General features: G+C 39.7%; 1 protein-coding gene and 2 long non-coding RNA genes across 4 annotated transcripts; 1 reads left to right on the top strand and 2 right to left on the bottom strand.

The window, feature by feature from the left end:
* Window positions 1-28,208: 28,208 nt before the first annotated feature.
* On the top strand, window positions 28,209-135,948 carry Sppl3 (signal peptide peptidase like 3). The gene is made up of 11 exons (XM_046456447.2): window positions 28,209-28,562; window positions 100,223-100,300; window positions 115,665-115,753; window positions 123,254-123,373; window positions 124,060-124,138; window positions 125,432-125,544; window positions 130,843-130,949; window positions 131,383-131,546; window positions 132,503-132,702; window positions 133,590-133,699; window positions 134,815-135,948. Exons 1-11 carry the CDS (start codon window positions 28,540-28,542, stop codon window positions 134,884-134,886), a joined length of 1,155 nt encoding a protein of 384 aa, XP_046312403.1. The 5' UTR covers window positions 28,209-28,539; the 3' UTR covers window positions 134,887-135,948.
* Window positions 131,383-134,076, bottom strand: LOC124100827 (uncharacterized). The gene is made up of 4 exons (XR_006854423.2): window positions 133,833-134,076; window positions 133,160-133,202; window positions 132,983-133,050; window positions 131,383-132,783 (listed from the first exon to the last, which is right to left on the bottom strand). It is a non-coding gene; the product is annotated as an uncharacterized LOC124100827 (long non-coding RNA).
* A 52-nt stretch (window positions 135,949-136,000) lies between the features above and the next one.
* Window positions 136,001-137,801, bottom strand: LOC124100828 (uncharacterized). 2 transcript variants are annotated; one of them, XR_009227990.1, is made up of 3 exons: window positions 136,958-137,801; window positions 136,657-136,820; window positions 136,001-136,475 (listed from the first exon to the last, which is right to left on the bottom strand). It is a non-coding gene; the product is annotated as an uncharacterized LOC124100828 (long non-coding RNA). The 2 variants fall into 2 exon arrangements; XR_006854424.2 differs by having other exon boundaries at window positions 136,001-136,472.
* Between the last annotated feature and the right edge of the window lie 6,378 nt (window positions 137,802-144,179).

Raw genomic sequence — 144,179 nt, 5'->3', positions numbered from 1 at the left:
ATGTGGCCCGGTGGCACAGCACCCCGGGGCCCAGTACTGGGGGGAAATGCAGGTCGTCAATGCTTCGTGTGCCCTCCCTGTCCTTTGTGTCTTCTCTATCAGAGTGCAGGAGGGGGAGGGGAAGAAGCTCCTCACCACGGTCAGCTTGGCTCCAGGGACCAGCCCTGGTTGGTGCAGAGTCAGCTTCAGTGACGGAGTGACGCACTGGGTTATCTGTCCCATCATGTCACTAATCCCACCCTGGGAGGTCTTGGCCACCTCCAATCCCTCTCCCTTGAGGCTGGAAAGCTTGTTAGGAGAATCCCAAACCAGATGCACTGTTGCACACCTGTAATCCCAGGTGACTCAGGAGGCTGCGGAGGGGGATGGCTAGGTTGAGGGCAGCCTCAGTGATTTAGAGACTGCTGGGAGCCATTAGCCAAGTAAGTAGGTATGACAATTTCCTTGCCAGAGTACCCCATGTTGCAGTGACATTGAATGTACGTGACCTTGCTCAAGGACCAAGGCAGATTAGGGTGTTCCCGGTTTTAAGATAATCGTGTTTAGGGCGTTCCCAGTTTAGGTTCCAGGTTTAAGGTTTAAGATTATTCCTGCTGGGAATAGGGCGTATCCTGCTGCCTGAGTTCCCCTTGAGTTCTCACGGATTCAGACAATATATTTTGGAGATAGAAGCCCAGTGGAGGGGATTTGGGCAGAGAACGTGGATTTCCCCAGAACGTGATTGTAGACGGCTGGTGTGAGTTCGGGAATAAAGAGTTGCTGTTTGAATCTACAAGCTGTGTGGTGGCTCGTGATTGTGTGCCCAGCCAGACTGCGGCATTTGGCGGCTCGTCTAAAGCTTGGAGGTAAGTGAAATTGCTCGCCCCTGAGGAAGAGCGAAAGAATGGGTGACCAATTCAAAAAACAATGTGTTATTGTTTTGATTTATCTTGTTTTTGTTTCAAGCTGCCTATCCCTAGAAATTTCTCAGGCAAACTGGAAAAAATGGTTGACTAAAGGTTTGAAGTTTGTCGGCCCTGAGGAAGAGAAAATTGATACAACGATTTTTTATTCCGTTTTTGTTTCATTCAGTTTCGGCTTTGTTTTGTGCTATCTTATTGGGTTGCGTTATCTTTATAGTAGATTAGAAATTAGTAAAAAACAAACCGAAAAGATGTTAAGTAAATTGTTAGAGGTTCAGACCATGGAGAAAGACATTTTAGATCAAACAAAAGAGAAGGTCTCTCGAGCTAGTCAGACAGAGGAAGAAAATTTAAAGGAAAAGGGGTTGTTAGGAAAAAGGCCACAACAGGAGGCTGTTACTAACTCTGTTTTATCACAAGAGGGCGTAATTCAACCAACAGCCCCACCGATGGAGACAGCTGAGTGGCCCTCAAACCCCGTAGTTGATAAATGGGATCCTGAGACAGGACCTCAAAGATTAGCATGCCCTGTACTTGAACAGGCAGGAGGGCAGCGAATTCACCGTGCTTTAGATTTTAAAACAGTGAAGCAGTTAAAGGAGGCTGTAACAACCTATGGTCCCCAAGCTCCCTTCACGGTAAGCATGGTTGAGTCCATTACTAACTTGGACATGATGCCAGCAGATTGGGCTAGCATGTGTAAATCTGTACTAAATGGAGGACAATATTTGTTATGGAAGGTTGCCAATGAGGAATTTTGCATGGAGACAGCTAGGCGAAATGCAGCAGCCGGTTATCCTCAAAGAAATCTAGATATGTTGTTAGGAAAAGGACCTTATGAGGGTCAACGGCAACAAATTGAATATGATCCTGCTATATATGCACAAATTGCTGCAGACGCAGTTAGGGCATGGAAGACTTTACAAGGACATGGAGATTTACAAGGTCAGCTATCTAAGGTAATACAGAGAGCTAATGAACCTTAGGCTGACTTTGTAGATAGGCTAATTCAAACGGCTGCCAAAATTTTTGGGGATACAGAACAAGCAATGCCATTAATAAAACAACTGGCTTATGACCAAGCAAATCGTTGCTGCAGAGAGGTTATTAGACCATGGAGACATGAAGATTTAAACACATATATTAAATTATGTAGAGATATTAATGAACAAGGGCAAGTCTTGGCAGCTGCAGTACAACAGGCTTTAGATGCCAGGCCAAAAACATGCTATGATTGTGAACAAACAGGACATTTTAAAAGGAATTGCCCCATAGGAGGAGGGTTTAACAAAAGTAGGTATCAAGGGGCTGGGATGTGGCTCAAGCGGTAGCGCGCTCGACTGGCATGCGTGCGGCCCGGGTTCGATCCTCAGCACCACATACAAACAAGGATGTTGTGTCTGCCGAAAACTAAAAAAAAATTAAATAAATAAATATTTAAAAAAAAAAAAAGTAGGTATCAAAGGAATAGAATACCGGGTATTTGCCCACGATGCCATAGAGGGAGACATTGGGCTAATGAATGCTGTTCTCAAACCACCATAGAAGGTACTCCCTTATCAAAAAACGGACAAAGACCAGGTATTTATCCACGATATCGTGGAGAAAGGCATCAGGCTCCATTGCCAAAAAACGGACAGGGGGGCCCAATGCTCCGGGGCCCACAACCACAAATATACGGGGCAGTGGAGGATCCCAGCAACACCATCAGGGTAGTGCCCAGGACACATTGTCCATTAAATCCCTCATCAGACAAACCCAAGGGAGCGCAGGGTTGGACATCTGTGCCTCTGCCAGAGCAGTATTAACTCCAGAGATGGGAGTTCAAATCATTCCCACAGGAGTAAAAGGACCTCTTCCCCAAGGAACAGTAGGCTTATTACTGGGACGTAGTTCATCTACATTAAAAGGACTTATGATAAGTCCTGGGGTAATTGATCCCGATTATGTAGGTGAAATAAAAATTATAGCTAGTTCTCCAAGAGGTATATCAGTAATTTCACCTGGAGATAGAATAGCACAGTTGTTAATAATACCCAGCCTACATAATAAATTTCCTAGTCATAGTGTAGAAAGAGGTTCCAGGGGATTAGGCTCCACAGGTGTAGATTGGGCTATGTTGTCTTTAAATTTAGATTCTCGCCCAATGCTAAAACTAAATATTCAAGGTCATGAGTTTAATGGACTACTGGACACAGGAGCTGACCTTAGCATCATATCTCGTCAAGAATGGCCAAAACATTGGCCATTACAACAAGCCACTCAAACGCTTCGAGGCCTAGGAGTGGCAACTAATCCCCATAGAAGTGCAATGGTATTAGATTGGAAGGATCCTGAAGGATGTGAAGGAACTATACATCCATATGTATTGGATCATCTTCCTATAAATTTATGGGGACGAGATGTCCTAGATCAATTAGGTTTGACATTAACAAATAACATCAACCAAAATGCACCCACTATTATGACTAGACAAGGTTTTAGGAAAGGAAAAAGATTAGAAAAACAAGAACAAGGTATAGCAGCACCAATACAAATAGATCAAGGAACAGACAGACATGGGTTGGATTTTCAGAAAGGGCCACTGAGACAATAAAAATTACTTGGAAATCAGAAAAACCAGTATGGGTTCCTCAGTGGCCCCTGACTAAAGAAAAGATACAAGCAGCCCATGACCTGGTCAAACAACAATTAGCAGAAGGACATATACAACCTTCTGTATCTCCCCATAATACTCCCATTTTTGTCATCAAAAAGAAATCTGGTAAATGGAGATTATTGCAAGATTTAAGAGCCATTAATAATGAGATGGTTATTATGGGACCTGCTCAATCAGGGATTCCTCAGTTGTCTGCTTTGCCAAAAACCTGGTATGTTTTAGTTATAGATATTAAAGATTGTTTTTTTTCAATTCCAATTCATCCTGAGGATAGTCCACGTTTTGCATTTACTATCCCTGCACTGAATCATGAAGGTCCTGATCAGAGATATGAATGGAAAGTACTCCCTCAAGGGATGGCTAACAGCCCAACTATGTGTCAAATTTATGTTAACAAAGTAATCCAGCCACTTAGAAATCAAAATCCTGAACTACAAATATTTCACTATATGGATGATGTATTATTAGCACACAAAGATAAAAACACATTGCTAGAATGTTATGCCACACTTACAAACTTATTAAAAAATTATTATCTAGAGATAGCAATAGATAAAGTACAATTAAATTTTCCAATTAATTATTTAGGAGTTCTATTATCCTCAACCATGGTCCATCCACCAAAAATTCAAATACGAGTAGATCAACTCAAATCACTTAATGACTTTCAAAAGTTATTAGGAGACATAAATTGGATAAGGCCTTATTTAGGTATACCAACAGGAGAGTTGGGACCTTTATTTGATAGCCTAAAAGGTCCATCAGATCCAAATTCACCCCGAATGTTAACGCCTGAAGCAAGAAAGGCATTAAAAATCATTGAAACATATATGGAAAATATGCATTTGGATAGAATTGATATAAGTTTGCCTTTATTATTTATTGTACTACCAACAAAAAATATTCCTACAGGAGTATTTTGGCAAGAAGGTCCATTATTATGGATACATTTATCTTATTCTCCTAACACTATTCTTACTAGGTATCCTGAGGCTGTAGGACAATTAATACTCAAAGGAATAAAAGCAGCAAAGGGAGTGTTTGGAATTTCTCCCAATAAAATTATTACTCCATATACTATGAATCAAATTGATGAGTTAGCTAATGAGTTAAATACTTGGGCAATAATCATGTGCAAATCTAATGTTTCATTTGATAACCACTTACCATCTAATCCTTTATTGTCTTTTTGGTCATTGCATCCTGTAATTTTTCCAAAAATGACAAGAAAAACACCTATCATGAATGCTCCAAATATATTCACTGATGGGTCAAATAATGGTACAGCAGCAGTAGTTACCCCTGATCAAACTTTTACATTTTTAGTACCCAAACAATCAGCTCAAAAGGTAGAGCTTAATGCAGTTTTACAAGCTTTTGTGATGTTTAAAGATTCTGTATTTAATTTATTTTCTGATAGTCAGTATGTAGTTAATGCTATAGTATCTCTTGAAGATGCTGGTAGGATTTCCCCTTCTTCTACTGTTTTCTCTTTGCTTTCCACTATACAAAGTCTAATCTGGGACAGAAAAGATCCATTCTTTATAGGACATATCAGGGCACATACAGGATTGCCTGGAGCCCTTAGTTTGGGCAATGATTTAGCAGATAAAACTACACATGACATACATATTTTCTCTACACTAGAAGAAGCTATAAATTTTCATAAAAAGTTCCATGTCAATGCTAATACTTTACAAAAGCGTTTTAAAATAACTAAGGAACAAGCTAGACAAATAATAAAACAATGTCAAAATTGTGTGACCTTTTTACCACAAGTTAATCTTGGAGTCAATCCTAGAGGATTGATACCTAACCATATTTGGCAGATGGACGTCACACACTTGCCAGAATTTGGAAAATTAAAATATTTGCATGTTACAGTTGATACTTCTTCTGGATTTTTGATGGGCTCCCTTCATGCCGGAGAAAAAACTAAAGATGTTATAGCTCATTGCTTACAAAATTTTGCCACTGTGGGTGTTCCAAAACAGTTAAAAACAGATAATGCCCCTGGTTATACTTCTACCTCTTTTAAACAATTTTGCTCAACATTTGGCATTACTCATATAACAGGAATCCCATACAATCCACAGGGACAAGGCATAGTTGAAAGAGCTCATCAAACTATTAAAATGTACTTATTAAAGCAAAAAGAAGGAATTGGGAAGGGGTATATATTCCCCAAAGATAAACTTAAAATAACCCTTTTTACTCTAAACTTTTAAAATTTGGATTCATCAGGACTTAGTGCTGCGGAAAGGCATATGTGTCCAAAAAATGTACATAAGCCCAAGGTACTTTGGAAGGATATTCTAACAGGACAATGGAAAGGTCCTGACCCAGTAATTGTCTGGAGTCGGGGGTCTGTTTGTGTGTTTCCACAGGGAGAACAGCAGCCGATTTGGATTCCAGAGAGATTAACCAAGGTCCTGACCCAGTGATTGTCTGGAGTCGGGGGTCTGTTTATGTGTTTCCACAGGGAGAACAGCAGCCGATTTGGATTCCAGAAAGATTAACTAAAGCGATTTCTACAGACCAAAAAGAAGATGATTTGGCTCAAATCCATAACAACTGATATCCAAAACTCCAGTTTGGCTATTCTTACATCTGCAACAGAACCAGGATGCTTTTTTCAATATCTATTTTATTATTGCCCTTTGTTCCTTTAGGATAAATTCCTGGTTTGGGAATTTCTGGGTCAAACTGTTTGCATGCTTTTTTTTTTTTTTTTTTTTTGGCTCTGGGGATACATATAGCCAAGAAAATCCCACGCTCCTTCTACTGCCCCGTTCTGGTTCCCAAGTGGTTGGCTGATGACCGGGAGGTGTCTTGGGGCTTCTCGGATCCTCTGATTCCTCTGGTCCTAAGTGCAGGACCTCAGGAAGCAGGTCCCAGAGCGGCCGGCGGCCTGTGAGTCAGTGAAAACAGGAAAGAGGCCGCTAGCTATGCCCCATTCATTCTAATACATTTTGGAAGGTCGCAGATTTGGACTGGGCACCAGCACTAGGCCCCACAGACAAAACCAGAACAGAGTTTCATTATAATAACCGAGCTCTGGTTTGCTGCAGGAAGCACGGTGACCAATTAAGTCGGCTGGGACCAATTACCTGATTGCTTGAGGGGGGAGCCAATCAAGTCTTTTTTGGTGGGGGGCGGGACCAAGGCTTGAACCCAGGGGCACTCACCACTGAGCCACACCCCCAGCCCTATTTTGCATTTTATTTAGAGACAGGGTCTCACTGAGTTGCTTAGGGCCTCACTTTTGCTGAGGCTGGCTTTGAACTGGAGATCCTCCTGCCTCAGCCTCCCAAGTCACTGGGATGACAGGCATCCCTGCTAATCAAGTTGTTTTCTACACCTCCCTTCTGGGTTTTTATTGTTGCTTGTTTGTTTATTTGCTCTGTGGCACTGGGGACTAGACCAAGGCACTTTACCACTCAGCCATATCCCCAGCCCTTCTTATTTATATTTTGAGACAGGGTCTCACTCAGTTGTTTATGGACTCACTAAGGCTGTCCTCGAACTTGTGATCCTCCTGCCTTGGCCTCCCAAGTCACAGGGATTATAGGCTGGCATCCGACTCACCTTTTCTGTAAGTGTTGACGGATCACGTTGTTGGTTGGAGTTCTCAGAACTTGTTTAGGTTTTGAGAGCTTCTGAGTCTCTAATCATTTTTGTTTTTTCCTGCCTTGCTTAAACTCCTCTAAATTTAATTGGTCTAAGAAATTTTTCTTCTGACAGCTTATTCACTCACTCAAATATTTATTCCCCAGCACCATAAAAATTTTGTAAAAGATTATGTATCTTTGACTAGATAAAGAGTCAACAGAGTACAAAATTCAAGAGGAAAGAGTGTACAGTAAAATGATTCTCTTCCCTCCTACCTTGCAGGCACCCAGTCCCCTACTGTGAAGATAGTCACTCTTCTACATTTAAACAAGTCACATGGATGTAGATAATTTCTGGGGCGGGGGTTACAAGGGCTTGAACTCAGCCACTGAGCCCCATCCCCAGCCCTATTTTGTACTTTAATATTTAGAGACAGGGTCTCCCTGAGTTGCTTAGGGCCTCGCTGTTGCTGAGGCTGGCTTTGAACTCGCCATCCTCCTGCCTCAGCCTCCTGAGCATCTGAGATGACAGGCACATGCCACAGCGCCTGGCTACAATTTTTTTTTTTAATTGAATGTTGGAATTGTGAGTTTCACTTTGTTAGGTAAATGTGTTGGGTGCTGATCCTTTTGTTTTTCTACAAATATCCTTAGATTGTTCTTTTAAAGTGCATATTTTAACACAAAAGATAGTATTCTACATATACTGTTGAGCACATAGCTTTTTCTCACCTACCCATACATAAGTTTGTTTTATATCAATACACATAAATCTACTCTGTTCAGTTTTAATGGATGTGTAGTATTCTATCACAGAGGAAAGCCCTGATTTATTTATTTGTTTCCTTTTGAAGGGCATCTAGGTTGTTTGTAATCTCTCGGTGTTATAAATAGCTCAGCTAGGAACATTCTTTTTTTGTTTTTTGGTTTTTTTTTAGAGAGAGAGAGAGAGAATTTTTTTTAATATTTATTTTTTAGTTTTCAGCGGACACAACATCTTTTTTTAAATTTTTTTTTTAGAGAGAGAGAGAGAGAGAGAATTTTAATATTTATTTTTTAGTTTTTGGCGGACACAACATCTTTGTTATTGTATGTGGTGCTGAGGATCGAACCTGGGCCGCACGCATGTCAGGCGAGCGCGCTACCGCTTGAGCCACATCCCCAGCTGGAGGAACATTCTTTACCAAACATGTATTGGGCTCCCCCAAGGTGCCAGGTAATGAGGATAAGGTAGAAAATGAGACAATGAGAGAGACACAGCAAGTTGCTATGGTTTGGATGCGGTTCATACCCCAAGGGCTCATGCGCTGGAGTCTTGGTCCCTAACGCAGCAGTATCAAGAGGTGATGGAACTTTCAAGAGGTGGGGCCTCTTGGAAGGTAATTGGGTCATCAGGGATGCTGCCCTTGGATGGAATTAATGTAGTTCTCCCAGAAACCCAGTTAGTTCCCTCCAGAGTGAGTTGCTATAAAAAGAGCAAGACTAGCCTCTCCCCAGACTCCAGCTTCCCCTCTTGCCTCTTTCCTTCTGACACACACTTCCACTATGATGACTTCTGCACCATGCTGTGACACAGCCAAGGAGGCCTCACCACACCCATGTGGATGCTGGTACCATGCTCTTGGACCTTCAGAGCTGTGAGTTCAGCATCCCTCTTTGCTTTATAAAGTATTCAGCCTCGGGCATTTTATTATAGCAACTGAAAATGAACTAGCAGATAAGTGAAACATGTAGGGGCAAAAAGGGAAGCGCATCAGCCCTGGAGAGCGAGCACTCCTGGCCCAGGGACAGTGCTGAACGTCATTGATGGAGGGTTTAGCCTTCCTGCCGGTCACTTCCATCAGGAACAGGAAGCAGAAGTGCTGGATATCAGCATGGATAGTTTTCCAATCTCATGCACAATGTTACTATCTGAGGCTGAGTCCCTTGGGAGCAGAGGCTGAACCAGGTACCGTGATTCTCTGGGGTTTGAGAGGACAGCAAGACAGAGCAAGCGGGCGGGGCCAAGAAGGATTCTGCCTCAGGCAAAGTCTCGCCTGGGCCTGACCCAGCCTCTACAGAGGAGGGGAAGGAGGCTTGCCCTGGAATCCAAATTGCACCACACAGAATTGTCCACGAAAGGAAGCCAAGAAAGTGCCCCTTCCCCATTAGTCAGCCATTGACCACCACTGCTGCGTGGGGAGTGGAAGGCAGGGTCACCCCCTCCAGGTGAGGCGGGCCCCTGGGATGAGGGCCAGAGTCTGCAGAAGGGGGAGTGCCCACTCGGTGCATCCAGGGCTGGAAAGGGACAGGCAGGCCTCAGAATGCGGCATCAGGACCAGCCCCAGGCCGAGGGCCGGGCTCAGCAGCTTGCCTCGCTGTGTGAGGCCCGGGGCCTCAACCCAAGCGCCTGCCCCGACCTCCAAGTGGACAGATGGGAGAAGGCTGGCCTCCAATGCCATCTGCCTCAAGAGCTGAAGGAGGAGCAGGCGAAAGGGAAGAGAGGCTTAGGCAGAGGCCAGCGCCGGCGGGGAGGCCGGAAGGGGTGTGACTCAGGTGGCGAGGGAGGGGTGGCCGGCGCTGAGGTGGGCACGGTGCTGGGACATCAGGCACTGGGGAGCCACCAGAGTCCAAGACAGAGGAATGGCACAACCTGGCTTCCATCTGCAAAGGACTCCTCAGGCTGCTCAGAGCTGAACCGACACGGGGCGAGGACTGAGGCCGGGAGTCCAGAGGCCGGAGGTGGTGGCCCCCAGCAGGCGGCTGTGCTGACCACGCAAGCCTTACTCGCAACAGGCAAAAAGCGGACATGACCCAAATGTTCCTCCGCCAATGAACGCAGGAGCGCCACGTGCTGCATCCACACCAGAGAATGCTCCGCCCTGAAGAGGAAGGCGGCCCGCGCCGTGGGCTCGCCTGGCCTCCCCACTACTCCAGAGGCTGAGGCAGGAGGATCGCAAGTTCAAAGCCAGCCTCAGCAAGAGCGATGTGCTAAGCAGCTCAGTGAGACCCTGTCTCTAAATAAAATACAAAATAGGCTGGGGATGGGGCTCAGGGGTCCAGTGCCCCTGAGTTTAATCCCCAATATCCACCCACCCACACACACACACAAAAAAAAAAGTGTCACTGGCAGAAAAGCAACCGTGTGGGGCAGGTCAGGCTCCGCAGGTTGAGCCAGTCACAAATATGGAAGCCATGCAGCCTGAAACTCAAAGTCTCGGTTTTCCAAGGCTTCTGCCCATCTGCTTTTTGGCTGTTTTTGTCCTTGGGTGGTAACTTGCCCTCTCTGTGCCTCTGGATGGTCTTGGGCGTGGCAGGTCTGTAAGGCCCTGAGCACATGTTGTAACCGGAGTGACAGTTCCCGGGTGCTGCCAACTGCTGGAACCCACACGTCTCCTTCGCCCCTTGGCTCCACAGTTCCCATATAAAACACCTCGCCCAGCCAACCCCAGCTCTTAAAAGAACACAGCCCTGCGTTAGGAGGGGTGTTTCCTCCTCTGTGACCTCACCTCAATCCTCTGCTCCTGGCACCTAATCTTGTCCCTGGTTCACCTCCAGGGTCCCTCCAGCCGCTTGTCTTTGCTTAATGCAAGTCCTGTGGCTTCAGGTCCTACAGGTGACCTGCTCTGGAAGCCTCAGTTCCCCAGCCTGTGTTGGTGCGGATCCAGTGAGGTGTGAGGTGTAAGCTGAGGGCTCGCAACTCCCGGTTGATACATAGGTGTTTTAAAATTGATACACAGTAATGTCCCTACTCATGAAGTATGGGGTGACATTTCAATACGTGTATCCGATGAGCAAGGATCAGATCAAGGTCATGGTGCACTCCAGCTCTCTGTGATCTCCATGTTTTGGAAATATTTGTGTTGGAAATATTCAAATCTTCTCTATTAGCAATTTTGAAATATTCCATTAATTGTTGTCAACCACAGTCAGGCTGCTGTGCTACAGAACGTTTGGAAGTTTTCCTCCTATCAGCTTAACAGAATGTCCTCCAGTTCCATCACGTGGCTATGAAGGACAAAAATGGCCATTCTTTTTCATGGCTGAATAATATTTCGTTTTGAATATAAACCACATTTTCTTTTTCTGTTCATCCAACAATGGACCCCGAGGCTGACTCCATATCTTGTCTATTTTGAACTCCATATCTTGTCTATTTTGAATTCCATATCTTATTTATTGAATACTTCAATAAACATGTGAGTGCAGGCGCTTCTTTGATATACTGATTTTAATTCTTTTGAATATATCCTCAGTAGAAGGCATGGCTCAGTCATATGATAGTTCTATTTGTAGAACTATTTGAGGAAACTCCCCACTGTTTTCCATAAAGACTGTACTAATTTATATTTAACCAACAATGAATGCAAGTTCCTCTTTTTCCACATTGTGGCTGACATTTGGTTTTGGGGGCGGGGTTTGTTTGTTTGGGTTTTGTTTTTTGTTTGGTTTTTTGTCTTTTTGATAATAGCCACTCTAACTGGGGTGAAGTGATATCTCCTTTTGCTTTACATTTCCCCTGATGATTAGTGTCTTAGTTTTCTGTCACTGTGACCAAAATACCAGACAAGAATGACTTGGAAGAAGAAAAGTTTTCTTGGGGCTCCTGGTTTCAGAGCCTGAGACCTTGGCCAACCAACTCCATTGCTCTGGAGACTTGAGGGGAGGCAGGACATCATGGTGGAAGGTGTGGCCGAGGAAGGCTGTTGGCTCCTGGCAGCCAGGAAGCAGAAAGACAGACATGGAGGAGCCAGGAACAAGGCCTATTCCCCAAGGGCACCCCCGCCTGACCTACTTCTCCAGCCACACCCTGCCTGCCAGTTATCACACAGCAGTGGGCTCAAATTATTAACCTGTCAAATGGAATAATCCACTGATGAGGTCACAGCTCTCACAATCCAATCATTTCACCTCTGAACAGCCTTTTTTTTTAATATTTATTTTTCAGTTTTCGGTGGACACAATATCTTTATTTTTATGTGGTGCTGAGGATCGAACCCAGCGCCCTGCGCATGCCAGGCAAGCGCGTTACTGCTTGAGCCACACCCCCAGCCCCTGAACAGCCTTTTTTGGTGGGGAGGGGGACCAGGGATTGAACTCAGGAGCACTCACTCAGAGCCACATCCCAGCCCTATTTTGTATTTTATTTTATTTTATTTATTTTATTTTTTTAAAGAGAGAGAGAGGAGAGAGAGAGAATTTTAATATTTATTTTTTAGTTATCGGCGGATACAACATCTTTGTTTGTATGTGGTGCTGAGGATCGAACCCGGGCCGCACGCATGCCAGGCAAGCACGCTACCGCTTGAGCCACATCCCCAGCCCCCCTATTTTGTATTTTATTGAGAGACAGTGCCTCGCTTTTGCTGAGGCTGGCTTTGAACTCGCAATCCTCCTGCCTCAGCCTCCCAAACTGCTGGGATGACAGGTGTGCGGCACCGTGTCGGGCTCCTCTGAGCAGTTTTGTACTGCTTAACACCTGAGCTTTGGGGGAAATACTTCATATCTAAACCATAACAATTTTAATGACATTGAACAAATTTTCATGTGCTCCTTGGCCATTTGTGTATCTTCATTTGAGAAAGGTCTGTTAATTTTTAATTGGATTATGTTGTTTGTTCCTGGTGTTCTTGAGTTATCTGAGGGATTTTGCTTTTGCTTTTGTTTTTGGTTCTAGGAATTGAACCCAAGGGTATTTTACACTGAGCGACATCCTCAGCCCCTTTTTTTGAGACAGGGTCTCCCAAGTTGTTGAGGCTGCCCTAACTTGTGATCCTCCTGCCTCAGTGTCCCAAATTGCTGGGGTTACAGGCATATGCACTATGCCCAGCTTGTTTGAGTTTCTTATGTATTTTGGAAATTAATTTTTTGTTAGATAAATTCATCATTTTATCACGTAATGATTGTGTGTATGTGTATATATATCATCTAACATTAATTTCAAAGACATTTTTGAGGGCTTGTGGAGTACCGGGCTCTGTTGTAGATCCTGGGGATATAGCAGCATCTAAGATAGATCTGTGTCTGCCTTCATAGAGCTCACCTAGGAAGGGGAGAGAGAAACAATGTACACATTTTTAAAATGATATTTTTCATCTGTCAGATGGCTACAAACATTCTAGCAAGAACTAACACTGGAAAGGGGGTCAAGGAACACAGAGTGCGTGGCAGGAGGTGCGATTTTAAATAGTGTGACCGTAAAGATGACCATAAAAAGCTTCATTGACAGTGTGAACTTGGATGAAAGCCTGTAGATGGTATAAGGCTTAATTACAAAATAAACATCAGTGAACCTCCCTCCTGTTTTACGAACTGAAGCATGATCGCTCCTGAAGTTGTGGGTTTTTTTTCGTTTTTAGACTGCTTCTGCCCCATGATGAGACCAGGCTCCTCAAACTTGGATGTGCTCTGACTCTGGGGGGGGGGGGAGGGGTATTGCCAAAACCCAGGTTTCACTTCAGTGTTGGATTCCGAGATGGGTCTGAGGTTCTGCATCTGCACCCCTGGAGTAGGAAGGGCTAGTCCCCCAGTAGTTAAGAAGGTGGGATCCCCTAGGGGACATGCCCAGCCACACCCCTGATTGGCAGGGGACCCCTGGGGCTTTCTGGGGGAGGAAAGACACCTTCTGCAGGCACCAGAACCCGGGATTCAGACAGGTCCCCACCAGCCCCACGGGCTTGAAGGAGCGGACAGAGGCTGATGGAGGAAGGAAAGGGGTGTCTGAGAGGGAGTCCCAGGAGGAAGCCCCCTGGCAGAGAGGGTCTCCCTGACGGCTGGCTGGAGAGAACAGGGACTGGGGCCAGGAACAAACTGAGCTGGGCTTGGAGTCCGGGTCCTCATTGCCCTGGGTACAGAGGGCTGTGGGGTGAAGACAGGAAGGGAGGTCCAAACAGCTCTGCCAAGGGATCCTCCCCTGGCAGCTCAACAGGAGGTCCTGCAGGCTCTGGCCAGAGAGTGCCCAGGACAGCAAAAAGCCTCCCAGGGAGCTGGTGGCCCAGTGTGGAAGGCCTGCAGATGGTGTCCAGGGCCCTTCCCTGCAAAGAGCAGTCCTGCTTCTGGACCTGGAGAGCGAGCCCCTGCCTAGAGTCCACGGCCCCGGTCAGATGGCAGGGCCTCTTTGGGGAACTTGGTAAAGGGGACCCTTGGAGAAAACGACTTCCGGCTGGCCTGATGGGGGTGGGGCCCTGTGGCCTCAGGACTGCAGGCGGATGGGCTGCCAACAGGGCCACTTCCCACTGCTCCTCCGTCCCTGTGGGGCACCTCCTCTGTGCTGAGCTCACTCGGATCCAGGTGGACAGTGGATCCAGGTGGACAGTGAGGAGCTCTGCTCAAGAGCTTCTGGGACAGCAGGGGAGATGATGACAGTGGCTGGGAGGGTGGGGCTGAGTGGCCAGGGCACCTTGGTCATTTGTGTCACCCTGAGAAGAGCCCAGGCACAGGGGCTGCATTTGGGCCCCACCCCCAGGATCTGCCTCGTTGGGGTCCCTCTGTCACCTGAGGCTTATCCAGGTGGGCAGGGCCACCTGTGGTCCCTCAGGAAGGAAACGGAGGGGGGGGGCTCACCTAGCAATGAGGCAGAGCGAGTGGGTGTCCTCTGAACTGCGGTGGCGGCCAGCCACATTGGGATATGCCCTTACCTGCCCAGGGAGGCCCAGGCTCCAGGGCAGGGGTGTCACAGGCACTGTGGAGAGCCACCTGCCACCCAGACTGTTCCCCAGCCCAAGGCCCAGGGACAGGATCTGACCAGAGACATTCATGGAAGTAGGGGCTTGTGACCACAGGGCAGCCTCTGGTTCCTTTCCCCCTCCCCCAGGTGGCCAGGGTGAACCCCCAGGTTCCTTTCTGCCTTTTCCTGTGGGGAAAGGGTGTGGTCCTTGAAGAGTCAGCATTTCTTGGGGGAGTGGCCGGGTGGCAGCTCAGAGACACTTGCTCAAAGAGGCAGCTTCCTGGCCCCAGCACCCTGCCCCCCACCCCCCTCTGCTCTATCTCCCCTCCCCCACCTCCCTCCCTCCCACCCAGGCCCTTCTGTTCTGGGGCTGCCCCATTTCCTTGGATCTGAGGCCTTCTGTCCTGGGATCACCTCTTTACCTGCTCTGGGTTTCAATTTCCTCTTATGGAAAATGGGAAGAAAGACTCCAACACCATGGGGTTTTGGCAAAATTCTCATCCAGCACATATGATTAAGAGGGATGTCGCACTTGAGGCCTGCCTGGGGCCTCCTGAGCACCCAGACAGCAGTCGCTGTTTACCACTTCCATGATTCAAGATCCAGTGTCTGTCCTGCTAGGTGCTAGGGTGCTAGGTGCTAGGGTGCTAGGGATTCAGCTCCCTAAGTGAAAACAGGGCTGGGGCTGGGTGCTTGCCTAGGACGGCCAAAGGTCCTGGGTCCCATCCCCAGCACTGGAAAAAATAAAAAGAAAAGAAAGCTGTCACCCCAGCAGGGTAGCAGATGATGTAAGATAAGGGACATTCAGCACTGGGCACCTTGAAGGTTCTCAGGAAACAGTAGGTCCTCCTCCCTCCCTCCCTGGAGCTGTCTGAGCTCTGCAGATCCTCAGTGCTCACTGACACTACTGCCCTGATGTGATGCGGGTGGCCGAAGAGCAGCAAGCTGCCTGCCAGGTACCGGCCATCTTGGAGTACACCCCCCGGAAAGGCTTCTCTGGGGAGGGGTCCCAAAGAGAAATTTATCAGAAGGGGTAAGCTCCTTCCCTCCACCAACCTGCTCAGCGGGCATCTAAAAACCAGGGCATTAAGCGCTTGCCTCCCAGCTGGGTGTGGTGGCCCACGCCTGTCATCCCAGGGGCTCCAGAGACAGGATTTTGCAAGTTCAAAGCCAGCCTCAGCAACAGCGAGGCCCTAAGCCATTGAGGGAGACCCTGTCTCTAAATAAAATACAAAATTGGGCTGGGGATGGGGCTCAGTGGCTGAGTGCCCCTGAGTTCAATCCCCAGTACCAAAAAGGAAGAACAGAAACAGAGTTGCCTCCCGGTTGTCCTGGGTCAAGCCTGGGCCCCTGAGGGCACCCTTTAAGCCTGACTTTGTGATTTCCACGCCCTATTTCAATATCCAGAATTGCCATTGGGGGGGGGGGTTCATGGATGATGGACCCTTTGATAGGCAAGAAGGGGTACAACCTCAGGCTCCCCACATCTGAACCATTTCTAACAAGTTCTTTCAGGCTCTGGGATAAGTTTAAAATGTTTTCTGTTCTTGGGGAGAGGAACTCAGCAAGGGCATAGATTCGTTGCAAAGATGGTTAACTTTTGGGAGGGGATTCTGGGTACAGTCTGCCCAAGACCACACAGCTAGCAAGTGACGGAATGGTGTCACCCACTAGATGAAGCAGGAGGGACAAGGGAGTCCTGAGTGCTAACACAGAGATACCAGCAGGAAGTGCTGTTTTACCAGAGGGGGTTTCAATCCCGACTGGACATTGGAGCCTTCAGGGACCCAGCATCAGACATAGATTCCAGTCCCTCTGGTTACAGCTATTGATCTAGTAGGTGGGCATCGAGTCCACATTGTTCATAGTTCTCAAATGATTCTGATATTGTGGATTGGAAACTACCACCCTGGCCCGAGCAGGGGTTTTGAGGGCTCTCCCCTCCTCCCATCTCCAAGTGTTTTCCCAGAAGACTCTAGAATCTGAACCACCTTGGAGACTTGGGGGTGGGGGGGTGAAGGGGAGCAAGCACAGGGCAGTATCATCAGGTTTCAAATCCTGTGTGACCCTGGACAGATGCTTTGGTTTTTCAGGGCTTCAATTTCCCCAGCTTATACCTGGGGAATTTAAAAGGTTAACTCATGTAAGGGTATGGTGTGTCTGGATAACTCAGTCAGGATAACCATGCCTTGGATAACCATGGTTACAACCATAACAGTTATAAAATCTGAACAAAATAAAACACAACAAGATCCCCAATGATTTGAAGGCACTGGGGAACATGAACTGCAGAACTGTGGGGTGGTTAACACTTGAAAGCTAGGAACGCCACTGGGTGCCTTTCATCCAAGGGCACTCTAATTTGTGTGGCAGGTGAGGATGTATAGAGAGTTGTAGTCTTTTTCTTTTCTTTTATTTTTTTCATACCAGAGATTGAACTCAGGAGTATTTAATCACGGAGCCACATTCCCAGACCTTTTTTATATTTTATTTAGAGACAGGGTTTTGCTGAGTTGCTTAGCACCTCACTAAGTTGCTGAGGCTGGCTTTGAACTCGCGATTCTCCTGCCTCAGCCTCCCGAGCCCCTGGGATGACAGGGTTGCACCACTGTGCCCAGCCCCAGCCCTTTTTATTTTTTATTTTGAGACAGGTCTTTCTAAGTTGCTGAGTCTGGCCTCCAAATTGTGATCCTCCTGCCTTAGCCTCCTGAGTCATAGGAATATAGGTGTGTGCCACTGTGCCTGCTGAAAGTTGTACTCACAATGGTTTCTGGTGTCATGAGTAGAGTTCTAGACAAGAAGAATGGCTAAAAAATTAAGGGAGAGGTTCCTGAAAGAAATAAACTGTAAAGCAAATGAGTCACAAAATATTTATGTAAATTCTGTCCAAACTCTTGGTTGTTACTCACACATAGGAGGTTCCAGAAGTTCCAGTAAGCTCAGTAGCTTGGAAGCTGGAAGAACTGGTGGAAATTCAGCCACTGCTGTCTCCAATGGAAATAGTTTGGAGTTTGAGTTCAGCCAAGTAAATTGCCTGCTAGAACAAAAGGAATGCTCTTGAGAGGAATATAACGGAATCCAGGGTCTCTACAATGTACCCTTGACAGTGACCGGCACAGAATAATCCAGACCAGACATATGGAGAAACAGAAAACTAATCATACTCACAACCCACGAAGAGAAAGAGTGAGGTTCCCAGATGTCAGAATCAGTAACAAGGGTTTTAAAACAATTCTTAACGTCTTCAAGGCCTTAATGGAAACTCAGTCAAAATGAAGGAGAACAGATGTGGATCCTCAGAACAAAAACTATGAAAAACAAGGTGGAAATTCTAGAACCGAAAAGTAAAATAACCTGAAATGAAAAATGCACAAAATAGTAGGATGAAGATGGCAAAGAATGAATGTGAAGACAGTTCAGTGGAGATGATTCATTTTTAAAGAGTAAAGGGAGAAAAAATAGATAGTTAAACCAAGCTTATGAACCTGTGAGGCAGCATTAAAAGATCTGCACGCCACATGCAATTTGAATTTTAGAAGAGAATGGAGCACAAAAATATTTGAAGTATTGACTGATTTCTCCAATTTCTTCAGTCAAATTTGTAAGCTCAGAGATCCTGGTGATTGCTGGATGCAGTGGCACACACCGATAATCCCATCCGCTCAGGAGGCTGAGGCAGGAGGATCACAAGTTCAAGGCCAGTCTAAGCAACTCTGTGAGACCTTGTCTCAAAATAAAACGTAAAAAGGGGTAGGGATGTGGCTCCGTGGTAGAGCCCTTGCCCAGCATGTGTGAAGCCCTGGGTTCAATCCTCAGCACCACACACACACTCACACACACACAGCTCACTGAAGCCCAAGCAGATAAAAACACAAAGCCAACCTTGCCTAGGCACGCCCTAGTCAAACTGCTGAAATCCTCAGATAGAAAAATCCTGAAAACGGAAGGGCTTGTAGCTCTGTGGCTGAGTGTTGGTCTAGCTCGCATGAGATCCTGCTTTTGATTCCCGACGCTGAAATAAGATCTTGAAAACATCTAGAAAAAAAATGACTCATTATAAACAGAATAATGACAAGTGACAGCTGGCTTCTCGTTGCCAACAATGAAGGTTGGAACCCACTGGATTGACACTGAGGCGGGGGAGGGGGAAGGCCAACTCTCAAGAGAGATCATAGCTACATCCAGGGAAATTGTCCTTCAAAAATGAAGCCAAAATAGAGACCTTAGCGATAAGCAGAAACTGATTTGTCACCAGAAGATCTGCATAAAACAATCACCAAGAAAGTTCATCTGGCTGAGGGGGAATGACACCAGGTGACAACTCAGGTTGAGACATCATTACCCTAGGGATACCCATGACTGCACATGTGGTGGGACTGTCCACCGCCCACAACCAGAGACATGAAGAGTCCTGCCGCATTTGTGTACAATGAGGCGAAACGCGTTCTGCTATCTTGTATAACTAGTTAGAACAAATTAAAAAAAAAAAGAAAATTCAGGTTGATGAAATGTAATGAAAAACATTCGAAATGGTAAATATGTGAATAAACATTTTTAAAACTTCACATTTTTTTTTCTTCTCTTGATTTTAGGAAGAGATATGTGACTATTGAAAGGCTAAAATCATGATGTACTGTAGGTTTTTTTTTTAAAAGAGAGAGAGAGAAAGAGAGAGAATAGAGAATTTTAATATTTGTTTTTTAGTTTTCGGCGGACACACATCTTTCTTTGTATGTGGTGCTGAAGATCGAACCCCGGCCGCACACATGCCAGGCGAGTGCGCTACCGCTTGAGCCACATCCCCAGCCCTACTGTGGAGTTTATAGCAAGATCAATGTGATTTATAGAATAAGAATGGCCAAAAAGGTGGGAGTGGAGATAGACGGCACTATACCAGTTCAAAGTTTCTATACTTCATATGAAATGGCCCAATATCAATTTGTTGAGCTAAAGATTCATGAGATTCGTTCTTACTACAGCAGCCAACTACAAAACAGTTTAAAGAGGATATAACTAAAAAGAGAGAAAAAGAAAGAAGACTAATCAAAGAATTAAAATGTCATTGCCCAAAATAGGGTTAGGAAAGGAGAAACAGAACAACAACACAACTAAAGATGGAACAGCCAGGCGCAGTGCTGCACGCCTATAATCCTAGTAGCTCTGGAGGCTGAGGCAAGAGGATCGCAAGCTGAAAGCCAGCCTCAGCAATGGCGAGGTCCTAAGCAACTCAGTGAGACCTTGTCTCTAAATAAAATATTAAAAGGGAGTGGGGTTGGGGCTCAGTGGCCGAGCGAGTGCCCCTGAGTTCAATCCCTGGTACCCACCCCCCGAAAAAAGATGGAACAAATAGAAAACAAACAACAAAATTGTAGAAACAAGCCTAGACAGGTCAATAATTACACCAAATGTAAACAGACTAAACATCCTAATTGAAACACAGAAATTGTCAGACAGGGAATAGAAGAGCCACGTATATGCTGTCTAAAGGATATATAATTTTGGGCTGGGGATGTGGCTCAAGCGGTAGCGCGCTCGCCTGGCTTGCGTGCGGCCCGGGTTCGATCCTCAGCACCACATACAAAACGAAGATGTTGTATCCACCGATAACTAAAAAATAAATATTAAAATTTAAAAAAAAAAAAAAAAAAAAAAAGGATATATAATTTAAACATTTTTATTGGTGCATATTTATCATACAGAATAGCAGGTTTCACTGTGGCATATTCATACATGCATGTAAGATAATTTAATCAGTCTGACTTTCCACTACCTCCCCTTGCCCTCTCCCTGATGCACCATGATCAAGTGGGATTCATCCCAGGAATGCAAAGTTGGTTCAACATATGGAAATTAATAAATGTGATTCATCACGTCAATAGACTTAAAGATAAGAATCATATAATCATCTCAATAGATGTAGAAAAAGCATTCAACAAAATACAGCACCCTTTATGTTCAAAACACTAGAAAAACTAGGGATAACAGGAACATATCTCAATATTATAAAAGCTATCTATGCTAAGCCTCAGGCCAACATCATTCTAAATGGAGAAAAACTGAAAGCATTCCCTCTAAAAACTGGAACAAGACAGGGATGCCCTCTGTCACCACTTCTATTTAACACAGCTCTTGAAACTCCAGCCAGAGCAATTAGACAGATGAAATAAATTAAAAGGATATGGATAGGAAAAGAAGAACTCAAACTATCACTATTTGCTGATGACATGATTCTATACCTAGAGGATCCAAAAAAATCAACCAGAAAACTTCTAGGACTAATAAATGAATTCATCAAAGTAGCAGGATATAAAATCAACACCCATAAATCAAAGACATTTCTGTACAGCAATGACAAATCCTCTGAAAGAGAAACTAGGAAAACCAATCCGTTTATAATAGCATAAAAATAAAAACAACAACTTGGGAATCAACTTTATGAAAGAGGTGAAAGACCTCTACAATGAAAACTACAGAACGCTAAAGAAAGAAACTAAAGAAGACCTTAGACGATAGAAAGATCTCCCTTGTTCTTGGATAGGCAGAATTAATATTGTCAAAATGACCATACTACCAAAAGCACTATACAAATTTAATGCAATTCCAATCAAAATCCCAATGAAATTCCTCATAGAAATAGAAAAGGCAATCATGAAATTCATCTGGAAAAAAAGAGACCCAGAATAACCAAAGCAATCCTTAGCAAGAAGAGTGAAACAGGTGGCATCACTATACCAGACCTTAAACTATAGTACAGAGCAATAGTAACAGAAACAGCATGGTATTGGCACCAATATAGACATGTAGACCAATAGTACAGAATAGAGGACACAGAGACAAACCCACATAAAAGTTATCTCATACTAGACAAGGCACCAAAAACATGCATTGGAGAAAAGACAGCCTCTTCAACAAATGGTGCTGGGAAAATGGAAATCCATATGCATCAAAATGAAACTAAACCTCTATCTCTCACCATGCACAAAATTCAACTCAAAGTGGATCAAGGGCCTAGGAATTAGACCAGAGACCCTGTGCCTAATAGAGGAAAAAAGTAGGCCCAAATCTCCATCACGTGGGATTAGGCCCCGACTTCCTTAATAAGACTCCTATAGTGCAAGAAATAAAATCAAGAATCAATAATGGGATGGATTCAAACTGAAAAGCTTCTTCTCAGCAAAAGAAACAATCAGTGAGGTGAATAGAGAGCCTACAGAATGGGAACAAATTTTTACCACTGGCACATCAGATGGAGCACTAAACTCTAGGATCTATGAAGAACTCAAAATACTTAACACCAAAAAATCAAACAACCCAGTCAGTAAATGGGCCAAGGAACTGAACAGACACTTCTCAGAAGATATCAATCAATCAACAAACATATGAAAAAATATCTAATATCTCTAGCAATTAGAGAAACGCACATCAAAACTACTCTAAGATACCATCTCACTCCAGTCAGAATGGCAGCTATTATGAAGACAAACTACAATAAGTGTTGGCGAGGATGTGGGGAAAAAGGCACACTCATACATTTCTGGTGGGACTGCAAGTTGGTGCAGCCAATATGGAAAGCAGTTTGGAGATTCCTTGGAAAACCTGGAATGGAACCACCATTTGACCTAGTTATCCCATTCCTCAGTTTATATCCAAAGGACTTAAAAACAGCATACTACAGGGGCACAGCCACATCAATATTTTTAACAGCTTAATTCACAATAGCTAGACTGTGGAACCAACCTAGATGCTCTTCAGTAGATGAATGAATGAAGAAAATATGGTATATATATATATATATATATATATATATATATATACACACACACACACACACACACACACACACACAATGGAATATTACTCAGCATTAAAAGAGAATAAGATCATGCATTTGCAGGTAAATGGATGGAGTTGGAGAATATTATGCTAAGGGAAGTAAGCCAATCCTCCAAAACCAAAGGCCAAATGTTTTCTCTGATATGTGGATGCTAATCCATAATGGGGATTGGGGTCGGGTAGGGAGCATGGGAGGAATGGAGGAACTTTAGATAGGGCAAAGGGGAGGGAGGGGAAGGGAGGGGGGACTGGGGGGTAGGAAATATGGTGGAATGAGATGGACATCATTACCCTAAGAACATGTATGAAGACGCGAATGGTGTGACTCTACTTTGTGAAAAACCAGAGACACAACAAATTGTGCTCTATACGTACACTATGAATTGAAATGCATTCTGCTGTCATGTATAACAAATTAGAGTAGGTAAATAATTTTTTAAAAAGATTGATTAAGTGACACATAGACTTGGAGAAAACTTTCAAGTATTTTGCTAAGAGAAAAAAAGCCAATCTGAGAAGGCTACATACTATATGATTCCAACTATATGACATTCTGGAAAAGGCAAAACATGGACCATAAAAAGATCAGGGGTTGCTAGGGTTTGGGGAAGGGATGAATAGGCAAAATCTAAGTGGGTTTTCTTTCCTTTGATACTGGGATCGAACTCAGGAGCGCTTTATTACTGAGCCACATCCTCAGCCCCTTTTTGATTTTGAGACAGGGTCTTGCCACATTGCTGAGGACCTTGCTAAATTGCTGAGGTTGGCCTTGAACTTGTGATCCTTCTGCACCCCAAGTTGCTGGGATTACAGGCATGTGCCACAGTACTCTATTACATAGAGGAATTTTAGGGCAATGAGACTAATCTGTATGACATCTGTATGACACCATTACACATTTGTCCAAACCACTGGCTATGCTACACAAAGAGTGAACTATTATTATTGGATCATTGATTGTAACAAATGTACCACACTAATATTAGATGCAAATAATAGGGGACATTGTGTGTCGGAGGAGAGGGACCACAGGAACTCTTTGTACTTTTCCATCGATTTTTCTGTAAGCCTAAAACTGCTTTCAAAAAACATTTTTTTAAAAAGCCATGTTCAAAGAATTCAAGTGACTTGATGTCTAATAAGCTCACCACATACCTTACTTCTGATCTTCTCTCTTCCCATAAAGTCACTAATAGAGAGATTTCTCTGTCCTAAAGGATTCTCTCTCTCAGTCAGGGAGGGAGCTGGGGACAGAAGCAGATACTGAATACAATTCAGGCGAAAGTGGCTGTTCTGCGTCCTGGTTTGCCTTCTCCCTCACGCTCATTCATTCCACAAATTTGAAGTTTCTATTCTGAGCTGGGTCTTATCCTGGACACCAGGGAGGTAACTGGCATCAAGCCACCATCCTGTCCCACAAACATTCACAATCTGAGGGAGAAAACGATAAGCAAACACACAACAATAGTGCGCTGTGTTAAGTGCTACCAGGAGGCGGGACAGGAGCACAGGCGAGGAGTATCTAACCCAGCCTAGGTTGAGTCGAGTCAGACTTCCTGGAGGATGTGACATTGAAGGCAAGCCCCAGTTTAGAGGCAATAGGATGCTGATGGGACTGAAAATTGGTGCAACCACTATGGAAAATAGTATGGAGAATCCTCAGAAAACTTGGAATGGAACCACTGTTTGGGTTATCCCACCCCTCAGCTTACACCTGAAGAACTGAAAATCAGCATACTATAGTGACACAGCCACATCCATGTTTATGGCAGCTCAAGCCAAGCTATGGAACCAACCTAGGTGCCCTTCAACAGATGAATGGAGGGCTGGGGTTGTGGCTCAGTGGTAGAGCGCTTGCCTAGCATGTGCGAGGCACTGGGTATGATCCTCGGCACCACATAAAAATGAATGGATAAAATAAAGATATTGTGTTCATCTACAACTAAAAAAATCTTTTAAAAAATAGATGAATGGATACAGAAACTGTGGTACATATACACAGTGGAATATTACTCAGCCATAAAGAAGAATGAAATTATGGCATTTGCCAGTAAATGGATAGAACTGGAGACTCTCATACTCAGTGAAATATGCTGATCCCCCAAACCCAAAGGCCATAGGATCTCTCTGATACGTGGATGCTAATACACAATAAGGTGGGGAGAGGAAAGAATAAAAATTCATTGGATTAGACAAAGGGGAATGAAGGGAAGGGAGGGAGGATGGGGAAAGGAAAGACATAGAATAAATTGGACATAACTTTCCTATGTTCATATGTGAATACACGACCAGTGAAACTCCACATCATGTACAACCACAAGAATGGGATCCTAATAAGTATGTATGTCTAATATCTCCAAATAAACTCTACTGTCAGGCACATCTAAAAAGAACAAAGAGGGGGCACAATAGGAAAGCCTCTTGCATGTGTTCAGAGATCTGGAAGCAAAAAACCCCCCCAAAACAAAAAATACCAAACCAGCCCACCTGTGCATGTGGAGAGGGGGGTGCACAGAGGGGAGTGGGCTGGAGGGACAAGTGGTGTCCAGGTCAAACCTGAGTCTTTGGCTCTCTCAGAAGCAGTGCGAAGTAGCCCAACCAGAACTGGCAACATCTCTCCTGGGAGTCTGCCTCAGGCAGGTGACACGTCTCAGGGAGACTCCCCAGGTCTCTTTTGAACACCCTGGGTAGAAGAGCCCAGCCTATAATTACCACCGTGATAATTAGAGCCGCTTCCAGGGCCTCTTTCAACAAACATGCACAAGCTGCGGCCCTCTCACCTGGGGAGTGGGGGAGGAAGAGACCAGGTCACCCCTCCTGGGGGGCGCCCAGGCCTGCATCTCCTGCCAGGCACACTGGCTGTCTGCTGAGGCCCAGCAGTGCCACGAATACACCTGGGGCTGCTCCAGCTTGGGGCTGGCAGAAGGACTAAATTTCTCCCACCAGTGCCACCCGCTGCCCATCCAACCGGCGGACTGTTGGTCAGTCTTATTCCAGCCTGGCTTTCTCGGGGAACTGCAAACTTGTAGAAAGCTTGACCAGGCCCTGGAGCCTCTGTTTCCCCAAGAGACACCTGGGGAGTCTCTGGTGTAGATGGAGAGGAGAAAATGCTTCTCCTTCTTTTCCTCCACACCTTCTCCTTCCTTTCTTTCACCAGATTTTTTTCTCCTGTTGCATCCACCCAATACCAACGTGTCCTTTGGCTTCGCTTTCTATGACTCACTGGGAACCAAAGCCCAGGTGAATCGCCCAGGCTCCCCGTGTCATTTTTGTTTCATTAATGACGTGTCTGCTCTGTTTTGTTCTTAGCTCCTCAGAGAAGGCGCTTCTGCAGGTCTTTCCCATGGGACCTAAAGCTTCACTCAAGCCCCTTCAAGACTTAGAACAACTACAAGTCATGTTCAAGAGCACCAGTTGACTGAAAATGCACCTGGCAATATTGTACCAACTCCATCAATGTCAAGAACTTAGGTCCTTTGCCTTCTGGTCTCCTCATAGCATGCAGTTTTATGGCTGGGCAGGTTTTTGCAGGCTGGTATCTCTGTGTTAACGGTGAGAGGAAGGGTCCCTGATGGTTAAGTATTTTCTTGCCCCCACCCCCTTCAAGCTCTCCTAGAACCTTGATCTTATCAGCCGGCCATTTCCCAGGGCTCTCTGGTGGAGCTTCATAGGAAACACCTTGAACCTGACTGGTCCTGGCACCTGGCAGTTGGGGAAGGAGGAAGACAGAGAGCTTGCAACTGAAGGAAGAGTGTACTTGGCTCTGTCACTAAATGGTTCCTCCCTCTCGGGGACAGGCAAGCAGCAGTTGTAGGGCAATGGCCAACTGATCCATTTGGAGATAGAGTCAGGGTGTGGTGTTCCGGGTAAGTTTGGGCAGGCCCTGGGAAACTGGAGCAGAGCTAGATCCTGGCCTAAAGTTGGGCAAGCTGCAGAGGCACTTGGGTATGCTGGTTTTAGGTGTGTGAGCTTTGCTCTCTGTTAAGGGAGGGGTGGGGGTGTCCAAGAGGACTAGCATGTCTGTTTTCCCCTCATTCACAATAGAAGGGAGACTTGGCTAGGCCCTTCAAAGTCTGGCCTTAATGCACCAGACTTTGTCTCTTTTCTCAGTAATTCATAGCACAAATCATCCGTCCCATGCCTGGGAACCAAGCTCACAGCGAACTTCACATCTGTAAGCCTTGCCTCATGCCCTTGTCTCTTCTTGGTAAGCTTCTCAGGATTTCAGTCTGCCTCACTCACTTTTGAGTGGAGGGGACTAGAGATTGAACCCATCCTTTTTTTTTTTTTTTGATACAGGGTCTCACTAAGTTGCTCAGGGCCTCATTTAGTTGCTGAGGCTGGCCTCAAATTTGTGATACTCCTGCCTCAGCCTCCCCCAGTTGCTGGGTTTACAGGCATGTGCCATCATAGCTGGCCTGCCCCACTCACTTCTGAGAAAACTTTTCCCAGTGCAGGAGCCTCAACTCATGGCTCCGTTCTCTCTTCCCCTAATCCTAGGATTCACTGTTGGTTTGGGGTCTAGCTCTGTTATGTTTACTTCTTTGCCTGCTTCCTGCCCTCCAGGTGGGCAGTTTCCTGAGCTTTTGCTCTTGCTATTCCTTCTGCCAAGAACTCTCTTCCTTCCTTGGGATCTTTAGATGTTCTCATCCTTCAAATGTCATCTCAAATGTACCCTCCTCAGCGAGGCCCTCCTTGACCACCTCATCTACTAAGTAGTCACTCTTTGACCCATTACCTAAAATGTAGTATCACCTTAAAACTCATGTGAAATTGTCCTCATTTATGCATCGGCTTGGATGGTGTCCCTTCCTCTCAAATATAATCACCTGGAGGGTGAGACCAAGCAGAACGAGTTGACACATAGTTGACACCCAATAAATATTTGTTGACTGGGTACATGAAGACAAGCCTAGGGTATTTTACTTGGCACCGAGCCTGGGCGCAATAAAGTTTGGCTGCATGTACATTTGCTAAATGAATGACGGAAACAATGAACTAGGAAGGGGCGAAGGCAGCGCTCAGCCTGCGCCCGACAGGCTACCTGACAGTTGGGGACCCGCGGGCAGCAGGCTGTCGATTGAAGGTTGACAGCTGAGTGGCAGTCAACGGACGCGCACCGCGGTTCCCGATTGGCTGGTGCTGTAGTACCTCGGGAAGGGGCGGGAAAAGGGGGGCTCTGGGCGACAGCTGCGCTTGGGGCGCGGCGGCCGCACGCGGCGGCGGCAGGCGTCCGTCCGCCAGAGGCTGTAGGTGCCCTAGTCGCCTGGAACCAACAGCCGACGTCTCCGCGCATGGGCCGGGCGCGAGGGGCGGGGCGAGCGTCACGTGAGCGTGTTTTGGGCACGTGACCCGCGCGGGGCCCAGGCTCGCCCCCGCCTCCTCCCTCCTCCCATCGGCGGGTGTGATCCGAAAGGCCTCGCCTCATCGCCTAGCGCCCCCCTCAGCCGCCGCCGCCGCCGCCTCGGCCCGCCGGCCATGTCCCCCGGCCGCCGCCGCCGCCGCCCGAGCGCGGCGCTCCCGCAGCCCGCAGCTCGCTGAGCGCGGGCCCGTGCTGCCGCTCGCCCGCCCCGGGGCCCCCTTGTTCTCCGCGCCGCCGCCGCCGCCATGTTGGGTTTAGAGCCGCAGCGGAGCCGCCGCCGCCGCCGCGGGTGAGGGAGGCCGAGAGCGGAGCCCGCCCCGCCCCGGGGCCCAGGGAGCGGGGCCGCCTCGGAGCCCGGCCTCTCCCCGCCAGCCGCCTTCCCGGCCCGCCGTGCGAGCCCGCCCGCGAGCGAGCTAGCAAGCTCCGGGCCCCGGCTGCACCTTCCGCTCCCTGCGCGAGCGAGCGAGCGAGCCCGCCGCCGCGGGGCTCGGCCACTGCCTGCGGCGGAGCCCACGAGCGTCAGCGCCATGGCGGAGCAGACCTACTCGTGGTGAGTGCGGGGCTCCGGGAGGCCGGGGCGCGGCGTGGGTGGGGGTCGCGCGCCGCCGCGCGGGGGGGAGAGCAGGCGGAACAGGTGCGCGCTGGGCCGCGGGCTGGGGGTGCACGCCCCCTTGGCCCCCGGCGGAGGGGCGGCTCGCGCGCGGGGACCGCGGCGAGCGGCCGGGGAGACCCGGCGTCCGGGGAGGGGGATGGAGGCGGCCACGGCGGATGTCATTTGGCCATGGGCGGAGCAGGTGATGGAGAAGGGGAGTGTGACCCCGGGAGTGGGAATCTCTGCGGATAGGAAGTTGAATCCGTCCGGCACCCCGGAACTGACCTGGGGTGGCCACTGGGCCGCGGGAATCGAGAGGCGGAGAGAGGCGGGCCGGGGCAAAGGTGGGCCCCGGGCCGAGAGGGAGCTCCGTGAGAACAGGTGATAAGAGGCAGAACTTCCAAGTTGTGAGAGAGAAGCAGCCGTCTTGTCTGTGGGGCTGCTGTTCAGCTCTGGCATCCAGAGCTAAGGGGGAGTTGGTAAGGTGGCCAGAGGCTCAGGAGTGGGCACCTGATAGAGAGGAGTTGGAAGGGGGGCCTGTTTGGATGACCACCTTCTGGTGGCGGTAGGGTGTGGGCAGCGTCTTTGTAAGGGTTGCTCCTGTGTTCTTAGGGATTTTAGGTGTGCTTGTGCCCCAGGCCATATACGGAGATGGAGGACCTGCAAGTTATGCCCATTTGTGTGGGACTTTTATCAAGTAGCTCATTCGTGTCTTACTCTTACGATGCGTCCTTGCAGTTTAGGGGCATGCATTTCCTGATAAGGGAGTGCCAGGGTTGGGGGCAAGCGGGAAGAGAGGCCCTCCTTTTTGCGTGCCAAGGTGGAATAATCTGCAGAAGGAGTGGAAGGAAGGAAGGGAGTGAAGTATGGAAATTGTGTGGTGGGAAGGAAGTAATGGCTTGAGGGTGAGGAGGTAAGGAATAGATGATTGGAGGTGTGGGGATGGGAATTCTGGTTGCAGTCTAGAGACTGTTCGAAGATGTTTTATTCTTTGAAGCACATGCAGTTTGGGACAGAATGGCAGACTTCCTTTCTTAGAAAAGAGCATAGAAGAATGGGAAGTGTAGGACATTTGGAGTTGGAAGACCTGATTTGGAGGTCAGGTTCACCCTCTAACTTGTTTTGTAACTGGGCAAGCTAGTGGGTTCTTCATTCCCTTTTCCTCATCTATAAAAGAGGGGAATTGCCTTTTTTCACAAGTTAAAAGGATTAAATGAATACCTTTATGAAGTGCTCTTTTTAATTGCAAAGTGCCATAATTATAACTAAATTGTAATTATCATAGGGAAACATGAAAAAAACGGTAATGTCTGAATATAAAGAATGGTTTTGGGTAGAAAGCTTTAACCAAATGGATGATTTGTAGTGTTTGGGGTTATGATAAATCAAGAACTTATTGTATCCTCACATAGGGGAAAGAGGGTTATTAGTGATTGAAGATAATAATTCAAAAGGGAACTTAAAAATGTATACACAATTTCAAGAAAATAATAGATTGAAAAGAAGGAACTCTTCAAGAATTAAAATTTTAGAGTTGTGACTGTATAGTATTTTAAAAAGACAAACTTATTTAATAGTTTTGAGCAGCATTGAGCTGCATGTCAGGAGCAGGTGGTGTGAAACGCAAGGTTTCAGTTCAAGCATTCTTGTGGATGGAGTAAGAACTGAAGCTGGAGGTGATTCTGTCATGCCTCATGGTAACTCATCTAGAGCTTCTCCTACTCTGGCCCAAGCGAGAGTTCTCATGGCTGCCTTGTTCTTGCTGTATTGTATGGAAGTCATGGGTGGTTGAGAAATGGGGAAAGTGTTTTTACTGTAGATTAGCAACACACCACCTCCATGTAATGTGGATTGGGTCTATTAGTTAAAGGGGAGTTACTTTGTGAAGTTTGATAATTTTATTTGAAAACTCTTCAGATCTCAATTCCCTTTATTTAGGTTACAGGCAGTGGAGCGCCTCAAAAATCAGGATGTTTAGCTAACCCCTGGCATCTAGCATGTTTTGAGATGGAGAACGTTTTTTTTTACATCATATTGAGAGAAGGTGATATACAGGGGAGGGGTTTGGAAAACTGGACAGCTTCCTAGTTCTTTCTGAGTTAACCAGACAACAATATAAAGAGCTGTACAAACATGGCATTCAATATATTGTTCATTCTCTGAGTTAGCACTCAGAATTAAATTTAATTCTCCCAAGTCCCTAAGAGCATATTTTCCTATTTTATATAAGAGAAAACAGTCTCAGAAGATCAAAGAAATGGCCAGAGCATTTCACCTGTGATTCATTCTTTTGTTTAACATGAATTCTGTATTTTACCTGTTTAAATTGAAATATAAATATAGAAATGTATTTCAGAAAGTATATATGTAAACTCATTTTTTAGATTATCTGTAGTTTTGTAGCATCTATGTTACTCTTCCCTTGGCTTGTGCAAAAAAATCAAGAATTGATTAAAAAAAAAAAAAAAAGACTTGCATTTTACTTACTTGTATGTGGCCTTCAGGAAAAATCAACCTGTGGAGACTGCTGTGGCACTATAGATTTGTCTTGAAAATGGAGTTAGTGAGGAATGTAGACATGTATGAAAATAGACTTCTTTAGGATTTTCACATAATAGGACATATAAGCTATAAAAAAGATTGGCCAGGAGTTGGTAATTAGTGAAGTTAAGTGATGAGTACATCAGATGTTCATTATTTTATTCTGTTGATTTTTTGGGGGGGGGAGGTTATCAGGGCTTGAATATGGGCACTTAACCACTGAGCCACATCCCTAGCCCTTCCTATTTTTTATTTTGAGACAGGATTTTGCTAAGTTGCTAAGGCTGGTCTCGAAATTGCAGTCTTCCTGCCTCAGCCTCCCGAGTCACTGGGACTACAGGCGTGTGCCACTGTGCTCAGATAGTTTTAATACTTGTATTTCTGTCTGCATGACTCCCTTCTGTTCTTGTGTAAATACTGAATCTCCTCATTAAACACTAACCTTTGTCCTCCCATGGTCCTAGCACATTGTCTTGCACATAGCCCTTGTTAAATTTTGAGTAAATTTTAAATTTGAAGTAAATTTTGAGTGAATATGGTAGTAAATTTTCAAGGTGGCTTATCCTTTGTTGAAAGAATATTAAATACAGAGGGAGGTTACTAAAGGATGAAAGTTTATAATTCGTGTACTTATAAAGAAGAACTTTTGGTATTGGATTTCCTGATGTTCCAATGCTGTAAGAATGAGGAATGCTATCCCATATTATAGATAAAAGCTATTGAGAATTAAAAGGAGAACTTAAAGTAACTGGTAGTAACACCAGGAGCTTTATCATGATGTAATGACAAGATTTTGCATATATCCTTTTTGCTCATACACTGAGGAAGTAAAAGAATGCAAGTGAAAACACAAACTGAACGTGCAAACTAGACTTATTTTATTAATTTGAGAAAAACACCTTTCTAGGTGTACTCTTATGAGCACTTGTTTTAGTGTGAGTTCTGGAAGAAACAGGAGCTTGTCTCTTGAGGATGTCAATGCAGTACTTGTATGATTGCACTTGGACCCTGCTAAAAATTACTTATATTGAGGTTAATGTTTGTGCAAGGGGGAAAGAAGTCAATTTGTCCAAACCCTTCAATCGAGTTCATTAGCAAAGTATTATCATAATAATTTTATTCTTTGTTTTGTATATGCTAAGGTTTCACAAGCATTGCAAAATAAGGAAGCTAAGGCTCCAAGAGTATAAATAATTTCCCTAAGGAAACAAATGTTTGTAAAAGGGCCCAAAGTCAAGACTGTTTGACACTAAGATTCTTTTTTTTTTTTTTTTAAAAGAGAGAGAATTTTTTAATATTTATTTTGTAGTTTTCAGCGGACACAACATCTTTGTTTGTATGTGGTTGGTGCTGAGAATCGAACCTGGGCCACATGCATGCCAGGCATGGCGTGCTACCGCTTGAGCCACATCCCCAGCCCGACACTAAGATTCTGATACTGAATCTGTCATTACTCTAAGCCAACCATTTTTTGCTTAAGTTCCTATATTAACCTTCTCTTTGGGTTTCTTTCTGTCTCTACACAATGGCCATTCTCCTGAGTGGCCTTCTAACAACTTAAGCCAGATCATGACAGTCCTATGCTTAAAATTCTGCAGTGGCTTTTGGGCCCAGTTAGAATAAAGTCCTGATTCCTTAGTGCAGTTCTTCCTTTTTTGGTCTTGTTTTTAATCTCTTAAAGATGACAGACAGTGGGCTGGGGTTGTGGCCCAGTGGCAGAGCGCTTGCCTCATACATGCGAGGCACTGAGTTCGATCCTCAGCACCACATGAAAATAAACAAAATAAATATATTGTGTCCATCTATAACTTTGTTTATTAAAAAAATAAAGCAAAATAAAATGATGACATTAATTAAAAAAAGATGACAGTAAACAAAATAAACTATACGATGGTGAGACTCTTTCCGTTTTGGCACTCTCTCCAGTGTCTCAATAGGTGGTTTATAAAATTGTTCTGAATTAATGCGTGAGAATGCGTCTGCCTGTGCCATCTATTTTAAAATCTGATTTCAGGGCTTAATTGTATGGAGGTGGTATATTATTGTGATAATGTTCGTTATCATGTCATGTATTTGCAAAATAGTGCTAACTCAGAGAATGAACAATAATGCAGATCTTCAGAACTAATGGAAAGCAGTTCTAATTGAGGATTATTGTTGTGATGATCATTGCATCTGATATGATCATACCTGATTGTAGCTGCTGAAAGTTTTTTTTTTTAAAGAAACTAGTTGAAAACTTATGTCTAGAATTATAGATGTTAGAAGATTTGTTTATTATTTTAAAAACATGTTTTGCCTGTAGTTAAAGTGCTTTGATAATATTGTTTCGGTGATGCATGATTTAAACTAAAATTAGCCAAAGCTATAACACCATGAATCAGTATTTAAATTGTTTTTCTCAGTGTCTATTATGAAGCCTTTAGGGGAGAAAAAAGCTAAAGAGTTTGTAACCATATCAGCCTGTAATTATCAAGTAGTACTACAGATTTAAATGCCCAAAGTTCATGTGTTTCTCAAAGTAGATTTCTGTGTGTTCATTTGTTTTAGAGATGACAATGCCATTGAATTGTGAGATGTTACATAGTTCCATATAGTTACATTTATTTTAACATCAATAATATTAATTTTTGTCATTCTTTCTTGTTTTATCAAACCATTTTATGAAAAATCAGAAAATGTTCTAAAAAGATAGTGTCTGACCAAGGACTATTTTAGTTGAGTATTGTTGGCATCTGAAACTTAATGTTATTGCTTTCCTTGGCAGTAAAGCCAGTGAGCATACATTTTGATTTTTAAAATCTTTGTCCTTTTTTTGTTTGTTTATTTGTGATACCGGGGATCAAACCCAGGGCTTTGCACATGCTAAGCAAGTGCTCTACCACTGAGCTCTGTCACCCAACCCTTGATTTTTAAGATCTATAATCTACTTGTTGATGTACCTGGAGTTTAGTTTTCCTTCTTAGGAATTAAAGTACTGGCTTTGTGTGTTGCATGTATAAATTAGGAAATGTTTAGAATTTGGGAGTTTCTGTAGCATATTTTCTAATCCTCACCTAAAGATTTAGAAGTGGAGGGCTCTCCTTCTGGAATTTTAACCACTTAGGTATTTAGGGGGGCTTTAGGTAGCCAAATGCAGTTTATAGGGAGAAATCTACGGTTAGTCCTCATGATCCTTGTATTGAATTGTTACTACTCAGCTTTTTGATAGGTCTCACTAAGGCCACAGTTTAAAATGAAACATTCAACAGCCCCTCAGAAAGTTGTTTTAGCTATATTTAAAGTATTACACCAGTAACTATGCATTAGCTTAATAGAGATTTTATAGAAGAATCTTATTTTTTGGCTTATAGGGTTTACCCTAACCTGGTGGGAAAATTATAGATAATGTCTCTTTTGGAGTTTTATTGATAGTGAAGAACCACTAAGGTAGTGCTCTTAAATAGAAGTATGCTGTAGTTATTTTTACATGTTTTTGAATTATACTGAATGTAAATAATCATTCAAAAAATTCATTTTTCATTAAATTTTCATTTGAAATTCTGATATATGAGCACCAAATTCTTTACTGGTTTCATATCATGAAATCTCTAGTTTGAGAGTTCTCATTAACTGTCAGCTAGCCATGCCTTCGTCCCAGTCTTGCATTTTGTGCAGTGGCTGTGCCTGTCCTTTATAAGGCTGTTGTGAGGATTCAGTGAGATGATGTATGTAGAATGCTGTGTAAATTGCTAAGTGCTGTACAAAGACATGCTACTTGTCCTCTTCGTTATTTGTTAGATCCCAGTAGGTTTGACACAGAATCCTTGCTATAGAAATTCTTTTTCTTTTTTGGGGGGGGGGGCATACCAGAGATTGAACTCAGGGGCACTAGACCACTGAGCCACATCCCCAGCCCTATTTTGTTTTTTATTTAGAGACAGGGTCTCCCTGAGTTGCTTAGCACTTCACTTTTGCTGAGGCTGGCTTTGAACTCATGATCCTCCTGCCTCAGCCTCCTGAGCCACTGGAATTACAGGTGTGTGCCACTGCGCCTGGCCTAGAAACGATTTTTTTTTTTTGTTTCACAGTTTAATCAGCATTTTTGAGATGTCCATTCTATTTAGCATATTCGAGATCTTCATTCTATTTAGAATGCCAAATAATACCATTTGGGAAAAAATAGAATAGTTTGTAAATTGTTTTTCCCCCTCTTGGTATTGGGGATTGAACCTAGGGGTACTTTGGCATGTGCCAATGTATCTGTCATGCAGATTGTCATTGATTTATTGTTTCTTTGAAAAGTATCAAGATTCATATTCCATCACTACATTCCGGAAAACTATGAATTGAATAAAGTTAACCTTTTGTTTTCGATAGTTTTATTTTGATCTTTTAAAAGATAGCTTCCTGGGCTGGGTTTGTGGCTCAAGCGGTAGCGTGCTCGCCTGGCATGCGTGTGGCCCGGGTTCGATCCTCAGCACCACCTACAAACAAAGATGTTGTGTCCGCCGAAAACTAAAAAATAAATATTAAAAAATTCTCTCTCTCTCTCTCTCTCTCTCTCTCTCTCTAATTCTCTCACTCTCAAAAAAAAAAAAATAAAAGATAGCTTCCTTCATAATCTACTCAAGGAAGAGCTGTGAGGTGGATAAATCTTTCCCTAGTTTTCCTTTTAATTCATAGGAAAAGTTTTCCACCATTCTAAAATGCCTAAGGAGTGACTCTGAGCAGTTTCTTATCTATTTCCTTAACTCCATACCAAGTCTGAGGGGCACACCCACTTCCCTTCATCTGAGAGCCCCAGGCCTGGGCTTCACTCTTGACCTAACTAGGACATGCCCGGTAAAGTTTTGTTCATTGTTTCTTCAGCCTGGGCATATGGATATGTTGACCTAAATATAGTGCCTGACTGTGTGTTGTCGTAAACCTTTATTTAAAAGGAAATATTGTGTTGACACCTGTAGCTCATTTCTGACTTTATAAACTTAATAGAAATTTAAATTCATTTTTCACAAATGTTTACAAAAACTACTGTTAGAAATAAAAATTAGTTGGAAAGAACAATTTCTCTTATTGTTACCATAGATTAGTGTAAACATTTTTAGAAATGCCACCTGGGACTACAAGCCAGGGCTAGCTAGAGTTAGTTGAAGATTAGAGATAAGGTCACTTAACCAAAGGAAAGAATGGAATTGTAGAAACTGAGGCCTGAGAAACTTACACTTGAGAAATGGGAGGAGGTAGAGGGGTCAGAATAAACCCCAACAGAAGTAGAATAATTAGGAAGGTGTAGTGGCACAAGAAAATGAAAGGCACAGAAAGTTTTAGGGTCTTGAGTGTAAAAAGGCTGCAGAGTTCAGAGGGAATGAAGAAAAAACAGGTTGTTGAATTGGTAAAGGAAGTCATTGTTGAAAGTGCACTAATAAAGATCAGAGTAGTGAAGGTGAGAGCCAAATTAGGGGTGAGTAGTGAAGAGATAAAGGCATCCTTGGGCACTGAGGATTTGTTTGAGAAAATGTTAACAAAGACCTAAGTAAAGTTCGAGGGGCCAATGGTTGTAGTAGGCTGCCTGCCGGGTCATAAAGGTCTTTTTATTTTTTGTCTTTTTGTTGTTGTTTGTTTTTTAAGTATTGGAGATCAACCGAGGGGTGCTTTGCCATTTTTTTTTTTTAAATAGGGAGAAGAATGTGTGTTTGAAGATAGGGGAAAGAGGAAATTGATCTTGGAAAGAGAAGATTGTTTGTTTATTTTATTTATTTATTTTTTTATGTGGTGCTTGGGATTGAACCCAGTGCCTCGACCCTGACCCCCTGAGAAGATTGCTATTTTAACTATAAGTTTAGAGATATCTTTTTATTATTATTATTATTATTACAGCTAATTGTGAAGAGAATTTAATGGAGAATGTTTAATGTGTATGTACAGTATTTGTCTCCTTTGGCATTTGTATTGTCACTAGTCTAATTAAATTGTATTTGGATATTCTTTTTTTTTTTAATTGTGAAATTCAACCCCTTTTTAAAACCTGACTTTAAAAACAGTTTGGGCTTTCCCATATTTCCTTTAAAACACTTGTTACTTCATCCAAACTAGATTACTGCTGTCTCCCTATTTATTTTAGGTCACTCTTCTACATGGTTCGTCCTTCTTCCAAGACTCTAAATAATGTTAATCTTACTTGTCTTTCAAGCTGAAATGCTGTCCTCTTGTTTCAGGACCTTCTGATTGGCCCAGGAGAAATATTCTGCTATAGTTACAGCTCTATATTTGTTTCTGTCATATGGACAGCACTTGTGATTTTCTGACCTTATGGCTTTTTTTTTCTTCTTCTTTTTTGGTGGTACTGAGAATTGAACCCAGGAGCACTGTATCCACATCCCTAGCTGTGTGTGTGTGTGTGTGTGTGTGTGTGTGTGTTTGATTGAGACAGGGTCTCTGTAAGTTGATGTGGATGGCCTTAAACTTGCTAGCCTCCTGCTTCAGATTTCTGAGTAGCTGGCATTACAGACATGCATCATTGTGCCTGGCTATATTGAATGTATTTAATGTGGCCGCTGTCCCACCTTGACAGTGAACTCTGTAAGGATAGGATCAAAGCCATTCATTTTATGGTATAAAGACCTACACATAGTAGTTGTGCTGATTTTTTTTTATAAGGGTGTTTTAGAGGTGAAATTTGCTAGATGATAGATTTTAGAATGTTTTCCTTAAACTATAATGACAGGACACATAGAAAAGAGGCATGAATACTTAACCTAACATTCTCAGTGCTCTTTGAATTAGATACAAAAGTAAAATTCTTACTGTCAAGTTGGTTCAAGTGTTACAGCCAGATTTACCTACCTTCCTAACATTCTGATAGCACCTAAAAAAGAAAGTGGCTTAACCTGGGAACTGAACACTGAGGGAGCCGATTACAAAGGATCACAGATTTTTTTTTTTTTTTTGTAGTTGTAGATGGACAGAGTGCCTTTTTTTTTTTTTTAATTATTATTATGTGGTGCTGAGGACCAAATCCAGTGCCTCATGCATGCCACTGAGCTGCAGCCCCAGCCCCAGCCCCCAGATCACAGATTCTTTAGAATGGACATCATCATTAATCTCCAGTCTTCTTGAACTGGACCATAGTCTGTTACCAACTTTTTTCTACTCTTTCCTCCCAACAGGAACTTATTACATATGGGGCATACATTATTACTTTTCTAAAGTGTAGAAGCCCTGTCTCTTTTTTTTCGAATTAACAAATCAATTTTACAGAAAAAAATTCAATAATATGCTCAAGTGGAAATGTTTTACAGGAAAGCTTCCTTTGAGATTGGATTGTATTGGAAACTAGCTTCTGAACAATTTAACATTTCTCTTTTTTGGTTACTATTTCAGTAATTCATATTTTTTGTATTTAAGCTTTTTATTTAAAAAGCAATACAAATGAAAAAAATGGAACTTATTTGGAATGGGCAATTTAAAAAAATATCTTGGCCTGCTGTTTGCATATTTTAAATTTAATAGATATAACAGTGTCTCAGTCTTAGGCTAGAATTAACTAACAACATCATCTGGAATAGGCATAAACCAGAAGTTTGAGGGTTTGTTAATTTTTGGTTTTTGAACCTTTGCATTCTCTGCAGTAGTGAAAGCCTATAGGCCTATGTATGATCTATTAGTCTGGAAATTCATGGATAGCAAAGGTTATAAAAAAAAAGAGTCAAGACTTAACATTAACCAGCTTGAGATAAAAGGGAATAAGTAGAAGTAGGGGAGAACAGTGACTAGCAAGTGTAATTAGACAATAGAAGGAGACGCAAAGATCATAGTACGCTTTAGGTTGGGATAGCAAATGAAAAATAGAGCCAGCCACTACTAGGAAATAGGTAATTGACCAGAGTTGTCATGTAGCTAAGGGACAAATGGCCCTAAACATCTTTAGAAAATCAACTTTGTGCTCAGTTTAGATTTACAAAGTTGATAATGAGTCAACATTTAGTGACAGGACAGTCTTAGCCTGCTCCAGTAGCTGTTGAGTGCACCCTGTTTGGGCTTCACAGAGGTTGGAGACCTTGATTCTCATCAAATAAGTTAGTAAATTTCTGTTATTTCTCCTTCTCTCTCTCCCTCTCTCCCTCTCCATATTTAAAATTTTATTTTTACAGTTTGCCTCCTCTTCATTTCCCCAAATTTTTGTTCCAGAATGACCTGTCTCTGTGTTCCCTGTACTTGCCTCTTTTAATTATTGTTCCTTGTAAAGTTTTGAGGGCAGGGACTATGTTTTGTTCATAGGTTTATCCTCCATGGTTCTGCGCATATTTTTTTTTCAAATGTTATTTCATATTTGATTTTAAAACACAATAATCCTAAAAGTAAAATTATATTTAGTTAAGGTGGAAAAGTACATGGTATCTTAAGTTGCTATCAGCCTTCAGTTTGAGAGCTTACAGGGACAGATACCACATATCTAAGTGTTATATTATAGATCACTATCTTAAGCTGAGTAAGTAACACTTATTAGTCTGGACCTACTTTGATAATCATCATTTAATTTATGTAGCCTCTTAGTTACTGTGTCAGTTAGCTGTTGCCACAGTAACACTGCATAGCAGATTACCCCAAAACTCATGACTTGAAATAATCAGATATTCTCGTGGATCTGTAGGTTGGCTGGTGCAACTCTGCTTCTTCAGATCTGTGTATTGGGACAGTTCATGCTTCATGTGTGTTCATTTTGGAGCCCAGGCTAAATTGGAAGGAATGACCCAGGTGAAACTGCACTAATGATACTGACAGGAACTTGAGAAGAAAAGGGAAACCTGTGGGATTTCTTATGATTCAGGCTCAGAACTGGCACACTTCCATTTCTGCTTCATTCTTTTGACAAAAACAAGTCATATGGTTGAAATCAAGGACAAGGAGCCACAAAAATCTTACTCCTTTAGTGGAGCAACTGTAAAATCACATTGCTAAGGACTAGATCCTGGGAGCAGTGAGGAATTAGGGCCACTAGTGCAGTCTACCACAGTCAAGGTAGATTTTTTTCATTCTATTCTAAAATGAAAAATTTCATATAGGCAAAAAACATATAGGCCCCTTTCTATAGCATTTTGTTTTCATTCTGATATTTATATTTTGTAAATAGTTCTTTTGAGATATAATTTATATACCATGTAATTCAGACATTTAAAGTGTACAATTCAGTGAGTTTTGGTATATTCACAGAGTTGCACCAAACATCTCCACAATCAATTTTAGAACAACTTCTTCATCTCCAAAGAAAATCTATACATATTAGCAATTACTCCCCATTCCTTCTCATCAGCCACTGGCAGCCACTTAATGGTCTTACTGGATTTGCCTGCTTCAGAATTAATGGAATCTTACAACTGTGTGGTCTTTTGCATCTTACTTCTTTTGCTTAACAATGTCTTGTAAGGTTCATACATGCTGGAGCATGTATCAGTGCTTAATTCCTTTTTATTTCCCAATAATTTCCCCTTGTATGTGTATACCAAATTGTATCCATTCATCAGTTGATGGACATTTGGGTTGTTTCCACTTTGGTGCTGTTATGAATAATACTGCTGTGAACATTTGCATATCATTTTTTTTTCTGGGTTAATACTTTGAGTGAATTCTTTGAGTAAAATTGCTGGCTCATAGAGTTTTTAACATGTTAACAAACTACCCAGCTTTTTCAAAAGGACAGCACCATTTTACATTCTTAGCAACGATGTATTTGAGTTCTAATTTGTCTACATTTTCACCAAAACTTGTCATTGTTTTTAAAATTATAACCACCCTGGTAGGTATGAAGTAATATCTTGTTGTGGCTTTTATTTAATTAGGGTTTATAAAGGAAAATAGCAATGGTTTTAAAAGTTAGATGTTTGCTCTTAAAAATACAGTACTGAAGTTGAACCCCAATTTTATTTACCTAAAAATCTTACATAGAGAAAAAAGAATTTTAATACATGTCACTCCTTGGTGCCCATAGTCTATTGTAGTCACTACTTCAAGGATAGGTTGAGGATAAGGAGATGACTGATCAGAACCCCAGTGATAGTGGGTTAAAAAAAACAAACCAAAACACCTTGTCTTAGGACACTTGAATGTTTAGATACAAAGACATTCACCATATTTGACCATTGCATTAAGTAATGTTGACTGTTGAATACCTTAGTGTTACAAGAAATGTTCAATTAGCCATCATTCTGGTTTTCTTAGCACTGACATACAGTTACTCCAAGCTTTTGGATCATAAGCTTTTGGATTGTGGTCCATGAGTGTGACAAGAGTCACATATATGACAACTTAATTTACCTGATATATCCTACTGCATTTGTCTTCGAATTCTTGGCATTTGTGTTATTGTGAACCTAGGACCCATTTCTGAGTTCATGGATTCAAATATAAAGGCCACATGAAATCCTGGGTTTTAGGTCCTCAATGCACAGTTGTGGAGTTGAAGAATACCATAAAGTGGTACTGTCTTTTCAGTTAAGTTCATTTGGTGGTTATGTTGAATTTATGGTATACATTATGATTGTGATAATTTATAAATATTTTTATTTTTATATTGGTTCATTACTACTTGTTTTTTTTTTTTTTTTTTCTTTGTACTGGGAATTGAACTCAGGGGTGCTTAACTACTGAACTACATGTCCAGCCCTTTATTAAAATTTTTAATTTAGAGACAGGGTCTCACTAAGTTGCTTAGGGCTTTGCTAAATTGATGAGGCTGGCTTTGAACTTGCAATCCTCCTGCCTTAGCCTCCTGAGCTGCTGGGACCTGCTAACTTGTTTATTTTTGAAATATGCTTGAAAGCTTTAACTTTACTGAGAAAAACTGTCTTTCATTATTCTTTTTTGAGTTTCAGATTCTTTGGTTTGTTGTTATTATAAAATATTAATTTAAGGCCTATTTCTTAGTCTTTAGTGACTAAGCTCCAAGTTAGTTGGACACATGGGGTCAGAATTGGGAGCCTTATTTAAATAATTCTACTCCTTTGATGATAAAACCTAATTTAGGCTTTTTTGGCAACAAAATAAGACCTTAACTTACATGAAGTTACTTATTATATGTATTTACATGGGGCCAATTTTCAGTCACTTGTATTATGGTCTACTGATTGAGATCCTTCTTGGAATGTTAGGGCGGTACTAATGTATGTACCTGTTGCCTTTCTTTAAAAAAAAAAAAAGGAGGAGGAGGAGGAATCAGGATTCTGAAACATTTCTAGTCACAAGGATGGCAGATAAGGGATTTTGGAGCTATAATGTATATTGGTGAAATTTTGGAAAATGTGGATAAACATAAGAAATAAAAAACCTCCCATAATTGTATCAACCTAAAGGAATCTTTTATTAAATTTATTGTATATCCTTTAAGTTTTTTTTAAAATGGATTTTGTTGTGACTTTATTTTAAAGAAAATTACACTATACGATTTCATTGTTGAAAATCAGAGATCCCAATTAGAAGTAAAAAAGAAAAATTATAATTGCCTAAAATTTAAATTAATGGAAATATTTCATATTGCCCTTTCAGAATTATATATAGGAACTATAGATCATTTTTAACACAAAAATTGGAGCAGGTTCTTACTATTTTTAAATTTTTATGTGATTTTTAGTATCCACGGAAGAATGTATCTTCTGGGTATGTAAGTTATGAAGCATAATGAACACTCATGAACTTCATCTATTGAGAACTATAGTGTAACTGATTATCTGGAAGCTCCCTTGTACTTCTTGGTCCCTCCTCCTATCTCTGCCCCCTGTTCCTATTAGGGTAACTGCTGTTGTAAATCTTGGGTTTATCATTCCCTTTCTTTAAAAAAAACACAAAACAAAACTAGTTTTACATTTGCATTTGTTCATAATATTTAATTTTGGTTTGTTTTAAATAAGGTGAGGTTTTACAAAAATACTATGTATTGTCTTTTATAATTAGCTTTTGAATGAGAGGTAGCGCTCTACCACTGAGCCACAACCCCAGCCCTATTTATTTATTTTTATGTGGTGCTCAGGATCGAACCCAGTGCCTCACATGTGCAAGGCAAGTGCTCTACCATTGAGCCACAGCCTAGTCCTATAATTTGTTTTTTCAGTCAGCATTGTTTCCAAGATTTGTCTCACTTGTTGCACTCATTTCCAGTGCTATTTATTGTTCTACATCCTATGAATATGCCATAATTTATTCTCTTGCTGATGAATATTTAGGGTTATAGTTTGAGGCAAGAGGTCTTGTGTGAACATTCTTGCACATATTCCTGGTTTTCATGGGAGGTGGGATATATACCTAAGGATGGAATCAATCAGTCTCTTTTATGGTATTTTTGTATCCTAAGAAATTCTTTTCTAGCTTGAGACCCTCTAAGTAAACAGAGGTTAGGGTTAATGTTTTGCTTTTCATATAAAATTCTTAATCCATCTAGAATGTTTGATATATTTATTGGTGAGTTAGGAATCCAGTTATCCCAGAATTATTTATTAACTAATCCCTTCTCAGTAATTTCTAATGTCCCCTCTGAGACTATCTCTTGCATATGTATATATTAACATGTTAGAATTGTAAATAGTATTTTATTATATGCTTTTATACTTAAGATATCTTGAATATCTTTCCAAACCATTTAATATTTTATAGGTCAAGTTTTTGTATCTCCGTTTTTATTCAGTATCTCTGTTTTTAAAAAATATTTTTTAGTTGTTGATGTACCTTTATTATTTATTTATTTGTATGTGGTGCTGAGGATTGAACCCAATACCTCACACATGCTAGCAAGCACTCTACACTGAGCCACAACCCAAGCCCCAGCACCTCTATTTTTATCATGTTAATTTCTGATTTTCTAGGAAGCCTAAAACTGGGTTTCTTAAAAAAAAAAAAATGTGCATGAAAGCACATATATAGTATAATGTAATTCTGTGTAATCTCTCTTTTTATTGTGATAAAGTATACAGTCCAGTAGCATAAAGTATATTCACACTGTTGTGCAGCCATCATCATTATCTGATTCCAAAACTTTATCTTCTCAAATTGAAACTCTGTATCCATTGAATTCTGAACTCCCCATTCCTTTGTCCCCATAAGCCCTGACATCCTCTCTCTACTTTCCATCTGTGTGAATTTGACCATTCTAGGTACTTCATACAGATGAAATCACAGGTATCCTTTTGTGGTTGATTTATTTCACCCAGTATAGTGTACTCACAGTTCATTCATTGTAACCTGTGTCAGAATTTCCTTTTTAATAAGAGTGAATAGATTTCAAGTGTATGAATGTGTACCACATTTGGCATATCCATTTATTTATAGGTGGATACTGGTTGCTTCTGCATTTTGGCTCCTGTAAATAATGCTTCTATGAGCCTAACTGTTTAAATAACTGTTCAAGTCTCTGCTTTCAGTTCTTTTGAATGCATACCCACAAGTGGGATTGCTGGTTCATATGGTAATTCTGTGTTTAATATTTTGAAGAACTGCCATGCCATTTTTCATAGTGGTTGCATATTTTACATTCCCACCATGTATGCATAAAGGGTTTCAGTTTCTCCACATCCTTGCCAACACTAGTTTTCTCTTTTTTATAATTTTTAACTAATTTTCTCTTTTTAATAGCTATCCTAATGGATATGAAGTATTTTAAGTCTCTGTGGTTTTAATTTATACTTCTGTAGTGATAAGTAATGTTGAGCAGTGTTTTTGTATGCTTATTGACTATTAGTATATTTTTGGATGAGTATCTGTTCAAGTTCTGTGACCATTTTTTAGTTGGGTTGATTTTTTGTTGTTTAGTTGTAAGAGTTCTTTATGTATTTTTTTATATTAAGCCCCAACTAATTTTGTAACCTCTAATGCACAAAAGTTTATAATTTTAACAAAGTCCAATTCGTCTATTTTTGTTGTTGTTGCTGTATTTCTGGTTCCGTGAAATTCAATATCATAATACTTTTCTCCTTAAAAATTTTTAAAAGTTTTATAGGTCTGTGATCCATTTTGAGTTTGTACTCATATATACTAAGTTCCAGCTTCATTCTTTCATGTAATCACTTTTTAATAGGATGATAGTGGGCTGTACACACTGTGATGCTGTTATCTTTTTTTTTTTTTTTAAACACTCAACAGTGTGACTACAGCCCCTACCTTTTCCTTCTGATCCTGTCCTTCCATATTCCATTGAATGGTGTGAGTCAGTGTGTATGAGACCTTTTAAATGTCTACCTTAATGTACTGCTAAAGTTAAAAGAAAATCAAATAGAAACGTTAAACTCAGGCATGAAAATGGAAAAGACAAAGTCAGGGAAGGAAAAAGAAAAGAAGTGGGAGAGTATGGAAATAAATATCAGCTTTTGATCTCAGGAGGACAGAATGCACTTTGCTTGAAATTATCAGGCACAATGTTAAAATGTATATATACTGTGTGTATATAATTTATCCTTAAATCAATCCCCTGAAGTATAGGTGTGATTTTCTACATTCTGCAGTTGAAAAATTGATTACACATCCAAGATTTTATAGTTAATGAGTGGCAGAGCTAGAATTTGAACACAGGTATTTTTGACTACAAAGCTAGAGCACTTTGCCATTAATGGTTATCTGAGAGTAAAGGGAACCTTTGATCAAAGTAAGTTTGAGGAAGGCAAGGCATTAAATCCCTTTCTTGGAGTAGCATAGTATGAGGTCTGAGAAGTTGGACAGTAAAAAAGAAACCTGTTTAATTTTGTTTTAAATGTTAAGACACTAACTTGCCTAAGGGATGCATTTCCTAGGCACCTTAGCAATACAACTCTACTTTAGCCTCTTATAGTTGTGTTCTGCTTCTTATATTAGATCTAAGGACACAAGATTAAATCCTAACTTGGTGAGGAAGAGATCAGTCCATAGACTAACTGACATAGACCAGTTGTGTAGCTTTTTGTTGGGGAGATGTCAACTTTTGCCTCAAAGAGGTAATTCCAAAGTAAGGTGCTTTTCCAAAGGTAAATTCCATCTGACAACTTCGCATGTAGTACAACAGGAGGATAGGACACTCATTTAGAGATATTTAAGAAAAACTAACATTTGACAAGCAACTCTTCTTACATGTGAGCTCTTAAGTTGTGTCTTGGTCATGAATTGTTCATTTTACCTGTACCACAGTTAATATAAACTGTGATTTAGGAAATGAAAGATTGTCTCTGTTATGGATGTATTATTTAAATACTGAACAGAAACGTGTCAGAGATGGTCAGCAAATGAATGATTCAGCAGCCAACTTGCACTCATGTCGTAAGAGAAAGTTATTAACTGAATTGAGACCTAGTCCTTTGATTAGACATTGCTTTTAGTATTCATAGGGCTAAACCTATCATTGTTTTTTAGAAAGTTCTTTGATATTTTTGCCCATATTTCCAAGTTCTATAAAGTGTCTTGGTAATGTTTAAATTGAAAGTACAATACAGCTGTTATTTAACTGGAACAAGATTGTCTTCTTCATGATATATTGCTTCTCTGTACATAAGCAGCTTTTCCCCCATTAAAGTTCAGTTTTTAAAATGTATTTACTACATTAATTACCAAGTATTTTATGCTTTCTGTTGCTGCTTTTTAATATATTTTTTTAATTGTAGATGGACACGATAACTGTATTTTTATTTCTTTATTTTTATGTGGTGCTGAGGATCGAACCCAGCACCTCATATGTGCAAAGCAAGCGCTCTACCACTGAGAGCTCTACCACAACCCCAACTCCTCTGTTGCTGTTTTAACGGAGATATTTCCCATTGTTTTTATAGTTGATTATTAATAATGTGTAGAAATATCATTGATGTTTTCCTTTTTTTTAAAGTATTTATTTTTTTCAGTTATAGTTGGACACAATACCTTTATTTAATTATTTTTATGTGGTGCTGAGGATCAAACCCAGGGCCTCACACATGCGAGGTGAGCGCTCTACTACTTAGCCACAACCCCAGCCCATCATTGATGTTTTCTTGTAGATTTTTAAAAATATTCAGCAACTATAGTAGACTAATTATTCTAATGAGTCTTTCCTTAATAATTATATAGAATTAAGTAGTACTATGTCTTTCAGTAATTTTTGTAATTCTTATTTGTTCCCGAATTAGGGTCCCTTTGTCCTTGAAACAGAAGACTACTTATGTTTAACCTTGAAATTTATGATATTGATTGTTTTAATATGTTAAAAAATAAAAAGGTCTTTTTTTTGCCAGGTGCAGTGGCACATATCTGTAATCCCAGCGGCTTGGGAGGCTGAGGCAGGAGGATTGTGAGTTCAAAGCCAGCTTCAGCAGCTTAGCGAGGCACTTAGCAACTCAGCAAGACTCTGTCTCTAAGTAAAATATAAAAAAGGGCTGGGGATAGCTCAGTGGTTGTGCACCCCTGGGTTCAATCCTCAGTATCCCAAAATAAAAAGTTCTTTTTATAAAAATGGGATTGGTTGAATTTTATAAAACACAGAAATTGTTACTATAAAGACATTTTATTTTACGTGTATCTTTTACAGGTTGTATATCAGTAGTTTTATTAAAAAAAAAAACTTGCATTCTTAGAATAAAAACTATTTAGTCATTTTATTTTAGTGCCAGGGATAGACCGAGGGGTGCTCAATTGAGCCACATCCTGAAAAGGGCTTGCCCTTTTTGGTTTTTATTTGGAGAGAGGGTCTCACTAAGTTACTTAGAGCCTTGCTAAATTGCTAAGGCTGGCTTTGAACTTGGCAATCCTTCTGCCTCAGTCTCCTGAACCATTAGGATTATAGGCATGTACTATCATGCCCAGATTATTTAGTCATTTTAAATAGATCTCTTGAGGTATTCCTTTTAATTGCTTCAGTTTTTTTAAGATTAATTTTCTTTTAATTTAATCAACTTTAAGACCTAAATGTTTCTCCAGAATATTCTTAGATCAGTATTTTTGTTAGAAGAATTTAAATTACCATGTAAAGTTGTTGGGTTTTAGTGCACTTATGAGAGTAAATAAGGAGTGGTTGGCGTTTGCTTTGTTTCTGTAATTTCAGTAGCGTCTTCTGTTATAAATTTGTTGATTCATGTTTTCTTGTGTCAGTTTCGGTGCTTAATTAATATTATAATAGCATATTATGTATTGAACTTCAGTTTTAAATTTATTACATATGAATGTTCCTTGTATTCTCTAATAATATTTCTCTCTTATTTTGCCTTTGTATTCCTTCTCATTTCTAACCTTGAGATTTTTCTTTTCTTTTTAATTTTTACATTCTGTTGGGGGTCAAGTAGCTGGGTACTGGGAATTGAATCCAGGACATTGTGCACGCTAGGTAAAGTGCTCTATTACTGAGCAATATCCCAACCTAAATTATTGTAATTTTAAGGTGTAGTTTTCTTTTTGAGATATAATTACCAACAGTCAAATCCATTCACTTTATGTGTATAATTTAATGAATCATTGCAGTACTGGGGATTGAACTCAGGGGCCTTTTACTGCTACAACTCCAGCACTCTTTTTGAGAGAGAGAAAGAGAGAGAGAGAGAGAGAATTTTTTTAATATTTATTTTTTAGTTTTTTGGCGGACACAACATCTTTGTTTGTATGTGGTGCCAGGCGTGCACGCTACTGCTTGAGCCACATCCCCAGCCCAGCACCCTTTATTTTTCGTTTTGAAACAGTCTCGCTAAGCTGCAGAGATTGACCTCAAATTTTCAATTCTCCTGTCCCAGCCTCCCCAGTAGCTAGGATTACAGGTATTTATCACCCCACATACTGCATTTAATGAGTTTTTTTGAAAATGTATGTTATTGTGAAACTACCAATCCAGATATAGAACATTTCCCCCATCATTCCAAATATTTTCCTTATTCCCTTTAATGCTCTCTTCTCATTTCTCGGCACATAGTAACCACTGATTTGCTTTTTGTCATTACAATTTTGCTCTTCCAGAATTTTATATAAATTGAATCATACTAAATGTAGTCTTTTGAACCTGGCTTCTTTCAGCCAGAATGGTGATTTTGAAATCATCCATGTTGTTGGGTATCTCAGAAGTGTCTTCTTTTTATTGCATAGATGTATCACAACCAGTTGGTGGACACTGTTTCTCATTTTGGGCTATTATAAATAAAACTGTTAGGCACATTCAAATATAAATCTTCTAGTGGCCACATGATCTTATTTTCCTTAGGCTTGCTGGGTGCATAATGATAAGGGAATGTCTAGTTAGTATGTCTCACCAGCAGTGGGTGAAGTTCCAGTCGCTCCGTTCTCATACCAGTTGCTTTATTCTCGTTGTTAGATATTGTCAGTGTTTTTAATTTTAGTCATGTAGTGATCGTGATTACTGTTGGGTTTTAAAAAAAATTTTTAGATTTTGATGAACCTTTATTTTATTCATTTATTTATATATGGTGCCGAGAATCGAACTCAGTGCCTCACACATGCTAGGCAAGTGCTCTGCTATTAAGCCACAGCCCCACCTCTCACTATTGGGTTTTAATTTGTATTTCCATGATGACTGATGTTGAGCCTTTTTGGGGGGTGAAGGGGTACCAGGGATTGATCCCAGGGGCACTTTACCACTGAGTTACATCCTCAGTCCTTTTTATATTTTATTTAGAGATAGGGTCTTGCTAAGTTCCTTAGGGCTTCACTGAGTTCCTGAGGCTGGCTTTGAACTAGCAGTCCTCCTGCCTCAGTTTCCTAAGTAGCAGGAATTATACGCATGTGCCACCATGCCTGGCAAATGTTGAGCATCTTTTTACATGTTTAATTACCATTAATGTATCTTTGTTGAATGCCTGTTGAAATATTCTATTTCTTTACAATGGTTGTTGTCATTGTGTTGTAAAAGTTTCTTTTATATTCTTTGTCAGTTGTGTACTAGGCAAAGATTTTTCTCTGTGACCTGCCTTTTCGTTTTCTTAACAGCATCTTTTGAAGAGTGAAGAACGTTTTTAAACTTTATGATGTGATCCAGTTTAGCAGGGTTCCTCCCTCCCCCTTGTGCTTTTTTGTGTCCTGAGAAGTCTTTGCCTAAACTAAAGTTATAATTATGTTTTCTTCTAGAAAGTTTACACCTCTTGAATTAGGTCTTTCATCCATTTTTTAAAAATTAATTAATTTATTCTGATTTGTTATACATGACAAAGGAGTACATTTCGATTCATAGGACACTCTTTCATCCATTTTTTAGTTATTTTTTTCATATGTTGTGAGGTAATAGCATGTTTTTGTTTTTAGTTTTCATATGAATATCCAATTTTCCCTACACCTTTATGGGGGGACATCCTTTTTCCCATTGAAATACTGCACCTTTGTCAGAAATCAAAGAAATCAATTGACTATAAATGTGTGGTCTCTGTTTTGTGGATTTTTGTGTCTTTATATTTATATCAGTATTACATTGCCGTGATACTGGGTATGTAGTAAGTATTTCTGTTTGATTTTTGTTTTTGGTACATGAGACTGAACCCGGGACCTTGTACATACTAAGTATTATGCACTCTTGTTGCTGAGCTATACCATCAAATCCCAAAAGAAGTCAGAAAATGTCTAATGTGGGTCTTCCAACTTTGTTGTGCTATTTTAAAATTATTTGAATTTTCCATTTTAGAGTTAGCTTATCAATTTCTAGTAGAACCTGCTGGGATTCTGATGGGGATTGTAGTGAATCTGCAGGGGAGAATTGACATCTTTCCAGTTTTGATCTTCTGCTATGTGGACAAGATATCTCTCTCTCTCTCTCTCTCTCTCTCTCTCTCTCTCTCTCTCTCTCTGTCTCTCGGTAGTGCTATAGATTGAACACAGGGCCTTGTGCATGCTAGGTAAGCACTTTACAATGGAGCTCTATCCTCAGCCCTTTGATTTGAGACAGTGTCTGGCTTAGTTGCCTAAGCTGGCCTCAAATTTGGGATTGTCCTGCCTTAGTCTCCCTAGTAGCTGGAATTATAGGCTTGCCTCACTGCACTTGGTTATAGTGTACATCTTGATCACTGTTGACATTAGTAGTTTGTGTCTTTCCATTTCTTCTAATTTAACCAAATTTAGTCTTAATTTGGCATAAATTGTTTATCATGTTTTTTTCCTACATTTTTGATGTCTATAATGTGATGTTTCTTGTTTAAATTCTAATACTGATAACTCTGTATTTTCCCTCTTTTTAAAAAAAATATGGCAAAGGTGACTTTTTTTTCCCTCTAACTTTATTTTATTTTATGTGGTGCTGAGAATCGAACCCAGTGTCTCACACATGCTGGGCAAGCGCTCTACCACTGAGCCACAGCCCCAGCACCTGTATTTTCCCTCTTGATCTGTCTAGCTCAACTATACCCCTCCGCCCTTTTTATTTTTGAGACAGGGTCTGACTAAATTGCCAGGGCTGTCCTTGCATTTGTGATCCTCCTGCTTCAGCCTTCTGAGTAGCTGGGATTACAGGCATGTGTCAATCACCACACCTGGCTGGCATCTCATAAATGTTAATATTACATTTCCATTCAGGTCAGAGTATTTTCTTCTCACACCATTTTATAGTGTTCCTCCTGAAACTCCTTGTTCCAAAGTCTACTTTATTGATGTTTATATCACTCCAGCTTAATGCTTGCATGGCCTATTATGTATATTTTTTTTCAGTCTTTAATTTTAAGGTATTTGTGTCTTTATATTTTAAATGTTTCTTGTACATACCATGTGTTGAGTCTTACTTTTTGTCCAATTTGACAATCTTTTTTTCTTTTTTTGGTGCTGGGGACTGGACCCAGGGCCGTGTACATACTAATAAGCATGTGCTCTACCAGTGAGCTACCCCCTTCGCCAGTCTTTACCTTTTAATTGGCAAAATAGTGAGACCATTTACATTTGATATAAGTGCTTATGTTTAAAGGTTCCTTCTTGCAATTTTTTTTGTATTCATTCCATTTTTCTTCCTCTTTTCCTCTTTTTACTGCTTTAAAAAAAGGTTGATTTCTTTATAATTCCATTTTATCTTCATTCTTGGTTTACTAACTTCACACCTTTGTTTTAGATTTTTAGTGGTTGAGAACAGGTTATACAGTATATACATCTTTAGTTTATCACCATCAGGAATAATGTTATATTGCTTTCTCTATAACTTAAAGTGTAACTTAAGGATTGGTGTACTTATAATTTAAAAATGTTGTATTTTCCTTGTTCTGGTTGCTTTATGGCATAAGAAACCACAGTAATTTAGTGCCTTAAAATAACACTATTGTCATCCTATTCTGTGGGTAAAGCATTTGATTTGGCCACAGTAGACAGAGAGGGTCTGTTTTTGTTCCATGATCTCTGAGGTCTCTACTGAGGTAGCTCATAGCTGGGGTCTGGAATTATCTGAAGGTTTGCCTACCTACATATTCTGTAGCCGATGCTGGCTTAGATCTTAGATTAGTTTGTCAGCAGAACCCATACACAGAGCCTCTTTATCGTGGCTCACATTTTCTTTTTTACAACCCTTTAAAAAAATTTTTTTTTGTTGGTGTTGTAGATGGATGCATTACCTTTGTTTTGTTTATTTATGTTGTACTGAGGATCAAACCCAGTGCCCCATGAATGCAAGGCGAGCATTCTGAGCCCCAACCCAGCCCCTATCGTGGCCCACATTTTCTGAGTCCGGTAATTGAGTTCCAAAGCTGAGTGTCCCCACAGATGAGAGCTAAATAGAAGTTGTATTGCCATTTGTGACCTCATCTTGACCAGCATCGCTTCCACTATATTTTTAGATGGGGCAGTTACAAAGATCTGCCCTGCAGATTCAAGGAAAGAGAATCTTCCCCCCACCACACACATCTTGTTGGAAAAATTGATGTCACATTGGAAGCACAGAGTAGTGGGTTCAGTTAGGAGGCTGTCTTTGGAAAATGAAATTGACCATATCCACCCATCTTTATAAATGCCACAGTATTTTTGTCTTAAGAATGTCTTTTATATTTATGTATTTACTACATTTCACTCTTCATTTCTTTTTGTAGATCCAAATTTTCTTTTTCATTATTTTTTTTCTGTGTGAAGAAAATACACATCTATATTGGAATAACACACTTTTTCTCTCCCTTCTGCCCTTCTCGGAGCCCAGTTAACCTTGTTGACCACTTGATAGTCTCCCGTAGGTTACTGAGGCTGCTTTTTTTTGTTGTTGTTTAACTCCAGTCTTTTTTGCCATGGATAGTTTGTGTTCAGTGATGTTTTCAAATCTCATCTGCTGATATTTTTACCCAGTGTATTTTTTTCATTTGAGGTATTCTTTAAACCCCTCCAAGTTCTGTTTGGGTTCTTTTCTATGTAACATTCATATGAACTGTATTTCTAATGTCTGTTTTTAATATCTTTTTGTTCTAATTCCATTATTTCTATCATTTGTAAGTGTTTCTATCAATTTTTCTTATAGATGAGCCATTTTTCCTGCTTTGCATGCCTGGACTTTGTGAATTTTGTATTGCTGGACACTAGATTTTGCCATATTCCTTTAAAGATGGTCAGATTTTATTCTGTTACACATTTAAGTAACTTTGGGATCAGTTTGATCCTTGTTAACATTGTCCTAGGGTTGATTTCGCCCTACTACTAATTTATGATCCTTATAGAGACAATGGTTGGACTCTGTGATTTCTTCTTTCTGACCAATGGATCGCAGATGATTCCCAACCGTTTATGAGCTCTGGGAATTGTTGAGCCTATTGCTTTCAGCAGTTTGTTCTCTGACCTTGGAGGTTTCTTTTCCCACCCTTGAAAATTGGATACTCAAGGGAACCCACTCCTCTGCAGACCTCTCTGTGCATGCAGCTCCTTCCTCTCCAAGTACCCTTGTCCTATAAATTCTAGCTGCCTCAGCTTTCACTGTGTTATATCTTCATTGAGACCCTTGGGTTGTGTTCTGTGCTTGCTTTCAGTTCTTTCCAGCTTTAACTTTGCTTCTGATTTTTTTTTTAATATTTATTTATTTTTTTAGTTATCGGCAGATACAACATCTTTGTTGGTATGTGGTGCTGAGGATCAAACCCGGGCTGCACGCATGCCAGACGAGCGCGCTACCACTTGAGCCACATCCCCAGCCCCTGCTTCTGATTTTTTTTTTTTTTTTTTTTTTTTTTTAAAGAGAGAGGGGGAGAGAGAGAGAGAGAGAGAGAGAGAGAGAGAGAGAGAGAGAGAGAGAATTTTTTTAATATTTATTTTTTCAGTTTTTGGCTGACACAACATCTTTGTTTGTATGTGGTGCTGAGGATCGAACCCGGGCCGCACGCATGCCAGGCGAGCGCGCTACCGCTTGAGCCACATCCCCAGCCCCTGCTTCTGATTTTTTTAAAGAAAAGATTGTTACTTTGCTATTATTCTGAATCTGTGTTCTTTTTTGTTAGTAGAATAATTAATTTTGAATTCTGACTGAAATACAAAAAACATAAAAGTTGTACATACTGGTCCCCATACTAATGGGGAACCAGTGTAATATCTGATATATGCATACAGTGTATTGTAATGTTTAAATTGGATTAGACATGTTTATCTACTCAAGCATTTACCTTTTCTTTATGGTGGAAGCTTTCAGAATCCTTTCTCCTAGATATTTGAAACATGAAGTATGTTTGTTAATCTCTACTCATCATACTGTACAATAGTCCCATGGAATAATTTAAAGTAGAATGCTTCTTTTATATGTCCTAAAATTGACGTTTGTAGTTTTCTCTGAAGTTCTAATCATTTATCATTTTATTGCTTTTAAAATAATTCTTAAATATTTTTGTAGTAAACTAGTTTGACATTGTTGGGTTACATTTGTTGAGAACAGTATAAAAGATTCAGTGGCTTTTTGTCACTAACAGATTTTTCACTTAGGACAATGGTTGTGAGCAGTTTGCTATTCTAGTAAAATCTAGTTTTCAAGTAGTCCCATTTTTTTTCTTGGCTGCTTTTTTGAAATCACATTCAAAATTCTTTTGTTGTAATACATATATTTTCCCCATTTTTGTACTTGAATCATGCTTAAGTATATATTTATAGTATGCTTACATGTTGTGTTTCTATTTTCATAATTACTTCTGTGTTGATCCATTATGGTGAATTGCAGCTACAAAGTAATACAAAAATGTAATTTGGGTGTGCAGGAGCATGCCAGTGATTTTAAATATTCTAGTGTAGTTGTATTTTTTTTTATACACACACACACACACACACACATACATTTCACTTCACTCAGTGGTTCTCAGCTTGAGTGGTACCGTTATCTAGGGGGCATTTTTGATTGTCACCATAGTGGAGGTTGTTACAGGCATTTAATGGGAAGGGGCTAGGTTTACTAGATGCCTTGCAGTGTACAGTATAGTGCTGTATAATAAATAATTTGTCTCCTTTGTCATTTGAAGCTCCTTTAACTATCCAAGTTTGAAATTTTTTGTTGTTATCACAGTTCTAGAGATCGAACCCAGGGACGTACTACCAGTGAGCTACCCCTGCCCTCTAACTTGTGTTCCTCCTGCAGCCTCTGAGTAGCTAAGTATTTCAGGTGTGCAGCACTGCAACTGGCCTGAAATAATTCTATAAAAACAAAATATTTCTTGTGTGATGCATTACATTTTCTGGAAATGCAATTTACTATGTACATTGGGGTTAGTAAAGACATTTCACTTAAGCTTTCACAAGAGTTTGCTATTACATCAGTATTCCTCTTGGTATTTTAGTCACTATTCAGCACATCTGATTGAGTCTGCCTTTGTAACCCTCACATTTATGGTGATTCTTCATATTAGTGTGAACATCTTACTATAATAATATTTTCTAGTGTATGGATGCTCAAGTTTTCACATATTAAAAGTGTTTTAATATTATGAATTTTCTGTCTTCAAACTAAAGGTAGGGCATTGTAATGATTTTTTTAAATTATGTGAATAAATAATCAATGAATATGATCTCAAGATAATAAAGGGACTTTAAAAAATTACAGGAACTTACATGTATGACACACAATCATATCCCTTACCCAAAATGTTGGGTATCAGAAGTGTTTGAGATTTTGGATATTTTAAATTTTGGAATAATTGTGTGTATAATGATATTGTGGAAGTGGGACCCAGGTCTAAGAATGAAATTAGTTTCTGTTTCATATATACCTAATGCAGCCTGAAGGCAATTTCATAAAATATTCTTAATAAATTTGTGCACAAAACAAAGTTTGTTCACACTGAACCCTCAGAAAGCAAAGGTTATCACTACCTTAGCCACCTACATGACAGCTTGTGGTTTAGCATCACCATCATTCTTGACTCTGAATTTATACACAGCTGATAAGCAGTCATTTTCTTGTACTTATACATATATAAAAACAGTGAAAAACAGGACATAACCATGTCTACAGTGAACCAGTGATGTATTCAAGGAAACTAAAGACCACACAGTAAGTAGTAACATCCTGAGAACACCTATGTCAGCTGTCAAACTTCAGCAACAGCAACAGGGTTCATTTTCCACCTGCAGTGTTGTGTTTTGGTTAAAAGATTACTATATATATATATATATATTTTAATTAGGGACAAGTAACAAACAGTTGAGGACCATGAAGTGGGTCCTCGAGAGATGGGGAGACATTCTGCTAAATGGCTTTAAATGCCTCACTGACAGTGATTTTTGGCTTAGAAATATGTCTTTGGTTTTATAAACTGACACGATTTCTTGTTCCATTAGGAACATACTCCCCTCTAGTCCTTCAGTAAGCCCGTTACATGTTCCTACCATGAGCGGTTCTTTTCAGTGCCAGGTAGGACAGGTATGATTATAAAGCCAAACTCCTGAGAAAGAAAGAAATCTCACACATATATGCACACCAAGATACAAGGAAAACACTAGAATTTTAGTACTAAACCAGAGGTCAGCGTTTGCCTCCTGGATAAGCCTTAGCCTGTAAGGACAGAAAAGAAGGTGGTTAGTATCTGCAAATTCTTAGAATCAAATAATGTTCCCTGGCTTTGAGTTTCCTACACATAGTGCACTAATGTAAACATGTTTGCAGTTAGGGCTAAGATGGAAATGGGGACAGAGGTGACCAAAGGCAGAAAAGTCAGCCTCAAAGATAGGGCACTTATTTATAATTGCATCTGTCTATCTTGTATGATATTCTTATTTGCTGACAGCAGGTGACACCAACAGTCACGGTTCATTCTTTATTTATATATATATCTATTTTTTTAGTTGTAGTTGTCAGTACCTTTATTTATTTATCTTCTTTAACTTTTTTTTTTTTAAGTTGTAATTGGACACAATACCTTTATTTATTTTTATATGGTGCTGAGGATCGAACCCAGGGCCTCGCATGTGCTAGGCGAGCGCTCTACTGCTGAGCCACAACCCCAACCCTTACGATGTTCTTCTGTGTAAACAAAACGAAACTATCCTACTATGTAATGAACACAAATATTAAAAAAAGAGGGGGGTAAAAATTTGATGTAATACCTCATTTGTCCCTATTTTTCATCCCAAAAACCTTAATCTGCACTTCTGCAATACTGCAAAGATGACTTTGGGCTGTGAGTATAGCTGAGTTGTAAATGTACTTGCTTAGTATGAGTGAAACACTTTGTTCAAACCCCAGCACTGCCACTAAAAGCAAACACAAAAAAACCAAATAACCCCACACTTTCAGTTAGTTCAGCTAGCATCTAAATTAAACAGCTTGGTATCAAAGTTTAAATTTAAGGGAGCAAGACACTTAAATACTTCACTGTTCCTATAAAAAGAATGTTGGGGGGCTAGGGTTGTGGCTCAGTGGTAGAGTGCTTGCCTAGCATGTGTGAAGCACTGGGTTTGAGCCTCGGCACAATATGAAAATAAATAAAGACGTTGTGTCCATCTACAACTAAAAAAAATATTTAAAAAAATATCGGAAGCAGGATCTGACAGTTAACTGGCCAAATGTTATCCTTAATGATAATTTAAATGGCTCTCTTTCCACATACCTTTTTTAAAAAAATTTTTTTATTGTTGATGGACCTTTGTTTGTACGCAGTGTTAAGAATCGAACCCAGTGCCTCACGCATGCTAGACAGTCTCTCCACCGCTGAGCTAAAACCCCAGCCCTCCACATATCTCAGTGGTGCTAATCTACACCATTTAGAAAGTCTAGAAGTTGTTAGGAACAACTTTTCCCTATTTCCCTCACCTTAAGGTCATTAGGCATTATGATATCTGTGTTAATTTTTTTTTCTAAGTTATCCTGTAGGAGGGGGCCAAGGTAGTTTTTTAAGAGACAATGTGAGGTGAAAAGTTAGGCAGACTTGGCCACACTTACATTAAATTCAGTGTGAAAAATGCCAGTAGCCCCTGCTGCCTAGTACCCTGGCCTCGCCCTGCTCCCCGCCAGCCTCGACTGTCCCCCCCCCCCAGCCTCGCCTCGCCCCGCTAGCCTCACCCCCACAGATAAGTCTGTTGGCTTAACACAACCCCCAGAATTCTCCAATTTGTCTGTGGACTCTCAATGGTTCTCTCAGGATCTTTCTCCTGCATTTTGTTGCAAGACCCAGTCCCCCCAGCATGGTGAAGCCCAAGCATCTGGAAGGTGGAGCTGGGGTTGAGTTGTGAGGACCACCCAGCTATCTGGAAATTGATTCTCAATCCACTAAGATTGTTCCAGGGCATGTTGTCAAATGACTGTCTGAGAAGTTAGGTGACTACCGCCACCCCGTATTAGAAGGATTTATGGATTTTGACTGATCGTGAACTCTTTCTTCACTGAAAGGGCATCTCTGAAGCAGGGCTGGCTTCTTGGGCAAGCCACCTGTGAAATCATGCAAGCTGGGTTTCATGCTCTGCTGCCTTACTCCTGAAATTCCTAGTTTTTTTTTTTTTTAAATATTTATTTATTTTTTTTAGTTTTCGGCGGACACAACATCTTTGTTTGTATGTGGTGCTGAGGATCGAACCCGGGCCGCATGCATGCCAGGCGAGCGTGCTACCGCTTGAGCCACATCCCCAGCCCAAATTCCTAGTTGTTAACGGGATCCCCTGGGTAGCTGCTCCTACTCTGAAACAGCAGCTTCTGGATAGAAAAGTTTCAGGAAAGAAGGGGGATTCACTTCCCAAGATGGGGTCTCTTTTGTCAGACAGGACAGCCAGGTAGATTTGGGAGTGTTGAGCATCTGGTGTATCTAGGTTGGGCTTCTTGCTCAGGTAAGGGAGTCTTTCCTGTGTGAGTTTCTTTTTTCAAATATTTATTTTTTAGTTGTAGTTGGACACAATACATTTATTTATTTATTTATTTAATGTGGTGCTGAGGATTGAACCCAGGGCCTCAGACGTGCTAGGTGAGCGCTCTACCGCTGAGCCACAGCCCCAGGCCCCCCCGGCCCCCCGAGTTTTTTGATTGGGGATTTATCTCTTGGGGAAAGTTATCTTAATAAACCAGAAAGTGGTCCTCAGAGATATCTCTGGCTTAGAGAAACTGATACCTAACTAAGTGGCTAAATCAAAGAAGGTGCTGAGGCTTGAGGGGCAGAGTCACTTGTTAGCTTTTTGAACCTTGGATTTTTTTTTTAAATGTTTTTATTCATGCACTGTGGTTATACATAACCACAGTAGGTTTCATTTTGACATAATCATACAACCAATAATGGTCACTTATGGGACTATCTTATAGGCCACATCAGAGTTTTGAACAATTAATCCTTAAGTCCCTGTGTTTTTTTGAAGCTCCATGCATCTTAGGTTGATCATGTAACTGGGAGCTTCCTATTTACATTTCTTGCTTTTTCTCTTGACCACCTGCTCTCACAAATGATAGGAAAAACAGGAAAAATGAGGCCTTCCTCAGGTACAACAAATGTGCATCAATCAAATCAAATCAAAAGCCTTTTCTTTTCAGCTTTATGTTTCTAATGGTGGGATTATGAATTTGAGAATATTTCGATATGGTGTCTGTCCTGAGGAAGAAACGGGGTTGACAAGTGAGGCTGGGTTAGTGCCCCTCCCGGCTTGGGCCTGTGAGCCATGGAATCTGTTGATGATGCCAGAACCTGGGCCTCTCTTGGGCGATTTGTGTGGGGATCTCCCTCTCATCTATGGCTGGACCCACTTTGCCTTCTTCAAGTAGAGGAGGTGGGCGTATTTAACATGAATGAGGTAATAATCGCAGCTGTTCACTGAGTAGCTGCTTAGCACTGAGTGCAGCCCCTTGCACAGCAGCTCTGCCTGAGACCTTTTTCCTTTTACCTCCCTCTTGGCAAAGTTGTCTCCTCATGTGGACTTCAGCTCAAATGTCACCTTCCCTGAATTTCCCTCTCTACTTCTCCACCATCACCCTTCAGTAACTATCTACAACATGTTGCTTTCCTCCATTGTATTTGCCTCATTTATTCCTTCAGAGGAATTATCTCATGTATTGATTTGATCGGTTATTATTTCTTTGCCCTTTCCTGTTTTGTTCACAGCTCTATCTTCAGCATCAAATTCAGTGTCTGGCACAGAATAGGTACTAAATAAGTATTAATTGAGTTAAACTTACCAGGTCTTATGTCCCAATTTTACCAATTAGAAAAATTGCTTTTTCCAAGGACATGCTATTAATAAGTGAATCAATTTCAGGTCTGAGTGAACCTACTGTCATTCTCTCAATCTCAGTGTGACTTTTGTACATACATCTGAGTAGTCAGTTTGCTTTTTTTCTTGAAACTTTGAAGAACAGAATTTTTAAAAAAATATTTATTTTTTAGCTTTAGGTGGACACAATATCTTTATTTTATTTTTATGTGGTGCTGAGGATCTAACCCAGTGCCTCACGCATGCCAGGCTAGCGCGCTACTACTTGAGCCATATCCACAGCCCCAGCAGAACAGAATTTTGAAATGGAATGATGTTAAGTTTTCTAACAAATAATGAGTATAGTAGGTTTTCCTCCGTATATTCCCTGGCATCTCCTGTCTTTGTATTCCTGTCGATCTGAATTATTTAAATGTGAAAAAAGATGCTATCAGATACCAGTGCCTTTCAGGTCTATGTTTATCCCTCAAAGACCTTTTTGGGGTTATTGTTTTTAGGAATTTAAAAACAAACTTTCTGCCTTTTTCATTCCTTTGTGACTCATTTCTGCAGGATCTGTTCATTGCCTCTAGTTATTCCAAGTGGGGCAGAAAATAAATATCCCCTGATTATCAGAGAAAAGTACTGTAGAACATTTGGATGCATGAAATTTGTGCCTATCCTCAAAAAGGTTCTAGTCACAGTAAGCTAATCCTGCTAGTACCATCATAGGTTGAAGGGCTTAAAGAGATTTTAGGAATACAAGGACTTAGTGGGTAACAATGAGCAGAGCAAGATAGGTGGCACACTAGGGAGGGATAGGGAGTATGGCAAATGGAGAAGTCCCTTTAAAGGTACCAAGCAGATGTTGCCATTTAAAAATGTTAGCCCAGTGTTATTACTTCTTCTGATTTTAAAGAGAGGTGAAAAATCTGTGTTGTTTTATGGTAAATATCCTCATTTTAAAATGGAAATTTTAAAAAATCATTTTATAGTCTATGGCAAACAGGCTTGCAGTTTGCAATCTTTTAATTCAGTTTGACTCCAAATCTGTGCAAAAACTATGCATCACACAGTTTGACTTAGCCTTGGGTACTGAATACCTTCTGAGTGTGAGTGGAGTGTGGACTACACTAGTTGGCACATGGTATTTTCTTAATAAATTCTGAAAAAACAAATAGGTACAGCATCAGAATGCCTTGGAAGTCTATATCTTTGTTGATTGGCACCAGGGTGGTTCCATTCGTTGTGGGCAGCAGGGGGATTGCATGGGAAAAAAAGAGAAAGTGGAGGCTCAGAAGCCTTCTATATTTGTTTAATGAGACTTATTCCATCAGATTCAGAGAAACTAAGAATAGGTCATTTCTAGGGTCCTCTGGGAAGTACTATAAAGCCTCTGTGATTCTACCAGAGAGATTTCCTAAATCAACCTCCTGACTTTTCTAGTCCTTACACTACCCCTACCATTATTAATTTATTATTATTATTACTTATAGTTTTATGATGTTATAAATTAATATAAAATGTTGATAGTATTTATATAATGCTTACTGTTTTATTTAAACCCCCTTTATTTTAAAAATAAGCACATTTTTTTAAAGACAAAATTATCTCATTACCATAAATGGAAAACTAGTCTCACTTGCCCTAAATGGAAGGTAACCTTAAAGTATTTGAACAAAGTGAGTTGCCAAGGGGCGTGAGGTCAATTCAGTGGCACCTGGTGAAGCCAGCAAAATTGCATTCCAGGACTCTGAATTTCTCTTAGAAGAGGGATTTTTAATCCTTTCTGGGTTTGGAGTCTCTTCATGAATCTGACGGAAACTAAGGATTCTTTCCCTGAAAAAAATGTTTGTGAGCACTGCACACATTTTTGTGTAAATTTCTAGCGGACTTGTGAAACATTTGAAATCCAGTCATGGACACCACTAAGAACTTCCCTGGAGGTTAAGTGTTTCCCATGTGTGGAGTTGATCCCAGGAAAAGGGGCTGTCAGGGAAACTGAACTTTGGAGTCCAGGATTGTGCTGCAGTTCAGAGAGTGAGGCCAGACGGGCTGAGGAAGAACTTCCCATCTGGCCAATAACCAAGCCTGGCTTAGTCCTGTTAACACTTTGGAACCGGATGTTTTGTTGTTATAGTGCACTGTTGTGTGCATTAGAGGATATTGTCAAAGAACAGAATATCACAAATTTAATTTAACAATCTCAATTGGTTTTTTTTTTTTTTTTGCAATTCTGAGATTAGCATTTCGTTACATAAAACAGAATGAGTGTTCCAATGAGCTGAACAGAGGAGGTGGTTTTATAGAAAGAAAGGGACTGAAGGAAGCAGAAACAAAGTAGAAAAACCAGGTTGGTCATTTCAAAGTTTACGTTTCTTTTAAGGTGATGGGCAGGGAAACAGAACAATAGAAAAATAACTGATTGGTTAACTTCACGTTACTTCAGATTACTTTTTTGTAAAGATTAAAGTAGAGGGAACTTCATTTTCATATTTTCATGCCCATTGAAACTGGACTTTTGGGGAAATTTGGTTGTTATCTGCTGACTTTTAGGAAGGTCAGAGAATAAGTTAATTTGGTGAAGTGGAACTTTAGTATGAGTGATTGTGTTTTTATTTTGATTCTGGTCTGTTAGTACAGGTGCACTGTTCAAAACAATGACCTTCTGTAATTTATTTAATAACATTTAACACCATCTCTGACCTCTACCCCACTAGATGTCAGTTGTGCTGCACCCTTAGTATCCACAATGAAAATTGTCCTCTGGGGAGTGAAATAAATTACTCACCCCTAGTTGAGAACCACCACCCAGTCTGGACCTACAGATTTCACACTCACAGCCCCACATAAAGGATACCAAAAGGCTTGCCTACTTAGAGATCAAGGGGTGGAATGTCTAGAAATTATAGGTCAGACTGGCTCCAGTGTATACCACAAGCCAAGAACTGTGTTTTAGGAGCTAAGAACTCTTCTATGACTCCGAAGGTGACCTCATTGTCCACTATTTGGTTGTATGAGAAGTGGTCCTGACTTTCAATTACTCAAGGGCTTCAAACAAAGGGACTGAGGTAAGCATTGCTTTCTGATCTCCATTCTGATTCACAATTGGGAGAAAATCTTGACTCTCCAGAACTTAAGAGTTTCTTTGGACATTCATTCAGGATGTCTGAGAGATTTGAGAGAGAGAACTGTATGTGGTATGGGGATACAAAGGAGAAAAAATATCCAGTCCCTTCTTCCTGGAGCTCATATTCTAGCAGGAGAGTAAAGATAACAAGTAGGCAAAAATTGAGACCCTGATACAAAGTTCAGTGGATAAAAATAAAGAGAATCAAGGTGACAGGGTGAGGAGTCTTGTTTAAATAAAAATTTCAGAAAGCAGAGGGTACATTTGAGTCAAAATGTGATAACCTGGCTAATTGGTAGAGGCCGCAGTCTGGGGAGCAGTGAGATCAGTTAGAAGTTATTGCAACAATCCAAGGGAGGTGATGATAGCCTGGACCAGGACAGTAGTAGCAGAGATGGTCAGGACCTGACTGTATTCTAAAGGTGGAACTGATAGGCTTGCTAATGAATTGGATGCAGAATACATGGGAATGGATGAGAACAATTAAGGATGGCTCTAGACAGTGTGGTGTGGCATGGTGTGAACAATAAGAGTAGATTGAGGGCAGGGGATATAGTTGGTAGAGTGCTTATCTCGCATGTACAGTGCCCTGAGTTTAGTCCCCAGCAACACACACACACACACACACACACAGAGATTGAGACAGGAAGGGGGCAGGAGAAACAAAAACTTCTGTTTTGGCCATGTTTAGTTTGAGATGTCCCTTAGACATTCCAAGTGGAAGTGTCAAATACCCTGTTGGATATATAAGTTCTAGGAAGGAGTTCCAGGCAAGAGCTCTAATTTGGGGGGTCATCAGTTTATAGATGACATTTAAAACCATGGGACGGGATGAGATCACCACTGAGGGAGGAGTACATGCAGATGGAAGAGGAAATGCTTATTCAGCTCACAGGATTCTCTGAACTTTTGCTGTGGACCAGGCCCTGAGTGAGGTGCCAGGTACAGATGCACTTCCCTGGGCTGGGGATATAGCTCAGTGGGTAGAGTGCTTGCCTCAGATGCACTTTCTTAGGCATCTTCCCAAGGGGAGTCCCAGTACTGACTGACTTTTTCCTGCCGAGGTGCTTGGGCCATTTAGAGGATGGGCTTCAGAGTTTGTGCCCCACCTCTTAGTCACTTTTTCCCCCCCCAACATTTATTGAGCACCTTCTTGATATAATAAAGTCCCCATGTAGGTACTAGGGACATGGAAGGGAACTAGTCACACATGCTCCTGTCCTCAGGGGGAGGCAGCCCTTGAACAAGGAAGCACACGGGAGGTGATTACAGTTGTGCCAGAGGCAACAAAGGAGAGAAGCCATTGCTGGGGGGCTCTGCTCTAGCCTGGGCACCAGGGAGGCTTTTCTAGGAAGTCACACTGGAGGAGCCAGGAGAGCAGGGAGCTGGGCTGAGGGGACGTGCAGGGAGGAGCAGTGCGTTCAAGGGCCTGAAGCTGGAGGGAGGTTGGCAGCCCAAAATGCCACCTGGCCTACAGAGAAGTTGTGGGGCGAGTGTGGGAGAGACGAGGCCCGAGGGTGGACATCAGTGAGACCTTCTGGGGCTTGTGAGCCTGGTTAAGGCACAAGGACTTCATCCTAAGCCACCAGTGGCCCTATGGTTTCAGGTGGGGCCCACGTGATCCACTGGGAGCGTGGGTCAGCAGGGCCTGGCGAGACTCCAGGGAGGAAGGAGGTCCTTGCTTCAGTCTCAGCCCCCCCACTGTCAGCAGCCTTTGCAAGGCCTGGTTTTCTTGGGGTGAGGAGGAGGTGCCCAAAGTTGTTCTCGGTAAAAGCATAAGTCCTGGTATCCTAAACTTGTCATCTAGGGATCCCAAAGCCAGAGCTTAACACTTGAAATAAAAACGTGTTTTTCCCCCAAGAGTTGCTTCATCCCAGAAGCTCCAGGAGTGTAGCATTCATTACTGCATTAGCAGGATGTCAGGTGGTTCTGGCCAGAGCCTCTGTGTCCATTTTCCACTTGCACTTATATAAATCAGCCTTCCTGGATTTATGAGCCCTTTGCCACCAGGCCATAAAATAAAATAACGTAATTAATGCAAGCAGCTAGGGCCATCCTCGGACTTGATGTCATAACCATTCCACTTGTGAAATGTTTACAGGGGTTTTAACCAGTTTTCTTTCCTGACATCCATTTTTTAATTAAAAATTAAAGAAATAATAAGTACTCATAGTAGAAGATACAGAAAGACAAGAATAAATTACAAATATTAACTATACAGAGGTAACATTTGCCCCTAAATATGCTTAATCTTTTTTATGTGTAGGTTTGAGTGTGTATTATGTATGTGTATACGTACATACATACACACACACACACACATTGTCATGATACCTATAACACTATGTTCTCTATGTATCATTTCTGTTACTTGATTTTCTGAATCCTTAAGCCTTCTACAACATAATATTTAAGTTTCTTCATTGTTCATACTTAGTACTTTTTCCCTATTTGTGAGGTTTTGAAAAAAATTCTTCGTTGTAGAACACTTAGGTGGCTTCCGGTTTTTCAGTATTATAACAATTCTGATCCATATCTTTCAAAAATAAAAAGATTTTTTTTCCTTCTTACTTTCAGAAGTAATAGATGTTCATTGTAGAAAAGCCAAGTACTGCAGAAATTTAGAATCTGAAGGAGAAAGTTCCTAGTAATCTATAACTCAAAGATGACTTTTAAAATTAGATTTTTTCTGCTTATAATATTTTTATTATTTTACAAAATTGGAATAATTCTCTGACACAATGTAAAAAAATCACTTTATTCTTTCACTCCCTGTATCTCCCCACCCACATCTGTGTGTGTACCTCTAATGTGAACTGCTCCTGCTTCTAAGGATGTTGCCCTGTCTCTGAGTCCATCTCTACTCACACCTATGATTGACTTTTCTTCCTCTCCTGCATCATCCATTTCCCCTAGCTACTGGATTATTCCAATACAAACATACTGGAATATTCTTTTAAAAGTGCTTCCCTTAGGCACCGTGACACATGCCTATAATCCCAGTGGCTCAGGAGGCTGAGTCAGGAGGATCCCAAGTTCAAAGCCAGCCTCAGCAATTTAGTGAGGCACCTAGAAACTCAGCAAGACCCTGTCTCTAATAATAATAATAATAATAAAAGAGTGTTGGGGATGTGGCTCAGGTTAAGCATCCCTGCCTGGATTTAATCCCCACTACCCCCTTAAAAAAAATGCTTCCCTTACTTATGCATTCTTTAGCTACTACCCCATCATCTCCACTCTCCTCCAAGAGTTGTCTATACTCAGTCTCCTCCCATTCTTTTTAGTCCATTGCACCAAAACAGCTCATCAAAGTTACAAGAAACCACCATGCTGCTTTTCTTCCAGGTATTCAGAAAAGAAATGTAGAAATTTTCCTTGACTCCTGTATGTCCCTTATACCTCACACTCTAATTCCTTCTTTAGGCTCTATCTTGAAAATACATCTCTAGACTGATCACATCTTACTATTGCCACTGTTACATCTCTAGTCCAAGCCACCATCATTTTCCTTATAGATAATTACAGTAGCATGCAGTTTTCTCATGCCTACCTTTACTGTATTACAATTCTTCTCCATCAAGGATCCAGAGTGAGTCTTTTAAAAAGCAAATCAAATAAAAATACCTAATAATGTTTTACTTCTCCTCTACTCAGAATCTACCAGTTGTTCCCAGTTTAAGTCCTAGAACATTGTCCTTTCTTGGTTCCATTGCATTTGTACCTTTGTCAAAAATATGTTGACTGTATTTGAGTCTTTGCTGTGTTGTCTGCTCCACTGATCTATGTTTATCCCCTTACCAGGACCAACCTGTCCTGATTACTGCATCTTTATACTAAAGCTTTAGAGTGGGTAATATGGGTCCTCTTGATTTTTATCTTTTTCAGAATTGTTTTGATGATAATCTAGTACTTTCACTTTTCAATGTAAATTTTAGATGAGTTCATTGACAATATCAGGGAAGAAAAATTTTTCTTCTGTCCTCAAGAAGATAGGTTACTAAGACATATTTTCAGAGAAAGGACAAAATTTAATCATGTATTTTTATTAGATGTCCCACTTGGCACAGGCTTGGGAGCTCCAGCCTCATCCACCTTGCCTTGCCCTGTGCTTCTCTTCCATTTGGCTGATCCTGAGTTGTTCCCTTTATAATTAACTGGTATGTAAACAAAGTGAGTTCCTGAGGGTTTTGAGTTATTCTAGCAAATTATTGAACCTGAGGGCAGGAATGTTGTTGGATCCCCTGAATTTGTAGATAGCCTGGTAGAAGTGTAAGTAGCGTGGGCACCCAGTTTACAGCTGGGATGTAAAGTAGACAGTCTTGTAGGACTGAGCCCTTAATCTGTGGAGTCTGTGCTAATAACTGATATAGCTAGCATCAGAATTGAATTAAATCATTAAACATCCACTTATTGTCTGGGGAGTTGGATCCTTGATTGTTGGTTGGAAAACTCCACACATTTGGTGTTAGAAATGTTATGAATCAGCCGTGCAGGGTGCTGCACGCCTCTAATCCCAGTTACTCTGGAGACTGAGGCAGGAGGAACACAAATTCAAGACTAGTACCAGCAACTTAGTGAGGCCTTAAATAACTTAGCAAGATCCTGTCTCAAAATAAGAAATAAAAAATGAAAAAGAAATGTTATGAATCAAAACAGATCATGGTAGTGTGAATAGTTTAATGAATAGTGGATTTATTGTTTTTAAATGAATACATTTTAATGCCCTCTGTTTTAATTTCTGATATGGTAACTGCCAACAGATGTAATCTACACAAACAGAAGCAAAGGAGTTCTCAGTAAGAGTCCATAATCCAAAAAGTTTGAGAACCTCTTCTGTAGACACTCTGTATTATAAGTGGTATTGTAATTGCTGTTAATTCATTTATGTTGTTTTTGGTTTTAATCGCTTCAAGTATATTGCCTAAAATTGAAACCATGTGGTAAATATGAAGATGTTGAGAGTATCTGTTCAAAACAGTGTTCTCAATCCTTTGAGTTTTCTTTTACTTTTTCCATTTTTGAGGTCCTGGGGATCAAACCCAGTGGGGCTTCATCCCCACCTATATCCCCACCCCTTTTTATCTTAAGACAGGATCTTGCTCAGTTGTGAGGCTAATCTTGAACTTGTGATCTTCCTGCCTCAGCCTCCTGAGTTGTTCAAATTATAGGTATGTCCCACCAAGCCCAGCTGGAGTTTTCTTTCTTATTCCTTTGTGTTTTACAATGTATGTTCTGTTTCTGGTATCTCAGAACTGTAAGTATCAGGGATCCAGAATGTATTTCTACTCTTCCTTGTCAGCCACAAGTCTGTTATCCTTTTTTTTCCTGTAGTATGGTTATCAACCTTCAATTTAAAATTGAGAGATTGTTCTTCAGAGGGATTTGGGGTGTTTTACTTTATTTTTGCACACCTGGCCATTGAACCCATGACCTCATGCACACCCTCATGCACACACTTTGCTTCTGAGATCTATCCCTACCATCACTCCATTTTGGGTGTCTTTTCAAGTTACATAGTTTTGTTTCAGATGGTCTGACTGTTGGTGGTGTTTTGTTCTTTATGTATAGTATATAATGAGATGTCTTAGCCTGGTGGGAAATCCTGAATAATTGAGGTTAGGAAATCTGAACTGTGATCTTGAATCTGCTTTTAACCAGCTATGAAACTTTTTATTTTCCTTTGTTTCTGAATCTGTGAAAAGCAGACAGTAATTCCTACCATTATATCTTTGCTCATTCAGCAAATAGCAAAAAATGTTTAAATATGTATATATGATATAAAAGATGAAAAGGGGAAAATCAGGTATAAATCTTTTTTGGGGGAGAGTAGTTACTTGGGATTGAACTCAGAGACACTCAACCACTGAACCACATCCCCAAGTCCCTTCAGGCATAAATCTTAAACTCAAGTAACTTAGGGTCTAGTAAGAGAGGTAATATCATTTTTAAAACATTTGTAAATGATATTTTTTATTTTATTTTAATTTTTTTGTGGTGCCAGGGATTGAACCCAGGGTCTTGTGCATGCAAGGCAAGCACTCTACCAACTGAGCTATATCCCCAGCCCAAGGTAATGTCATTTTTGCCCTGCATTTTCATTATTTGTGGATGTATTATATTTTCATCATTAGGATATAACTTTTAAAGGCAAAATTTTATATTTATACCTTTAATCAAAGTTCTAGCAGAAATTAATCCTGTTAGTAGATTAGATTTTCTTTTAATTATAATAAGATTTCAAGGAAGTGTTTTGTTTTTGTTTTTGTTTTTTTAATCTGCCAGAGGTGCTGGGGCTGTGGCTCAGTGGTAGAGTGATCGCCTAGCACATGTGAGGCCCTGGATTCGATCCTCAGCACCACATAAAAATAAATAAAGTAAAGGTTAAAAAAAGAAAAAAAGAAGAAGAAATGTATCTCTTTAAAAAAAAAAAAAAATAAGCCTGCCAGAGATGTGACTGTATTAGTGTCCTCTCCTGCTAAATAAATTTTGCTATGATGTATATAAATGAAAACATCTTGTGTATTGTCATCAAGGGGCACTGTAGTTGAATTAATTAAGCAAGGATTCACCACTTGTGGTTACCATATGATTAGAATGGTGGTTGCCAGGGTAATTGGATGAAATCTAGATTACATGGGTAACAATATCTTCAGGATTGAATTCTAAAAAATCTTACCCTTTTGGTCTTCTGTTACCAGCCCCGTTTTTAAGATATTATCATTTTGGAGAATTCTGTGTTCCCTTTTTCTGTTTTTCTTGAATGTTGTAGTGTAAGAATAAGCAAACTGGCCTGCAAGCCAACTCTGTTTTTGTAAGTAAACTTTTATTATAACACAGCCAGTGCCCATTTGTTTACATTCAATCTGTGGCTGCTTTCATGCCGTAATAAGTAGTTGCAAGAGAGACCGTATGACTTAAAATGCCTAAAATATTTACTGTTTACCCTTTTACAGGAAAAGTTTGCCAACTTCTTTATATACTATTTATGGTAAAGTACCAGTTCCTCCTTCCTCCATTCTCCCCATTTATCATGAACAAATTTTGCTGGAGTGGTGTATGTATGAAATACAGCCAATAAAATAAATTACCATAAAAATGATGCACTCAATTTTTTTATAGCTAACATGAAATTTACTGAATTGCTGTTAAGATTTCTGACATTTATTCTCAATTTTTGCACCTACTTTGATAAGGATCAGTTGTCAGTTGTTTATGAATCAACACCATACTCAATTACACTTGGAATACCTCTGTTTTTGTATGCATTTTATGACTAGAAAACTTATATTTGTAGAGCTTGTTCACCTTTTTCCTGCAAGTATTTTTGTAGATGTGGTGTATTTTTTTATTGTGTCTACCAAATATTTTGAAGATACACACTTGTCAGTGATGTGAATCTTCCAGTGAGCAAAGTTCTTCCTGGATAGTGTAATGTGTTCTTTGTTACTTCAAGTATCTTCTTCAGTGACTAAATAGACTTTTTGACTCTTGTGTTTTTCCTTTTATTTAGACTTAGCATCACTTCCCTATTGATGGGGACAATGTAGCTATAGATATGTGTTCAAAAAGAATTCTGAAATTAATGGTTCCTGCAGGCTTTCTGTTTCAAATACTGTTCCATTAAACCAATGAGTACATACACTCGTATAGTATCTCAATTCTTATCTCATATATTACTTGAAAAGTGACTGATTACCTGGGCATAATGATACATGACTGTATTTTGGGTATGTGGGAGGCTGAGGCAGGAAGATTACAAATTGGAAGTCAGCCCTGCACTGCAAGACCATATTTAAAAAATATATATATTTTAAAAGGGCTGGGGATGTAGCTCTAGTAATAAAGTATCCCTGGGGGCTGGGGATGTGGCTCAAGTGGTAGCGCGCTCGTCTGGCATGCGTGCGGCCCGGGTTCGATCCTCAGCACCACATACAAAGAAAGATGTTGTGTCTGCCAAAAACTGAAAAATAAATATTGAAATTCATTCCCCCCTCCTCTCTTAAAAAAATAAAATAAAATAAAAAATAAAGTATCCCTGGGTTCAATCCCCAGTTCTAGGAAGGAAAGAAAAGAAACAATTTATGTGGATTTGGCAATCTTTACCTTGTTTAGGAATGTTAACACTTCTTTCTTTTTTAAAAAATTTTTTTAGTTGTATATGAATACAATACCTTTACTTCTTTTTCTTTTTCTTTTTTTTTGTTGTTGTAGATGAACACAATTTCTTTATTTTATTTATTTATTTTTATGTGGTACTAAGGATCAAACCCAGTGCCTCACATATGCCTCACACTGAGCCACAACCCCAGCCCCTTAACACTTATTTCTATATTTCACTTACAGCACACTATAAATTATCTTTGTATATAAAATCTCTCCACAGAAAACTTTTTTACTGTGCCTCCAACAACATGATGAGACAATAAAAAATGAAAACATAACTACTTATTAAAAAGACCCCAAGTAGAGTAAAAGAAACACTAACAGGTTAGATAAAGACACAGATTCTTCAAAAGTTAAGCAAATTACCACTTGACCCTGTAGTTTCCCTCCTGATTTGGTTCCCTGTAACTTCTTGGTTTACATTTGTGTCGCCTTCTTCCATTATGTGCTGGCAAAGACTAAAAATGAAAAAATGAGAGTTTTTCCATTCATTACAAGTAATTTGGGGTTTTTTGTTTTGTTTTGCCTAGATACTAGAACTTTTTGCTTTTCTCTTTACCCCCTTTAAAAAAAAAAAAAAACTTCTAGCACTTTCACTAGAATTTTTCAGAATTGATCATTAGATTGATTGAATATGTAACTTCAGTTTATTTACTTTTTTCACTTTAAATATGGTTTATATTATGCTTTTTAGTATTTATGTCCCATTGCCTTGATGTTCTTCTTTAGTGACTCCTATTATACACAGGTTGGCTCTTCCTTTCCTGTCTTTATAGATTGCAACGCTTTTTATCCTTTTTTTAAAAAAGATCTTTTTATTTATTTCTTTTTGATGTTAAGTTTTTAAGTCTTCTTAAGACATTGTGTTACATGTTACATTCTTTTTTTTTTTTTAGTTTTTATTTCCAAATTAGTTTTTATTTCTAATTGTTTCCTGAGTTCTGTCACCTGACTTGTTTACAGACCCTAACAGTCACCCCTTTTGAATTTTTCTAATTCATGTTCTGATTATGCTGCCCCTTCATATTATGTCATATTCTTAAAATTTTTAGCTAATTTTGAGATAATATTTCGTTATAGTTTTCTTCTAATTTTAAGGTTTGACTTTCATTAGGGATTCTGTATTCCTCTTAATCTTTCTCTTTAAAAACTTTTAGTGACTTTGTGATATAACGACAGTGTTTTCCTGTTAATTATTTTAAGTGGAATTAATTTTCCTGAACTATTAGAAGAGTGAGGTGAATCAGGAAAAGCTTTTCTAGCTTCCTGTTTCTAGAGCTCCTTTTGAATTCTGGTGGGAATGGTGGGCACCCTTGGACTTTCAGACGTCTTCTGATCATTTCTTCTCTCCATCCTTGATCTGGGCCTTCTCCATTTAGATTCTATTCTCAATAGTTTCTCCTCAGTTGTATGACTTTGTCCTGGAAAGGAGCTTCAGGTGGTTAGCTTTGAATGTACAGGGTCAGATTACTCCCTCCCTTTGGATAGCTACAGTCCATAAATTGGAATATGCAAAACTTCTTTCAGTCTCAGCTGGGGAGGCTGAGGCAGGAGGATTACAAGTTCAAAGCCAGCCTAAGCAATTTAGCAAGGCCCTAAACAATTCAGTGAGATTCTGACTCAAAATAAAAAATAATTAAAGGGCCGAGGATGTGGCTCCGTGGTTAAGTGCCCCTGAGTTCATTCCCCAGTACCAAAAAAAAAAGGCAGAAACATGGTAAAAATTGAGCATGATAGTGTTTTTATTTTATTTCAAATGTGCACACAATATAATGGAAAAGTTCTTGTGTAATATACTCTTTCAGTCCATTAGGAGTAGTAGACAGGTTTGAATTATTTTTACTTTAGTAACATGATTTAGTCTGTATATAATTAAAGAAAGTTCATAATGTGAAGGAGGTAAATAGACAAGAAATTAGGGGGAAAGTGTGTGTGGGTATCTAAACCTTAATGACAATTTTTTTTAATGAGTTCTTGGATGACAGTACAGATGGTCAGTTTACTATAAACCGTACTTATTTATCTTAGTAGTCTGGCTTACTATGTGTTAATAAATGATTTTTACCTAAGTCCTTATGACCCCTTATTAGGTTATATTTGTTCCACAAGTACTTCCTTTGGGATTGTCATCAATATCTGATCTGTAAATGCCTAGGTTTATTTCACTTCCATTCCAAGGAAAATTTACTACTTCGTCCACTTCTGTTTCGCTTACTATTTCACCTTCAGCTGCAGGTAATAAAAAACTCCTGACTTAAACAATAAGAACTTGTTTAATTTGTGAAATTTGTTTGTCGTTTGATGTTGTATTCCCAGTCAGTGCTTAGGAACTATTTGAATAAAAATATCTGCTGGGTGCATGGCTTCACGCCTGTAATGTCAGCAACTTGGGAGGCTGAGGCAGGAGGATCTCTTTCAAAGCCAGCCTCAGCAGATTGTGGAGGCACTTAGCATCTCAGTGAGACCCTGCCTCTAAATAAAATACCAAAAAAGGGTGGGGATGTGGCTCAGTGGTAAAGCATCCCTGTGTTCCATCACTGGTTAAAAAAAAAAAAAAAGGCTGAATAATCAAAACTATCTAAATACCAACCTTCCTGCAAGGGAGGCTGAGGCAGGAGGATCCTTAAGTTTGAGAATAACCTGGGCAATTAAGACCCATCTTTAAAAAAAAATCTGATGAAAATAAAAGACATTGAGGGCATCCCGGGTCCTGTTCTTTCCATTCTCCTCCTCTGCTTTCTGTAGCATACTGGCTCCATCTGTAGAGTCCCTGTCCTGCTATTTGCAGGATGGCTGCAACACATCCTAGACGTCATATCCTAAAGATCACATCCAAAAGCAGAGAAATGAACCTTTTCTTCCTTGCTGGTGTCTTTTTTTTCAAATCATAGGAAACCATTTCCTCCTATCTCATTGGCCAGAATTATTGCATCATAAGCTTGTACAAATCACTACCGAGCAGACTAGAATCTCCAGGATTGGTTTAGATCTGTGCTGTCCAGTAAGGTAACCTCAGCCACATGAGGCTACTTAAATTTAAATTCATTAAAATTAAATACAACTACAGATTCATTTCCTTAGCCACACTCAACCACATTTCAAGTGCTCAATAGCCACAGAAAGTTCTCTTGGATAGTGCTGGCTTACATTAATCATGGTTCATCCCTGGGCCTTCTCAGAATTACAGTCTCACTTTAGGGCTGGATTCTTGCAGGCGCCATGGCGCATGCCTATAATCCTTGCAACTCAGGAGGCTGAAGCAGGAGGATCACGAGTTCAGAGCCAGCCCCAGCAACTTAGTGAGGCATTTAGCAACTCAGTGAAACCTTGTCTCTAAATAGAATATAAAAAGGGGGGCGGCTGGGGATGTGGCCCAGTGGTTAAGGGCCCCTGGTTATCAGTTATCCCTGATTTCCCCCACCCCCAAAGTGGATTCTTTTGGTTAATTTATAGTTTCCGAGACATCCACATGGTGAACAGGCACAGTATCTGACAATGAGATTGCTTTTGTATGGCTTTTGGGCTTTGAATCACACTGTCATTCCTTTGCATGAGCTACATATTTCACTACCCAAAAAGAATACCTAAAGCAAAGCATTTGTGAAGCAAGACCAGTAGATTCATTTAGAAATTAAACTTTAAAGTCATAATGCTAAATAACAGGGGCTGTGATTTACTTGACAAAAATTGTTTTGTATACATTTGTCAGTATCTAAATGGGTCGTTGAAAAGTGTCAGTAAGTATGTTATTTCTGTTTATTGTTGTGCTATCTGGAAGCCCCTATACTGGGTGGTCTACTTCATAAATTATTAGTGCTATGAATATGGATATGGGTAGAACTGTTCTAGGGCTTTCCATGAACTAATTATTGTTTTTTTCCTTTTCTGTTGTTCTTCATGTGGCAGGAAAAAAAGGGTAATAATCATCTATAGTTCTATTTATTTCTTTCGTTATACTTGCACTCTGGGGTCTTATGAACCTAGAAGTAATAGTGGCTGGAAGGGTAATGATTTCCTCTCATCTTTCGTTTATAGTAGCAGTAAGTTCAGGCAAGTTCTGCATTCTTCTTTCTGCCCTCTCCCTTCCCATCCCCTTGCAGAGTTATCACCAAGTAACTTGCATATATTGCAAATACTGGCTTGCCATAAGCTCTAGTAAATATCCTGAATATCATAAATATAAGAATGTTCTTACTATTGAACCTTTTCTCTCAATTGATTATACTAAAAACAAAATGCCCTGCTTTTCAAACACATGATAATGGCTATTATTTGAAAGAAATAACAGGAAGTCCAGCTCTTTATTATTAACCTTTTTGCAAAGTTCTGTAATGTAATGATGCCTTGACGTGGTGGCATTGAGACTGACTAAATTTTAGATGGATTCAACAGCTATTATGAGACCTTCAGAAAATATTTTTAGTACATTTAGAATTTTCTTTGCCTTTATAAAACATACAGAATGAAATTAAAAATTTGTTTGTTAGAGCTTTGATAGCACTTCAGACTCCTGTCCACCAGTTACTGGTTGACTGCTGGAGATGTTGGCTTTGAAAAGGGAAGTGACCACAGCACATAGTTCTGGATTTAAAAAGAAAACAAAAGGTGATGTTTGCTTCTCCATTTTATATCAGCAAGACTAGATTAACTTACATCTAACTGTTAGAGTATACAATTTGTCAACATCACCAAAATTTCCTAGTTTCTTCAGCATCCTAAAACAGTTTACAAACCATTTTACAGAGCATGTTTCCAAATTTTACACCCTCCCACTGAATATTTAGAATTTTTCAGGCACTTCATGGTGAACCCTGGACTTTTCTGAGTTTTTGTTTTCTCTGCCCACCTATCTCACAGTGGCATATTACCACATTTAATCCTCACAGAGCAGTAAATGAGGGGTAAGTTGATAAGTTGCACAAACCATGAGTAGTTCATTTCTATTCTGAGTGAAGGACTTTTGCTGTGTTTTCTTTGGGGTTTTCCCCCTTGTTTATTGTTTTGATTTCACTTTTCTTTTTGTATTTTGTTTTGCTATTTCAGGTATAAGGTCTTCTCACCAGCTTTCATAATACATTGAGTAGTTTTTCTGAATTGCTATGAAAATGTAAATTTTATGGTCCTGGGAGATATCTTCATTGCCTGGGAACTTTTTAGAAATGCTCTGCCCCCAGATAGCTGAGCCAGAAACTCTGGGGTGGAGCCAGCAATTTGTTTTAATGAAACCTGCAGGTGATTCTGATGTACCATTAGCTTTGAGAACCACTGATCTAGAAGACCCATGAATTTCCATCATTTTGGACAAACTCTGAAACTTTTTTATTTTAAACTCTGAAATTTTTTACATACTTTGGTTTGCATCATATTTTCCTTGCTAACCTTAACCTTAAAATGAAGAGTTTCTTCCTTTTGAAAGTTAGTGGAATTTATTTATATATATATATATATATATATATATATATATATATATGTACACATATATATGTATATTTGGTGTCAGAGGTTTGTCATTAAAATGAATAAATTTGACTTTTTGTTTTTAGTTGTAGATACCTTTATTTTGTTTTTTAATTTTAATTTTTTGTTTTTTATTTTTGTTTGTTTATTTTTATGTGGTGCTGAAGATTGAACCCAGTGCCTCACACGTGAGGCAAGCACTTGACCCCTGAGCCACAACCCCAGCCCAGTGAATGTGACTTTTAAAAAGTAAATGCACTCCCTTTGTGCAGATAAAAATGTCAATGTGTTTTATTTGTCCAGCATACAAATTCTCTGCTTACAGATGTAATATGGTCCTAGACTTAATAAATGAAACACTATGGACAGACATTTTCCTTCATCTCTTTGCCTTCCTCAGGAGAAAATAGTGGATGACTAAACAAGTGGTGGTAAAGAATATATTGTCACTAGAAAATATAAAATAGGCAGGCAGTAACAAACTGGGATTTCTCTATATGAAATTCATTTGTCTTAGCTTTTTGTTTAGATGCACAGCTATGCACTTTGCATTCAAAGAGCACACTTTTATTAGAATTGGAGTGTATAGGTCATAATGAAAAGAATAAGCCCATAGGTTCAAGTAACTGGCTGGGTGCACTAGCAAACTCACTTGGGCACAGGGGATATCATATAAGTGGGCCAGAAAAAGTCAGAAGACCCATAGAGGAAGTAGGCAGGAAATCAAAGTTAGTAGATTTGACAATGGCAGTTGAAGTGATGTTTCAATGTGCACGTGAGCCATGGCCCTCTGGAAGTTGAAAAAGACAAGGAGATGGGTTCTTCCTTCAGAATCTCTTGGTAGAACCAGCTCTGTAAGACTCTTACAGACTCATGACCTCCAGGACTGGAAGAGAATAAACTGGTGTTGTTTTAGGTCTCTGTGTGTATGTGTGCACATGCGTGTGCTTATAGCAACAATAAGAAAGTAATATAGGGTGTTCTTCAAATTGAAATAGGAAAGTTTCCTTGAGAAACTATTAATCTGTTGTCAAGACCCAACATTGTTTTTTGTAGTGTGAAGTCTGGGTTAGCAGCATTTGGATTTTTAGACTTCCCTGCAGTGAGGCATAAACTTCTGTGGTGTGGACATGTTGAACTTTCCTTTGGCTTTAACTCTCAGATGGCTCTAGAGACTTTGAGATAGTAATTAGATTAGAAAGGGGCATTGAAAAGGACTCATAAACCTTTGGAACATCTAAGATGAGTGTCTGGGGGCTTAATTTTTGGGAAGAGTTCCTGGAACTGAATCCCCATGGTAGAGCTGTCCTTCACTGATTATCCATCATATTTCCAAATGTGGCTTTGCCAGGCAAGTTGTTTTAAAAGTTTCTTGAAGCCTAATGTGCTTTATATTTTCACACCAGAGGGCAGTAGTTAAAACCCCTCTGAGGTGCAAACTTGGGGTTCTCTGTGGCCTGGTGATTCTGTGGAGGAAAGCATCAGACCCACGTCTACAGGTATTTATCTGTGTATTCTCTGAGGCATCCTTGTCATGGGCCTTCCAGTCCTAGATTTTCAACTAAAAATATTTCACAGTTAAATACAGATTTATAAAGCTGCACCTGTCCTCAAGAAGTACGGTCATGTAAACTTTAGAATAGTTACATTAAGAACAAGAACCTATAACCCAGAGTGATTTTCTGGAATCTCAGCTAAATAGGATTTTCCTAATCCGAAAAGTAGAGATGACGTGTATCATTCATTAGTCAAGCTAGTTCGCTTGTATGAGCTAACTGGTATGCCTCATGCAAGCTAGACATTTTCTTGGATATGATTCTCCGGTGCCTTATGCAAAAATCACAAGATCAGGTTGATCTTGGGGTTTTGTTGTTTTTATTGAGCTATTTGGATTTTAAGTAAAATTCATGATTTTACCTGTTTTTGCTTTTATTGGTTACCTAACTCTCCAGGATTTTTTCATCTGTTTCTAGTGTAGACAGATCATTCTATTTCACCTGCCTTTGTGAGGGCTCCTTAGTTCATTAATAACTACTTAATAGTTTAGCAAACTGTCCTACCAATTTGCTACAACTTTGTATATACCAGTTTGCAATACCAATTAAATTATTTTTTACCTTTAGAAAGCTTTAATGTACAATAATGTTTTTTAGAGTTAATGATCCAATCTCTGGTAACTGTTAGAGGGAAAGAATCTATATGTGTGTTTAGTTTTAGTATTACCAGAACAGTTACACATTAATCAAGTTCCTTTTATGTCCCAGACCCTGAAAGGTAGTTAGAAACAACAGTTGAATGTCACACAAATCACCTGTCTCCCTCATTGATCATTGTTATTACTCATAGTAGTGATAAAGAATAGTTTATTCACACATTTTTTCAAAAATATTTTTCTTTATTGTTCACATACTTTCCTTATACTTCTGATACTTTTCCTGTAATAGGTCCTGACTGCTTAGCTTATCAGGAGTAGTAGTTTAGGTCAGGATCTGTTCTCATTTGTGTATGTACACCATTTTTTCATCTCAAAACTAGTTGTTTAAATTTTGCTTAATGCCATACTTCTCTTTTTTTCTGTCACTATTTAACTGCTTGCAAAAATCACTTCCTACCTAAGCCAGTGATCATCCTCTTTATCTCAGTAGTGAAGATGAACACAGCTCATATTCACTGCAGCATTTTAAAAGTAAGGGGACATCCCTAAGGTAGTTATGGTACCCAGGTCCAAGAGAACAGAAAGACAGTGCTCTATTGGGGAATATTAATTATGAATGTCAGCACTATTTCTTATTAAATTAAAAGTCAGTTCAATGATTACCTTAAAAACCAACCTAATTCATATTTCCAGGCTCCCCAGAGAGACCTATTCTTTTCCCTCTTTCCCTACCTCCCTCTCTAGTTAGTGTTGAAGTCAATGTTACATCTTCCTTTCCGTTTATTTTGTTTGAATCTGCTTATGTTTGGTTCTGTATATGATGAAGCTTGAGACTATTAGTGCAGAAATTTAGTAACATAAAACTTCACTTATTTGTGTTTATTGAGTCAGAGTGCTATTTTTCTTCTTCTTGAGCCTTAGAGGAAATCTTAAAAGTCTGTGGAGGTTTAAGTTATAATAAACACACTATTTAATTACAGCACAAGCTTAACCACAGAGTTTCTGTCACAAAATCATACCCAAGTTGAGGGCCTGAAAGAAGCCTCCACCCCCACCTCCACAAACTCCCTTGGGCTTTCTGTTCCTGCCCTCTGTCTGGCAAACAGAAACACGAATCTGTTCCAAGAGCTTCTGTGAAACTAGTTTAGAAATTTTGTGAATGTCTACAAAAAATGCTCCAAACTCTACTGTTTCCATTCCATTTTGCCACTTTCTCCAAGCTACTTATTTAAAAAAGGAAAAAGAAAAACTGGTTGTTTTCTTGAGTACTTTGTTACTATATAAGAAATTTTATCTAATTTGTTGTAAGTTTTAAAAACTCCAACTTTAAGACTTCTCTTTCCAGCTTTAAGTAACCTACACTAAAAAAAGAAAAACAACAACATCCCTATCTCTTGATTTTACTCTCCATAGCCACTATGGAACAAAACATGTTCAGGCTTTAGAATCCAAAGACAACTATTTTAAATTGAAATAGCTATCAGCTGTGTAAGCAAATATTACTCCATTGTTTTTTTTCCTTGGCAGGCATTCATTAAAATAATTAAAGATGTATTTGAAGATTCAGCATATGTCTTTGATAAAATTAAGTATACACTAAACAAATGTGCCATCCTGTGCATGTATTTGAAATAAATTTATAAAATTAGAAATTTATTTATCTCCTTACAGTGTCTCTACATTTCTTTATCAGTCATTTAAAATATTTACTGGACTCTTGTTATGTGTCAGACACTGTTCTAGCTGCTGAGGATATGGCAGTGAACAAGGCTTCAGACCACCTACTCCTGTGGAGTTTACCTGTTGATGTTGTAGGAAAAAGTAGAAAATAATCAGGGCTGGGGTTGTGGCTCAATGGTAGAGTGCTCGCCTAGCACATGTGAGGCCCTGGGCTAGATCCTTAGCACCACATAAAAATAAACAAATAAAATAAATGTATTGTGTCCAACTACAACTAAAAAATAAACAATAATAATAATAATAATGAATTCTAAGGAGAGAATTCAAATAGGTGATACAGTGGAGTGGCTCTGAGATTGGCTAGGCAGGAAACATCTTAGGTGACATTTATGCTGATATCTGCGCAACAAGAAATCTTGAGTCATCCATACAAAGAGGAAAATCAGGAGTTGCATTTGTCCATTTTTAAAATATATTTTTAAATTGTAGGTGGACACAATACCTTTATTTGATTTTTTTTTTTTTTAATGTAGTGCTGAGGATTGAACCCAGTGCCCTCACACATGCTAAGCGAATACTCTACCACCCCACCCAGCGACAACCCCAGCCCTGTATTTGTCGATTTTAAGTTTAAGATAACCGTTATTAGAAAACTGATTAGAGAAGTCAGAGTAGCAATTGAACATGTAATTCTGGAGTTCCAGAGAGAGGTTAGGGCTATAGATAGATTTTAAGGTTAAGTAGCAGAGGGGCCAAGGATGTGGCTCAGTGCTAGATTGTTTGCCTAGTGTGCATGAGGCTATGGGTTCAACCCCCACCACTGCAAATAAATAAGCCAAGTTTCTCTGGTTAAAAGAAGAAGAAGAAGAAGCCAGACGCTGTGTTGAACACCTATAATTCCAGCAGCTGGGGTGAATGGAACGTAGACAGGGAGTGTTTTTCGTGTATCTGCTTTCCTGGGAGTGTGGTAAGAGACTCACTCTACTACTTTGAGGCTATAATTTAATCTATTTCAAGCTAGAAATGATGTAAAATGTGTAAGTTTGTGAGAAAGAGATGGAGATGGTGTAGCTTCCAAGTAATAGATCAGCAGGTTTTTCTGCATTTAAAAAATTGTCTTCTTGGTATTTTCCCTATCAGCTGTAGTGTTTAAGGGTTCTTTCTAATACTCTGTGCTATGACCTGAATATTTGTGGTCTACCTCCTCTTCCCAGATTCATATGTTGGAATCTAATCCCCTGTGTGGTGGTATTAAGATGAAGGGCCTTGCTCAGATTTGTGGTACACTGTAATCCCAGCGGCTTGGGAAGCTGAGGCAGGAAGGATTCCAAGTTTAGCAACTTAGGCCCTAAGCAACTTAGCAAGACCCTGTCTCAAAATGAAATATAAAAAAGGCTGGGGGGTGTGGTTCAGTGGCTAAGTGCCCCTGGATTCAAACCCTGGTGCAAATAAATAAGTAAAAGAATTAGGACCTTTGGGGAGGTGATTAAATAAGGAAGGCAGAGTCCTGATGAATGGGTTTAGTGCCTTTATGAGAGAGTCCCCAAAGAGCTAGTGAGCTGCTTCTACGAGGTGAGGAAGACAGACTAAGAAGGTACTGCCTCTAGAACTACAAGAAGTAAATTTCTGTTGTTCATGAATTATCCAGTTCTAAGTTGTTTTTTCAGTCTAAACAGTCTAAGACACTGTTTTCCCTTTTCACTATTTTGAAAATAATTCCTTCAGAACATTATTTTATAGTAACTTAAGCTTTCAGTATACCTTTATTCCTCTTACCTGTAGCTTCTTGGTATATAGTATAATATTCTACCATTATCTTAGATTGATGATCAAAGTTTCTAGCATTTGTGGGTTTCTTTCACTTCATAATGCCTATTGACCTTAGTACTTTCATTAATCAAGTAGAGTATCAAGGGACTTTTATAACTGTTTTTCTCTCTTCATACTCTACCTTAACAGTATCAGTTTCTTGTATGCTTCTGGACCATAGATGCAAAAATCAAACCCCTTTTTTGTTCTTGCCGTCATGATTTTTAACTGTGCTTTATTTTCTCTGAACTGCTGTATGAAGACCATCTATGTTGGTGATCAAAATTAGTTCAGCCTGCTGATCCTCAGATATACTAGTTCCAGATAATAAGAATGAACTGTGGTATGATAGAAGCTTTGAACATAAGTTGTTCAATACTACTTTCCTAAATGCAATGGTGCACATTTAAGTGTACGAGCCATTAATTCTGTGATTCAGGCTGTTGATCAGAAAAAACAGAAAACCACATTATAGTGATACTTAATTTTACTTTATAGGAGAACATTAGCTAACTAGTCAGATACTGAGCTTCTGTAACCAGAAGAAAATTCAGTTATCACTTTGTGTCTGACCTTTTCACTTCCCAAACTCAGAAACTGAATAGATTTGGATAACAAGGGATACTTGTTTTTATAACATTGGGCTGATTGTGTAAAGCACAGACTGGGTCTTGCCCAATTAATACATTTTGTTTCATACTCCAGAGTTTCTAACTTACACAGTCAAGCAATTTAACCTAGTTTACATGAAGGAACAAACTAGAGTTGTTTCTCTTTTCACTCTTTTAGGGAAAATGTGTAACTTGGCCTTGAATGTCTCATCCCCCTACAAAATAAGGGTTTTAAGAATCCATAATAAAAATTGAGTAGAGATGGGAACAACCCAAATATTTTGCATATGAACTATTCCTTCCACTTAAAAGTACACTAACAAAACCAGTGAATAAACTGGGGCAGGTGGTATAGATAGGTCTGTGCTCCCAGGGACTAGGGGAGGCTGAGGCAGGAAGATTACAAATTCAAGGCTAGCCCCAGCAATTTAGCAAGGCCCTGTCTCAAAATTTAAAAAGGGCTGGGGAATGTAGCTTAGCGGGAAAGCACCCCTGAGTTCAAAACCCAGTAGTCTACCCCCCACTCCCCCAAAAAGTGAATAATGAAGATTTGAATAGTTTAAAGCTTTGATTATTGTTTCTTCTTATAACAACAGCTTTCCACATGCCCTAAGATTCTCTTTTATCGTATACAATTTCTTTGCTTTTAGTTGTACGACCATCATCGTTATCTGATTAATCCCTGTAAATGCTAATAGTCATTTTGCATTCCCCCATCCTTCCACCCCTGTCCTAAGCAACAGCTGATCTACTTTCTTTCTCTTCATTTGCCTATTCTGGACATTTCATATAAATGAATAATATGCAGCCTTTTGTATCTGACTTCTTTCACTTAGCATAATGTTTTCAGAGTATATTCTTGTTGTATTACACGTCAGTACTTCATTCCTTTTAATGGTCCAGAATATTCTTATCAAATGAATATACCATAATGTGTTTATCCATTCTTCATTGGTAGACATTTGGGTTGTTCTCACCTTTGGGTTATTATGAATATTGCTGTTTTACAAATATGTGTATGTGTGTGTGTGTGAGAGCATAGGTTTTCAGGTTTTTTTTTCCTTTTCTTTTCCTTTTTTAACTATACATAGGAGTAGAATTGCTGGGGTCATATGTAATTCTGTTTATTTTTTTAAAAATATTTTTAGTTGTAGATGGACATGATACCATTGTTTTCCTTATTTATATGTGGTGCTGAGAATTGAACCCAGTGCCTTACAGGTGCCAGGCAAGTACTCTTCCTCTGAGCCACAACCCTAGTCCTGTGTTTTCATGTTTTAAGGAACTGCCAGACTGTTTTTCAAAACAGCTATCATTGTACAGTCCATCTTACTGTTTCTTGAGTAATATAATTGTTGACTAGTTCACCGAACAGGACATATCACATACTGAAAAAATCACTTAGCCACATAACTAGAGATTTTAATGTTCTTTTCCCACCTTTGGTTATTTAAAGAGACTCTTAAGCCCGGCATGGTAGCACATACCTGTAATTCCAGCAGCTCAGGAGGGTAAAGCAGGAGGATCACACCAGCAGGAGTTCAAAGTCAGTCTCAGCAATTGAGTGAGTCCCCAAGCAACTTAGACTCTGTCTTAAAATAAAAAATAAAAAGGGCTGGGGATGTGACTCAGGGGTTAAGTGCCCCTGTGTTCAATCCCTGGTACCACAAAAACAAACAAACTTTAATTTCATATGAGTTAAGAAAACTTACTAGGTTCCCAACCCTAGCACTGGGTATTGAACCTGGGGATGCCTTCTCACTGAGCCATACCCTAGCCCTATCTTTTTTATGTATTTTATCTTTTCTATTCTGTTTTTTGAGACTAAATCTCACTAAGTTGACCAAGCTGACCTTGGTTAGGCGAGACTGATCTTCACTTATAGGACAGGGTTCCTTGATGTCTTAAATAGAAACCCCCAAATCAAATATTACTGGACCTGATTGATCTGCCATAGGATGTGTGCTTATCTTTGTCAAGGTTTGAGATAAGCTAGTGCTGCTGAGAACAGATGCAATCCAAGTTAGGGTACTGCTAGCAGAAGAAGGAGAAGTGTATGCTGGAGAGAGAAATCCAACAACAGTCTACTCCAGAGTCACCCCTCTCCTTCTGTAGAGCTGATAAAGGAAAATAATACTCACTGTACTTAAGTCTGAATCTGATAACCTAGTGATTTCCTCTAGATATCAACCCTTTCTTTTTCTAACTTTTCCTCAGGATCCTTTATATTATTATTCTGTGCCTTTTTATACTGAAGTTCTTGTTTTGGCAAAGTATTTTATAACTTGGTTAAAAATGTTTCCTTTGTTTCAAGTGATAAGGATAGGCTGTGTTTATAATCTCTAATACTAAAAAGAAGACTGTCACAGTTAAGAATGTTTTATTTTTGCTCAGTGATAGTCCCTTGCTCGATGAATAAAAGGGTTGGGTTTTTAGTACAACCTGGATTTTGTCTGAAGCGGCATCTGTATGTGACTCTTCTAATTCATTCTAACAAGTAACAGGGCAAAGGAGTAAACAAAAGGGGGTTTAAATATTCTTTGGGCATTAATAAGAAGAATGTAGATAAGCATTAAGTGAATTTCTACATATCATATGCACTGTCTGAATTGTCCACTCTAGTGACTTTTTCTGTATATCTGTTTGCTAAAATGCATTCTAATTTAAGTTATTTCTTGTTTTTTTTTTTTTTTTTGTTTCATGCTGCACAAGAGACAATCTCAAAATCTCAGTGAATCACAAGCCAACAATTTCATATGAGCCTGCAGGTTGGTGCAGTTCTATTGAGCTAGGCCAGGCAAGACTTTAAACTTTTGGACTAGGTCAACTCTATTTCATAATTTTTTACTGGAGCTTAGGTTGAAAGGCTGTGGCTACCTGGGCATGTGGACACATGGTCTTCTCATATAGGATCACAGGATTATAAGAAGAATGAGTGGAAACATACAGTGTCTCTTATGACTTTAGCTTGCAACTTACACACTGAATTTCCTCCCAGTTTTATTAGTGAAAGTCAGTAATATCACCAAGTCACATAACCAGGGAATACATTGCTCCCACAGTGGGAGGCATTGCAAAATCACACAACAGTGAACATTTGTGCATATTTCTAATAAGGCAGGTAGTAAAGAATTAGGAATATTACTTAGCTATGTGTATTGTTGTAAGAATAAAGGTACATAAGACTGTGTGACAAAACAGTTTTCTCCTTAGACTGAATAAATTAAGATTATGGAAGAGTATAATTGGTCACACTTTAATAACCTGATTAAGAGGCTGGGGATGTGACTCAAGTGGTGCGCGCTGGCCTAGCATGTGCAAGGCACTGGGTTCAATCCTCAGCACCACATAAAAATAAATAAAGATATTGTGTCCACCTAAAACAAAAAAATAAATATTAAAAAAAAACCTGATTAAAACCATTAATGTTCACTGGGCACGTTGGCACATGCCTGTAATCCCAGCTGCTCCAGAGGATGAGGCCAGAAGATGGTGAGTTCAAAGCCAGCCTCAGCAACATATCAAGGCCATAAGCGACTCAGTGAGACCCTGTCTTTAAATAAAATATGAAAAAGGGCTGGGGATAGTTGAATCATATGAGTGATGGCACATGTGTCTGCTTGGATCAGTTGTAAATGTTACCTTCAGTTTTTAAATCTGTAGTAGTTTGAATTCCATACAAAACACAAAGGATGGCACATTTCTGTAGTCTCAGCATTGGGAAAGCTGAGGAGGGGAAGATTCTTGAGTCCAGGAGTTCAAGACCCAGTTTCAAAAACAAAAGAGGGGACCAAGTCGAACAGTGGCTCAGTGGTTAAGCACCTCCTAGTACAAAAATAAAGTTCAGATAAAATTAATAAATGATATTTATTGCTACCACTGAGTAATACTGTGTTCAGCTCCTCTTAGTATCTGAAGACATTTGCTGAATTGCATGGTAATTCTTAATACTAGCCTTTTGTGTAAAGTTATCTTACTCTGATCACCTAAAACTTAACAAACTAATTAGTTTACATATCCACTTTTACAAGGATTTTATAATATCTAGAAAGCAGAATTAGTGAAAATGTTGGGCATTTAACATTTTATTTAGAAACATTTAGGTAACCTAAAAAATATTTTCAGCAGTGTGCTAGAAAGATTTTTTTTTTTTTTGTCTTGCATTTCCAAAGGTTGTAGGATATTGATTTTGTAGACTTTAAGGAATCTAGGTTTAAATGTGTTAGTGGTTTTTTTCCCACTAATTTAATGATGGAAGTCTTTTCCCCAAGAAAAGGGACATTTGAAAAAATAAGATTCCATGGTATACATTTTAGTCACTGTTGTAGGCCCTATATGTTAGTAACCTGGAATAGGTTTAATTTTATATAATGAGGAAAATCCAGGACAACGGCCACTTAAAGTAGTTCATTTGTCTTATATAAAATGTGGCTAGAAGTAGGCAACATGGTATGGTGCCTCATTACCATTAATGCCATTAGTGACCCAGGATCCTATCCTGCTAATCCACTATCCTTACTGTATTCCCTCATCCTCAAGGGGCCAAGTTCAGTGCATTGTTTGTATATTCTGTGCAGAAGGAAAGGAAAAAGAAGGGCATGCTTTCTTTTGAGGAGACTTCCTATTAAGTCTCATACAGTACAGTTTCTACTGGACTGTCTTCATATTGTCAAAACTTCGTCACCTTGTGACATATAGCTGCAAGAAAAGTTGGGAGATACATTAGAAAAAAAATCAGTGGAGCTGGGATATAGCTGTATGGTTGAGTGCTTGCCTAGCATGCACAAGATCTTAGAATCAATACCCAACATGCACATGGGTGCACACAAACACTCACAAATCAAGAGTTTGTTACCAAGTATAATATATTTTGGAAGGAAGTTTGCAATCTCCTTCATATTATAGTTTTTATTCTTCCTTTGTAAAACAAGGATATTATATCGTTATGTGCTAGGTATTTGGCAAATGATAAATAGGCAGGTTGTTTAATAGATCGTGATAATTTGAGTTTTCTGTTGACTTGTAGGAATCTCATTCCCTCTTGGCAGTAAATGGAAAATTACTGTATAAATTAAAGCGTGAGTGCAAATATGAGCTGATTCTCACTTTTAGTGTTATATAGCAAAGAATTCCCTCTCAAAATTAAAAATCTTTCTTTTTTAATGTTTATTTATTTTAGTTGTACACAATGCCTTTATTTTTATGTGGTGCTGAGAATCGAACCCAGGGCCTTGCACGCACCAGGCAAGCGCTCTACCGCTGAGCCACAACCCCAGCCCCAAAAAACCTTTCTTGAAATGCAGCTAAATACGTATTTGGACTAAAAAAGAACTGAGATTTTAATATGTATTTCTACTAATTGATTTCAATTTGAATGAACAATAAGTTTTGAGCCACTAAATAAAAATGCTGCCAGTTGTAAAATGCATTCTAATTTCAGAGTTGTTACAATGTGGGGGAAGGCATGTCTTTCATAGTAGGTGACAAAAGCCAACCCATTCCATGATGGGCTTTTGTCTCCTGCTTCTCCAACCAGTTGAAGGAATAACTACTGGAAAATGGAGAATTGATACTGATCAATATCAGTTATCTATTGTGTATAACAGACTGTTTCAAAACCTAGTAATTTTAATTTATTATATTTAATTTAAATTTTTAAATAATTGTAGTTTACACACCCTTTGCTTAGTTCCTCCCACTGGTGAGTAACATTTTGCAAAACTATATTATCACTACCAGGATGTTGGCGTTGATACAAACTACTGATTTTATTAAGATTTCCCCAGTTACTTGCCACTTGTGTGTGCACATGTGCTAAGGTATATATATTTTTATTGCCTATGTGTGTGTATATCCAGTACCACAGTGGAGATATAAACAGAACTAGCATTGAAAGTATCCTTTGAGTTGCCCTTTTGTAAGCCCACCCACCTCCCTCCTGGTACTGACCTCCATCCATTCTCACTCTGGTCTCTAACCCCTGGCAAATGCGAATCTTTCTGCCATTTCTAATGTTTTCTTCTTTCAGAAATGTAACATATATACATGCACACACAATGTTATTTTTTCTTTTCCCCATGAGTTTGTGGATCTGCAGTTGGGGCAGGCCTCAGTTGGGATGGTTTATCTTTGTTCTGCATGATATCTGCTGGACTCTCCTGGGATTGGAGGATCCAAGATAGTCTTGTTGACATGACTGAGCCTTTGTACTTGCTTTTGGCTTGGGCATCTTAAATGTCTCTCGTGGCTCCTCTCATGTAAAGGGCTTCTCTCTTTCGTGTTGCCACTTCAGACAAGATAGTTGAATATGTGAGTGATGGCATATGTGTCTTGCTTGGATCTGTTATAAATGTTACCTTCAGTTTTTAAATCTGTAGTAGTTTGAATTCCATACAAAACACAAAGTATGGCACATTTCTGTAGTCCCAGCATGGGAAGGCCGAGGAGGGGAAGATTTCTTGAGTCTAAGAGTTCAAGACTAACCTGGGCAACATAGCAAGACCCAGTTTCAAAAAAAAAAGAGGAGACCAAGTTGAACATGATAAAGTGATATCTTTTTCCTCACTAATGCCAGTTTCAAATATAGCAGTTCTGCTGCAAGGCAAGTTGCCAGAGTTCAAGTTATCAGCCAAATCTAAGGATTCCCCAGGGGCCTGTGGTATTTACAGAACAAATGGTTGCTTGAAGTGGCTGTTAAGATGTTAGGAATGGTTCACCTCCTTTTCTTTTTCCCAGACTGGCCGTTTCTTGTGCTCTTAAAAGAGCAGGGGCCTTGTATACATAGTTCAAGATTTCTATAATACTAACTTTAAGTGACCACACAGATTTGCCTCTTGACATTCAGTGTTTTAGGTAAGGCATAAGGATATTGTTTTTCATGGTATTTTCAACTTCACAGAAGAGACTGTTTAAGAGAGAAAAGAAGAAAAGAAAGACTCTTTTCAGCTGAGGAATTGAAACTCAGAAAGCATTTTCTCTTACGATTTTTCTGCCTGTGAGCCCATTGTGATGGCACATGCTTGTAATCCCAGGGGCTCCAGAAGCTGAGGCAGAAAAGCAAATTCAAGGCCAGCCTCAGCAATTTAGTAAGGCCCTGTCTCAAAAGTTTAAAAAATAAATAACAGTGGCTAGGATGTGACTCAGTGGTTAAGTGCCCCTGGATTCAATCTACAATACCAAAAAGTGTGTGTGTGTGTGTGTGTGTGTGTGTGTGTGAGAGAGAGAGAGAGAGAGAGAGAGAGAGAGAGAGAGAGAGAGAGAGAGATATTGATTTCTGCCTATGAAATGTTAAGCTTCATTTTATTGTGAGAGTGGCAGTAGAGTGAGTCAAAAGTTAGGTCCCAGATTTTTGGGGCAGAATTCTTGATAATCTATTACATTATAACAAATAAGCTTGTACAGATTTCTGGAATGAGAAATAATTAAAAAGTTATTGTTCAGTGAGGAGCACATGCTTAGGGTATTTAATAAGTCAAGAGATGAGTGTTAAGTGTAGTTTCATATACAGAAATGAAAATTTCATCTGAGTTTAGAACAATATGTTATTTGGTTCTGCCTTCCTTTTTGATAACCAATTTCACAAACATTTTACAGTAGTGTCTCCTTATTGGAGCTTTTGATTTTGATTTTGGTAGTTTTACTTTCCCACAGTCAAATGGGTACCTACAATAAGATATTTTAAGGGATAACATCTGTATATCTTTTATTATAGTAATTGTTATATTTTATTATTAACTTGTTAATCTGCTGTGTCTAATTTAAAAATTGAACTTTATCATAGTCATGTATGTATTGAAAAATCATAGTACACTGTATAGGGTTTGATGCTATCTGTAACTTCCTTTTTCCAGAATGTCACACAAATGGGATATTTGTAATCTTTTGAATCTGCCTTCTTTTACTTAGATATATGCATTTGAGAGTCAGCTATTGTATTGTATCTTGGTAACCTGTTTTTTTTTTTTTTTTTCCTAATGATACCACAATTTGTTTATTCATTCACTAGCTGATAGGCATTTGGATTGTTTTCAGTTCTAAAGCAGGTTTTGATAATGATAACTAAGATGTTTTTAAAAACTGTATTACATATATATCTAAATACATATCTATATATATCACACACACTTATACCCCTCATCCCCATACATAGTCCTTTGGCCATAAACTAGTTTATCCCAGCTCGTAGCTATCTGTCTACTTTGAGGAAAACAATTGACTAATATTTCCCTGTGCCTTGAAGATATGTCTCTTAATAGGGCTGTGTCTGGCTTCTGGTGTTTTAACACAGGAATTGCAGTTAACATTGCTGGATGAACATTCAAATCACAATAAAATGCACATGCTTTTGAAAAAATCTTGAGAGATGTGAATGTCATTCGTGGGAAGGAGTTAAAGCATGTTGCCATGGAAACCTTTAAATATGGGGTCTTCTGTTTTTCCACCCTTTAAATTCATCCTGTCTTTCATAGGCAATAAAAAATGTGTGTATGTGTATATATGTAAAGATAAAGTAATTATAGATCATCTTTACTGCCTTGGAGGCTAATACTGTTCTTTTATATGAATTTGCTCAGTCATCAGTATCACTGATAGAAATAATCATTTTTCACTATACTAGTCTTGGTAAAATGTAGCTATTAACATGTGGAGCATTTCATATTTGTTCTTTTCATAAAACATTATACTAATGAAGGAAAAATAAAATATTTGGATCTAATGAAGGGATATTAATATTTTGATGTTTGAAAAATTCACCCATCTTTATGGTGTGGCTCTTAAGATGCTGAAGACTATTGATAGCTTAAACGCACCACACACACACATACACACACCTTTGTGCACAGTAGGAAATGGGGTCCTCTGGCCAGGTGGACTCACAATTCATAAATGCCATCTTTATGAATGGAAAGTTACTCCTCCCTTCAGTTGACTATACCTATCTTCTAAGACATGACTCTGATCACCAAACATAGGCACACTGATAAATATGCATCCTCTGGGAGGAAGGAGGTGGACTGTACTTTAACACTCACTGGCCCTCTTAGCCAGGTACCGTACCGTTGTGCAGTAAGCAATAGTATATATGGAAATGGAGACCATCGTGCTAAGTGAAATAAGCCAGAACCAGAAAGTCAAAGATTAAATGTTTTCTCTCATATGCAAAAGCTAGAGCAAAATAGAGGGGAGAGATGGGAGAATCCCATGAAAAGAGAAGGGAGATCAATGGAGTGGAAGGAGGAAGGACTGGAAAAGGGAGTAATTGTGGAATGAAGTAGACAAAAATATTCTACTTATGCATATGAATATACCACAGTGAATTTCACCTTTATATCTATAAAGTACCAATTAAAAATAAGTAAACAGAAAAAAGACCAGTTAGAATACAGGAAGGGGGTGGGGAATAGTGGATGGGGGAAGGAAAGAGGAAGTACTGGGAGACTAAAATGGAGCAAATTATATTCCATGCATGAATGATTATGTCAAAGTGAACCCCACTATCATGTATAACTATAATGTACTAATAAAACATTTTTTAGGCTGGGTACAGTTGTGCATATCTGTAATCCCAGCAGCTCAGGAGGCTGAGGTAGGAGGATTGTGAGTTCAGTGCCAACCTCAGCAAAAGCGAGGAGCTAAGCAATTCAATGAGACCATCTCTAAATAAAATACAAATTAGGGCTGGGGATGTGGCTCAGTGATTGAATGCCCCATGTTCAATCCCCAGTACCAAAAAAAAAAAAAAAAACAATAGTATATAACAGGGTTGGCAAACTTTTCCTGTAGAGGTTCAGATAGTAGATATTTTGGCCTTTGAGAGCCATAGTTCTCTGTCACAAATACTTAAATGTTCATGTTCTAGAGCAGCCATAGATAATACCTAAAGAACTGAGTTTGGCTGTGTTTATTGGAATAGCAGTAGGCCATTGTTTGCTGGTTCCTGGTTTGTAGCAGTTCATGGTATTTCCCAGAGCACGTTATTTCCCTGGTAAAAACTTTATTCTGCCACCTTATATGTTGTGTCCTTCTTATAGAATTGTGACTTTTTTTGGTATCTTGCACATAAACAATTGAATTTAATTTCTTAAATTTTCATTTGATAAGGTACCTATTGTATTAAGATTAGAATATAGTCATGGTTGCTTAACAATAAGAGATGTGTTCCAAGAAATATATTGTTAGGTAATTTTGGTATTTTGTGAACATTATAGATGCTTACATAAACTGACTACAGTATCACTAGACTATATAATCTTATGGGACCACCCATATTTAGGCCATCATTGTTGACCAAAATATCTTTATGTGACACATCATGAGTCATATTTTATTTTTCTCCTTAAAATATGGAAAGATGTGGAAGAGAATTATTGTGCACATTCTGTTATACAAACTTTTTTAGTTAAAAATACAAATTGAATCCTGTTTCAGCATATTCCCGTAGTGGGAAAACTAGCATTTCTTTAGGCCTGAAATACAAATTATTTTCTGCACTTAACATTTGAATCCAAAAATCTTGGATAGCAGAATAATTACATATTAATAATAATTAATAATAATTTTTGGTATTTTGTGATGTGTTTGTGTAAAGATTACATTGGAGAACATGCTAGAAGTTTTCCAGGGTTTATAGGTAAAGGTGTAAGGCAGCAATTCTCAAAGTGTGGCCTGTAGATCCCTGGGTATTCCTGGGATCCTTTTAGTGGGTACATGAGATCAAACTATTTTCATAATATTAATAAAGTTATTGTCTTTCTCATGTTGACTTCCATTTTGGTGCTAGGGACCAAACCCTGGGCCTTGTGAATGCTAAATAAGCACCCTACCACTGACCCACATCCCCAAACACCTCATCTTGGCATTTTTTTGCTCATGGTAAAAAGGCATTGGTTGTATAAACACTGATGTGTTATCAGTGAGTCATGGCAGTGTATCACTCTGTACTAGTGATCATGGTATTCATCACCAAGTACAGTTTTTTGTTTGTTTTAAGGCCAGTTTCAAGCCAGGTATGATGACACCTGTAATTCTAGCAACCTGGGAGGCTGAGGCAGGAGGATCATGAGTTTGAGGCCAGCCTTAGCAACTTAGGAAGGCCCTAAGCAACTTTGTGAAACCTTGTCTCAAAAAAACAAAAAGGGTTGGGATGTGGCTCAGTGGTAAAGCTCCTCTGGTTTCAGTCTCCAGTACAAATAAATAAATAGGCCGTCCAGTTTCACTGAGAATGTTCTTGATGAAGCAGTAAGTTTGTTTTATTAAAATTCTCAACTCTAAAGCACACATTTTTATGATAAAATGAAAAGTTTCCACAAAGATTTCTGTGTATGCCAAAGTACCTTCGGGTTACCTTGAGAACCTTGAGAAAAATACTTGTGTAGTCACTCGATGCTGACTGAGCTAGAAACAGTTGCATCTATATATATAGGAGGCAGGGGTTGGAAACCATTTTCTCTGAAATGACGGGGGACAAGCTAGAGTTAGTCATACTGGGGTATTATGAGTAAAGTATGCCTATCACTTCAAGGGGGAAAAATTATTTTTTGCCAGTGGTAAAATTTGAGCTCAAATGAAAATTAAAATTTTGGAAAATTTAAATCTGTTCCCATGAACCAATGGAACGAGATTAACAAATGTGATTTTCCAGATATTGTATAGTGAAAAGTGACAACACCTAGAAGAGCTGAATGATTCAGTGAACCATTTGCTTCCAGATTACCAATGTACAATGTTATGGAATCACTCCTGGGTGAAAGTATCATCTAAAGTACAGAATAGTCCAGTGGATTTTAATGTAATATGATTTTTAAAAATCCAATGATATGGTTTCAGATTCCACAGATTCCACCTTTAAGAAATTATCCCTTTTTGGATTTTAGTGTAGTATCAAAGAATATCCTTAGTTAGTTGAAAGGGTTATTAAAATACTCTGTTTTCCACTGTCCATATGTGTAAGGCCATATTTTACCTCATAAAGTTCCACCTGAGCAACATATGACAACAGGTTGAATATAGAATCAGACATTAAAGAAGTTTGCAGACCTGGGGGTGTAGCTCAGTGGTAGAACACTTGTGTAGCATGTATGAGGCACTAGGTTTGATTCTCAGCACAATAAATAAATAAATAAATGTATGTCCATGGATGACAAAAAAAAATTTTAAATAGTAAAAGTATTGTGTCTATACAACTAAAAATTTTAAAAAGTTTGCAGAGCTGTAAAAGAATTCTATGCTTATCTAATTTTTTAAGTGTGATTATTTTTCCTTTAGAAGTATTATGTTAACAGTAGTTTTATTGTAAATAAATAAGTCAACAAATATCTTTAAATTTTTTTAGTTTGAATTTTTTAAATGGTAAATATCACTGACTATAACTCACATGAACAAAAGCTCTTAGCGGGTCTCAGTTTTTCCACAGCCAAAAAGTTTGAGGAGTGCTGGTCAAGGGCAATATCTGTGCAGGGTTGGAATAGTAGTAGCTTGGTTTGTTGAGTGGACAATAATGCCTTCATTGTATAGCTGGAAGACTGACACATAGAACATGTTCTAAAACAGTACTTTGTTTGTCTCAGTTTGGCATGATTTTTAGCAGGATATGTTTTATAAGCACTTGCTAGTAAAACAGCTAGAAATAGATGTTTGACTGTAGAATTACTAAAATCCAGCCTGGTTCTAAAAATCGTAGGGTGTATAGTATAGTATTGGATATGAGAGGACTTTCTGGTAGCTTTTTGAATTTGTCTATTAAGGTAAAGCTTGGGGGAATATAGTAAAAAAAATTGGTGGTTTTCATAATGACCACATAAAACACTTCAACATTCAACCTATACCGATACATCATTTGACAAAGTCTTCAAGTCGGTTTAAAGTACATTTGGCTAACTGGTTTTGGTATGTCTGTAATGCATGTATTTAGTTTCTTTTTACGTTTCAGTAAGGATTTTTTTTTTATTTCAGAAAATAGCATTTGTTCCTGTTTTTAATATGCATTCAGAGTTTCTGAGAATAGACAACCTCAGTAAGAGCATCTGAAGAATAGCACATTTCTGTTGATGCTCTGGTAGAGTCTAAAGTGTAGAATAAAGAAGGTGTGAAATACAATTATTAGGCTTTTCTTGAATCCTAGACTTGGACAGATTGCTCATCCTTTTCCTTAGACTACCTTCCTTTTCCTCCCCACCTACCCCATCTATCTTAGTCTTACCCCAGAGCTCAGACTCTAGACCCCAGATTTTGATTCCTGTAGTAAAAGTCCTAAAACCTGTGAGTACTTCTAAAGTGCTGATGACTCTTACTTCAATTATTTGTATGGATGAAAAGAATAGAGACAGGTAACAGAAGGAGTCCTTTTACTCCCCATTCTTACCAGCAAGAAAACCCTTAGACAGACAGAGGCTGGGGCTGGGGCTCAGCCGTAGAGTGCGCACCTAGCACGTGCAAGGTCCTGGGTTCAATCCTCAGCATCACGTAAAAATAAAGAAATAAAATAAAGCATTGTGTCCAACTACAACTAAAAAATAAATATTAAAAACAAAACCCTTATGGGGCTGGAGTTGTGGCTCAGCAGTAGAGTGCTCGCCTAGCACAGGCGAGGCCCTGGGTTCGATCCCCAACATTACATTAAAAAATAAATAAACAAAAATATTGTATCCAACTACAACTAAAAAATAAAAAATTGAAAAGGAAAACCCTTAGAGATTTGAAACAGCTATTCTTTTTATGAGCCTGTAGAGTTAAAAAAAAAAAAAAAGCCTACTCCAGGAGACCCAAGGTTATATACAAATATCAAAGCAAACTATTTGGTACAGGGTGAGAAGCTTGTAGGTTAGACTATATAGCTGGCAAACAAACAAACAAAAAACTCTCTTTTTAAAGGTGACCAAAGAGAAGAATTTCCCATGAGTTGACTAAACCAACCAAATACTTCATATTTTTCCCCCATATTCATCTCTCTCTGCTGGTATAATGTAGAATTTATATAAGCCGTTTTACATCTGTAAATATTGGATGGTTTTTAAAATGCCAATTTTTAATAGCATGGAAACAGTGTCATCTTTATTGGAGCTGATTTAATGAGTGACCAGAAAAATGAAAGAGAAGGTAAACCTGGTAACATTTTTGGGTTTTGGAAGAAAATCACAATGTAAAAACTTGGACCCTTGAAAATAAAAATTAATTGGGCCTTCATTTCATTGGGGCCAGAAGATAATTTAGACCACGAGTTATGGTATAATTAAAGATAGAAACTCACACATTTTCTGACTCCAAATTTGATGGAAGTCAGTTTGGGAGACTCTGGAGTTAGGCTGCCTACATTCAGAACTGCATCCTGCTCCAGGTCTTCAGAAAACAGAAGGGTAATTCTCTAAACCCATAACTATGAAAACTCAAAAAGAGTTTTTTTGTAATTCATTTTCAACAAAACCTGACATAAATTAATAAGGCTATTTATGATCTTTATTAATTATTATTTATTAATAATGTTATTACAGATTACTGCTCCAGCCACAACCTCAGCCCGTTTTCTTTATAAAATCAAAAAAATTATTATTTTAGTTCTTATACACATCAGTTCTCAAGGTTCTTTGTTTAGGTAAGGGATTGTAGCAGTGTAGTACTTCCCTTGTAGAATGGTGTAAGAATTAAATGCTCAGTAAAATGTTAAGTATTGGGGCTGGGGATGTGCCTCAAGTGGTAGTGCGCTCGCCTACCATGCGTGAGGCACTGGGTTCGATTCTCAGCACCATATAAAAATAAAATAAAGATATTGTGTCCACCTAAAACTAAAAATAAAAAAAAAGATTTCCTTAAAAGAAAAATAATTTAAAAAAATGTTAAGTATTTTTGGTGTTACCACCAGTAAAGCTCCAGAACCTCAGTTTTGAAATATAACATGTCTGTCTTCCTGTGTATGTCAGTGCTGTCCACTAGAAATTTTTGCAGTGATGGAAATGTTCTTTCCCTGGCTGTCCAGTATAGTAGCCACTAGCTTTTGAACAGCTGAAATTTATCTATTGCAACTGCCAGACTGAATTTTTCATTTTATTTAATTTAAATAGCTATGTAGGCTGGTGACTACAGTGTTGGACAATATAGCTCTGTGTAATTCACTTGAGTTCATATTCCACTCAGAATCCAGTTTTGCTATTTTTGTAATTATCTCCCCTACTATAAAAATGACTGAAAAAATTACTACTAGCTAAGAAAGTTAATGTGAAGGGAACAACTTGTGTTTCTAAGTACCTCCTAACTATTAGCTTAGCATCAGCTAATAGGTTCTTTGTCTCCAGAACTTTTAAAAGACCCAATAGGAAAGTATATATATTTCTACTTGAACTTATGAGCAACCTCTAAAGAAATCAGCTTGGGTGATTCAGAAAATGTAATGCATCGATGCCAAGAAGCCCCTAAACTTAGAGAATTTAAGTGTTTAACAGTTCCCTGGTAAATAGGGGGAAAGAAACATAAAAAGTTGTTGCAGGATAGCAGAATGTTTGTGCTAACGTATTCACATTTGCCAAGATGTTATTTTCTAGGAATGATTTCTGTGCACACTTAAAATGTAAAATATCAATGTTTTTATGATTCCTTTAGGCTAGATAAAGTGTATCTCCCAAAATTGCAAAATGCATTTCTTCCTAATGCTGTTTTCAGAGAAGACTTGAACATTCAATGGCATGGCATGTGTGATATTTACCTGTGAGATCCCATGGTTTACCTGTGATAAAAGATTGTTTCAAATGTTCCTTTTTTCATTAAATCTTTAATCAACCAAAAAGAGAAGCAAGAGTAAAGGCATCCATTTATTTCTATTTCACTCCAAATTCAAAAAGTTCAAGTCAAATAAGATGAACAAGTATGAATCATTGGGAAATACTGCTGTAGTTAGTAACTCAGAAAATGAGAATATCAAGAATGAGGTTGAAAGTTGTGTTCATTAAAATTGGAAGTTTTAATTAAAACAAAGAAAGGAGTACTCTCTGTATCATGAAGTTTTCTGGGTCTGAATTTTGCAGCAAAGGGGCAGTAAGGCAAAGCACAAGGCAGCAGGAAAAATGCACGCCTGTAAGTGACTCAGGAGGCCAACTTACTGAGACCCTGGCACAAAATTTAAAAAGTGGGCCTAGGGGGCTGGGGCTAGGGCTAGGGCTAGGGTTCGGCAGAGCACTCTTGCCTGGCACATGTGAGGCACTGGGTCTGATTCTCAGCACTTCGTATAAATAAATAAAAGTCTATCAGCAATTTAAAAGAAAGAAAGAAAAAAAGGCTATGGTTTTAGCTACTAGTGATTCCAGTGTAAATGGAGTTTTCTGACGGCATATATTTGGTAGATATTTGGATACCTTTAAAATTGAGAATGGATGTTACAAATACATTATATATCATAAAGAGGTGGAATTTTTACTTAGATGTCTATCACTTAATATCCTGTGAATATTAACTATAATAACTATGAACTTACTATTTATTCCTCATGTGGAACTAGCAAATCACACTTTAATTTTAATGTTATTTTGCTAGTTTTAATTTTCATATATTTGTCATCTTAAAGACCACAGATTGTAAGCTCCATGAGGATTTGCTGCATATAACTTAATTTTTTCCCTCTTTATTTCTCTAGGGCCTATTCCCTGGTGGATTCCAGTCAAGTGTCTACGTTTCTGATATCCATTCTTCTTATAGTCTATGGTAGTTTCAGGTAAGATGTTCTCAAAATGGGGCTGATTTCAATTGGATGTGGAAGGAGCATTGTTCTAGAAGTGTTGACACCAAAACTTAATTGTTTTATGAAGAGAAACAAGACTTCAGCAGAATTCGAGTTAGAACAGGGTGATGTTAATATTCTTTAGTTGGCCGATTTTAAATACTTGGTTTTGCTTATGACTTTAGCTTGCTAATGCAAACAGGCAAAAACTAGTTGCTTAAAATTACGAAAACAACTGACTTAAGAGTACTCACTGTTGGGAAAGTTATGAAAAGAGTTCTTGAGTTCTAGAGTCTCGAAGGGGAAAAAAATACATAGAAAGACACTCCAGCGTACAAAAAAAATTACTAGATATTCCTGTAATAAAATATATGATAAAGAAAATTTCATGTTTTTCCCCCCTAACCTAAAAAGCATAGCCACAAAGCTTTAGAAGACTTAGAAGGGCCAGGGAAACCAAAATAAAACCGTATCTAAGAAGCTCATGAAATTTTTTATTTCACCATGAAATGCCTTTAAGCAAGTAAATTATATCCTTAGGAAATTTTCCTTATTTTTTTTTTAATACAAAGATATTGACATAGGTTGAACCCTGTGAAATTGCTGATGAACTTTTTTGACCTGCAAACAATTTCATAGGGTCCAACCTACTTTTATTAGAGTTGTGCTCACTTCGTAAATACTAAGACTGGATCCTGGTGAAATTCTCATTTATCAGGCGGCCATAGGAATAAGAAGAAAAACCAAGAAACTAGACACACTCTTCACACCACTATTCTTAATTGAGAGAAGCTTTAGTGGTTGTACAATTCAAATAGTAGTTTTGTGATTGACACACTTAAAAATAAAGGTTGAGAAATATTGAGAACCTCAAGGGGAATGAGGATGATCAATTAAATAGGCTTAAGGATTTTGACCTCTCTAATATTATATCTGGAATATCTACCCTTGATATTTTGTATATTATTTTCCACACTGGGTAGGTGGGAATACATATGTATAATAATATGTATCAACATTTCAGAATAATACAGTTTAGATTCACAACCCTAATAGGACTTTCATTCATGCAAATTGCCTGTTTGACATATACTGATATAATATGTACATATACTGATATAATGTGTAAATTAATTATATTCTGGTTCTTTCACCTAAGAAATATTTTCTGTATTTTCATACTAGCTTTTGTTAATTTTGAGGTTTCTTTGTATTAGTATCTCCCCTCCCACAAAAAAAAAAAATTTCCTCTTTATTGAAACATAAAAACACATTTACAGCATGCCTATTTACTTAAAAATTTTATGGTAACTTCCCAAACCAGTATCTTTGCATGTTTTTCAAGTACTGAAAATAAACCAACATATTCCACAGGTAGACTAAGACTCTCTTCTGTCAACTCATGTCAAATTCAAAGTCACAATACAAATTGAGAAAGAGTTATGCACAGTAGTCAGTTTTCTTAAGCAAATAATTTAATTGATCATTATGAATAAATATTACCAATAATTTCAAAGAATTTCTCTTCTGAGCCATTACTTAATACCATTCAGAATAATGTGGGTTGACATACCCAGTCCAAAAAAACATAAAGAGGACTGCAAGTTGAAATATGTCAATATTCTAAATGTTCAGACATTTCCATTTGTAAGAGTAAATGCTATATTTAATGACTTACCATAGCAAAAAAGAATAATTCACTGAAAACAATTTTTTATGAAATTCCTGATATACTTTATGAAAGTTTGAAAATATAAATAGAAAAGATGTGTATGATATTTCGTTCTTGCTGGACATATGGGTTGTTAAAGTGACCATCTTCATACCTGTTTTTTTTCACTTTGATTGGATGATATGCTTGAGATAAATAGCCAAAAGTGGACATGATTCACCAGCGTATGGATGGACTCTTAGTATATATTGCTGTATTGTTTGCCAGATGATTATACCAATTTAGGATTTGTCAAATAAAATTTTGTGTAATAGTATAACATATAGATTAAAAAAAAAGATTTTTTTGATGTACGTTCCTGTTTACAAATGAGAAGACTGAAGCCCAAGAAGATGATGTAACTTGACAGAGAAGACACAACTAGTTGGTAACAAAGTCTGAATTGGAACAGTTCTCAAGGTCCTAGTACCTTATGTCTTCTATACTTAAATATAATGCATTTTCTGAAAATAATGATGCCTTTAAGTGCACATGTAAATTGAACTCATAGAATAAGTTGGTGTTTTCTGCTCTTCTGTTTTTCCAGAACAAATTATGTGAAATTGTTATTCTTTAAAGTTTTGATAGAATTTACTGGCAAAGCCATATAAAGCTAGGCTTTCTTTGTGAGACATATGTATGTGAGATATAGACATATATGTATATACACACTGAAATTTTATTTTCATATACATGTATATATGTCTATAGTATGTGTGTGTATATATATAAAATTTCAGTGTTGGAAATTGAATCTAGGTATGTTCTACCACTGAGCTACATCCCTAGCCATTTGTTATTTATTTATTATTTATTTATTTTTTAGTTGTAATTGGACACAGTACCTTTATTTATTTTTATGTGGTGCTGAGGATTGAACTCAGGGCCTCACACATGCTAGGCGAGCACTGTACCACTGAGTCACCACCCTAGCCCTGTTTGTTTATTTTTGAGAGAAGGTCCTGCTAAGTTGCTGAGATTGGACTCAAACTTTTCGATTCTCCTTTTTAAGCCTCCCAGGTTGCTGTCATTACAGGCATGTAACACTGTCCCTAGCTTTGTTTTTGCTTTTATAATTGTGGTAAACAAAATGTGATACATAAAATGTACCATTTAAACTTTTTAAATGTACAGTTCAGTGGCAGGTGAGGACTTTCTTTAGTGCCTGCTGTTGAACATCTTTTTATTGTAGCCATTCTAGTAGGGTGTGAAGTGGTATTTTTATAATGTTTTCACTGCATTTCCCTGAGGTAGTGATGTTAAAAATGAGTTTGAGAATCTTTTCCTTACTGACCATTTGTTTTCTTCTTTGGCGAAATGTTCATTCAAAAACTCTCCCAGGCCTATGATTTGCAAATATTTTCCTGTTCTCTGGTTTGCCTTTTCGTTTTCTTAATGGTGTTTCTTAAGGTCAAACGTTTTTAATTTTGGTCAAGTCCAACTTTTCCAATTTCTTGTTTTGTGGATCATGCTTTTGGTATTGATTGTACCAAAGAGCTCTTTGCCTAATCTCCATGAAAAGAGAGCTGACAAATAAAGGCCATCCCTCTGTAGACAGAGGAGAGAGGCCCTGAGATGTTTCGGGGTTCAGCTTTTGTGGGGTAGGGGTTTGGAGTTGTACTTGTAGCGCTATGGGATAGGCTCAAGGTGCTTGCATCAGAGCTAGGCTGATGGGAATAGCATGGGATTGGCTTGGCTGATGACACCATGGGGTAGGTCACTAATGGGAGTGGGGGAGTTCCAGTAAGAGGAAGTATAGGAAAGCAAAACTTAACTCATAAGATGGTGGTTAACATTTAAGATGGCTGCTCCAATGTTAAATCAATACCCTATACTCCAGGCACAAAGATTTTCTACTAAGAAATTTTCTCATTTTTCTCATTATTATATTTAAGACTATGATTCATTTTGAATTAATATTTATGTATATTGTTACCTACAAATCTAAATTCAGTTTCATGAATATAGCTATCTAGTTGTTGCAGCACCATTTGTTAAAAATGACTATCCTTTGCTCCCATTGAATTGATTTGCCACAGTTGTCAAAAATCATTAATTGTAAAAGTAAGGGTTAGTCACCAGACTTCCCATTCCTATTGTTAGTCTGTATATCTCTTCTTATGCTAGTACCATAGTGTCTTGATTACTATAGCTTTTATGGTAAGTGTTGAAATTGAGTAGTTTAAGACTGACTACTATGAATCTTTTTTTTTTTTTTTTAACACGAATTGTAGGTTTATCTGGTCAGTTTCTACCAGAACAAACAAACCCTGCTGGGATTTTACTAGGAGCAGTGGGTCTGTAGACCAGTAATTAGGGCAAAATTGTTTTCTTAATAATACTCTTTAGAATCCACGGGCTTGAATTTATTAAGATCTTTAATTTCTCTTTGTAGTTTTGTAATGTTCATTGTATAAGGCTTGTACCTCTTTTGTTAAATTTATTCCCAAGTATTTTATTCTTTTTTGTTTGGGTTTTTATGTGGTACTGGTGATAGAACCAGGGCCTTGTGAATGTTAGGCTACCATTAAGCTATATCCTGCCACTGAGCTACATCCCTAGCCCCTTGATCTTATTTTTGATGGAGTTTTTTCCTAGATTTAATTTTTGGGTTGTTTATTGCTGAGAATATAGAAATGCAATTGGTTTTTGTATATTAATGTTGTATACTGTTGCTTTGAAGAACTTATTGGTGCTGGTAAGTTTTTTGTTTGTATGTTGGATTCCTTAGGAGTTTTTACGTGCAGGATTATGTGGTCTGCAAATAAAGACAGCTCCGCTTTTTCCTTTCAATCTGAAAGCGTTTAATTCTTCCCACCACACCCTTATTGTACAGGCTAGCTTTTCCAGTTGTGTTGACTAGAAGTGACAAGAACACATATCGTCACTTGCCTTGTTCGTAATGTTAGGGGAAAGCATTTATCATTAAGTGTGATGTTAGCAGATTGTTTTTCATAAATGTTCTTTACCAAGTTGAGGAAGTTTCCTCATTAGGTTTTGGAGAATTGTTGTCATAAATGTGTGTTGGATTTTGTTACATGTTTTTTATTCATCTTTTGAGATGATCATATGGGTTATGTCCTTACTCAATTAGTATGGCACATTAACAGATTATTGGATGGTAAGTCCACCTTGCCTTCCTGCAATAAATGCTACTTGGTCAAGGTAAGTAATCTTTACTTTTACATGGTGCTGCATTTGGTTTTCTGGCATTTTGTTAAAGATTTTGTGTGTCTGTAGTGATGAGGAATATTAATATACAGCTTTATTGTTAGGTCTTAAAGTTTTAGTATCATGGAATAAGTTAGGAAATAGAGTAAATCTATTTTCTGGAAAATATTGTAGAGAATTGCATTGTTGTTTTTTGTTGTTGTTGTTTGTTTCTTTAACTAATTGATAGAATTCACTAGTGAAACTGTGTAATGCTAGCCTTTTCTTTGTGGGACATTTTTTGGTTTGGCTTGATTTTCCTTCTTGGCTCACTGTTTTGTTCCTTTTTTAATGATTTTATTGAGATATGCAATACATATCATAAAGTTCACCTGTTTAAACTAATACAGTTCAGTTTTTAGTATATTTACAAAGTTGTGCAGACGTAGTGCATAATCCAATTTTAGACATTAGCATCATCCCATTAGCCGCAATTCCTCATTCCTTTTACCCCAGCAGCCACTAGTCTACTTTGTCTCTGTAGACTTGCCTATCTTGGACATTTCATAAGTGGAATATTACATATTGTAACTTTTTTGTGACTGGTGCTTTGACTTGACATAATGCTTACTTGACATTATGTCAAGAATATGTCATTTATGGTTATTTCATTTCTTTTTATTGCTGATTAATACGCTCTTTGTTTGGGTTATTTGTACTTTGGTGCTATTTTTAATAATTCTGTGAATTTATGAACATATATTATATGTAATTTATCTACATAAATTCTGTGAGTTTATGTACAGTTTTTCATTTCTTTTTGGAAAATTGCTAGGTCATATGGTAACTCCCATGTTTAACATTTTAAGAAGTTCTACTGTTTGCCAAAGTAGCTACATCATTTCACATCCCCAGCAGTGATGTATGAAGATTCCAGTTTCTCCAAATCTACACCAACACTTGATATTATGTCTTTTTGACTGTAACTATTCTGTTATAGTGGGTATGAAGTGGTATCTCATTATGGCTTTGATTTGCATTTCCCCTAATGACTAACAGTGTCAAAGCACCTTTACAAGTGTTTATTTACTATCTGTGTACTTTGTTTGGTTAAGTGTCTATTCAGATATTTTGCCCATTTGTAAATTTGGTTCTCTTCTTTATTGTTGAATTTTAAAGAGTTCTTTATACTTTGAAGACAAGTTCTTTACCAGATAAATGCTTGCAAAACATTTCTTTCAATCTTTAGGTTTGTTTTTTCACTTTCTTTATATTTATAATTGTTATACGTTTACTGATGGACTGGCCTTTAAAAATATTTCTGTTTACCTCTAGTAAAAATATCTGTCTTACTATCTGATGTTACTATGATCATTCCAAGTCTTTTTTTTTTTTTTTGAGAGAGAGAGAATTTTTTAATATTTTCAGTTTTCCATGGACACAACGTCTTTATTTTATTTTATGTGGTGCTGAGGATCGAACCCAGCGTCCCGTGCATGCCAAGCAAGCACGTTACTGCTTGAGTCATATCCCCAGCCTCCATTCCAAGTCTCTTATGGTTGCATATGGGAAGATTTTTAACTACGAATTCCGTTTCTTCTTGAAAGGCTAGATTTCCAATTTGCTAATTTGTGTCTTTATCAAATTTGTTCAATTCCCCTGAAGTGTCTTAAATTGTTGGCATTGTGTGTTCTTTATAATTTCCCCCTCAAATACTGGGTCTTGAACCCAGAAGCACTATCACTGAGCTATATCCCCAGCCCTTCTTATTTTGAAACCTTGATACAGGGTTTCACTAAGTGGCCCAGGTTGTCATCAAACTTGTGATCCTACTGTTTCAGCTTCCCAAGCAGCTAGTACAATAGGTGTGCACCATCATGTCCAGCTATAATTCGTTTAATTTCTAATGTAGGTAGTGATGTTTCTTCTTTCATTTTTTTTTAATTTTAGTCATTTATGTCTTTGGTGTAAAAAGGTTTATCAGTTTTGTTGATCACTTCTAAAAAGCAGCTTTTGTTTTCACTGATTTTTTTTTCTGTTTTGTTTTCATTGATTAATCTTTTTATTCCCTTCTGCTTGTTTTGGATTTTATTTCTACTTGTTTTTCTAATTCCTTAAGGTAGAAATTCAAGTTATTGATTTTGAAACCTTTTCCTTTTTATGTATGCATTTAAAACTAGTATAAATTTCCCTCTGTTAACTTAGCTGTATCAGATTTTGATACATTTGCCATCCCTTGGCTGAGCTTTGCAAGGCTTCCTGTATTACTTGAAGCTCACTTCTGCCTCTTAATCTTTCCAGTTGATGGGGTGGATATATATGTGGAATAATTTATCATAATCAGCATGTTCTTGAAGAGTATGACAAATCTACAGGAGACTGTTAACAGAAAGAAAAACAAAACAAAAAAAAAGTAATAGAATAGGACGAACTATTACAATCAGGTTGGCCAAAGAATTACAAGGTGAATCTGGTTTGGAATTTCTTACCTTGTAACTGCCAAGACACTTGACATTCTGTTCCATTTAGAGTCTCAGACAAAGAAACGACAAAGCTTGAAATAAATCCAAAAGAAAATTAAAAGAAAAATATACTTCATGCAGATATGAAGGTGGTTTGGTGTTTCTTAGCTTGTAACTAACTTAAGACTTGATATTCTGTCCCAGCAGGAGTCTCTGACAAGAAATAACAGGTTTGAAATAAATCCAAAAGAAAGGTGTACTTCATGCTTCCTCCCTTTCTTTTCCCTCTCCCTCATACCTTGTCTCCCTTAAAACCCTCTGTGTTTTTATTTTTAAGCTGCTGTGTTACAGAATGATAAGACTTTTATAACTTCAGTATAAATACACTTTTTTTTAAAGGAAAGTATCTTCTACCTTTACATTCTTTAATGGTGAGGAAATTTTATTTGCTTATACTCAAAACTCTGTGGGATATGGTGTCATCAGATTAATAAGACTTCAGAGATAATTAAAGTTGTACTTTATCTGCTTTTACTTCCCTCCATACTAAATGCATGTAATGTAATCATAGTAGGCTAGGTTATTCAAAGGAAGTCACTGTTGTTCATTAATGTCATGATGTTCTAGTGGTGTGCAATGTGTTTACTGTCTTTGGAGCTGCTCTTTGTCATTTCATAATCTGTCATGTCAGACCTTTTACCAAGTTTTATTAAGTGAGAGGATAAGCTAAATTAACGTGGAGCTAAAGAAAAGTATAGGTAGAGACAAAATAGAGCCAAAAATGACCCTAAAATCACATGCCCACACTATTAATACTGGTGTTTCACAAATACCATGGTAAACTTCAGCAGCCAACTTTAAGAAAGAAATTTAAAACTTTCAGTGTCCTTCAGTAAATAGAACCTGAACCCAGTTGTGCAGGTGAACCATAACTAATAATCTAATCTTAACTCAGTTTTAAGATTAGATAAACATTTATCTCAAACACCCACATGAAGAGGCCACATATAGTAGGCATTCAAGTAAATGTCTGTTGAATGAATTGTAATATCCTTTAATATAAGCTGGTAGTATTGAACAAAAATGTATCTCAGCAAAATCAGTTTCACCAAAATTGGAGGTGTACAGCAGGTAGCGGGAAGTTGTAGTCCAGATGGTCAGCTCACTGCTAAGTATGTCCTGAGGTTATATTTTACAATATCTGGAGAAGTGAATGAGTTGTTAATTCTTCAACTGGCTATTCCTGAATGTTGACCTCTTGATAAATATGAATGGCAAGCACTCTGGACATGGACTCTGTGCTCATAGCACAATATTTAAAGCGTATGTTTCAGGGTTAACCAGCTTCATAAAAGGACAGCTACATCCACAGATTTCAACTACTTGATTACTTTTTACCCATTCTCCTTTATTTTCTTTTCTGAATAATCTTTTTCAGTTGTGATTCAAGGCAGAATTGATCCTTCTGTTTTTGTTTTGTCCACTGGTCTTCAGACCTCATGGTCAGGCCCAGTACTCTCTCAAATGTGAAACACCCTGTCATTATGAAGGTTCTCAAGAAGTCTTCTTAATGCCTTATTTTACATCTTCATTCTTATATATTTTTTGTATTATCTTGCATGAACCCCAGTTGAATCCTGCAACATTAAAATACTATTTTTGAATAGTATGCAGCCACTGGCCTAATGCTACAACAGGAAGCCTACTCACCATTTTTTGACCAGTAGCTAATTCTCATTGGAGGTTTTATATACATGTGTCAATAATTGGAAATTTGTTTATGTTCTGTAACTTGACCCACAACTACTTCCATTCAGTCATAGTAAATGACAGGAAAAACAAGTACGCTGTAATTGGATGGATCTTTTTTTTTCTTAACAGTGTTAAATGGTTATCTGTAATGAAACAGCCATAGCTCAAGTCCTACTTTTTTTTTTTTGTCATTTAATCATTCATGTTAGTAACCCAGACTTGTTTACTAAGCAGATACCAGGGTGTAATTTGGGTAGAATGTGTAGTAATAACATTGTGATGTATCGTCATATTATATGTCATTGTATAGCAGTAATAAAAAAACTATGATGGTGAGGTTGGCAGGGAGGATGATGGGTAATCATCTATGACGATAGAACAGATTGTTCCAGGTCCAGCCAAGCAGTTTGATGTTTGTAGAGTTAATAAATTACCAAGTAAGTTGGGATAAAGACCTGTAATAAAATTGGTCCTGAAGACAGAATCTTCTGCAAAGATACTTAAACAACTTCAGTTGGCTATTAGCTGTCAGTGTAGGTAACAGTAGCCAGGGATCTACTAAACCTACTCCCACTGATATTATTTTGTAGAGCTGGGAGATTTGACTCTTCCCAGCTTCAACTAATATGTGGAACCCCACTTTATCATTTAGCCAGATGTTAGTTTTTGGTAATGGTGACCCATGTTTACTTCTCATGATCAGACGAAGCTTAGTTTAAGCTTGTTCAAGTGATGAGAAATTCAGAATCAGCTTTTAGTTACTGAAAGACCAGTAATAAAAAGAATGCTCTCTTGCCCCGTAGAACCTCATTGTCCTGCATAAGGCTTTCCTGTCTCTGTAGCAGTTCTTACCAACTAGGTTTTAAGAAAGTGGACCAGCTAAAACAGGTTTTAGGTTAAGCACAACTACCTAGTATTTGAAAAGGGGGAAACCCTTGCCTCAAAATAACCAAGGTAGAGTTTTTAGTAGTCGTCAGGTAATAAATTGAATTGGAGTTGTATGACCCTTCAGCCTAGGCTGCCTTGCCATTTCCACTCAGCCTCACTCAGCCAGTCTTATGAAGGAGAGTGTATAAAAGCTGTGCCTTGGGTAAAAGCAGAGAGGACTGACAACTTTCTAGTCCAGAATATCAACATAATGCCAACAAGAGGAATAGGGGAAGTTGGGCTAGGGATGTGGCTCAAGCAATAGCGCGCTCGCCTGGCATGCGTGCGGCCTGGGTTCGATCCTCAGCACCACATACAAACAAAGATGTTGTGTCTGCCGATAACTAAAAAATAAATATTAAAAAAAAAATTCTAGAATAGGGGAAGTTAATGATCTGTAGTAGGTCGCCCCCAGAGTAGAGCTGTGCATAAAGAATCTTTTAAATTTACCAAGCTGTCACCAGATTCTGAGAAGCAAAGTAGGCATAACAAGTATAGTTGTTATTGTTGTTGTTGTTATTATTTCCATTCATAAGTGAATTTGGAAAACTCAATATAAATTAATACTTATCTTTCCAAAGGGAAGAAGCAATCTTCATGTCCATTGACTTCAGACGTGTTCTAATTAAATGAATCACCAGTCCTAGCCTTTAGTTTCCACAGATGTTGAGCTCTGCCATGAGAACACATGAAGTAAAGTTTAAAAGGCCATAGAAATGAAAACACGCACTGAAACCCCACAGGTGTCTTGGCAGGGGAAATATATACAAAATCTGTATCTGGAACTAATCAAAATTGACAAGAGAAAATTTTTTTTCTCCATTGCCAGTCACTATAACAATTGCTCTAGGACTGAATGAGGTAGAAGCAATTAGTATGTTTTTATTCCCTGCCAAAGTGTCTTCCTCTGATGGGTAGAGAAATAATCCAAAACTGTTTTTTATCCTCGTCGTTTTAAAACCCCAGGGAAGCTAACACACCAGAGTCCGGACCATATTCTAGTAGAGTTGTCTTACCCATATTTCTGCCATGGTTTAGGAAGTTGACCACATCTACCAAAATTTCTCCTTCAGTCCTTTTGAGGAATTGTCATCCATGGGGACTGCCCTCTAGTGGGTCAATTGGCCAAATAACTGATTAGTCAGATTTATTGAGGGATCAGTGTGAAGCATACCTAACCAATCTGTATTCTATACACTTTTTGAGACAAGTTCTTCCCAAGTTGCCCAGGCTGACCTCAAGCTGAAACTCATGATTCTCCTGTCTCGGCCTCCCAAGTACCTGGGGGTACCACCATGCCTGGCTCAGGTTACCCTCTAATTACAGGCATGTCAACGGGGGCTTCTTCAATACCTATAACAAATAAAAGAGTTTTACCGTGTACATGAAACCAAGTGGCAGGTGAAGTCAGGCTATGAGAGTAATGGGACAGATCTCTTGAATTCATCAAAAGATTTGGGGTGAGAGGGGTGGCACACTGTAGAGTCGAGCACATTATCAGTGTAGCCTTAGCCCAGTAGTTTGGCTAAAAGTCCCAGGACAGACTGTGACCTCTTCAGGATAACATTCTTTACTTTTCTGAAGAGAAGGATACAACTCATCAGTGTTCCAGTACCCCGGAGACTGTTAAAGGCATGAACAAGAAGTGAAAAGAGGCCTCTCCTTCACTCAAAGTCAGCTCAATTTGTATCATGTTTAAAAGATTAACTACCTAATGGCACGTCTGCTTCCAGCCAAGATGTAGTATCAGGAACTGGATTATCATGCCACCTGCAACAACCTCCCCTCACAAAAAATTACCATATATAATACTTGAAACAATAATTTCCCGGTTTGCTATCTCAAGACAGTTTCTAGATCATGGAGGCAGGCAGATTCTGTAAGTCAAGGAGTTGAGAGTCGAGAATGACCAAAGCAACTAGAGCTAATAAAAGTGCAGAGTACAAAAGAAAGAAAGAAAATCCCAGAGGTCTGCCGACATATCCTTTGAGCACTTATAGTATTGATCAGTGTGTGCATGTGAGCAGATTACCTATAGTGAAAGAAAAATAATTTGAGAAGATGAGAGGGAAGAATGCCTATTCCCATTAGCTACATTCGAAAAACTTATGATTTACATGGCATTGATTTGATTCAGACCTTGCCTCATTGATAGAGATTAATTACCCTTTACTAAGCACTTCTTTGGAATCACTTAAATCATAAAAGCGAAACCTGAACAAATAAAGCTATTTCCTAACAACAGCATCCCAGATTATAGCTCAGAATTTACAGGAGTATTAAAATATTAAGCAGCCAATATAAACATAAAAATATTGAGGCAAGGTAAAATGCACAATGTCTGGTGTATAACCAGACATTGTCAGACAAGCAAAGAGGAAGGAAGATGTGATCCATAATGAGAATAGACAGATAGATAGATAGATAGATAGATAGATAAATGGTGTTGTATCCAACTACAACTAAAAAATAAATATTTTTTAAAATCATATAACTATATTCCACATGTACAGTAGAAGTTAGTTATATGGATGATAGTTTAAAAGATCTAAATGAAATATATAGAAATGAAGATGAAAATATCTGAGTTTTTTTAAATACACTGGATGGAATTAATAATTAATAACTAATTTAAAAATTTTTTTTGCAATTAGACATTACAGAAAAAAGATTGGTGAATTTGAAAACCTAGCAATAGAAACTATCCAAAAAGAAATAAAGAGAATGAAACAGAAAAGAGAAATTATCAGTGGCCTAATACATGGGTTATTATAATTCCTGAAAGTGGAGAGAAAAGGGAGAGACAGGAAAATATTCAAAGAAATAATGGCCAACTTTTTCTAAATTTATTGAAAACTAACCCACATATCCAAAAAACTCAATAAACCCCAGGCACAAGAAACCTGAAGAAAATTACACCAAGGTATATGATTATCAGTAGCTCAAAACCAGTGATAAAAGAAAAATCCTGGGGCTGGAGTTGTGGCTCAGTGATAGAGCGCTTAACTGGCATGGCACTATATAAAAATAAATAAAATAAAGGTACTGTGTTCATCTACAACTAAAAAATATTTGAAAAAAGAGAAAAATCTGAAAGCAGCGGTGACTGGAGGGTAAATAGATAAGGATGACATCAGATCTATCATTAAAAACAAACAATACAAGTGAGCCAGGCATGGTGGTTCACAAATCCCAGTGCCTCAGGAGACTGGGCCAGGAAGATCACGTGTTTGAGGCCAGCCTTAGCAAGGTCCTAAGCAACTTAGTGAGACCATGTCTTGAATTTTTTAAAAAATTAAATTCTAATTTACATAAGAAGGGCTGACTGAATATGTGGCTCAGTGGTTCAGCGCCTCTGGGTTCAATCCCCTGTCTTCCCTACACTTCCCCCCACCAAAAATAGGTAAATAAGTGAAAAGACAGTGGAACAACAGCTTCAAAATGTATATTACTATAGGATTCTGTGGCAAAAATGTCTTTCAGAAGATGAAAGATAAAATAAAGATGTTTGCAGACATACACAATCTGGATGAATTCATCACCAGCCAGAGTTTGCACTATAAGAAATATTAACGGAAGTCCTTCCAGCAAAATTAAAGTGGTGTTGGTTGGAAATCAGTTATCTACACAAAGGAACATAGATCACTAGAAACAAGCACATTAATAAATATGACTTTTTCTTATTTAAACGAAAATTGATTATATAAACAAAAACAATTTAAGGTTCATAATATGTAAAAGTAATAAAAAATGCTTTGCAAAATTGTAGAAAGTTTGCATGGGGAAAATGTGAACTATTGTAAGGTTTGTTATACATGAAGTCGTATAACTCAAAGACCATGTTAAAGGTGGATGCCATAAACTTCTCATTAGCCCCTAAAATAAGAAGCAGAGACACAGAACTAATATAATAACAAGGAAAGTCAAATGAAATTTTAAAAATATTGTATTAATCCTAAAAACTGGTAAAGGGAAACAAAAAAAAAAGGACAGGTAGAAAACAAATAATAGATCATAGTCTTAAAACCTAATCATATCAGTAATCACATTAAATGAAATTGGTTTAAACAACCAAATGAAAAGACAGCAGTTGTTGAGATTGAATAAAAACAAAAAACCCAATTACATGCTGCTTATAAGAAGCATACTACAAATATAAAGCCGAAACAAAAGGTTAGGAGAAAATATATTGCTTGTACTTATCAATAGAAAGCTGGAGTGGTTATATTAATATCAGACAAAGCTTTTTTTAAGTTTTAGGTGGACACAGTATATCTTTATTTTACATTTATGTGGTGCTGAGGATCGAACCCAGTGCCTCGTGCATGCTAAGTGAGCACTCTACCACTGAGCCACAACCCCAGCTTCTCCAACAATATTCTTAATCAGTGTGACCTAAATGACATTTATAAAACACTCCAACAGAACTCATTATTCTTAAGTGTTCATGGAATATTTACTAATATAGAACACATTTGGGAGCATAAAACAAGTCTCCATATATGAAGTATGATCTCTAATCTCTATTAGCTTAGGCTGCCATAACAAAATACCATAGAACGGATAGCTTAAACAGCAGAAATTTACTTTCTCAGAGTTTTGGTGGCTAGAAATCAGATCTGTCTTCCAAAGTGACTACATTAATTTATGTTACCACAAGCAGTGTATGAAGGTCCCAGTTGTATATCCTTGGCCATACCGGGTTATTATCTGACTTTATTTCAAATTCTTTGTTTCCTTTTTTCTCCTTAACACATGCTATTAATTTCTCATAGATGTAATTTATTTTTCTTACATGTCATCTTTTTCCTCCTTTGAATGTACAAATTGTTTTGTTAAAAATTTAATAGTGCTATCCTATGTATAAGTACTAGAACAGTTTCAGATAATAGAAGAAATTCAGTCTTTGTTGTTGAATCCACACTGACAAGGTAGAGACAGAAAAAGAAGTGTTCTCATATGCTGCTGTGGAGTGTCCGTTGGGTGCACCCTTTCTGGAAGCATTTGTGTGATATGTTAAAAGTCTCAAAATGTGCTTGCCCTTTGACCTAACATTCTCTTTCCAGGTTTTTATCATAAGGAAATAATTAAGGATGTGAACAAAAACATTGCTAGGAGATTCACCCACTTGGGAATGCTTTTGTGTGCAGTCAGGAAAACTCTTGAGCTGACATTGGAAGGAATGAAGGTTATTTTTTTAAGTGTGGCAACAAGAACTAGTTGCCACATTTAAAAGAAGAGATCTTTCTTTTCTTTTCTGATGCCTAAGCATTTTAAAATATTGTCTCTGCTGATTTTCTGACCTGCTACTTTGTAAATCAAAACTAAAACTTACCTATAAAAATTTTTTCCACAGGTCCCTTAATATGGACTTTGAAAATCAAGATAAGGAGAAAGACAATAACAGTTCTTCTGGGTCTTTCAATGGCAACAGCACCAATAATAGTAAGACATTTTATATCAGTTAATTTTCATCCATGTAATTACCTTGATTCTTTCTAAACCCTCAGTTAATCATTCACTGGTCAGGATTTGGTACTATAATAAAATCTAAACTCTGTGCTATAATCTGTTAAATTTTTATGTTCTCAGTCTGAACTACTGATTTCTTGCATACAAGAAACTCCTTCCTTAAAGCTTGTTGCTGAGAGTCTTTGTTAAAAATAAGCAGGAGAGATTAGTGCAGGGTAGATTTTTTTGGCCAGGCATGGGTGGGGGGTACTAGGGATAGATCCAGGACCGCTTTACCACTGAACTACATCCCATTTTTATTTTGAGAAATGGTGTTGCTAAATTGCTGAGGGTCTCACTAAGTTGCCCAGGCTGGCCTCCTGCCTCAGCCTCTCCAGTCAGTGGGATTACAAGGATGCACCACTACACGCAGCATATGACTACATTTAGATCCTTTGATGAGATTGACAATTTTGTGTTAATCATAAGTTCATTCAGTTACTCTTAAAACATGTCTGCCTTTAAAATACATTGCACTGTCATGTATACCTAAAAAAAAAAACAAAGATGTTTGCTTGAAGTACGTAATGAGCTGAAAAAAGTCACCAAATGCTTATTTTACAAATTAATCGATATTTTATAATATCCACAGTTTAAGGCAAACAAATACACAATGATTAAGATAAATAAGACAATAAGTATGTTATTTTTGAAGGCTTTATCATTTAACTCTTTTGTAACTTACAAAGTTACAAAAAGAAAATAAGTATGATTTTGTGTATCTCTCCTGATATTTAAGATCTTAAGAGAATATTTGCATTTAAAAAAAAGTGGGCTGTATGACAAATGATAAGCAGCATATATTTATTTATTTATTTATTTATTTATTTATTTGTGTGTTTGTCTGTCTCTCAATGGATCTTTATTTTATTTATTAATATGTGGTGCTGAGAATTGAACCCAGTGCCTCACACATGCCAGGCAAGCTCTTTACCACTGAGCCACTACTCCAGCCCAATTAGTGTTATTAGTAACCCCAAAATACAACAACCCAAAGGTCCATAAACCAATGAATTTATGAACAAAATATGATCTATCCATACAGTGTAATGTTATGTAGCATTTTTTTTTAGAAAAGAGTGAGGTGCTAATACTTGCTACAGTGGAGATGAACTTCAAAATCTCTAGTCCCAGTGATTTGCCTGGGACTAGAGATAGGAAGGAGAAGTAACTGTAAACTGAGGGGTCTTATTGGGGTGATGAAAATATTCAAAAACTAGATTGTGGTGATGGGTTCGCTGTTGAAAAGTTTACCCCACCCCTCAAAAATCAAATTATACACTTAAATCGGGTGAATTTTATGGTATATAAATTATACCTTGAGCTAAGGCTATGGTTCAGAGTGCACTTGCCTTACATGGATGAGGCACTGGGTTCAGTTCTCAGCACCATGTATAAATAAATAAAGGTCTATCAACAACTAAAAAAAATTTTTTCAATAAATAAAATGAATTATACCTCAATAGATATAGAAAGGTATGATGTTTATTATGGAAAGAATTAAATTAGAAATAAGGAGACTTGGGGTTGGGGGTGGAGCTCCTTGGATAGACGACTTGCCCACCATGTGTGAGGTCCTGGGTTTGATCCCAAGGGAAGGAAACAGGGAGAGCACCTGATTTGATAATGACAGGTTTGTATTGAGTACTCAATATTCTATTAAATATTTTGAAAGATGCAAAAGTATAAGAGCAGCTCTTTTCAAAATGTTTTTTAAAGTGCTAAGAGGGCAAATACCACTTCACCTTCCATACCCGGGACAGGTGTTTTGTGGTTTTCTTTTTCATTGATCCTCAGAATTCTTCTGAACAAGCCACTTACTGGGTCAGAGTAAGCTCTAGAGGTGAAATCATTTCAACATCCATGTACGAAGAGTAAAGGGCCAAGTCAGGAGAGCAACACTGGCTCAGGTGAGGTCTCTTTCCAGGAGAAGGATGAGCTTGATTTGAAACAATGAACTTGGCTTGCTGGAGACAGGAGCATATAATTACAGGCACAGAGAAGAAAGTGAGCATGACAGGTTAAAGTCACCACCTAATGGGGAAGAAACACTGTAAGTCTACTAAAATTCAGATAGAATATAAATGGAAGACCATGGATGTTAAGTTGAAAAAGATCACTTAATATCCACGAGTTTCTTTAGTTACTGTATTACCCTGTCAACAAATTATACTTGTTTAGTTTTAACTCGGTTGAACGTGTTTCATTGTCCCAAGCAGTATAGAGTGGGTGTGATAAAGACAGTCAGTAGAATTATTTAAATATAGCGAGTCTTTTCTTTTGACCCAAATCATTATATAACAATAACTTAACTTGGAACAAGGTTAAACCCATTGTGGAATCTAATTAAATTACTACCTAGTAGCATATCTTCTGTCAACATTTCAGGCCAAATCACTTTATGCTCATGAAACTATTCTTAAAAGACCTATGTTATATAGCGTATATGCAGATATGTAGTTAAGCCAGAGTATAGATCTGTTGTACATTGCATCATAGAAACCTGAGAGATAAGTGGTATATATCTAAGTACAATTTTATTTTCAGCGTGCATTGGAAAGAAGTTACCTGGGTATCATTGCCTTTTTTTTTTTTTTTTTTTTTTTGCTTTTTTTTCTTTTTCTTTATTAATCAGAGTCTAAATAGAATAGGACACTTCTTTCTTAAATAGTCATTTTCTTAGATCTTCCTTCTGTATTATACTAAATTATCCCTGATGACACAGATTTCCTCAGTACCTACTCCAAGCCACTTATACCTTCATAAGGGATAAGGACAGATTAGGATAAAAATGCCATCTACTTCCGCATAATCAGTAACATTATGAAAGAATTAGCCCTTGCAAAGAATGTCAATACTTGATTATGGAATATAACATTCCAGATTGAAGGGATAGCATGGAAAACTGGTCATATTTATCAAGAATCAAAGAAATAAGATATCAACCAGAAAATGAATAGAGAAACACAAGAGATTGCTAAGGAAATTGGAATCCAAAATGATTGACCACACAGAAGAATTGGTGGGAAGTTTCTAAAAAAAGGAAAGTGTGTTAGTGTTAAGATTTTTCTAAGAGTTGAGCATGGTGGCACATGCCTGTAATCTCAGCAACTCCAGAGGCTGAGGCAGCAGTGATTGCAAGTTCAAGGCCAGCCTCAGCAATTTTTTTTTTTCCTGAGAGTATTTCAGACTTGTTGGAGGACAAAATGACCACATAGAGAGTTTTCTTTAAAACATTGCAGTTGCCCACTCAAGAGTGAAAAAAGCTTGAGAGTAGGGAAAAGTAGAAGTGTAGGACGGCATCATTGGTGGAGAGTCGAGGTTGAAGGTTTATGTGTAGGTCACATGCTATGGTTATATCAGAAATGATTCAATTGGCCTTGATTATAAAACAAGCTAGAAGAAGAAGTGTTAATGATGACTTGATGGATTAGATGGACCTTGTGATTCATATCAGAACTAACAAAATGGAGGTCATATTACTTCATATTGATCCCTGCAGAGTTCCCTAGAGTGCAGGACCAGACTGGGGAATTACTACTTCATGTTATAGTAATACGCCACCTGTCTAGGCAGCTCAACAGGGAAGTCAGGGAGAGAGGAGAACAAGGCACCACTCAGCTCCTTAAAAAACCCGAAATTACACCCATAATGAAATAGTGCTACACACAAACCAGAATATCTAAAATTAAACCCTGATCTCACCAAATGTTAGGATATAGAATGAGAACCCTCTTGAACTACTAATGAGAATATACATTGGCTCAATCTCTTTGAAAAAACATTTTGGCATTATCTACTAAAGGAAAAAATATAAGCATCCAGGGGTGCTTGGGGATTTAGCTCAATGGAAGAGCACTTGTCTAGCATGCATGAGGCCCTGGATTCAATCCCTAGCACCAAAAGCCCTTTGTCCTCCCTTTAAAAATTAAAAAATAAATAAATACACTTGGACATAGCAGTGTTGCTCCTAAATTTTTTGTTTGTTTGTTTTTGTAGTTACAGATGGACAGAATTCCTTGATTTTATTTGTTTATTTTTATGTGGTGCTAAGGATCAAACCCAGTGCCTCACACATGCTGCTAGGCAAGCACTCTACCACTGAGCTACAGCCCCAGCCCCATTTTTAATTATATACCTGCAAATATAAGCACATGTGCACCAAAACCATAACCAGAACACTCAAAAGCAGCATAGTTTATAGTAGGCCAAAAAATTAGAAACAACTCAAATGTTAAACATTTATGGATAAATTTTAACATTCATACAATGAAATTGAGCTGATACAACAGCATGGATGATTGTCAGAAATAATGTTGCATGAAATAAGCCAGACACAAAAATACATACTACAAATCTAGTATATATGAAGCTTAAAAAACAGGCAAAATAAACATGAGTATATTTAAGTGTTCCTGCTTGGGTGGAAAACAAAGCAAGAAGAGATTATCAAAAGTCAGTACAGCAGTTCCCTTTGGGGGAAAGAGAGAGGGTGGTGACAGGAGGGATACAACAAGGCGCCCAGGGTTGGTATTAGGTATGTGATGATCCATTCAGGTCCCTGGTTTTTTTTTTTTACTTATCTGTGAGTGTTAAAATAAAAAAAGAAAGTTGCAGCAGGGAGGGACTTCCCTCCAGGTCCTTCCTGATTTCCACTGACTTGTTCTAACTCCTGCATCTGCCCCAAGAGGCCTGTATAGTTTTCCCCCGGCATGTCATTCCTTCATTTAAGAAAAGGCCACGTACCCCACATTTATGTGACATCTTAAAGTCCTTTACTTCACTTACATTTGAACTATGAAGATTGATGGAAATGTACAATTGAAATTCTCTTCATGAGTAGGCATACATCTATTTAATTTTTCCACTTAGACTGTAAATTCCATAAGATCTAGAAAGTTTTTTTTTTTATCCCTCCTGTTGCTTAATGTATAAGAAGTGTTTGGTAAAAGGTATAAAATTAGTAATTTAGTCCATTGGATACTAAAAATAATGTTGCCACATATAATTTTTTTAAAATACTTTTTTAGTTGTCAGTGGACTTTTATTTTATTTATTTATATGTGGTGCTGAGAATCAAACCCAGAGCCTCACACATGCTAGGCAAGTGCTCTACCACTGAGCCACAACCCCAGCCCGCCATATATAATTTTTAATTCCATCACCACACCCACTTAAGTTGATTTTGGACTTTAAAAATAACATAGTTGGACTTTGGAAGTCTTCCCAGTGATGGCTGCTCTGTTTAACTTTGCTCAGTTTTGTTTGTTTTTAAGTCAATGGAGTGTGGCTAGAATTTTTGATTAATTCACTCCTTCCCTTTCGGTACCATTGTCTCCTGTCCTTTATGAAGTTCAGTATTGAAGTCATGTATATTATTTTAAGTGGCATATTGTCAGCAATTAAAGGAGCTTTATTTGCTTTGTAACATTGCCTCCTGGTTTAAATCTGTTTTCAGAAATGAAAATCTGCATTTTTTTAACATTCTAGAAAGGATCTTTGTATTTAGTTTTACATATTGATTATAGACTAAAATTTAGATTTAAGCATACCTTATATACCCTAGTCACTATAATCTTTATATTCTACCAGGAAATTAATTTTTCTGTTCATATTTTGAACTAATATAGTTTATCTGTAGATTATAAGATGCTTTGTTTTACAAAAGAGAGGCAGATATGGGTATGTGTTTTAAAATGTATGGATTCTTATAAAACAGTTTGTTTCTTGTAGTAAATGATCTTTTGTGGAACATTATTTTCTGTTGTGAAAGGCATCTGAAAATCTGTAGTTTTCTCTAGTTCCTCTTTGAACTACTATTAAGAGCACCCCCATCCCAGCCCAAGTGTGGCACACAAGTCAAACTTGTGCTCAGGACAAACCATTTCCCAGATCAGTTCTGTTTGTCATGACACCTAGATCACTTTTCCTAAATTGAACTGCCTCATCCCTAAATGAATTGTTTGACTCATTTACCTAACTGCCAAGAAGCAATTTTGTTTTGAAGAAATATTTAATATTTTATTTCACAAAAATCCCTAGATAGCTTTTGGGGAACAGACAAGTTTAAATGCTTCAGAATAGTTTGTTTGTTTGTTTTTAATATTTATTTTTAGTTGTAGTTGGATACAATATCTTTAATTAATATATTTTTATGTGGTGCTGAGGATTGAACCTAGGGCCTCACTTGCTAGGCAAGTTTACTGCTGAGCCATAACCCCAGTCCCAGAATAGTTTTTAAACGGTTCATCATTGCAACCTTTCATACCTAGTTATGTTCATCCCTGTTGCATATTTTATTTGTAGCCTTAATTTATTGAAGAGAAACTGCTATTTCTAATATTTCTATTGTAATAGTCATATGACTATTTCTTAGGTCCCTATCATACACTTTTCTTGATGACATCTCAGGACAGTTCATTTGGAAGTAGGCAGCATATAAGACAAAACCCATAGTTTTTCCTCTTCGTTCAGTGATTATCATATTTTCCCATGTTTTCCTTCTCTACCAAGTACTTTATTAGTGGTTCTTAAGCCTGGATAAAATTAAAGTTTTCTGGGGAGTGTTTTCAGCTGGGTGTAATCCCCAGAGGTTTCAGTTTAATTGGTCTGAGGTTGAACCTGGGCATTTTGATTTAAATAAAAAAAAACACCTCTCCAAGTTATTTCAGGGACAGCCAAAATTTGAGAACCACTGTGCTAAATCCTGTTCTATCCCAAGACATTGTCCCCCATTAATCCCCATTCTAGTACCTTAAAGTGTTCTCAGAAAATAATTTTTCTGATTCACTGTTTACAGCTAAGTCTTGTTCATCATCCTCCCCACCAGAGTAAATATAAGTATATTAAATCCACAGATTACTTTAGTCACTGGGTTAAAATCACCTCTTTTAACCAAACCTGTATGCAGGACCACAAATACACTCAAATGGACTAAACTGGATTTTTACTACCTCTTAATGGTACCTCCTTCTCCCCTTGGGGATTGAACCAGGAACTTCACCTGAGCTCTATCCCCATGTATTTTCATTTTGAGACAGAGTCTTTTCTTATTTGTAATCCACCTACCTCAGTCTCAGTAACAGGGATCACACATATATACCACTGTTCCCAGCACTGCCTGTTAATGTTCTTGATTCTGGGATTTTTGTTTGGTTTTGTTTTTGCATCCTGTTATTCACATGGTCGGCACCAGAAGGTAATGCTGTGTAATTCAACAAGTGTTTCCTGGGCATCCGTACAGGGAAGGTGCCGAGGAGAGCAGAGAGCTCCTAATCTCACTGGGGCCTCGGTAGTCCATAATGAGGTAGTTATCCCAAGAACCATACTTTAATGAGTTAATGTATATAATGCAAGGGCATAGTGCGTGTTACACATAAAATGCAAGAGCCTAGTATAGTAAGTGGTTAACGTGTCCTCTTTTCTGTCTTTCAGGTATCCAAACAATTGACTCTACCCAGGCTCTGTTTCTTCCAATTGGAGCATCCGTCTCTCTCCTAGTAATGTTCTTCTTCTTTGACTCAGTTCAAGTAGTTTTTACAATATGTACAGCAGGTAAATGAGTTTCTCTGTTCTTAGCACACTGAAAGGAAAAAAAAATTCACCTTTTTTAAGATAATTGTTCAAAAATTATGCAAGTTTTTCTTCATTATATTTCAGTTTTTTACACCCTTTAGACCTCCTTCATGAACCACCTGATACTCAGACCTGTCAACACAGTCTGAAAAAAATGCTAGGGATTTGAATATTCATGAGCTTTATGACACCAGAACAGTATTGGTTTGGTTACCAGAAGGTCCCGTTTGGTGTAGCGGTCATTGGCAGCCTCTACAAATGCTTCTGTAGATAAAAACATTGCTAGCTAATTAAAGTAATTAAAGGGTCAACTCTCTGATCTGTTTTCAAGCTAAGAGATAATGGAAATACCAAAAAAAAAAAAAAAAAACCCAAAATTAAAAAAATTTAAAAAACCAAAATTATTAGGAGGTCATCCCCCAAACCATTATTTATCTTTTCTTACTGAGTTAGGAGAGAATGAGAAAATCTTGTCATATTATCCCTAATTCAAACCAGGTATTTTTGTTTTAAGGAAGTTATTTGTTCAATAGTAAAGAAAGATTATTCTCTGGTCAATTAAATCATTTCCACTTGTTTTGGAAAATGACTGTTTCTAAAAATGCCATTTTTTAAATAATAGATTTCTTTAAAAAAAAAATTAACCATACCCTTTCTTTCTCTAGTTCTTGCAACGATAGCTTTTGCTTTTCTTCTTCTCCCGATGTGCCAGTATTTAACAAGACCCTGTTCACCTCAAAACAAGTAAGGATTTGGAACTTTGCTCTTAGTTATAAATTTGTGTTTTTCTTTCATGCTTGGTAGCACTATTAAGAGTTTTAAATTTCTAGTGTTGACCAAAGCACAATAATACCAAGAGATTGAGAAGCCAGATGTTTGATCTTTTAAAACTAGAATATAGTACTTCCTTTTGTACCTTTTCATGGCAGAGAAAATAAAAACAAATCTTAGAAATTAGGAATCCTTGCAATTATGCCCCTGCTTAGATTTTGAAAGAGGAGCAGTTTTCTTTTGGTGAACATTTCCATTCCTTTACTGGTGACCTAACGGGTGTGAGCATAGTGGTTCAATTCAGATATTCTTTGCCTTTCTTTTGGGGTGCCCTTTGGCATAATGATAGCATTCACACCTCAGCTCCTAAAATCATTGCTTGTGGGAACTAAGTTTATGCTAATGGGGATGTGGTGTATTATGTATGCATGTGGAAATGTTCACTGGGAGCAGCTGATTTTCCCAGGATAACCAGATGATAACGAAATATATTTATTTTAGTGATCTATTTATTTTTAGTGATAACCAAATATATGTATCATCATACAGATATTTATTTGCCTTTATTAAATGAATTGAACTGTTGGCATTCTTCAGTTTGTTTTCCACTTAAGAACAGAATTTTCCCTCTTAGCTTCTCCAGAGTTCTTGTTTATTATAGTACTGAAGATTAAACCCAGATGTGCTCTACCACTGACTCCATCCCCAGTCAGTATTCATTTATATTTTGAGTTGCTGAGGTTGGCCTTGAACTCAAGATCTTTCTGCCTCAGCCTCTCAAGTCATTGAGTCATTGAAATTACAGGCATGTGCCACTATGCCTAGCTTGTCACAACTCTTAAACTCCCATGTTGATAATTTGGTCTCAAAAGTACATTATTGCCGGGCACAGTGGTGCACACGCCTGTCATCCCAGCAGCTCAGGAGGCTGAGTCAGGAGGATCACAGGTTCAAAACCAGCCTCAGCAGTGGCGAGGCACTAAGCAAGTCAGTGAGACCCTGCCTCTAAATACAAAATAGGACTGGGGATGTGGCTCAGTGATTGAGTTCAGTCAATCCCAGTACCAAATAATAATAATATTATCAAATTGGAAAAGTACAGTTCCTCTGGAGTTTTCATAGTTCACCCTTGGGTCTTTTAGATTTCCAGGTATCGAGGTGTTGCCTACTATTCTCATCCAGCCATCCCGACTTCTGATCATGAAGCGCCAGGGTGCTGAATGCAGTGCGCCTGCCCCCTCTAGTAAAATGCTGTGTGTTTTCCAGGATTTCCTTTGGTTGCTGCGGGCGTTTCACTGCTGCTGAGTTACTGTCCTTCTCTTTGTCTGTCATGCTTGTCCTCATCTGGGTTCTCACTGGCCACTGGCTTCTCATGGATGGTAAGTAACGAAATGTAAACAGACTGATTTTACTTAACATGATTTTGTGGATAACTTAAGTTTGTGCAGTTGCAGAACCATCATTGCAGTCAGTTGTGGAGCATTTTTATTCCTCACACCCTAAAACCTGTACTGAGCTGTCAGACTCCACCCCACTGTAGCCCCAGGCATCTTATGTTCTATCTGGATTTCTCTATTTTGGACACTTACATGGCCTTTTTTGTCTGACTTCTTCCACTTAGCAGTATGTTTTCTAAGTTGTAAACATGTCATAACCTGTATGGGTGCTCTTTTTTTATGACTGAATACTATTCCATTACCAAAGTTTTTTAATTCATTCATCAGTTATTTCCCCTGTTTTGTGCTATTAATGAATAATGTGTGAATTATTTTATTATTGCTGTATCTTTAGATTGTTTTTTAATCTTTTTCTGTTATAAATAATCCTGAGGTAAAAATACTTGTTCTACCTCTTGGTATATTTCAGATCACTTAGATTCTCCCCCGCTTCCCCTGCTCTACTGGGTATTAAACTGAGGACCTCATACATGATCTGCCACTGAACTATATCCCCACCCCCAACCTAGCTAATTTTTTAAAGATGAATTCCTAGATGTGGAGTTCCTATAACATATGGGTTTTGAAAAGCCATAGCAGTTTATGCTCCTGTGCACAGCATATGAGAATTCCCCTTCATTGATGATGATGATGATGAAATAATGACAATAACAACTAAAATTCATCGAGTGCTTTTTATGCACTGGGTGCTCCACTGAATTACCTCATGTAATCCTTAATATAACTCTTGGAAGTTGGAACTGTTATGGTTCCCAGTTTGCAAATGAAGTAACTGTGTTCAGACAAGTGACTTAGACTCTAAGTTACAGAGCTTCTGTGTATATTTCTTACTTAACTACCAAACCACCTTGAAAATACCTTTCCAAAAATCTCTTATCCTTCTTCAAGTCAATCTGGAAACATTAGAAAACTTTAAGACCCTGCTGTCATTTTTCTCAGTTTACTTTCCTAATCTCAAGAAACTTCTAATGACTCTTGTCTGTCTCATAAAATCTGCTCACCTTTTCCTTTCCTTTGGTGGTTGAGAAGGGAAGCAGGTTAAATATAATCAGTTTTATACTTACTATTTAAAGAATTTTTAATGAAGGAATTTGAAAATCAGAAAACTACAGGTATGGATGGCATCTACTCCTGTTACCATTCCAAGCAATTGCGAGGTTAATCCAGCTGCCAAGCCTGTACTCTGCCAGTTACCATGAGTTGTCATTCAGGGTCTCTAAGCACAGAACCACCCAAAGTGATACCTGCTGTCCAGGCCTCAAGTTCAGGAGTGACTAAGTTAAGCTGATAGGATCTGTCTGCTTTCCATGACGGACCTTACGTGTGCTGAGTAGAATATTGGGGGTTAGGTGTTTGTTTTTATATTTATGATTTGTTTAAAACACTTGCATCAACTATCAGAATTTATTCAAAACCAAGGATGTTCTGTTCATGATCAAATTTGGACAGAACCTGATAAAAGGGATTATAAATTTATTTTTTAGGCCCTAATTGGCCTACGCAGTAGATTTTTCACTGCATTTTCAATTGTTGCTGTAATTTCCCTCTATTTGTACAAGAACCTTTTTTTTTTAACCAGTTTACACTAAGCTGCTTTTGTGAATAGAATTTTTAAGAAAGCCTTTGAGGTTTTTCTTTCTCAGATTAGTATTTGATACGTGTTTGTCTTGTTTTCTGCTACTATAAGAGTGTAGCTTTCTTGCCCTGATCTGTAACATCCTGAAATAGGTTGCTCTCAGCATGGAAATTAAATTTCCAAGGCTCCTCTGCAGAATCAGTTCATCTTGTGGACAAGTGAGATTTGGGAGTGAGGTTTTTTTAAATGAGCATTTTTAGTTAACAGCTATCCTTTGAAGTTAATGTGTGGTGGAAACAGGCTGATAGATGTTTTGCAGTGCTATAGGAAGTTTTCATACTAAAAGTGGACTTGAGTATTTTCTGAAACTGAAACCTAGAGCTGTTTCATCTACTCTTAGTTTCATGTGGCAAATTAACCTTTTAAATTTGGGAAAGCTTGGAATTATTTGACCAGTCCATGGTGGTCTGTTGGCTAAAAGCTGATAGGTTGTCTGTTGAGGTGCTAGGAATCAAACCCAGGGCCTGGAATGCACCAGGCAAGCGCTGTACCACTGAACTACACCCCCAGCCCAAGCTGATGTTTTGTTTGTTTGTTTTGGTACTGGGGTTTGAAACCAGGGGCACTTAACCACTGAGCCACGTCCCCAACCTTTTTTGTATATTTTATTTAGAGACAGGGTCTCATTGAGTTGCTTAGGTCCTCACTAAGTTGCATAGACTGGCTTTGAACTCAAAATCCTCCTGCCTCAGCCTCTTGAGCTACTGGGATTACAGACGTGTAGCTGATGAATCTCGAGTACACACAACTTAGTGTTTCAAGGATCGTTGAACCAGGTTCACTGTGTGCATCCCTGATCAGTTTAGGGACTAACAGAGTCTTAATACATATCTAATCCAGCCCCTCATTTTAAAGCAGTTGCTACTACCCTATCACCAAGAAATGTTTAGTGCTAGGAATCAAAAAGTTGATATTTTTATTTATTTTATTTTAAAATGCTAGACTCTGGTGCTTAGTCTGCATAGGTATGGATATCTCAAGGTCCTCTAAGAACAGGGGCACTGCTTAAGACCCTACAGGTTGTATATTCCTTGTTGAGAACACTTGTAGCTCAGTTTAACATATTATTGTCTTTACCCCTGACCTTCCTCGTTGTGGAAGACAAGGTGATACAGAGATGTCAATAATTAATTTAAAATGACTACCTAAATAACTACGATTTATAATTTACTTCCCTAACACTTTTGGTTAATTTACACTTAGCTTTACAAATAAACTTAACTTTCAGCTATCAGGGAGTCTTGGGAAGTTTTCAAACAATATGGAGCTTCTTTATTATATCTGGAAAAGCCAGTGCTGCGGTTGTTGAAAAACTATAGATATATGTGTGCAGTGAACCTTGTCCCCTAGGAGCTTCTCTTGATGCTCAAGTTTAAGAACCTCTGCTGTGTGAAGAGACTATATAGGGCCAGGTAGAGGCAGAGAGACCAGGTGGTTACTGTAGCAGTCCAGACTAGAGACAGTGTAGCTTGTACCAAGTGTTATAAGAGAGTATTCCAAAAATGAGCCACAGATTTTGGTCTGCACAACTAAGAGAATAAATATAGACACTCTACTCTGGTGGGAACCAATTTAGAGAAGAACTTGCGATCGATTAAATGTGAGAGGCCTGTTGGACATTCAAGGAAATATTTCACTTAGCCCTAGTCTGTATGAATCAGAAGTTGAACGTTGAGATACAGACTGGATATAAAAATGTGTGATAGACTGAGATTGGAGGAGATCATCAAGGAAGTGAAGCAGAGATAAGAGCAAAATTGAGAGGGCAGGTTCAGGGTCTAGGGAACTGAGGAAGAGCTACGGCAAAACCTAAAAAGGAGCAGCAGATACAGGAGAGGAACCAGGAGTGTGCACTTTCCTGAAAGCCACGTGAGAAGGGAGCTGGAAGCCATCGATGGTGTGTACAGATCAGCTGAGATGAGCACAAGGGTTCCTTGCTGCACTTAACAACAGGAGGGTCCTTGGCAGCCCCAAGAAACTCTGAAGTAGCAGAGATGAAGCCTTTGAGGAACGGGTGAAAGACGTGAATGTGATCTAGTCAGTCTTCAGGTAATAATGTCTGACTTTCAGAAAGCGAGTGGAAGAGAGGAAAAAAACCAACCACCACAATAAGGGAAAAACCAGAAAAGTAAGACATTCTGTAGGACAAAGGGGTTGTGGTTGTGGCTCAGCGGTAGAGCACTCGCCTAGCACATGGAAGGCCCTGGGTTCAATCCTCAGCACCACATAAAAATAATAAAGGCATCATGTTCAACTACAACTAAAAAAATATTTTTTAAAAAACCCTGCTGATTGAAAAAGATTTAAAAGACAAAACAATCCTGGACTGGATACTGGCTTTGATAAACTGTATATGAGAGACACTCTGGAGTCTATTAGAGACATTTGATTGAGATGAAAATTCATTGAAATGGAAACTCACAATTGTTGGCTTTAAAGCAGATTTTAGCTGGATTTGGTGGCAGGTGCTCGAAATTCCAGTAACTTGATAGGCTGAGACAGGAGGATTGCAAGTTTTAAGGCAGCCTCAGCAACTTAGCAAGACCCTAAAAATATATAGAAGGCTAGAGAATATAACACCCCTGGACTAATCCCCAGTATAAAAAAAAAAAAAAAAATTTAGCCAGGAGCAGTGATGCACCTCTGTAGTCCCAGCTACTCAGGAGACTGAAGCAGGAGGATCGAAAGTTTGAAGCTGGCCTTGGCCACTACATCTTCTCTCAAAATAAAAAGGTCTGGGGGTGTAGCTATGTGATAGGCAGGGCACCCTGGGTTTAATCCACAGTACCAAAAAAAAAAAAAGATTTTGTGATCTTGTATTTTAAAAATACACATGGCTTGCTCACCGTTTAATGCCCTCCATGTTACAACACAGCAAGATAGTCCTTGACAGATGACAGCACATTGTACTTTTCAGTCTCCCTACAGAGAAATAAAATTTATTTTCTGTATAAAAATACATGTGTAAAAAAAATCTGGGAAGATGTTTTACACCGTTTATCTCTGGAGAGTGGCAATGTAGGTTTTGAAACCTTAACGGTGTTCTCTAGTTTTCTATATTTCTATAATGTAGTTACTGCTTTTGTAGTAAGTATTAAGGAAAATAGAAGGAATTGGAGACAGCTCACACCCACAGCTCTTCAGAGGACCTTTTTGTTGAGGAGGGATCTTTATGTGAGTGTTAAAATACAATGCAAATGTGTAATATTTCTAATAAAAGAAAATCCTGTAAAGAGAGAGGAGTGACTGGCTGGAAGGACATCCTGAGTGGAGGAAAGGGGATGTGGTCTAGGGCACAGTTGACTCTAGAGCAAGGACAGTGCAGCCACAGCAACAGGGGATGGCCAGGAATGAAAGCAACTGAGCCTGACCTGCTGCTGTATGGTCCAGCACCATGTCTAGCGGGAGACAGGATGCTTCTCGGGGCCCAGCAGAAGTGGACACTTCACAACAGTGTGGGTATAAGTGCCTAAAATTATAGTTCAGAGCCCCCAGACTTCAGAAGGAACCACAGACTGTTGGGTGGATAAGCCGAAGAGCTTGTGGGAAAAGTCACAAACCTGACTGCTCTCTCTTCTCCCCAGCTCTGGCCATGGGTCTCTGTGTCGCCATGATCGCCTTTGTTCGGCTGCCTAGCCTCAAGGTTTCCTGCCTGCTCCTCTCAGGGCTTCTCATCTACGATGTCTTTTGGGTAAGCATCTGTTTCCTGAAAGCCCCTGCTCTCTTCATGTGCAGTTGAAGCATTCACTGCTGAAAGCCGTCCACTCCAAGTACCCAGAGCCTGCTCCCGGGCCATTCCCTGCAGTCCTGCACTGCGCAGGTCACAGTGTGCTGACAGCTGGTTGAGCCTTCTCCCTGTAGAGCTGTGGTGCAGTAGCTCAGGGTGGAGGAGGCAGCCAGCAAATGAGCTTCCCTGTGTGGGAGCACCCAGTTCCACTGTTGGGGAGTCTCCAGGCACGAGACACATTGGGAAACCTGGAGGCACTCTTGAAGAGCAAAGATTTTCTTCAAAGCATGCAGTCAAAGAAAGCATTGATGAGCTCTGCTCTAAGAACAGAAAGGATGATGCTGAAAGCGAGTTGCTTGCAGCCCCCTTCACTAAAGGCACCTCTCCACCCTGGCAGGTATTTTTCTCAGCCTACATCTTCAATAGCAACGTCATGGTGAAGGTGGCCACACAGCCGGCCGACAACCCCCTTGACGTTCTATCCCGGAAGCTCCACCTGGGGCCAAATGTTGGGCGTGATGTTCCTCGCCTGTCTCTGCCTGGAAAATTGGTCTTCCCAAGGTAGGACTGGCCTGTTGGGCCTCATCCCGTTTCCTGCCTCGGTTGTATGTCTTGTCTTCAGCATTCTGACCCTAAACTGGAAAGGGCTAGGAGGCTATCGTCTCTAAGTGAAAAAGTGAGGTTGAGAATACCGACTTGACTTTCCAAGATGCATCACCGAGTGATATGGGTGTTGTGTTTTATTTATTTTTTAGTCCTGGGAATTGAACCCAGGGACCCTTAACAACTGAGCCACATCCCCAGTCCTTTTTGAGACAGTTTCTGAAGCTAGCTTTGAACTTGGCGATCCTCCTGCCTCAGCCTCCCAAGTCACTGCAATTACAGGCATGTGCCACTGTGCCCAGCTTGTTCCCATTTTCTAAAGTTGGCTAAAATTAATAGAATCAGGATCATTTTTACTTTTAAGACACTCATATAAATGTTCCAATAGTAAAATTGAACATTTCCTGGAAATATAATCATGACAAAATTAATGTGCTGCTTTTATCTCCTGTGTCTGGGAGTAGTCAGTCACTATTGACACTGCAAATAAGCATCTATCTCAAATCATGCTTTGCCCGACATTCCAGAGGAGGTAGTGCTTGGGCACATCACTTCAGCAGTCACTGACAAGCTGCTGTCCTGAAACACTGAGGGCCTGGATTGGAGACCTCTGCTGCCAGTTCCTAAGGGGCTTTTAATCTCTAAACCGTAAAACTAGTGTCCACCAGTAGAGATTGCTCTCTGCCCTCTGGATGAGTTCTTTGACTACTTAAAAGCTGACAGACTGGGGCTGGAGCTCAGTGGCAGAGCACTTGTCAAGCATGCGTGAGGCACTGGGTTCAATCCTCAGCACTGCATAGAAATAAACAAAATAAAGGCATTCTGTCCACCTACAACCACAAAAAAAAAGACTTTATACAGTAGTAGAAATTGGATTGAGAGTGGCATTCCTAACATGTGACTCCACATTTCAGCTCCACGGGCAGTCACTTCTCTATGTTGGGCATTGGAGACATTGTGATGCCCGGTCTGCTGTTGTGCTTTGTCCTTCGCTATGACAACTATAAAAAACAAGCCAGCGGTGACTCCTGTGGTGCCTCTGGACCCGCCAACATCTCTGGGCGCATGCAGAAGGTCTCCTACTTCCACTGCACCCTCATTGGATACTTTGTAGGTAAGAGTGCTGGGAGCTGCTGCTCCTCTCGCTGGCTGGCCTCCAATCTTAGGGATCACGTCAGGTCTTCCAAGTGCTGACCTAGAGAGCAGGAACTCTGTTATCTGTTCAGATAACTAAAAAGGACCCGCCCAGCCTGTGAGATGATGCACACCATCTCTGCTGTGGGACCAGCTCCCCACTGAACAGCACAGCTGAGAGCCACAGACACAGCACACAAGATCACACCCTGGGCTCAACATAAATCTTCCACAGAAGTTAGTGAATGGCAGAGATTTACCTTGATTTGGTCAATATTTCTGTGACCTCAGACTCTCCCCAGGCTCAGTGTTTCTCCAGCCAGCTCCCCTACAGACAGACAGACCGACTGACTGGGCTGTTCCATGCCCATGACCGTTACAGTAGAGTGGATAGGGAAGAGCACCTCTCCCAAGCCTCCCATCAGCACTGTGCTCACCTGCAGCACTGCGTGCACATGGGTTCACTTCCAGGCAGAAACCCTGACAGGGACAAGGCAAGTGGCATTACCCCCGTGAGGCAGTATAGGAGGCTCAGAGAGGGGGAATTCCTCCCCCAGGGTTACACGGCTCGTGTAAGTATAGCAAAGTTGGAACCTGAACCCAGGGCTCTGCCTTTAAGTCCAGCGTCACACACCACAGGAGGCAGAGGGAGAGCTGCCCCAGTCAGGGTGGAAGAGAGGGTTGAACCAGGCACCGAGCGAGGAGTGGGACTTGGGCCAGTCACATGTCCTTGGAGTTGCTCCACATTTAACTGCTGGAGCTGGGCATTTCATACCCTCTCTGTGGACTGGACTATGTCACATCCTGTTTCCCAGGTGACAGGGCCTCCCTTCTTTCAGGATCACTCACCAATGTCTTTCCTTCCAGGTCTGCTCACTGCTACTGTGGCGTCTCGCATCCACCGAGCTGCCCAGCCCGCCCTCCTTTACCTGGTGCCATTTACCTTATTGCCACTCCTCACCATGGCCTATTTAAAGGTGAGAGGAGGGCTGAGACTGTAGCTCAGTGTAGAGGGTCTGCCCAGCACGTGCCTGGGTTTTGATCCCCGGGACAGGGCATGAGGTGAGAGAAGTGGGTGTAAACCTGCAAAAGCAGTAACTTGGCACTGACCTTGGGTTTGTGCACATACTCTCCTCACTGGAGGCGGCTCTGCTTGAGCCCCTGATCTCGACTGTCATGTGCGCTGGCCTGGCATTGGTGAACTTCTCTGGATTCTTAGAGCCACTAGTAGAAAATGGGATTAATTAGACCATTATACCAGCTGGTCATGGATTAATTGACTGAAATTCCAAGAGCCCAACTAGAGGGACTTCCTACTTCTTAAAGCAGTACCTAGGGCTGGGAGTGTAGCCCAGTGAGGCTCTGGGTTTGATCCCCAGAACCAGAAGGAAAAGAAGAACAGTCCCCTAGTACTCTAACATCTTTTTAAAATCATCTTGCATCAAGGCTTGGGAAGAATTAAAAAGGATTTAATAGAATTGAAGCAGTATATGGTAAAAACTAAATTCAGAGAGCACATTACCTCATTTTCCAAATTTGAATCACCATCTCATTTTTATAGCTAGGAAACAGGCCAAGGTTCCTTAACCTGCCTAAGGCTGTTACTATCAGGGCTAGAACCTGTATCAGTCTAGAGTTCTTAAAAATCTTTCTTGCTCAAGGAGCCTGAGATCATCTCTTCTAGCAGGTTCTCCTTGAAATCAAGTTATGTTTGGTTTAATGCTCTTTGAGAGCCTGTTTGGAGGTTCGGGGGGGGGGGGGAATGCAGCTACTTGGATGCCCTTGATGGAAGAACGGTCCTCCTTTATCAAGGAGGGTCGTCCTCTAGGACTGAATGTGCAGCTTCAGGAGGGACACACATGGAGCAGTGAGGAAGGAAGGGGACACCCGCCTAGCCATACAGATCAGCCAAATCAACCCTGGCAATCAGTAAGGTGACAGATGTCATAGCCAGATTGCCCTCACAGCTATTGACTGCTCTTTGGCCCCCACAGAAGCAGTTTAACCTGAGATTGAGAATCAGAAAGACAGAGGCTCACAAAGCCACAAGTCCTAAATCCAACTCAGATTGAATTTGTCCCTTCGTTCCCAGGGTGACCTACGGCGGATGTGGTCTGAGCCGTTCCACTCCAAGTCCAGCAGCTCCCGGTTCCTGGAAGTATGATGGATCCCACGGGAAGTGACCAGGATGTCCGGTGTCGTCCTTTTCTCTCACCGCGTGGTTTTGTTTCCTCTTCTTAGAGCTGGCCTGGTACTCAGAAGTCACCTGTTTAAGGAACAGGCATGTGACTGGAATCTGCACCTGAGGAAGCCGGTTGGCAGGGAAGGGTGCTGGCCCTGCTGGTCCTCCTGCAGTGGTAGGGTGGAGCCTTTCAGAGTGATAGGCCCTCCCTCCCATTTTTGGGGATCTGCACCGGACTGTTACGTGCGGGGAGATGGAGATTTGACTATTTAAAAACTGCAAACGGCAAGGAGTCGTTTTAGAACTTTTTGAACACTAAAAGGATTAAAAAAATTTAGCAAACCGAAGTTTCTTCAGTGAACCCTCCAGAACTTTGGGACCAGTTTCCTATGGGGGACTCAGTTTCAGAGAACTGAGACAGAAGCTCTTCTGTCATTATTTTCTTCTTTCCTTTTTTTGGATTTATTAAATATTTTCTGTGGTGTGAAGTGACTTATTAAATCCACAGACATTGAGTGACTTCTTACAACATACACATAAGGATTTGTTGTAATGAGTTCATGTCCACCCAGATGTCGTGTTGGCGGTGAACAAGGGCACGGTTTTTATACATACGTACATATATATATATATATATATACACATGCGCACATAGATATATACAAATAAACAAAATTAAAACCTGCTAAGATCATGCTGTGTAGCAGACAGGGGCTTGCTGTGATTTTGAGCATGTAGAGCAGTTTACTGTGGCTTCCTTGTATAAGCTGCCGTCTCCCCGTCACAACTGACCCTGCAGTTACCAACCAGGATAGCATTCGGACTGACAGACTGTGGGCTTTGGGGGACTCTTAACTTGGTTTGATCAGTGTAGCAAATTAGGGATGAAAAGTTAAAACAAAGTCCTTTTCTTTTTACAGGCTTCTCCCTGCAGGGTTTTTAGTAGTTTCTTCCTGAACCAGTGCATGTAATATAGCAGCAGGTGTCTTTGTGCTTTCTGATCATAGTAATGTACTACCTGTAAATACATTTTTCTATTTTGTATTTTTTTGTATTTTTTTCTTTTTTTGGCATTTTGTTTCATTGGTGTGCTGTATTTTCCATGCCCTCACTCCCTTAAGAAAAAAAAAAAAAAGGAAAAAAGCAACATAATCCTGTCCTTGCTGTTGTGATTATAGTCTTGACTTACCTGTGGTGACAACTGGGTGCTGGGAACAAATGTCAAATGCCGTCTGAGACGGACCCAAAATTCCAGGAACCAGAGAAAGAACAGGACGTCCTTGCCTCCAGGAGCCAGCCCTGCGCGGGGTCTTCGCTCTGGTGGTACCTGGTGCGACATGTGCTTACCTTTACCTCGGTGGCCCTCGGCCTGGCATTGTCCTGAAAAGACCCGACGACAGAGGCTGGAGAAGGGCCCACATGCCCCAGTTCCTTCCGTAGAGTGTCCCCCCCGTGGCCTGCCTGTCCTCCCTGTGCACTGAACTGGCGTGCGGTCGTCTCCGTGGCATGCAGTTACTGGGTGGGACTCCCGTAGTCAGGGCGCTGGGTTCTTCTGTTGCCTTCAAATCCTGCTGAGGGGTTTGGGGTGTTTTGTTTTGTTTTGTTTTTAATAAACAACTCCTTTCTAGCCTTTGTCACATCATCTTCACTTTTGGTGGCTGGTACCAAGCAGATGCGTCCCATCACCTCCTACTGCTCCGCCTCTTCCAAAACGCCAGTGGGAAGACCCTGTCTTTCTCCAGAATTGCTCACCTGGGGCTCCGGTTCGGTCATAGGGATTGTCCACAGCACTCAAGTCACTCGTGGACATGAAGAATAGACGTGCTGTGTGTTCATCAGCTGCGGCGTCCTGGGCCCTCGAGGATCCATGTGGCTCCACAGGGCGGGCAGCCCTCTAAGGATTCAGAGGCACCAGCCTATAAGGGGTAGAAATATCCTGGCCGTCACTTTGACTTTTCAAACTTTGTTGTCATTAAAAAAATCAAATTCTAGACAGAAGGAATGTAACTTTTTGGCCATCCTCGCTTCTCTGCGGGTTTGGGGTAAGGGATACCTGCATGGCACTCAGGACTGGCACTTGGATTCCACTTGCTAGTCTTCAAAGTCCTTAAGACTGTGGCAGAGGCCAGGCGCAGTGGCACATGCCTAGCTCCAGAGGCTGAGGCAGGAGGATCCCGAGTTCAAAGCCAGACTCAGCAACAGTGAGGCCCTGAGCAGCTCAGTGAGACCCTGTCTCTAAATACAGAATAGGGATGGGGATGTGGCTCCGCGGTCAAGTGCCCCCCAAGTTCAATCCCCAGCACCCTCAAAAAAGAATTCAGAGAAACTGCAAATACTTGTTCTAAATAATCATGGTAGACGATAGTTTCCTCTAGTTCTCAGTCTTGCCTTTTGATGGAGATGGCTGTGGGCTGTACGCGAAGCTGGTCCCTTAGCATTCTCTGCTGGTCTGCCGTCCTCCCTCTCCTGATCTGTCCTTGTTCTGTTCTTGGTGGTTTCTGAAATGCTGTGGGAGTGAGGGGGGTCCGAGAAGTCCTCACGGCATGTCTGCGGTTCCCGCACAGACCCCGTCCCCTTCCTTCCACAAGAGTCCCGAGGTTCCCCTGGCCCCAAGGAAAGGGCCACATGGGAACGAACTCACAGTGATGACGGTTTTCCCATTTGAGCTGGTGAAGACGCGACACGGTTTGCCCACATTCCTGTTGTCACAGCACGTGCCTTTGCTGAGCGCCCCTGTGGGAACACGGGAAGTGGGGCCCCCGGTCGGGGGACAGGGGTGGGGGCGCTACCAGGAAGAGGTGAAGGACTGGCCCTCTGTAAGGCGGCGGGGGAGAAAGTCCTGTCTTGGCGCTGAGGCACTCCTCCACAGCAGCTCTCGCCTCCGACCACGTCCTACAGCGCTGTGCAGGGACACTGCCATCTTATAAGCGCCCCCTCCCCGCCCCGCCCTCCCCGCAGCCTGGGGAGCAGTTCCGTGTGCGCATGCGTTTGCTCCTCAGGACGCCCTGGCAGCAGTCCTCCTTCCCACAGAAGCTCCTACTGGTGGTTGGGACAGCCTCATCACTGAGCCCATTCTGGCACTTTCCCAGCATGGACAGCACTTCAGGAACAGTGGCTTCTCCCAGGAGTTGGCCTCATTGCAGCAAATCCCTGTGAGAGCGCTCAGTCCTCCGCCGTCTGCTGGACGGGATGCGCCAGGTAAGACTGATCGGGGGTCACTTCCACACCTGGCAATGTCCAGAGCCTCCTCTACTTGCAGCTCTCCACAGTTCCCACCCCACCTCCCGAGGGGAGCTGCGCACTCTCCTCGACTCATTTCAGCCACACTTTGTTTCTTCCTCATCTTCTCTTGGAAGCCCAAAGCCCTTTCCTGTCATTAGAGGACGTTCGGTCACGTGCAGTGCCAGGGCCATGACAGGCCCTGGATGCTTGAGTGAACCAAGCTCCACACCCTGGTCCCCCTGCTTTCGTAGGTTATGCAGGGGCTGCTGTGGCTCACTTTGATTGATCTGTGGGCAGAATGATCTGTGGGCAGCTGTCCCCATGCACGAGATCACACATTGGTACCACATTGAGCTCAGGAGTGGGTGCCACAGTTCTCTGCTGTGACCTGGGCCTTGTGTAACAGTGAAGCCTGGGCGGGACTCCCTCACTGCAGGACTGGCCAAGAGAAGGCTGAAAACAGGTGAGTGTGGGAGCCCGGGGCTCCTGATGGCACAGACCAGCTAGTGCCCAGTGTATAAATGGCCACAGGAAGAGCCAAGCCCTGTGTAGCACCCGGTGTGCTGGTCTTGAGTCATAACAGGGTTTGGAGGTCACCACTTAGCAACAGCTCCATCTAACCACCTGCAAGGAGCTCGTGGCCATTGTGACCATGCAGTGCTTACTAAGGGTCACATGGATGCGCCGTGGGGTCTCTGATGTTTGGGTGATTGCGAACTCAGGTGCCACTCAGGCCTCATCTGTGGTTCCTTTCGTTTGTGTTCTGGCTGTGAGTTTCCTCCCTGTCGAGTGGAACTTGTACAATCTGCCATTGGTTTGCAGGCAAGAGCGTCGCCAAGGGGCCTGAAATAGATCAGCCCAAGGGTTTGTGCAGCCCACGCTGAGACTCAGGAGAAGGTGACGGGAACTGCTAGGGACTCTGCCAGTTCTCTGCCTCGCCAGTAAACAACCATCAGCTTCCAAATGAGAGATTTGCTCTGCCCACCTGAGTCTTGGGGCTGGCACGAGCCTCACCTTCCAGCTTTAGTAAATGAACCTCTGCCATTGGAGGCAGCGAGTCCTCACCCCCCACTGGTGCCTCGATGCACCTTGATTTCCCTCCTGGGTAGCCATCCCACGGCAGGGAGAGGACAGGAACCCAGTTTCAGAAAAGGAGGTTGAAGATTGGCCAGAACCTGGGGAGCAGCCCTGGCAAGGTGCTAGTGATAGAGCCTTCTGTGGGTGTCCCTGGCAGGTGGCCTCATGGTCAGCAGGCTGAACCAGGACTGAGGTGGCTGTGCCACGCCTGCCTGGAGTCCCAGACCCACATGCCTTGGCCCTGGCCTCTCCACAGCCCCTGCACCCTGCTGCCAGCTTCTCAGAGTCTGTCCCGGACACCCTGTGGTCCCCATGCCGCCCTCCCAGGGCTCTGTTGCCAACAGGCCCTCCCTTGGCAGCCCAGACACGCGACCCGGGTGGTCCTGGAGAGATGGCGGTGGACTGGGGCGACTGGAAACACCAACAGGACTTGCTGCTAAGTTGGAGGCAGAAGGTGGGAATTCAGGTGGCTCCACTGTTTTTGTTTGTTTGTTTGTTTTGGTTTGGTTTTTTACTTGAACAATTAGTTGTCAAAACTGAGATTAAGAAAAAAGTGGGGCTAGAAGCATTCTGTTTTAGCCAGTAGAACAGATGAAACTTAAGAACTGCGAGTTGCAGGCATGGAAACGGCATCCGGAGCCCTAGGGAACCTGCAGGGTACCTCCAGTGACAGGCAGGAGGGACCACATGATGGAGGTGCCCATCAGCACTCGCCCGTCGTCCAGCCCCCTGAGGCCCTGGGTTAGTGACAGAGCCCCCTGTGTGGTCGTTCCGTAATCTGAAGAGGGATGACGGTGCCTTAATTGAAGCATTCCTCAGCCCCTGCTCTGGTCCCGGGTCTCACGCCCTCCACACACAGTTCGCAGTCCTCGGAGAGTCAGAGACAATTAAAGTGACCACATTCAAGCAGATCGATACGCTGATTCTTCAAGTGCCATGGCTCCCTGTAACGTTTCCATTCATGAAAGCTGGTTCCTCTCCGTGGCTGAGGGCTGAGGGCAGAGCTGGCTCGAGTCCTAATCCAGGTTTCCAATCGTGAATCCTGAACAGATCATATGCCTGGACCCGAGCCTGGGCTGGTGGAGGGTCAAGGCTTCCTGCCGCCACAGGACCTGACGGGAGAGGTAACGGGTGAGCCTGTCATGGAACCATGTCCTGGATGTCCAAGCAGCCCTCCTCTGCCACAGTCCCTCGGGGAACATTAGCTGGTGGCCTTCACCCTGTCATGCTTAAGGAACAGGCTAGATGAGGCTGTGTGTGTTTTGCAACTAGCACAGAGAAGAATGCTCACAGCAGAGGCCTAACCTGCCTGGTACAGAGCTGGGGCTGCAAAAGGCCTCCAGCTGACTCCCGAAGTGACTCAAATGGGATGGGACCTGCCTCATGGACCCTTCGCATTTTGGCTGCAGACACCCAGGTATCATCCTGGAATCAGAGTGGCAAACAAACTAATGCTTTTAGTTTTCCATACTTTTAAAATTTTTCTTTCACAGTAAACGCTCTTTAGGGCTTCATCTGCTTCAGCGGATCTTAAAACCCTGATGTTGTTTCTGAGGAAGAGAAAGAGCCGCCGGACTGTGGAGCTACCTCCCTGCCAGTCATTTGTGTTAGAATTCAGAACTTCCAAGAGGTTTGTTCTGTTCTGTTCTGTTGTTTGGTTAACACCTTGGAAGAGAAGACTCAATGAGCCGCACTCCAGGCCTGTGTTAAGATAAAAGCTGTGCCATCCCAGCCACTTGGCTCAAGCTGGTCCAGCCACAGAAGAGGAAAGGAGCAGACTTCGTGGAAGGCAAGGGTAAGTCAACAGAGCTCCTGGAGGGCCCTCCACCTCTGGGACAAAGGGAAGACGTCGGGCCAAGGGATCCTTCAATGAAGTAGATTAAAAACCGGCTGAAAGAGGGGGCTGGGGTGGTGGCTCAGTGGCTCACCTGGCATGTGTGAGGCACTGGGTTCGGTTCTCAGCACCACATATCAATAAATAAAGTTCTATCAACAACTAAAAAATAAAAATAATGAAATAAAGTTAAAAAGAAAAACTGGCTGAATGAACCTCTCCAAAACCTGATGTTAACCTGGACAGATGTCCCTGGGCTTTGTCCTCAGCCTGGCCCGTCCAACACTCAATAATTTAGCTGAAAACAACTGTGAGCACACAAGAAGAAGATCTGAAGAAAGGAGGGAGGACACAGCCATGATCCAGAGAAAGCTTTGGGGCTGGGCGCATGGCTCAGTGGTTCTGTCCCCAGCACCAAAGATATTTTTAAAGAGAAGCCGGCAGCCTAGGAGCTAGGACAGAATTACACCTGGAGAAATTTGGCGGAGAGCCTGGGCAAATGGTAGCCACCGACCAGATACTAGTAACACCTCTAAGAGTCCTTTGAGGTAGGTGCTATTTCTGTCACCAATATACAGAGGACTCACCAACCTTCCAGGTCACCAGTGGAAAGTGGCAGAATAAACTCTGATCACCAGCCTGTGTCCTTAACCACTGTATTACTTCATCACAGAATTACAAATGACCTCCACCCCCCAAAGCACAGGTTAGTCACTAAACACTGTAATGGCTCTGTGGCCTACACCCAGCTCCAAATTTTTCATTTTTTTTTTTTTTGAAACCAAAATATGTCAATTTTAATCATCCACAATATGTACTAACCACTCATCAGAACTACCTGGAAACATACAGAGTTCTTACAAGCTACAGGGTAAGGCCGTCGGCTTCAAAAACTTTAAATCCATCCACAGCCTACAGTAAATGGAGGCATCGACCAAAAAAACTGGGTTTCAACATCAGCTCCTTTGTCCCTGTTCTTCCTGCCTCCAGTGAGCCTCCTGGCCACACTAGGAGAAGGTGGTCACATGCCTTGATCAGCATCCCCAGGTGGCCGTGGGGGTCTCTGTCGACAGGGAAGGTCTGTGCAAGCAGCGCCTTGCTGAGGTGGGACACCACCCACCCTGTTAGAAGGGGCAGAGAAGAGCTGGGGTTTGGGCCACCCGAACCCTGTGCCAACTAAGCTGTTGTCCAGAGAGGCCATGCCGAGACCTTCCTCCCCAGGATTTCTGCAACACAGTTGACCACTACCTACTAATGGGAGCCCCAAGGGGGAGGGACCTGGATACATGCCTCCTGCCAAGCCAGGACCAGACAAGCAGAATCTGTGAGGTTTTCAAAGCAAATTTCAGTGTCCGAATTGCAGACGTGAAAGCCACTGTCAATAGCGGTTCTATCTCCAATCCTCCTGCTAACCTTGGCAGAATATGGGTGAAATGCAGAGCACATATTCTGAATGGCAGCAAAGAGGGATCTGCCTCTGGTGATAACGGAGGAGCTCCTGTCCGTCCAAACCTTCTGCATATGACAACTATAAATTCTCAACAAAATAAACAGACCACTACCTGAGGTGGTGAAGAATGACCAGACAGGAGGCACTGGGGGAGGAAGCTGCAGTTGGAGGGAATGGCTCTGGCAGAGTTTCCCATTTGTGTGGCTTTTTGCCTGAGGACAGGCCCTGGTGGCACCTGGTGGTGTGATTAAAACTTGCATACAAAACCATAGTATCCGGCTGGGGCTCGGGCTCAGTGGCAGAGCGCTTGCCTAGCATAGGTGAGGCCTTGGGTTCCATCCTCAGCACCACATACAAAAACAAGCAAATAAAATAAAGGCGTGCTGTCTATCTACAACTACCAAAAGAAAAAAATCTAAAAAACAACAAAAAAGAAAGAAAAGAAAAAACACACAGTATCACTGGCTTCAAGTACCAAAAGAAAGCACCTAAAATGTAAGGGGATAAATCCCAGAAAGGAAAGAAGCCTCACATTCTGTGTAAGCTGGGCCCAAATCCCCGATACCCAGAATGCCCAGACTCCAAGCAGCCCAGAAAAGAATGAAAGAATGAGAGAAATTTCAGCTGCTGCCCATAACAGAGGAATCAGTTTTCAGGCAAGTTACATGCATACTTAAAAAACAAAAAACACTTTCCTGGGCTGGGGACATAGCTCACTTGGTAGAGTGCTTGTCTCGCATGCACAAGGCCCTGGGTTCAATCCTCAGCACAAAACAAACAAACAACAACAACAAAAAAAAACACCACACACTTCTCCATAATTTCTACACAGTATTATTCATGAGACCTAAAATTCAATTCATAATTATACATATATGTGAGCAAAAAAACAAAATCCCAGCCAGGCACAGTGGGGCACACCTGTAATCCCAGCAGCTCAGGAGGCTGAGGCAGGAGGACCACAAGTTCAAAGCCAGCCTCAGCAACTTAGTGAGAACCTGTCTCTAAAAAATAAAAAAGGTTTGGATACATTGCTCAGTGGTTAGGCACCCCTGGATTGAATCCCTCGTTTGTTTTTTGTTGTTGTTGTTTTTTAAAAAGAGTGAACGCCAGCCAGGACAATTTAGCAAGATCCTTTCTCAAAATTAAAAGTCCTGGGATGTAGCTTGGTGTTAGAACTAGAGGACCCCTGGATTCAATCCACTGTACCAAGAGGAAGACATGAAATCTGTGCTCAAGAGAAAAGGCAATTAATGGAAACCGACTTTGAAATGTTAGAACTGACATTCAAGATTTTTTACATGAGTTAATCTCACTGTGGTGCCCAGGTGGTTTCAAACTCCTGTGCTCAAGTGATTCTCCTGCCTCAGCCTCCTGAGTAGCTATGACCACAGGCATACACCACTGTGTAGTAGCATTCAAGACTTTTAAAGTAACTATTATAACTACACCCAAAGATATAAAGGAATATATGAATGAACATAGTGAATGAACAAGTAGGAATTGCTAGCAGAAATTTTACAGAGAATCAAATGTAGAATTTATTCTAGAACTGAAAAGTACCATATTTGAAGTAAATTCAGATGGGTATATAAAAATCTAGAAGAGAGAAGCTCAAAGATTCCCAGTACAAAGAAATGATAGATGTTTAAAGAGATGCTAAAGCCAGGCACCCTGATTTGATCGTCACAC

Source organism: Marmota monax, unplaced genomic scaffold (assembly GCF_021218885.2).
Source record: "Marmota monax isolate L192 unplaced genomic scaffold, Marmota_monax_Labrador192_F-V1.1 WCK01_AAM20220418_F8-fsc00185, whole genome shotgun sequence".
NCBI lineage: Eukaryota > Metazoa > Chordata > Mammalia > Rodentia > Sciuridae > Marmota > Marmota monax.
The sequence above is the reverse complement of the archived record's forward strand: the minus strand, read 5'-3'. Positions and strand labels throughout refer to the sequence as shown.

Coding starts and splice junctions, on each gene's coding strand:
- Sppl3 (XM_046456447.2), top strand. CDS start 28,540: ATGGCGGAGCAGACCTACTCGTG. Junction 125,545..130,842: donor CCACTGGCTTCTCATGGATG/GTAAGTAACGAA, acceptor TCTTCTCCCCAG/CTCTGGCCATGGGTCTCTGT. Junction 130,950..131,382: donor TCATCTACGATGTCTTTTGG/GTAAGCATCTGT, acceptor CCACCCTGGCAG/GTATTTTTCTCAGCCTACAT.